General features: G+C 38.5%; 1 protein-coding gene, 1 long non-coding RNA gene and 1 pseudogene across 4 annotated transcripts; 1 reads left to right on the forward strand and 2 right to left on the reverse strand.

Moving 5' to 3' along the window:
* Window positions 1-18,092: 18,092 nt before the first annotated feature.
* LOC309626260 (10 kDa heat shock protein, mitochondrial pseudogene) lies at window positions 18,093-18,653 on the reverse strand (annotated as a pseudogene). The gene has a single exon. The product of its transcript is annotated as a 10 kDa heat shock protein, mitochondrial pseudogene (transcript).
* Window positions 18,654-18,656: 3 nt separating this feature from the next.
* On the forward strand, window positions 18,657-90,836 carry LOC309619725 (uncharacterized protein). Its single transcript, XM_082375303.1, has 22 exons — window positions 18,657-23,064; window positions 26,477-26,672; window positions 29,887-30,014; window positions 32,502-32,611; window positions 32,816-33,012; window positions 34,398-34,643; window positions 35,525-35,805; window positions 37,044-37,256; window positions 39,115-39,217; window positions 39,546-39,739; window positions 40,668-40,904; window positions 49,247-49,374; window positions 78,302-78,501; window positions 79,024-79,151; window positions 80,045-80,154; window positions 80,419-80,615; window positions 81,220-81,462; window positions 82,299-82,579; window positions 83,220-83,432; window positions 84,066-84,168; window positions 84,413-84,606; window positions 85,694-90,836. The coding sequence occupies exons 2-22, from the start codon at window positions 26,483-26,485 to the stop codon at window positions 85,808-85,810; spliced, it is 3,813 nt and encodes a 1,270-aa protein (XP_082231429.1). The 5' UTR covers window positions 18,657-23,064; window positions 26,477-26,482; the 3' UTR covers window positions 85,811-90,836.
* LOC309626425 lies at window positions 50,168-60,932 on the reverse strand. Of its 2 annotated transcripts, none has more exons than XR_014243179.1 (3): window positions 60,897-60,932; window positions 58,646-58,747; window positions 50,168-58,329 (listed from the first exon to the last, which is right to left on the reverse strand). It is a non-coding gene; the product is annotated as an uncharacterized lncRNA (long non-coding RNA). The 2 variants fall into 2 exon arrangements; XR_014243180.1 differs by lacking the exon at window positions 60,897-60,932 and adding an exon at window positions 59,995-60,070.
* Window positions 90,837-101,062: the final 10,226 nt, after the last annotated feature.

Raw genomic sequence — 101,062 nt, forward strand, 5'->3', positions numbered from 1 at the left:
TCCTCCGTGCGGGAACCTCTCCTCTTTGCCCTCCGCACCCCTGTGGCTGCGCTCTCCTCCGTGGCTCCGAAGCCTCCCCCCTCTGCCACCCACAGTCTCTGCCCGCAAAGGGGCTTCCTAGTGCGTGGAAATCTTTCCTCCTTCACAGCTCCCTCCCACTCGTGCAGGTGCCGTCCCTATTCTTTTGTCTCTGTTATTTCTTTTTTCTTTTGCCCTACCCAAGTACGAGGGGAGTTTCTTGCCTTTTTGGAGGTCGGACGTTTTCTGCCAGCATTCAGTGGGTGTTCTGTAGGAGCAGTTCCACGTGTAGATGTATTTCTACTGTATCTGTGGGAAGGAAGGTGATCTCCGCGTCTTACTCTTCTGCCATCTTCTCTCCGCCTTCCTGACATTGTTTTTTTATTCAGTACTTTAGAAATGTTTTTCCACTTTCCCTAACTTGCACAGTTTCCAGAAAGAAGTTGTCCACCTTCTTACTCTTGTAAAAGACACTGATTCATTGTTACCAAAGAAACCCTCTGAAAAGGGGATAGGGAAATGAGCTTTTTCCAGCAGGTGTAATTCACTTTTATTTATCCTTATATTACACACAATTCACAAGAAGATTCAATTGTTCCTGGAATTATTTTTTGGTTGCCTGATATAAACAACAGATTGTACTGGTCAGGAGAAGCAACAGGTGATTTCTCAGCATTAGCCCTATTTCAAAGCAGCCCTGCCCTACTTTCACTTTCAATCTCACTTGTAGTAACAGGAACTAAAGTTTCAAATTTGCCTTTGACACCAGAATTTTACATTCATGAAAACTATAGGGATGAACTATAGACCTTATAATTTGCAAAATATTGAACAGGGTAAGTTAGAGAAGGCAAGAAAAGAGACAAGTAGGATAGGAGGGTCCTTGCCCAGTTTCTCTCAGATTAGAGTTGATATGGCCCCAAACTCTGTTGATGCAGTGACCGATCATTTTAGGATCTGAGCCAATTTTCCTGAAAGTGCGGGTAAGAAACTTAATTTTGGACTAGGCTTTACATTTTCCAATTATTTCACAAAGCCATCTAAATATTATCAGATGACTGTGACATTGGAGAAGAAGCAAGGCAGGGCATAGTCATTTTGTTTTTCTTTGTTGTGGGGAGAACACATTCATAAAATAGGCCCCAAATGGCTTTTTTATAAGGGTAAAGACATGTCCCATAACATTTTAAAAAAATGTTAGTGTATGTATAAGAAAAGAACAGAAAATTGCTCAGCTCAAAAGTATACAGTAGGTGAAACATCACAAAATGAATACAACCACCCTGTTCATTTTGCACCAATACACCAGAGGTCTTCTTGTTCCCCCTTTTAATCAATAACCCCTCCTTCCAGTTCTAAAGTAACTACTTTCTGACTTATAACATCAGAGATTAGATTTGCTGGTTTGTGAACTTCACATAAATGGAATGAATATTATTGGGCCCAACTCCTTTCACTCATGACAATCTGGAGATTAATTTTCAGTATTGGGTATAAGTGTAGTATGGTCATTTTCATGGCTATAAGACATTCCATTGTGCAGACATACCACTTATCCATTTTACTGTTGATTTACATTTGGATAATTTTCAGTTTGGCGATATTATAAATACTTATGAAACGATCATTCTATATATGTCTCTGATATGCATGTGCATATATTTCTGATAGTAATGTACTTAGGAGTGAAATGATCAAGTCCATAGAGTACTTATATTCAACTTTAGTATATAATGCCAACCAGTTTTCCAGAGTGGTTGACTCCATTTTCTATTGCTGTATAATAAACACTCAAATCCTAGTGGCTCAAAACAACAATTATTTTATTTCTTACAAATTTGTGAGTTGGGTGGATTGTTCTGCTAGACTCACCTGCTACCCTCATGTAGCTACTACCTTCTACTGGTGAATAGCTGGAGGTGGAGGACACAAGATGGACTCATACACATCTATGGGGTCTTGGTGGTGACTATTGGAAGACAGAAACCAATCTCTTTACATGGAATTTTCATCATTCAGTGGTCTAGCCTGATCTTTATAGAAGCTCGACTCCAAAAGCACAAGTCTCCATTCAGGAGACTTAAACAACCCTGGGTCATATTTGTTGATGTATCATTGTCAAGTCACAAGACCAAGCCTGTATTTAATGTGGAGGGGACTACACAAGGGCATAAGTACCAGGAGACATCTCCTGGTGCCATCAATATCAAAATCAAAGCCTACCCTAGTGGTTGTACTGAATTTAGTCAGGAGCAATGTCTGAGAATTCCAGTTGCTCCATATATTAGTCTACATTTGCAATCATCAGTATTGTTAATTTAAGCCATTGTGGTAGGTGTGCACAACAATATCCTACTGATGCTCACTTGATTTCTCTTATGATTTATGATACTAGACCTTTTTCTAATGTTTATGATCATTTGGATACCTTCTTTTTGCAGTCTACGTATCATATCCTTTTTTCTATTGAGTACCTATCTTTATAGAAGTTATTTATATAGTTATTTATATATTTATATATGGTCATTTATCATTTATGTATGTCTTCTTACATGCGTGCTTTACCTTTTTCCTCTATTAATGGTGTCTTTTGATAAACAACTTAATTTTATATAGTCAAATTCTTCAGTCTTTACAATTATGTTTAGAACATTTTGTGTCCTAAAAAAAACTTTCCCTATCCTCAAACACTTGAAAATATTTTTCCATATTATTTTCTAGAGACTTTATTGTTTTGCCTTTTATTTTGAATTCCACAATCTCGCTGACTTGCTTTTTGTGTATGGTATGAGGTAGAAGTCATTTCCTTGTTTTTCTTTATGGGTATTCATTGACCCAGGACCATTCATTTAAAAACTCATCATTTCTGCCTGTAACAGTTTTAAATGTTACCTGGCTGTCCTCCTGCTCCCAGTTGGGACATAATGCTGGCGCTTAACTATAAGTCTGAGATAATATTTTAAATGGGCATCCACTATAGCTTTAGCATTACAGTTTGTTCAGTCCACACTCGCCCTTCTTATTCCCACCGATTCTAATCTTCCTGTTTAGTACTTTATTATGTAACTCTCTCTTCAACTAAAGAGTATGTCCCATTTCACGTAATGATTAATTTTATTCATATTTATATTATATTGATATTTATTTGTATATATACCCAGATGGAAACTCAGAGACAGAGAATGGAATGAAGAGCAAAGAAAGGAATTCCACTGAATTCTGTTGAGTTCTATTAAATATCCATAGAACACTGCACTCAACATTTGTAGGGTACATAATCCTTTAAACTGAACAAAGAACATTTAGGTCGACATATTTCTTACCTCCTGACTCTTTTTCCTCCTGGGACAGTGGGGATAATAATTACCCATGACATAAAGCATTATTATGAGTCTCAAATTATATATGTAAAGAGTTTGGCCTAGGAAGCAATTGATAAATAAGAAACATTACTGTTATTATTGTTCACTCAGCAAACACAGAGGTATTAAGTGAGGTGGTTGATAGCGTGGGTTCTGGAGAAAACTTTTGGGGTTCAAATCATACTTAGTGCCTTGTGATTTTAACAAATTATTAAACCTCTCTGATATTGTGGTAAAAGTATTTGTAATAAGACTCAGAGGGGCTAATTTCTGTAAAGACGTTGTCACTGGCTATGAATCAAGTGTGCAAAAAAATGGAATCTATCCTCATTATTTTTTATTATTTATTAAGCACTAAGTGCCAGTACCTGGATTAGGTAAAGAGAATTCAAAAATGTATGACATAGTCATTCCCTCAAAGAACTTACAGTCTTCATTCACTAAACAAGAGTAACCAGCTCCATTGTGACTGAGTCTAACTTGACCTAGAAAATTATTATATTAGGTTTTCTCATCCTAATGCTTTTCAAACTGGCCCCAAACATGAAGTAAATAACATTATTTTAATTGATCTAATGGACCTTTCTTTCATTTTTATTATAAGCAGTCTCTAAGATGTCTTCTAATAATAGAATTTAAAGCTTCCAGTTGAAATTTACTCTTTGTTATCTAGATTGCAAATATTTTTTCTCAGTTGTTGTTTCCTTTTTAACTTTGTTTATGTTTTCTTTTGCCCTAACAACATTTTTTTAAATTAATTTTTATTGGAGTACAAGTGCTTTACAATGTTAGTTTCTACTGTACAGCAAAATGAATCAGCAATGCATATACATATATCCCCTCTTCTTTGGATTTCCTTCCCGTTTAGGTCACCACAGTGCATTAAGTAGAGTTCCCTGTGCTATACACTATGTTCTCATTAGTTGTCTGTTTTATACATAGTATCAATAGTGTATATGTGTCAATCCCAATCTCCCAATTCCTCCCAGCCACCCTCCCTTTCCCCCTTGGTATCCATACATTTGTTCTCTACATCTGTGTAAAGGTCTATAAAGAAACAAATAAACCAATAAAGAAGACAAACAAGTGGAAAAATAGATTAATGATATGAATATCTGTCATATTCATATAACATTCATATAACTTTACTGATAATTAAATAACAAATCAAAACTGTAATTATTATTTCTTAAGTATTTTCAAATTTAAAAAACGTCAGTCAAATGTCAAATACAAATAAATACCAACAAATTGTCAAATATTAAGATAACTATTATAATTTTTAAAAAAAATAAAGTTTCCAGTTGAGAAATCACGTCAAACTCTCTCACTAGCATAGGTCTCAGTGATTCCTCTGCTGAGTGATTGCCTTGGACTCTACTTTCAGTTTCATTTCAGTCTATTTCTTTGCAGATGTCGCCTGCTAGTTTTGATTTCTATCATTGGGTCTCAGAAGAAAATCTGGAAAGTCTCAGGACATTGGAGGAATAAAGTCAAGTCCAAATTGCTAGTGAGAGAGAAAAGTGAAACCAGCGAAGCTAAACTCTGATAAAAAACGAAGAGGATAAGCACTTCTAACTTTCCAATTAAAGCAGCTTTCTTCTCACCGCTAAAGGATCTCTCCACCAGCTAAAATTGAGTCTGGGTGGGAAGAGATTTATAATAGGCAGTAAATGTTCTCTAAAATGACCATCCCAAGACAGGCTGCAGCTGAGCCTGATCTGGCAAATGAGTTCATATGAAAGTCTGATTTTGGGCAGCAGGCTGTCCTTTAAGTGCCCACTGCTGCAGCTCTGTGTCGAATTAGGTTCCAGCAGAGGTAGAGTCTAAACTGAGAACCAGGAATGTTTCAACATTATTTCTTTCTTGACACTTTCTTAAAGTACCTTATCTTTGATAAAGCCCACTTAATAAAGCTCAGACTTCATTTCTTTCTTTATTGCAAACTTTTCTAGTGCTAAGTAAATAGAAGTTGGGGTCTACAAAAAAGGCAACAGGTTATTGTAATTTGGGAGCTTATGAAATCTTTGTGCAGCCACTTTTTCTGAGACAGTCACTGATTGATTCCCCTTTTATAAAAGTGCTAGGCCTCAGGTTATAAAATCGGACAGACTATCTTCTTGCAGCAGTCCCAGTGAGCCATTGTTGTAAAAGGAAACAGGTCCTGATCATAGAAACAAGAGGCTTTTTGTTGGCCATCATCCCCCGAAGCGATGGGAAGCAAGATAGCAGGCAAGACTGGCATCTTATTAGATCTAAGTCCTCAGCCAGAGCAAGTCAGAAGTAATCAATCATAGTGGAAGTGGAAGTGCTTTCTTACAGGATAAGAATAAAAACTGGCATGCCTGTAGTCTGCATTTGCTGGTATCTCAAAAAGTTAACAAATGTTTTATCATGAACACTTCAAATTACAGGGATTGAGACGTTGAAGTTAAAAAGACAATGATAGGGCATTACTAAAAGAAGACTTTCATTTCTTTTAACTTTATAAAATTATCAAAATTATCAAATTATCAAGCCCTGGTTAAAGAGGTCATGATTAAAATCATGTGAATAGATTGGTTCAAGATGGCAGAGTAGAAGGACGTGCTCTCACTCCCTCTTGTGAGAGCACTGGAACCACAACTAACTGCTGAACTATCATCAACAGGAAGACACTGGAACTCAGCACAAACGATATCCCACATCCAAGACAAAGGAGAAGCCACAATTAGATGGTAGGAGGGGTGCAATCACAATAAAATCAAATCCCATAACTGCTGGGTGGGTGACTCACAGACTGGAGAACACTTATACCACAGAAGTCCACCCACTGGAGTGAAGGTTCTGAGCCCCACGTCAGGCTTCCCAACCTGGGGTCTGGCAAGAGGAGGAGGAATTCCTAGAGAATCAGACTTTGAAGGCTAGCGGGATTTGATTGCAGGACTTTGACAGGACTGGGGGAAACAGAGGCTCCACTCTTGGAGGGCACACACAAAGTAGTGTACATATCGGGACCCAGGGGAAGGAGCAGTAACCCCATAGGAGACTGAACCAGACCTACCCATTGGTGTTGGAGCGTCTCCTGCAGTGGCGGGGGTGGGGCACTGTGGCTCACCATGAGGACAAGGACACTGGCAGCAGAAGTTCTGGGAAGTACTCCTTGGTGTGAGCCCTCCCAGAGTCCCCCATTAGCCCCACCAAAGAGCCCAGGTAGGCTCCAGTGTTGGGTTGCCTCTGGCCAAACAACCAACAGGAAGGGAACCCAGCGGCACCCATCAGCAGACAAGCGGATCAAAAGTTTTACTGAGCTCTTCCCACCAGAGCAACAGCCAGCTCTACCCACCACCAGTCCCTCCCATCAGGAAACTTGTACAAGCCTCTTACATAGCCTCATCCACCAGACGGCGGACAGCAGAAGCAAGAAGACCTACAATCCTGCAGCCTGTGGAGCAAAAACCACATTCACAGAAAGATAGACAAGATGAAAAGGCAGAGGGCTATGTACCAGATGAAGGAACAAGATAAAACCCCAGAAAAACAACTAGAGGAAGTGGAGATAGGCAACCTTCCAGAAAAAGAATTCAGAATAATGATAGTGAAGATGATCCAGGACCTTGGAAAAAGAATGGAGGCAAAGATCGAGAAGATGCAAGAAATGTTTAACAAAGACCTAGAAGAATTAAAGAACAAACAGAGATGAACAATACAATAACTAAAATGAAAAATACACTGGAAGGAATCAATAGCAGAATAACTGAGGCAGAAGAACGGATAAGTGACCTGGAAGACAGAATGGTGGAATTCACTGCTGCAGAACAGAATAAAGAAAAAAGAATGAAAAGAAATGAAGACAGCCTAAGAGACCACTGGGACAACACTAAATGCAACAACATTTGCATTATAGGGGTCCCAGAAGGAGAAGAGAGAGAGAAAGGACCTGAGAAAATATTTGAAGAGATCATAGTGGGAAACTTCCCTAACATGGGAAAGGAAATAGCCACCCAAGTCTAGGAAGTTCAGAGAGTCCCAGGCAGCATAAACCCAAGGAGAAACACGCCAAGACACATAGTAATCAAATTGGTAAAAATTAAAGAAAAAGAAAAATTATTGAAAGCAGCAAGGGAAAAACGACATATAACATACAAGGGAACTCCCATAAGGTTAACAGCTGATTACTCAGCAGAAACTCTACAAACCAGAAGGGAGTAGCATGACATATTTAAAGTGATGAAAGGTAAGAACCTACAACCAAGATTACTTTACCCAGCAAGGATCTCATTCAGATTTGATGGAGAGATCAAAAGCTTTACAGACAAGCAAAAGCTACGAGAATTCAGCACCACCAAACCAGCTCTACAACAAATGCTAAAGGAACATCTCTAAGTGGGAAACACAAGAGAAGAAAAGGACCTACACAAACAAACCCAAAACAATTAAGAAAATGGTAATAGGAACATACATATCGATAATTACCTTAAACATGAATGGATTAAATGCTCCAACCAAAAGACACAGGCTCGCTGAATGGATACAAAAACAAGACCCATATATATGCTGTCTACAAGAGACCCACTTCAGACCTAGGGACACATACAGACTAAAAGTGAGGGGATGGAAAAAGATATTCCATGCAAATGGAAATCAAAAGAAAGCTGGAGTAGCAATACTCATATCAGATAAAATAGACTTTAAAATAAAGAATGTTGCAAGAGACAAGGAAGGGTACTACATAATGATCAAGGGATCAAACCAAGAAGAAGATATAACAATTATAAATATATATGCACCCAACATAGGGGCACCTCAATACATAAGGCAACTGCTAACAGCTATAAAAGAGGAAATCAACAGTAACACAATAATAGTGGGGGACTTTAACACCTCACTTACACCAGTGGACAGATCATCCAAACAGAAAATTAATAAGGAAACACAAGCTTTAAATGACACAATAGAACAGATAGATTTAAATGATATTTATAGGACATTCCATTCAAAAACAGCAGATTACACTTTCTTCTCAAGTGTGCATGGAACATTCTCCAAGATAGATCATATCTTGGGTCACAAATCAACCCTCAGTAAATTTAAGAAAATTGAAATCATATCAAAAATCTTTTCTGACCACAATGCTATGAGATTAGAAATCAGTTACAGGGGAAAAAATGTAAAAAATACAAACACATGGAGTCTAAACACTACATTACTAAATAACCAAGAGATCACTGAAGAAATCAAAGAGGAAATCTAAAAATACCTAGAGGCAAATGACAATGAAAACACGACGATCCAAAACCTATGGGATGCAGCAAAAGCAGTTTTTCTAAGAGGGAAGTTTATAACAATACAAGCCTACCTCAAAAAACAAGAAAAATCTCAAATAAACTATCTAACCTTACACCTAAAGGAACTAGAGAAAAAATAACAAACAAAACCCAAAGTTAGCAGAAGGAAAGAAATAAAGATTAGAGCAGAAATAAATGAAATAGAAACAAAGAATACAATAGCAAAGATCAATAAAACTAAAAGCTGTTTCTTTGAGAAGATAAACAAAATTGATAAACCATTAGCCAGACTCATCAAGAAAAAGAGGGAGAGGACTCAAATCAACAAAATTAGAAATGAAAAAGGAGAAGTTACAACAGATACCGCAGAAATACAAAGCATCCTACGAGACTACTACAAGCAACTCTATGCCAATAAAATGAACAACCTGGAAGAAATGGACAAATTCTTAGGTATAACCTTCCAAGACTGAACCAGGAAGAAATAGAAAATATGAACAGACCAATCACAAGTAATGAAATTGAAACTGTGATTAAAAATCTTCCAACAAACAAAAGTCCAGGATCAGATGCCTTCACAGGTGAATTCTATCAAACATTTAGGGAAGAGCTAACACCCATCCTTTTCAAACTCTTCCAAAGAATTGCAGAGGAAGGAACACTCCCAAACTCATTCAATGAGGCCACCATCACCCTGATACCAAAACCAGACAAAGATACTACCAAAAAAGAAAATTACAGACCAATATCACTGATGAGTATAGGTGCAAAAATCCTCAACAAAATACTAGCAAACAAACAAACAAAAAAAAATACTAGCAAACAGAATCCAACAACACATTAAAAGGATCATACACCATGATCAAGTGGGATTTATTCTAGGGATGGAAGGATTCTTCAATATATGCAAATCAATCAATGTGATACACCATATTAACAAATTGAAGAATAAAAACCATATGATCATCTCAACAGATGCAGAAAAAGCTTTTGACAAAATTCAACCCCCATTTATGATAAAAACTCTTCAGAAAGTGGGCATAGAGGGAACCTACCTCAACATAATAAAAGCCATATACGACAAACCCACAGCAAATATCATTCTCAATGGTGAAAAACTGAAAGCATTTCCTCTAAGATCAGCAATGAGACAAGGATGCCCATTCTCACCACTATTATTCAACATGGTTTTGGAAGTCCTAGCCACGGCAATCAGAGAAGAAAAAGAAAAAAAAGGAATACAAATTGGAAAAGAAGAAGTAAAACTGTCACTGTTTGCAAATGACATGATACTATACACAGAGAATCCTAAAGATGCCACCAGAAAACTACTAGAGCTAATCAATGAATTTGGTAAAGTTGCAGGATACAAAATTAATATACAGAAATCTCTTGCATTCCTATACACTAATGATGAAAAATCTGAAAGAAAAATTAAGGAAAGACTCCCATTTACCATTGCAACAAAAGAATAAAATACCTAGGCATAAACCCACCTAGGGAGACAAAAGACCTGTATGCAGAAAACTATAAGACACTGATGAAAGAAATTAAAGATGATACAAATAGATGGAGAGATATACCATGTTCTTGGATTGGAAGAATCAATATTGTGAAAATCACTATACTACCCAAAGCAGTCTACAGATTCAATGCAATCTCTATCAAATTACCAATGGCATTTTTTACGGAACTAGAACAAAAAATCTTAAAATTTATATGGAGACACAAAAGACCCTGAACAGCCAAAGCAGTCTTGAGGGAAAAAAACGGAGCTGGATGAATCAGATTCCCTGACTTCAGACTATACTACAAAGCTACAGTAATCAAGACCATATGGTACTGGCACAAAAGCAGAAATATAGATCAATGGAACAGGATAGAAAGCCCAGAAATAAATCCACACATATACAATCCAGTGATCGTTGACAAGGTTGCCAATAATACACAATGGGAAAATGATACTCTCTTCCACAAATGATGGTGGAGATAATAGATAACCACATTTAAAAGAATGAATTTGGACCTTTTTCTTACATCATAAACAAAAATCAATTCAACGTGAAATAACGATTTAAATGGGAAACCTGTAATTGTTAAACTCCTAAAACAAAAGATAAAGAAAAAGTTTCACAATGTTGATTTTGGCAAGGTTTAATAGCTATGACACCAAAATCATAGGCAACAAAAACAGAAATAAATAATTGGGACTACATCAAACTATAAAGCTTCTGTACAGTGAAGAAAATAATCAACAGAGTGAAAAGGCAGCCTATTGAATAGTAGAAAGTATTTCCAAACAATATACTGATAAGGGGTTAACCTCCAAAATATGTAAGAACTCTTACAACTAAATAGCAAAAAAACTACTAACCCAATAGAAAAATGGCCTAAGAACTTAAGTAGACAGTTCTCCAAAGATGTACAAATGGCCAACAAGTATATGAAAAAATATACAACATCACAAATTATTAGGGAAATATAAATCAAAAGCACAATGAAATATTACCTTATACCTGTTAGAACGGCTGTTATCAAAAAACAAAAGACAACAAATGTTGGTGAGACTGTGAAGAAAAGAAAACTCTTGCACACCATTGGCAGGAATACAAAATGTCTCAGCACTATGGAAAACAGTGTGGTGTATCTTCAAAAAATTCAAAGTAGAGCTACCATATGATCCAGCAATCCCACTTCTCATTATTTACCTGAAAGAGTTGAAATAAGGACATCAAAGTGGTATCAGCAGTCCCATGTTCGTTGCAGCACTGTTCACAATAACCAATTGTTGAAACATCTAAATGGCCATAAACAGATTAGTGGATAAAGAAAAGATGGTATATGCATACAATGGAATGCTATTTAGTCTTTTAAAAAAGGAGGAAATTTTGCAATGTGGAACAACATGAATGAATCTTGAGGACATTATGAAATGTCCAGTCAAATGAAACAATCCAGTCACAGTGAGGCAAATATTGTATGATTCACTTACATGAGGTATAAAAATACTCAAATTCATAGAATCAAAGAGTAGAATGGTGATGCCATGCACTGTAGGGAAGGGGAAATTGGAAGTTACCAATCAATGGGTGTAGAGTTTCAGGTGAGCAAGAGGAATACATTCTAGAAATCTGCTGTACAGCATCGTTCCTATAGTAAACAATAATGTATTGTACACATAAAAAATGGTAAGAGGGTAGATCTCATGTTAAGTGCTCTTACCACATAAAATAAAATTTAAAAAAATGAAATGTAGAATAGGTGTTATGGACTGAACTGTGTCCCTCCCCTGAAAATTCTTATGCTGAAGCCCTAACTCCCAATGTCACTCCCGTTGGAAATAAGGCCTTTAGGGAGATAAGGTTAAATAAGGTCATAGCCTAGGGCTGCAGTCTGACAGGGGTAGTGTCCTTATAAGAGAAAAAGAGAGCTTGAAGCCCTCTCTTTCTCTCTCTCTCTCTCTCTCTCAATCTCTCAGCAGACCCAGAGGAAAGGTTATATGAAGACACAGCAAGAAAACAACCATCTTCAAGCCAGGAAGAGAGACCCCATCAGAAACCACTCTGACAGCACCTTGATCTTGGGCTTCTAGCCTCCAGAATTGTGAGAAATAGATGTCTTTGTTGGTTAAGCCAACCAGTATGTGAAACTTTGCTATGGTAACTCAAGCAGACTAATACATAAGATACAAACAATAAATGCTGGAGAGGGTGTGGAGAAAAGGGAACCCTCATGCATTGTTGGTGGGGAGTGTAAATTGATACAGCCACTATGGAAAACAGTATGGAGGTTCCTTAAAAAACTAAAAATAGAGCTACCATGTGACCCAGCAGTCCCACTACTGGGCATATACTCAGAGAAAACCATAATTCAAAAAGATGCTTGCACCCCAATGTTCATTGCAGCACTATTTACAATAGCCAGGACATGGAAGCAACTTAAATGTCCATTAACAGAAGAATGGATAAAGAAGATGTGGTACATATATAAAAAGGAACGAAACTGGGTCATTTGTAGAGACGTGGATGGACCTAGGGACTGTCAGACAGAGTGAAGTAAGTCAGAAAGAAAAACAAATATCGTGTATTGACGCATATATGTGGAATCTAGAAAAATGGTATAGATCATCCTATTTGCAAAGCAGAAATAATGACACAGACATAGAGAACAAATGTATGGATACCAAGGGGGAAAGAGAGGGTGGGAGGAATTGGGAGATTGAGATTGACACATATACACTATTGATACTATATATAAAATAGATAACAAATGACTGCATACCGTATAGCACAGGGAACTCTACTTAAGGCACTGTGGTGAACTCAATGGGAAGGAAGTCCAAAAGGGAGGGGATATAGGTATATGTATGGCTGATTCATTTTGCTGTACAATAGAAACTAACACAACGTTGTAAAGCAGCTATACTCCAATAAAAATTAATTTATAAAAAAAGATAAGCAGGAAATTTGGTTACTTCATACATAAAAATTGTGAGGTTCAATTGTCCCTGGAACTAATTTTGGTTCCCTGATAATAACTGGATTTTCTTGGTCAGAGAAAAAGCAGCTGACTCTGAACTTTAGTCCTATTTCAAAGTAGCCTTGCTCTACTTTTACTTTTAATTTCACTTATATTAATAGGAAATAAAGTTTCCAGTATTTTTCCAAAATGGACACCAGAATTTTACATTCATAAACAAGGTGAAGATAAAATTTAAATCTTATCGTTTACAAAAATTAATCAGAGAGACTGAGATAGTTAGAGAAGGCAGGAGGAGAGAATTCTTGAGTCCTTGCCCAACTTGTCTCAATTCAGAGTTGAATATGGTCCCACATTCTATTTACACACTGACTGGTCATTTTAGGATCTAAGCCTTTATTCCTGATAGCTTGGATAATACTCTAATTTTAGAGCAGACTTTAAATTGTCCAGTGACCCCTTATAAGAAATCAAATTCTATTTGCTGGCAAAGAAAGATGAGTAATGGCCATACCATTACTGTGAGGTGAGTGTAAATTCCCACTTCAGCCTCTCTGGATGCCTTGGATGGAAGGGTTCCTTGTTACTGCTGGGTGGGGGTGGGTCCCATTAGTCCTCCACTGATAACAACTTGTCTATAAAGTGTGGGAGTGCCTAGTTACTTTGACCCACGTGCCCGCCCCTGACTCCAGTGGGAGATGATCTATTTACTACCAGGTGGTGGTGGCGTTGCCTCTTCTGATACCATGCCAGTGAAGAGAGGAAGGCCAACTTGTTACTATGCAGTATTTATTTCTCCTTCATTTTGAAGAATAATTTCAGTAGATACAGAACTCTAACTTGGTGTTGCTTTTTCTTTCAAGATTTTAAATATTTCACTCCATTCTCCTCTTGCTTGTATGCTTTCAAGCAAGAAGAAAAGTCTGAAAAGTCTGATGTAATTCTTACCTAGTGCCTCTATGAGCAAGGCATTCTATCCCTCTGGCTCCTCTGGCTCCTTTCAAGATTTTCTCTTTGTCTTTCATTTTCTGCAATTTGAATACGATGTGCTTTTCAACTTGAGAAGTTTCTACTGACACACCTCCAAACTCACTGAGTCCTTCCCAACCATGTCCAGTCTATTGATGAACCCATCAAAGTCATTGTTCATTATGTCATCATGTTTTTGGTTTCTAGTATTTCCTTATGATTCTGAGAGTTTCCACTTCTCTCCTTATATTACTCATTTGTTCTTTCATGTTATCCTCTTTTTCCATTAGAGCTCTTAACATATTAATCATAGTTATTTTAAATTTCCTGTCTGACAATTCCAAAATTTCTGCCATGTCTGAGTCTGGTTCTGATACTTGATTCGTCTCTTTAGACTATGTTTTTTGCCTCGTAATTTTTTCTTGAAAGCTGGCGTGATTTAATAGGTTTAAAGGAACTGAGGTAAATATGCCTTTAGTGTGAGGTTTTATGTTATCTGTCTAGAGGTTAGGTTGTGTTTACCACTTGTTGTGGGTGTGGTGTCAGGAACTAAAATTTCCTTACTGTTTTTGTTTTTGTCTCCCTGTTGTCTTTTGGTTTCCCTGGAGAACTTTTCTACTACCATCTAAATGTGTATGTCTCCCCAAAATTCATACGTTGACAACCTAATGCTCAATGTGCTGGTTTTTGGAGGTGAGGCCTTTGGGAAGTGATTAGTTCATGAATGCGGAACAATCATGAATGAGTTTAATGCCCTTATAATGAGGCCCAAGAGAACTCCCTTGCTATGGTAATTATATTTTTAGTCTTCTGAGGAACTTTCATACTGTTTTCCATAGTGGCTGCATCAATTCCCATTCCCACCAACAGGGTACAAGTGTTCAAAAGCTATACTTTAAAAGTTTTTATCTTGCATTCACTTTAAAAACATTGTGACTGTGTAAATAATTCTGGTGGACATTTTTCATTCAATAGTTTAGAGATGTTATTCCACTTTCTCCTAGCTTATATAATTTCTAGCAATGTTTGTTTCCAATCCTAGTTTTTGTTCCTCTGTATGTAATATTTCTTTTTTTTCACCAGTTGTCTCAAGATTTTCTCTTTATGCTTGGTTTTTATTGCTAGTCTGTGAGGTGCATGGCCATATTTATCTTATATTTGTTTTCCTTAGGGTTCTATGAGCTTTTGATCTGCCATTTTTTGTGTTTTATTAATTTTTGAAAATTCTGGGACATTTTCTCTTCAAACATTTTTTCTGCCTCTTTCTTTACTTCTTCTACTTTTATTTTTTTCAATTATGTGCACAATAAACCTCTTGGCATTGTCCCGTGAGACATCTTCAGCTATTGAACACTCCATTATAATTTTTTTTCTCTTTATTTCTGTGTTTCCATGTGGTTAATTGTTATCAATCTATCTCAGTTTCTTTGATCCTTTCCACCAATTTGTCCACATCTTTTCTGTTAATTCCATTAAAATAAGTCTTAATCACTGATACTGTGCTTTACTCTTATAGGATTTCCATTTAACTCTATTAATAGTGTCCATTCTTTAAAAAAGTTTACATATTTTCATGTGTGTTATTCACCTTTCCACTGGATCCTTCAACATAATAATAATAACGATTTCAAAGGCCCTGTCTGATTGTTTCAACATTAGGTTTATCCCTGATTTTGGTTCTGCTCCTTGTCTTATCTCATTATAATGCATAGTTTTAACTGGTATGTTTTTTTTGTTTGTTTTGTTTTTTGCTTGACTCCATATTTATTGTATGCTTGGCATTGTAAAAAAAATTGGATATCGAGATAATAATATTTATGTTTGAAAAATGGCACACCTCTTTTTCAGTTAGGATGATTGTGGGGGGCATTGATTCAATGTAGTAATTCATCTGTGCTGGGTATTGTTGTTGCTATACCTACATCAAGTACACTACAAGCTTCACACTCCTCCAGTGGAATTCTACCATTACACTGTTTGTAATGGAAGGCCTGAAGCACCAAAAGATTTTCTTAGTATTCCTGTCCCACCCTCAACTTTTAGCAGACCCTGCATACTTGTCTTGTAGGCAGTCTCTCTCTATGCTCTTGACATATTCCAATGGTAGACTACTGTTTTTGTTTTTGTTTTTTTGTTTGTTTACTCAATGCAAGGTTTTGTTGAATGCCTGCATACTCCTAGGTTCTCCAGGTATTCCTGCTGCACCTCAAACCTCGAAAACCCAGTCAGCCTGCCCAACCAAGGGTATCCATATCTCCTGCCCTACATCTACTATTTCTTATGAACACCTGATGGAGGTCAGTGGAAATTTTTTACAAGTATGTGTGGATTCCTCTTATGCCAAGGTTTCTCAGGGATTCTAGCCCTCATTAACTCTTCAAGAAATCCATTAAAATTTTATTAATTTATTCTAATCTCTATAATCAGATAAAGGTTTAAAAAGTTTATGTGGCTTCTCTTCTCAAAGGAGATTGCGACCCTTTGGAATTCAGTTTATCTTCTTGCCTTGTGACCTCACCTGTGATAGATTTTAAAAACCATGATTTTATAGATTATATGGTCCTTTCTTGTTTTTCAGATTGGAGCAATATTCTCTTGAGGCATTTTGCATTCTTAGCAATTTGGAACATGGATCTCATTTATCTTGATTAGTCACTCTAGCTTTACCAGTTTTATAAAGAACCAACATTTTGGATGCTTTGATTCTCTTATTGTATATTGGTTTTCTATTTCATTAAGTGTGCTTTCATTTTTATTTTGGTTTCTTCTACTTTCTCTGCATTTGTATCACTTGTAGAGATTGATATTTAGCTTGTTTTCTACTTTAATTCTTTACTAGCTTATGCCTTTAAGGCTATGAATTTCACTGACATTAGTGATTTAACTGCATCCTGAAGGTTTGATATATAGTATTATCAGTATTGCTCATTTTAAAATATTTTATGTTTTTCAAAATAAAATTTTCTTTGACCTATAGGTTATTTAGAATTATAATTTTTAATTTATATATATAAGACTCTCCAGTTATCTTTTTGTCATTGTTTTTTAACATTGCATTATTGTAAATTGGTATACTCTGCTTGACTTTAATTCTTTAAGTTGAAAAAATATGTTTTATACAGTGTTTGATCATAGTTATTAACATACAAAATATCCATTTGTTCAATTTATTAATTATCCCCTTCAAATCTTCAATATGATTACTGATTTTGTGTGCTTGTTCTATCAATTAATCACAGAAGTGGGATAAGTGTGTCCTTAAAATTGTGATCTTGCCTATTCTTTTAGTTCTGCCCATTTCCTCTTAATTTATTGGAAGCTATATTATAAGGTACATAAAAATATAACAATATTATGTCTTTCTGTAAAACTGAAACTTTCATCAATTTTCTGTATGACTACAGACAGGCTCTTTTGCCCTTAAAGTCTATTTTTATATGCTGCTATATATTACATGCACACACTATAATTTGTTTTCATGTGACACTTGTAAATACTTTTGTTTTTATATTATACTAAATTTTTTGTTTTCTATAATTTTTTTTATTATTTGTATAGTGTATCAAATCCCCTTTCTTTATGTTTAACCTTCCATAGGCTTATATTTTAGATGTGTCTCATAAATAACATATGCTTTAATTGATATTATGTACCTAGTATGCATTATACCTGTTGCATTAATTTCATTTCTATTTACAACATTACTGCTTCATTCGGTTTTGTATGTTATATTGTTTTACACTTTCCTTGTGTTCCCCCTATTATGTATTTCTTTTTCTCTCACCTCTATCTTCTTTCAGATAGACTGAATATATTTTATTCCTCCATTTGTCTTCTATTTGTTTAGAAGTTGTTAATTGAATTGAGTCTGTTGTTTAACTCAGAAATTAAAACATGCATTCCTAACACATCATGATTTTTTTTTTTCATTTATATACTTTTATTTGGGAATGTTTAAATCAATACAGAGAAAACTAAATTTCAGAGACACTCAATATCATTAGTTTGGATATCATTACTTTATTATAAAAGAAACACGGAAATTATTTACAGGATGAAAGATTTCAGAACTTCAGTGGCAGCTTCACGTGATGCCATTGGGGGAACGGGCAGCTTCACGTGATGCCATTTCAATAGTGACTTATTTTAGTCGACATATTTTCCAAGAATGTCACCATCTCTAAATAAGAAATAATCCTTGTCATCTAGAACTACTTTGGTGCCTCCATATTCTGGGAGAAGAACTTTATCTCCAACTTTCACACTAACTGGTTGAATCTCTCCACCCTTTCCTTTAGAGCCTGATCCAACAGCTACTACCATTGCTTGCAATACTTTTCCTTGCAGTTTTTCTGGAAGCATAATGCCTCCTTTGGTTACAACTTCGGGTGCACTACTTTCAACTAATACTCGGTCAAAGAGGGGAAGAAACTTTCTAAATGCCTGTCCTGCCATGACTCGGGTTGCCGCACTTCGTACTCTCGCTCTCTGGCCGCCGCCGCCGCCGCAAAGGAGAGATCCTCAGTCCGACCCCCCGGCCACGTGAACTCGAGCCACATCATGATTTAAAATCATCAATGCCTTTATTCTGCTTCCAAAGAAAACAAGGTCTGAAAAGCTGCATGTATGCCCTTAGGACTTGTATGTTATTACTTTAGCCAAAATATTCCTCCCTGCTCCCATAATGTGGCAGTAATCCTACCTTTTCATGATGATCAAAGCCAATTATCATGATAAACTACTAGTATGTTTACTATTTCCTGTGCCTGCTGCTCTATTGGCACAAGATGCCCAGAGAAAACAGGCAGCAGCTATAGCTTTAGGGTTAGTGGCGCCCTTAGTGTGCCCCCTGGAGGAAACAACACCTCTCTAGGAACCAGGACCTCTAGAACCACAAGCCTAGATTTTCAAGGTCAAGGAGCACAAACTCTCCCAAAGAAGTCACAATGAATGATACTGAGGGCCATTGGCCTCCAAATCCATGTATTATGCCTATTGGGTACACAGCACCCTGTAATGACTTTGGGCTTAAGTTATTTACCACATCAGACAATGGTGCCCATCCTCTCAGAGTCATGGTCAAACTGGCCTCTTAACTGCCTCTATAAGAGCGTTCCACAGCTCTACTAGGCAAACAAATTCTGAATTAATTGTGCGATTTGTGGTACAACAAGTGGAACTCATGTCACATGATTTTAAGCTCATTCTGTATTGTGTAAGTGGCCAAACTCATCCCCAGGAATTGAAAAAAAGCTCATCTTGGGAGGGATGTGTTGACGTCCTGCTATGGTCTTAGCCAGCACAGAAAAGGAGCCAGCTGAAAAGCTACAGCTTTAAAAAGAGATTTACACGTTTTCTTCCAAATGTGGCTTCATTAGCAAGCAGACTTTCCTTTGTTTTCTTATCATTATAACGTACTGGGTATATGCAAAGGGCACAAAATAGGGAGTAGAATTCAGCTGAGTATATTGAAGAGTTGGGAATACTTTGAAAGAGAGAAAGTTTGTGCCTAACCAGAGTAGTTCCTTGTCAAGTAACGGTTGCAGTTTCTATTTCCCTCACATCCAAGTAAGAACCAAGACAAAAGAAGGTAGCAGTTTAATTGATAGACATCTAAACCACTTCTCATGCAGGAATTAGGTGGGCCAGTATTATATAGTTTAAGATTTGCACTTTACTCCTACAATTGTGATATGACTATTAGGCTCCAATATTCTTAAAAAGTAGTGGAGGTGAGTGAGAAGGTAAATACTCCTGGTGAAGTATGTGTAAATCCAAAAAAATTAGAGGAACGGACAACACTGAATGAGACCTCCATTACGGTGAATGAACGCACAGACACTTGGGGCTTTCAGTTTGTATTAGATCCTGCTTTCTCTTTTCAGGTAGCTCTAATGGACACCTTCCCCCCAACCCCTACCCAACAGTATTAAAGTCTGTGAACTTTGATCATGTGAACTCTCTGACACTCCAAAAATAATAAAAGGAAACATTAAACCAGAAATAACTTTTTTCCTTTTATAAATGGGATCTAAAGAGAGTTTAGCTTGAACACTATCAGTTCAGCAGTGAAACCTGACACCCTAGTGACAAATTAAACATTCCTCAACATTAAATGGACCATCCCTGACAAGTGCTGGAGATGTATAAAGGAGGTATACACATACATATGTCTTCACCACACCAAACCAGATGCAGAAAACTGGAATTTCAGTATTCCCTTTTCCTCATGTTCCAGATACACTAAGGCTGAATTTCCTCAGGTGATACACTTCCACTCCAACTTGTGAGTAAATTGACATATTTATTATAGCCAAATAAGCATCAAGGTCTACTGCCTTACATTTTGTATAGTCTTGAATGCCTATTCTTTTATCTTGTTTATTTCTGTTCTCTGCAATATCCAAGGTGCTTTTAGTTTTGCCTCGTTTTTACAAACATTAAATATCCAAGGCGCTTTTAGTTTTGCCTCGTTTTTACAAACATTTTGTCACAGTGGCTACTCTCTCCAATTCTAGACTCCCCAAGCCTAAGAATCTTATCCCCAAAGGACTATTTTTCCTTTGTACCCACGTTTTCCTCACCTGATGAACTGCACTCATATTTCTGAACTGAAAGCGCTTCAAGTTTGAGCTGTTTAGAACTCTGGTCCATCCACAGCTGTGGTCTTTCACTAAACTCTGAGTAGCAGTATGTGAAAATGAGACTCTTCTTCTCAGAATTTTCACTAGACACAAAGCTGAGTACACTAGGTGACAAATAAGCACAATTTCTAAAACAAGATGCTAGACCACTTTTTCTGGAGTTAAATAAATAGAAACTGAAAAAAACTTCATTTCAGTTAAATCAAGTCTCATTGACTGCCTTCAGTTTAGGAACCCATTTTAATCATTCTTCCTTTTCCAATATTATTGGATTTTTCCTGAAGCAATTACAACCATGGAAGCTGGAAGTGAGACTCCAAATGTATTCTACCCCTTTGTAAGTAATGATATATATCATGTTTCAGAGCCAAACATACCTAAGTGGCCTTACAGTCTTCATCTTGAAACACACATCTTTATACCCTCATTGACAACAACAAAAAGTTAATGAAAACAGAAGACAGGAGATCAAGAGAGTCAGAAGAAGACCAAGAGTGATACAGAAAAAGAGAGAAATGTCTTGGATCCAGGTAACTGAGAAAGGATTAACTTTATCTGGCCTTAGGTCATGTGCTCAATCTCCCCTTAAATCAATCTCGGTGGCTCAGGAATTATGGGGTCACGGTAATTTTTCCAGCTTGGGTTCAAGTCTTGAATCTGCCAAGTTTCAACTCAGGAGTCTAGAAAAATCTGTCAATATTTTGCATATACTTTTAGAATTATAACATGCTTTGCACCTTCAAATATGGTATCATTCTATCTTACAGAATAAACTTAGGGCAATCTGGCTAAGGATTATTATACTTTTCTAGCTGCTTTTGAAGCTAGATAAGTCTGCATATGGAATATGTGTCAAAGCACTTGCTCTTGGGGAGTCTTGGCCATAGAACTTTGAGACTATACTCTCCCTGTCCTTGCTTTCCCTCACTACAGTCTGAAATACAGGTGTGGTAGTGAAACCCTGCTCCATAGGGTTAAAAACCTGTAACAGAAACTGGTGACTAACAGAAATTCTTGAGCTCATCTTACAGAACAGCAGATAAGGGAACAGATCGAAAATCCCTCCTCTTGTAATACAACAAAACTGGCTGAAACAAGGTGAAACCAATACGGCTGATCAGAGTCTGCACAGAATATACTTGCTTGTCCCATAGGTGAATTTTGTCATCACAGCCCCAAATTCTCCGACCTGTTTCAAACCAAATCTCCCTGAATTTGCACAGGCGTCCCATGAAGAAGCATGCAACTCAGATAAGCCTGCACAGAACTCCAATTACCTTACCTTTTCCCCACCTCCGATCACCTTTCCCCAAGGTCTAAGACCACCTTGCTTCTTTGTCCCCTAAATATTCTAACCACCTCTCCTTCTGGGAGGCAGACCTGAGACTTGTTCTCCTGCCTCTTCACTGGGTTGCCTCACAAATAAAATTTTTCTCTGTTGCAAACCTCAGCGTCTCAGTGTTTTGGCTTGCAGCCCCTCGAGCAAAAGAACCTGGTTCCCTAACAGCAGCAGTCAAGTTTTTAACTTGTAGGTAAGTACAATGCCTTAAAGGATACAGAACAGGATGGAAGGAATCTGAATCAACTCTCAACCCCCAAATTTGCATCCACCCTCAAATTATAAACAGTCCTCCCCCCAACCCCCAACCCCTAAATCTGGATGCACCCTAGTAAAAGAAAGGAAAAGAAAAGCTGTAACAAAATAATAGTGAATATGTCTGGGCTATAAAATCATGGATTTTATACACACACGTATTTTTCTTGCTAAGGAAAAAAAACCACCGCGGTAAAAAAAAAACAAAAAACCCCGCTTTTTTAAAAAGGAAAGAGAAAGGAAATGAACAAATGAAACATTTTTCAAGTGAAGAAAAATTAATAAAGAAATCCCTTCTCTCACAAAGACGCCCCTGAGAGAGAGGCTGTTGAACTCTCTCATCCTACCATTACTTGGGCCACGTTCACCATGGGGTCAAGGACACCTAAGCCACCTGTGGAGAAGGGACAAAGTTGGGTTTACCCAGCCAGGTGTGGAGGAACCCCTCCCTGTCTCCCTGTCTTTCCCCGACTTCATTCGGGTTCCTGCTTCCATTAAAAGAAGGAAAAGAAAAAAAAAGCCGTGTCCTTATGATGTCCTTTCGATTTCGGTTTTGTTTCTCATAAACCCGACCCATAACGGGATGGCTTTTGATAATCGGCTGGCTTTTCAGCTTCTAAATAAGAGTCGGTTTCCGGAGGAGCCAGATGCAGAAGGAGCCAGACGCAGGACGAGCCCTAGGGGCGAGCCGGAGCAGCTAACTTGACCCCGGCCGGCCGCAACCGCGCCACGTAAGTTTGCTGCTAAACTTTATACCTTCCAAGCACATTTCCGTTAAATAACAACAATAAATCCCCCCGCGCAGGTTCCACACTGCAGGAGGGGAGGCCGCGGACGCCTGCGCGGCGCGGAGGGTGTGCGGCCCGGCCGGCGCGTTGCTTGGGCAGCGCAGCGTCTCCTTTTGGATCCGGGGCGGCCTCCAGGCGTGTCGCCGGGATGCACTCTCCTCCTCGAGCATCTACGCAGGACTGCAGCAAGAAGCCCTGCATGGGAGAGGGAGGAGTGCATGCTATATCTTCTGAGGAAAGGGGGCTGAAGTCCTTTTCAGAATTGAAGGCCCAAACTCCCGGCCCCTTGCAGGGGCGCTGGGTGCGGTCTCTTCCTCTAGCCCCCTCCTCCCCTCCTCGGACACATCCTGACTGCGCCTCGCTGGGCACTGGAGAAACAGGGAAAAGATGGTCCTTGACATAGAGACAATTTAAATCCTAAACTGACCCTGCATTATTTTTGACTTAACATTTGATTTTCCGAATACTACAGAACTGTGTTATACGGAATAATTCAATCTCACTCTCACTAAAAAAAAACTATTAATAATAACTGTTAAGGTCTAATCATGTTTGTTTATCATACATTGTTTTTCATGTGTGGCCCAAACATTAATTGCATCAGAATAATTTCTGGTACTTGCTGAAAATACAGGGGTTGGGGTATGTTAACTATTCTCCTGAACAGTAACCTTTGGAAACTGTTGCTTGCCTTCTGCCATCTAGTAGCACTATTCTTTTCCACTTGTTTAGTTTTGAAGTTAAAAGCTTCTGGTTTTGGTACCTCAATATACTTTGAATTAAAAAAGAATCTTTGTAGACACATTGACTTACACAAAGCTTTATCAGTATTCAATCTAAGAAATAAGCTCTACAATTTCTCTTGCTTACAGCTATTCAGCTTAAAAATAAAACAGTTATTTTACCAGCAAAAGTGAGTTTATTTGGGAATAGCAGAGGAATTGCAACTTGGGACAAGCAAGCTATAGAAAAAGCCACAGGCAAGTCCAACAAAGAAGAACCTTATTTTATAGAGAAAAGGAAGGGGCTGGGAAGGGTGGTTTGTAAAGAAAAGTCAGAGTTCAGGGTGATGACAGATTCTCATTGACTGAGTTGCCGGGTAGTCAATTCTTGTAGGAGATGCAATGTACACCTTTTCCTATAGGGGACTGTCGTTGATGACTCCTTCCTGTTGAAGATTTTTCCCCTGTGGTCTGTAATTGACAATTCTTCTTGTAACTGACCTCCAGGCAGTAGTTCTGCATGAGAGCTCCCCCTTCTGGCCTGCTGACTCCATGTCAGTGAGGTTTCCTTGTGATGGGGATGGGTTGGGGGCACGGCGCGAGCTTGTGGGATCTTAGTTCCCTGACCAGGGATGGAACCAGCGCCCTCCTCAGTGAGAGCTCGGAGTCTCAACCCCTGGACCACCAGGGAATTCCCCAGGTTTCCCTTTATTAATTTTCACATAACACAGCAGTAAAAGGTCATGTTTTACTCCCCCATCTCTGCTCCCAATCCACTATAGAAAAAGAAAAGAAATTGTACAGAGGAAGGCTGTTAAATAAATTCATGTTTTTCTCTAATAAAAAGATTTTAGATACAGTACCTTATATTTCTTGGCAATTTGCAGCTTACAGAATTCATTGACACATTATAACGCAATGTCTAATTGCTGATTATTGAAATAGTACATGAATCCAGGAAATTTTTTTTTCCATAATTGATAGCCTATCTGTTACCAGCTATACAGTAATGAATCAGGCAAGAATTGTTGCTTTACCTATAAACTGATAAGAAAATGCAGGCTGTGGAGGTAACTTCCTTTTTCAAGGTCTCAACAGACAATAAGTGACTTAAACCCTCGGGTTTGAACCCTGGCAGCCGGACTCCAGAACCTGTACTTTGACATCCCAGGGCAGCTCTGAGTTCCTCCAGCCTGACTCCTCCTTCTCAGCTGTTATCACTGGTCCTCCCCTACCTGCTCATCTTCCTCATGGGCTGTGTCCTCCCACTTGCTTGCAACCAGGGAAGGAAGTGTAACTGTTTCAGGCCAAAGCTAATCCTCCACTTTCATTCAGAAATTACCCTCTCTGTCTTCAGAGACACTTAATTTTAAAACAATACTTATATAGGATTTACTATGTACCAGCATAATTTTAAGAGCATTGTAAGCATTATGAGATATTTAACCCTCCTAATGACCCTAATGACAGACTGAATTTTACTTTTAGGGTTACCATTTTACAGAAGAGAAATCTGAGGCACAGAGAAATTAATCTTTCCAGTCGTCACACAGCTAGTAAAGTATGGGCACATGTGGACGTTGCTTAGTATTGTCTGGGAAAATAAAGGGACAGTTAAAACTCTCTGACTGCTGTCTGTCTCTTGAGATCATGAAACACCCAATCATTGTGACGAAATCATTTAAAGTAGAGCCTGGCCCAGATGTGAGACTGTGACATAGGTAGGCAGACCTTAAAACACCCTGGTTGCTTGCCTCTCTTCCCTGTCAGCTTAAATAATAAGAAATGTCCTGTAATTTCAGTTAATAAATTAATTCTTGCATGCACAACTTTATTAGGTACCTTTAAGGTCTGTCCTATTGTGTTTGAGGGAGAGCTACATTCTTTGTGTCTCCTTTCTCTTGCAGTAACTCCTCTTCCAGCCTGCTCCCAACGATTCAGTGCATCTGTCCTCATCAAGGTCACCAATCACATTCATTTTTCCTTTGTTGGCAAGTTTTTCCCTGATTCAACTCTATGTGAATTCAACCCCCAACACTCTAAACACCATTCCCTCTCATTTCCTTCTGATCATTTACTATCCTCTAATATACATACATGTATTTTGCTTTTCCACTTTCTATATTATCTGTCTTCTCCACTAGAATAGATCTCCATGAAGCAGGGATTTGTACTCATTTTGTTCACTGTTTGATACTGAGCCCCTAGAACAATCTCCAGCACATGGTAGGTTCTCAATAAATATTTGTGCAATTAATGAGTGACCAAATCATTCTGGAACTCCAGAAATCGTCTCTGGTCACTCCTCATCTCCTTCATGTCCCATTCTGCCTCTACGTACCCCCAAAATGTTAGTGTTCTCATGGCTCCATCATCAATGCTTTGTTTTCTCATTCTATTCGCTGTATGCATCACATGGATAAGGTTGCTTTAGGGTTCATGTAAGGAGCAATAAGATGATGTACATAATGTATCTGTACAGACCTTGGCACACTAGGCTAAATACTCACCTTTTAGAAGCATACAAAACATAGAAAATTGATGTATAAGTTCCAAATGCAGAAGCCTGATGTGCATCGTGAGAGATAACTTGTGGATCTTGTGTTTTACTGAGTCGTTCCTCTGGGTTACAGCTTCCCATGGAGTCTGGATCCACCATAATGGACCCCATCTGTCTGGTGGAAAACCAGAACAATCAGCTGACAGTAAATCCAAAAGCACTGAAGATTCTTGACCAGATTTCTCAGCCTGTGGTGGTGGTGGCCGTTGCAGGGCTGTATCGGACGGGAAAATCCTTCCTGATGAACCGCCTGGCAGGGCAGAACCACGGTAAGTGTCGTTCAGTGTTGTTCAGGACCATTTGCTTGGAAGCAGTGATAACACAGGCTGTGGACCATCCTCCTCTAGTGTCATGTTAAGAAAGAGTCTAACCCCTCCCGCTGAAGAAAACTTCTAATTCTCACCACCAAATTTATAACTTCAAACCCGTCTCCCCACAATGTTCAGTAATTTTGTCCAGTAATCAAGTGTTCCCAACCCCATGGAAACATCCACCTCATTCGTCCTGGTCCCATCCACTGTCATCTGCTCAGGGGCTCATCTTCAACAGTTATTCCCTTCCTTCCTCCTTCCTCACTTTGGCTTTAAACCAAAGTCATTCCAAGCAGCACACAAATATTGTTCAACATGTCTTATTTTCAAAAAGGGATGGAAGGAAGAACAGACAGTAAAATCCCTATATCCCATATCTCAGTGGGGCTACCATGCATTCTTTTTGGCTTAATTTCACAGCAAAACTTTGATAAACTGCACCCCTTCGCTTTCTCTAACTAGTCTTTTGTAATACGTGAACTCTAAAACATATGGAAGAGTGCATAAAAATATATATACATGTAATAAAGTTGATCAATATGAAATGATCATCTGTTCAATCACCGCCCAGATCAAAAAATAAAACATCACCAATACCCCAAAGCCCAAATCACACCCTCTCACACCCTCACTAGAGCTCACCAATGTTTTGATTTTCATGGTGCATTCTTTCCCTCCTCCTATTTAAACATGGTTTTACAATCTATGTAAACATTTCTTAAAAATAGCTTAAACTTTATAGAGGGAATTTCATTCTGATATTCATTGGGATCTTGCTTCATATTCTCAATAAGAAGTTTGTGAGGTTCATCTAGTTTGTCATATGTGTCTGCAATTATTTTCACTCTTTTGTACTTTGCAGCTGACAGAGGATACCACAATTTATTCATCCATTTGTTGCTGATGAACAACAAATGGTGTTCTCATGATTATTCTTCCATCTATATCCTGGTGCACGTGTACACTAACTTCCTTATGTTAGACCCAGAAGTGGAATTGCTGAATCAAGAAGTATTTATGTCTTCAGCCTTTCTAGATAATATCAAACCTTTTAAGCTTTTTAAACCTTTTAAGCTTTATCAAACCTTTTAAAGCCTTTTATGCTTTATGTCAGTTTATATGCTTATTAGCAGTAATTTAAAATTATCCACATCCTTACAAAATTTTGGTAAAAACACTTCTTAACTTTTGCTGATCTGGTGTCTGTGTAGTTGCATGTTATTTGCCTCACTACAGATAAGCTTAAGCACCTTATCACATATTTGCTATTTGCATTTCCTATTTCAAAAGGGGTTTTTTTTTCCTACCAAGTTGCCTGACTTGTTTCTTATTGATTTTTAGGACAATCCGCCTATGTCCTGTTGGGCAGTTCTAAGAAGACCACACACCATTTCTTTCTTAATGCCTTCCTCTGTGGCCCAGCAGCTCAGCACAATTAGGGGGTAGAACCTCAGTCCACTAAACTCTAAGGATCCTTGGGAATATCTCATTGTCTCTCTCCCTCAAACTATCTCTGTCTCTGTATCTCTCTCTCCCCCATCTCTCTTTTTTCTTCCTTTCTCCCTCTCTCTTTTTTGCTTTGCAATCTCTTATTGGCTTCAAACAAAACATTTTATGTTTGTCTTTCTTTGAGAGGAACTTGATCACCAATCAGGGGAGGACACTTTTCCTTGACAGCCTAAATTAATAAATAAGTCATTTTTGGAGGGATTAAAGATTGGAGAACTCTAAGAAAAAGATACATACAAGGAGTTTCAACAACAATCTTGTTTTTCTACTTGAGATTACATCAGGTAACAAGGATGTGATTTCCCTTACTGAGGAAATACCTAACCTAGTTTTGTTTTAAAACACCTGAATTGTGACTCACCACCCCAGTCATATCACAGGAAGAACAAAAACAAACAAACAAACAAAATTAACACCCAAAGTCGGCTAGCAGAACCAAGTCACTACTCTTTCTGCTTGTGATGACTTCTTTGTCTGTTCTTTACCTCACATAACTTGCACTGATGAACTCCAGTTACACCTTGTCTTTTCTACCTGGGGAAGTTCAGATTTTTCTGTATTAATCAGCAAGCAGTCAAATACCATCACGATGTAGAAGAGTGCAGATCATCTCAGGTCTTATACCTTCTCTGAGCAGAACGTACAGGATGTGGCAATTGAGGGGCCTGAGCCATGCTGAACAATGCTCCCCTAGGTATTTCATCATATCCATTTCCATTCTCAGTTAAAGGGAGCATTGGCATATGGCATATGGTCAATATCTTGGACTGTTGGACGAGATACATTACCTGCAGCTTCCAAAGCATATATCTCATATCCTCTTCCCCTGTGGGCTTAAGCCTTTGGAAAGAAAAGCAAGCAATTCTCACAGGTCTTTTCTGCTTTCCCTTCTATTATATCACCACATGAGTCAATGAACAAAGAATTCATCATTTTTTGAAGAGGAGAACAGAAATGAGGACAATACAAGGAGGAAGTGAGGAAAAAAAACTTAAAAAGCTGATCTATCAGTCCACGTCCTGAAAGGACACAGATAATCCATTTAAAGGATAACTGAAGATGTTTAATGGAGGCACAATTACAAGGGCACAAGCAGGGCAAAGGGAACCAATGAAGGTACAGAGTAGCCAGAGAGTGGCAGGAACAATGGCCAGGTAGCCTTTATAACTCCTGTAGTGTGAAGAGGCAATGTGTAGATTCCAGAATGTGGCAGAGACCAGAGTTACTGGTTGGAGCTAAATGAAAGGAGATGTGACCAAAGTAGAGGGACAGAGACACTGGGCCACTGTGGCTCACCAGGGTGGACGCCAGGCTGACTTCTGATCTCCTGCTGGTACCTCTCACTGGCAAAAGTCCATCAGAAAGTGGAGGAGAAGGGAGCTCTTCAGTGGTGGATAAATATAGAAAGGTTAATAGAGCTAACATTATTTCTGAACTGTGACACAGTTTGAGCCATTAATATGAGGAGGTGAATAGGGGACACAAAGTGCTTCTTGAGAAGGTTCTGACTGTGTACAGAGGTTGGATTTTCTGTCCTTGTTGAAATGGAAGCACCTTCCTCTGAGACAGGCACTCACCTTCCGCCAAGTTTACCCAAAGTAACCGCTGGGCAGCCTGGACTATCTGCTCTTACTGTGTGCTGCTTTCTCCTCTTTCTTTGCAGGTTTCCGTCTGGGCTCCACAGTGAGGTCTGAAACTAAGGGCATCTGGATGTGGTGTGTGCCCCACCCCTCCAAGGAGAGCCACACCCTGGTCCTTCTGGACACCGAGGGCCTGGGTGATGTGGAAAAGGTAAGGCGGGGAATCCTCTATGCTCTTTTTTTTTTTTTTTTTTTTAAGAATTTCACTTATTTATTTATTTATTTATGGCTGTGTTGGGTCTTCGTTTCTGTGCGAGGGCTTTCACCAGTTGCAGCAAGTGGGGGCCACTCTTCATCGTGGTGTGCGGGCCTCTCACTATCGTGGCCTCTCTTGTTGGGGAGCACAGGCTCCAGACGCGCAGGCTCAGTAGTTGTGGCTCACGGGCCTAGCTGCTCCGGGGCATGTGGGATCTTCCCAGACCAGGGCTCGAACCCGTGTCCACTGCATTGGCAGGCAGATTCTCAACCACTGCGCCACCAGGGAAGCCCCAATCCTCTATGCTCTTGATACTCCACTTACACCTCAATTTCCCACCTCAATTCAACTTTTATAACATGTTCCTATAAACTGCAAATCCAATTATGAATAATGAGGCTAAATTCTCTTACCTTGAATTTATTCTTTAGTAAGATCAATACTTTCGTTATTGGGGATAGATCGCCTTATTTTTTTATTTTATTTTATTTATTTATTTATTTTTATTTATTTATGGCTGTGTTGGGTCTTCGTTTCTGTGCGAGGGCTTTCTCTAGTTGCGGCAAGTGTGGGCCACTCTTCATCGTGGTGTGGGGGCCACTCTTCATCGCGGTGCGCGGGCCTCTCACTGTCACGGCCTCTCTTGTTGCGGAGCACAGGCTCCAGACGCGCAGGCTCAGTAGTTGTGGCTCACGGGCCTAGTCGCTCCGCGGCATGTGGGATCTTCCCAGACCAGGGCTCGAACCCGTGTCCCCTGCATTGGCAGGCAGATTCTCAACCACCGTGCCACCAGGGAAGCCCGATCGCCTTATTTTTAACACTGGGGTGAAAGATACAAGTTAACAAATATTTATTGGGCATCTGAATTCCAGGGCTTTTCTCTCACAGTGAGTGAGGTATGGGCCCAGAGCTGAGTTGGGAAGATAAGAAATATGCAGTCTTATCAATACAGGGAGCCATGGACAAAAAAAGTGAGACCTTACCCCAGTTGTTCAGGTTCAGGAAGACATCCTGGTGGAAGCTATAATCCATGGAATCCACTGGCTCTACAGGTTAAGGTATATGGGGTTAGAGGTAAGAATCATGAAAATACGTTTTCAGTGAATAAACTATTTTTAAAATCTCCAGAAAAGCTTCCACTATACCAGGAACATTTTATTCTGAGTTTCGGGGCTCTGAAGATGAATCCTTCAATGAATTCTATAAAAACATGAGCTAGACCCACCATAAAAACGTAAATGGGATAATATTAGGTATTTTATCTTCACAGTGTTACTTGCAGTCTTTTCTCCTTATTTATATTAATCTGCATCTAAATTAAAGTAGTAGCAGTGAATCTTTGGCTTTCATCACTGCAGGCAAGGGTTGGGGCATGAATTAAGAAATTGTGAATTTAAAAATCCAGATTTAAAGTATTCAATAATCACCTCAGTGTCAGCCCAAGATGGCCTACTGATTCCTACTAGATTTTAGTTTGTATAATCTTCTTCTTTTTATCTAACTGCATTTGTCAAGGAACTAAAGCACACCATATTGCAAACTGATAGAGCAGAACTACTTGCTGTCCTTACTACATGTAATGTATTTTGGTAGTATATATAATCTATTCCAAAGTCACTCATGACTTGTCCTGAATCTCATTTTCAGCCTCATCATCTATTACCACATGGGTAACCACTACTTCAGTCAAATAAAGTAACCTTGTAATACCTCTATATGACCACACTTTCTGGCAATTGTGATCAGCTTCTGTGGGTCCTTCTACCTGCATGATCCCCAAAGCTCCACAAATCCACATTCTGTCAATTCTTTAAAGCCCAGCTATTTTCATCTTAATGCCATCGTATCACTGTCAGACATAATCACTTCTTGCTCTGAATGCACAGAGTACTTTTTCTGTTTTTTTGGAATTGCCCCTTTGTCTTTTACATGATAATATTTGGTTCCATGCCTGGCGGTTTATCATCTTGAATGTATTTATATGTTCCCAGGTATATCTGCCCCTCCATCTCTCTAGGGCAGGGACTCTCATATGAAACTCTATATCCACACAAGCAGATGCAATATCTGCTGTTTTCTAAATGCACAATGAATAGATGATGAATTTAATTGAATAGCACTAGTCCCTAATATAGCCCATGATCAAGAAAAAAAGTGCAAAGGAATCATGGCCCACTTATTACTGCATAACTTCTGTGTTCCAGGCACTGTATTAAACAGTTGACACATTTCACGTCGCTCACTTCTGTTAACAGCTAATGAAACTGAGGCCCTGAGAGGTGTCAGTGTCAACACCAGAAAGGTTTGCGTTTAGCACTGTCTTGAAAATTTATGTTATTTGCCTTACTGTTGAGTTACAGGACAGCTGTTATAGTCAATGAACAACTGAATGAGAGAATGAGGAGGAGCGTCCTCAGTCCCCTGCTGCAATGTGCTTTCTAGGGTGACTCCAAGAATGACTCGTGGATCTTTGCCCTGGCCGTGCTTCTGAGTAGCATCTTTGTCTACAACAGCATGAACACCATCAACCACCAGGCCCTGGAGCAGCTGCAGTATCCTTCCAGGAACTGAACCACCATGTTTCATTGAGTTTATGGGAATAGCAACTGACACTGTTTCTTCTTTCCCATGACTCCTTTCTCGTGGCTCATGAGAAGGGAAAATGGGGCAAATGGGAATGTTGATAAAACTTGTTCTGGGGTGAGACCTGGAAATTGTGTTGGAGGGCACTTCTTATTCCTTAGCTAAGATCCCAGCTACGTGACTGAACTAACAGAGCTAATCAGGACAACATCCTCTGCCAGCTCTGATGAAGTACAGGACTCAGCCGAGTTTGTGAGTTTCTTTCCAGACTTTGTTTGGGCTGTACGGGATTTCATGCTGGAGCTGGAGTTAGATGGATACCCCATCACTGAAGATGAGTATCTGGAGAATGCCTTGAAGTTGATTCCAGGTATCACAGCAGGGCCAGGGTGGTGGAAGGTTCAGTAGGAGGTGGGGTCAACAGAGGTCTGACATTCAGCACTTGATGTCGGTCTTGATTTGGGGTTGGATTGAGGCCATGCTAATGGTGCTTGGTGAATGGCAGGTGGGTGTGGCTTCAGTCATTATTGTTACTGGGAAAACCTCAGTGACCAGAGCTTAAGCTCACAGAGGAAATTTATAATCCAATATTAGACCAAGTGATTTTAGAAAAATGGACACCATGGGAAAAAAAGGCTCACATACTTATATTACATATTAAGTCTAAGTGCTTCTCCTTTCCTATTTGAGAAATATAATCCATCAAATTGGAAACACAGAATCACAAGATAAACAAAAGAACTAATTTTTGAAATACCTTTAACACAGTGTATCTTACCAGCATACATAGCTACATCCTTCATATTGATAGATAGGCTATTTATACAATAAAGAGTTCAGAAAAAAAAGCATTGCCATGTCCTTCCAGTAAGACTGTCAGATCCTTAATATGTTCTTCCTCATAGTATCACACTCTTCATTCTAGAACCTAACACCGTATATGTCATGTTAATATAATAAATTAGTTACTCAGATTATTATAGCAGAGAGGATAATGGGTGGTACCTAGAAGCAATATTCATTTTTTAATTTAATCATTTATTCATTGTTTCAATAAATATTTGTTGAACTACTGATATATGCCCAGAATCCCTTTGTATGATAGTCACGTCCAATGTAAAATGACGCAGAGGATGGATGAGGTCTCCTAGTTTCATTTAGGCTAATCTTACCATGAGATGGTGTACGCTAAAGTAATCTCCAAACATATTTATAGTATGTGTATGTATTTACTCTGAAATATAAATCTTCTCTTTACTGTCCTGAGTATCATTTGTCTTCCACGGGTTATTTTCTCAGCAATATCATAAATATCTTTGTGTCTACCATTACATTACTGACATTACATTACATTACATGCCATTTCTGACATAGGGACTATAATGTCAGAAAAATATTTCTGACAATTTCTTGGATGAATCTATCATTCAAGAAACATCTAATAAATAGTTGATCCACTGCCCGCCATGGAAGGGTAAGGAAAATAATCAGTAGTTTCTTCACTTGGAATGGATTCCTCCCCTGCCTCCTCAGAAGTACTTCCTTCACTCTTAGCTCTGTACAAAAATAAAGCGGGAGGGGGGGGATTTTCCATGTCCTGAATAGATTAGCATAAGGTTGATTTGCGTGATTCAATAATAGGAGATACACAGGCACAGTAGTTACAGTGATGCAAAGATCCACAGAAATGAAAGTCCTCAGCCCCCTCACCTGAAGGCTGTTCCTTCAGTGATTGCTCTCTTTCCATTCCTGCAGGCAAGAATCCCAAAATCCGAAATTCCAACATGCCCAGAGAATGTATCAGGAAGTTTTTTCCAAAAAGAAAGTGCTTTGTCTTTGACCGGCCTACAAGTGACAAAATATTATTACTCCATATTGAGGAAGTGCCAGATAACCAACTGGATGAGAATTTCCAGAAGCAATCAAAAAATTTCTGCTCATATATCTTTACCCATGCAAAGTCCAAGACCCTAAGAGAAGGAATCACTGTCACAGGGGGAAGTGAGTCTCCTTTGCTACAGCATGTCTCTCTGTGGTTCAGTGTGTGTGATGAAGTTGTGATTGCACTCTGGGTTTGTCAGCAATTGTGATTTCTTCTCTGTGTAACTTGGAAAGATGTATGTTCATGTAACACATGTAAATGCATGTTTCTTCATTAAAAGAAGCCTATGTAAGGCTACCAAATGTCATGAAAGTATTACACTAATGATGTAAGTTAAAGATTGAAATCTTCATGGTGATGAGGTGTCTGACGGGATAAGTGTTTCGAGTGAGGATATGCAAGATATTTTGTGAATTTACATGAATCGGAAAATAAATAGTAGTCCGTGAATCCATGTAAGCTCATTGAGAGTCTGAGAAACAAATGTAAATACAATCTTATGTACAGGGCTGGCTTCACGGACATGCAACCTGGACAGTCACAGTGTAATGTGCTGAGATGGGCCCTGCTTGGTTTAATGTTGGTGTCACTGTCCTGAAATTCTTGATGACATTTTCATCAAGAAATTTTCATTTACAAATAGTGCCCACAAGTAATGTAATTTACTTACAGGTTTATTTTATAAAAATGGGAAAAGTGTTCTGGGGGACCCTGGAGCATATCGTTTGAAATCATTCGGCTAATATTGTAATGGGATGAATCTGAGAACCATAAAAGGTAGAGTGAATAGGAGACACAGTGATGTTATTATAAAGAAGTAGATTCATAGAACAAAAAGGAGGAGGCTACAAGAATGAAGAAAATGAGGAGAAGAATCGATAGAAGAAAAGAAAACTTCAAATTCAATAAAATTTTAGTGATTTTTAGAATGCTAATCTCTAAAGCTATTAAAACAGGTGAGAATTCTCTCTCCATTTCATAAATATCATGTCTCATTCAGGGCTGGGGACTCTGGTGGTGGCCTACATAGATGCCATCAACAGTGGAGGAGTTCCTTGTTTGGAGAACGCAGTGATAACTCTGGCCGAGCGTGAGAACTCAGCGGCTGTGCAGAAGGCAGCCGACCACTACAGTGAGCAGATGGCCCAGCGACTGAGGCTCCCCACGGACACGCTCCAGGAGCTTCTGGAGGTGCACGCAGCCTGTGAGATGGAAGCCATTGCAATCTTCTTAGGGCGCTCCTTCAAGGATGACAAGCAGACGTTCCAGAAGAAGCTGGTGGTAATGTGCCCTAGAATATATCCTTCCTGATTCCTTTCTTCTGGAATGATACCTAGATTCCCCCTTTTGACACCATGGTTCATGTGCTTCTCATCATATAAGGAGTTTAGATTCTAGTGAGTGATAAGGCTCTACAGGCTACAGTCCATCTCTTTTCTAAAAGTTGGGCTTTTAGTTTCTGTTGTGGCAAAACAAATTACACTGTGCTTAGCAGCTTGAAACAACACACATCTATTAGCTTATAGTTCTTCAGGTCAGATACCAGCCCAGGGTCTATGGGTATTCTGCTCCGTGTACCATAGCTGAAAACAAGGTTCAAGTGGCCTTGGTACTCACATGGAGGCTCTGGGGAACCCCCCTCCATCTTCAACCCAGCAGTGGTGCACTGTTTCCTTCTTCTGTTTCTAATCTCTCTGACTACCTCTTCTGCCACCAACTGGAGAAAACATCTTTTAAGGGGCTTGTGATTAGGTAAGACCCACCTAGGTAATCTCCATTTCTTAAAGTCAACCTGTTCCATGTAATATAGTCTAAACACAGAATAATTGTTCATCATCTTCACAAGTCTAGGAACTATGCGGAGTGTGGACACCAGCAGAGAGAACTCTTGGAGATCATAATTCTGCTTACCATTGGCACCTTCACTGAAAGTTTGACTTTCAGTCTCCCTTGACCATCCTATAATTTACAAAGATCTCTTAGTACATACAGAGTAAAACCAGCTCAATTGTAATTTATAAGTACAAGCAAAAAATTTCTGTTCCTATAATTTCACACACTCAAATCCTCAATGAAACAAGAATTCAAAAAGAGTTCAAAACTCTGTTCAGTGTATACTTAATTCATTAGTAGGAAGTTGATTTGCTATGTACATATTTTTATCCATAGCACCCAAGTTTGAAGAGGAAACCCTACTTCCATTCATAATTGTACTTTCATTGTTCATTGTTGATGGATGGATCACTATTAATGCTACTACTGTTAAAGTAGTAGTTTGCCTCTGCCAACCCCATCATTGCACAGATGTTGAGACTGAGCCCAGGGGATTTAAGGGACTTCATACAAATCACACAAAGAGTTTGTCAGAACTGGAACTAAAACTAGACTCCTGACTCCACATCTATTATTCTGTGTCTCATGTACCTGATGCTGTCAGACTACTTCTTCCAAGAGGATCACAGTTGGACCTTCCCTCTAACAGCTTCTTTCTATTGGATTTCCCCATATTTCCCTGGCAGGACATCATGGAGAAAAAGAAGGATGTTTTCATGATCCAAAATGAAGAGGCCTCTGTCAAATATTGTCAGGCTGAGCTTAAGAAGCTTTCAGAATCCTTGATGAAAAGTATTTCAGGAGGAACTTTCTTTGTCCCTGGAGGACACAGTCTCTACTTAGAAGCAAGGAGCAAGTTTGAACAGGACTATAAACTGGTTCCCAGGAAAGGAGTTAAGGTGAGGAGTAATGGGAGTGGGAAAGAACAGAAGATTGGAGTCAGAGGGTCTTTGTTGGTTCATTTGGTTGCCAGGTCCTGCTTTGTGCAGAGGCTGCTGGTCACAAGGAGGCTGACTGTGGAACCCCGGGGGGCTCTGGGTCTAGTGCTGCATTTCTGGTGAGCAGAGTAAGTGTCCAGGAGACCCCAGGACTGTTGCCTGCCCACTGGTGGGGGCTAGTGCCAGCTTTCTGGAGGACAGAGCCAGATCCTGGAGTCCGGTTGCAGGGCCCAGGAGTCCCAGAGCATCTGTTGGATCACTGTTGGGTACAGCCAGTTGGGCTGCTGGATCTGGGGTGTCTTGAAGCTTCTGTTGGCCTCATGTTGGTCCAGGCCTGAGCCCAGCTGGTCCTAAGGCAGGATATAGCCTGCTAGTGGGTGGGCTGGCCCTGCAGACTGCGAAACTGAGGTTTTATTGCAACTGGTATCTTCCCCCTGGTGTGTAGAGCTGGGTCCCAGGGTCTCTGGCTAAAGGGCCCTGGGGGTTTCAGGTCTAGTGCCTGTGCCCTGGTGAGTGAGACCAGGTCCCTGGACCTCTGCTGGGCAAGGCCATGTCCAGAGGCGATGGTGGGCTCAGGAGGTCTGCTGGTGGGTGCGGCTCTGTCCATGCCCAGTTAGTTGCTTAGCCTGAAGCATCCCAGCACTGGCGCCTGCAGACCACTGGACCAGGGCAGGGCTGGGTCTTGGGGCTAATAAGCTAGGGGGAATATTCCAAAATGGCGAATGCCAGCACCAATGTCCATGTGGTAGAAGGAGCTCCCAAAAATGGCTGCTGCCAGTGCCTATGTCTCTGGGGTGAGCTGCAGTTGCCTCCTGCCTCTCTAGGAGACTCTCCAGGGTCAACAGGTAGGTCTGACCCAGGCTCCTATCAAATTACTGCTTCTTCTCTGGGTCCCGGAGCATGTGAGATTTAGAGTGCACCCTTTGAGGGTTAAGACTTTATTTCCCCAGGCCCTCTGGGACTCCCGAAAGTTAACCCCACTGACTTTCAAAGCCAAATGCTCTGGAGGATTGTCTTCCTGGTGCTGGATCCCTGGCTGTGGCACCCAGTATGGAGCTCGGACCTCTCACTTCTCTGGGAGAACCTCTGAGGTTGTAATCATTCTCTTGATTGTGAATAACCCACCCGGGGGTATGGAATTTGACTATATTGAGACTCCACCCCTCCTACCCATCTCACTGTGGTTCCTTCTTTATATCTTCAGTTGTAGGAGATCTTTTCTGATAGGTTCCATCTTTTTCACCAATGGTTGTTCTGCAAATAGTTGTGACTTCAGTGTGCCTGTGAGAAGAGGAGAGCTCAGGATCTTTCTGCTCTACCATATTGCCGAGATAATCAATTTAGTCCTCAAAAAAATGAATTAGGTACTGCTGTCATCTCCACTTTAAAACTGAGAAATATGAGGTGTGGAAAAGTTACTAAGTTGCCTAAGATCACACAGTCATCAAGTGGTAGTGCTGATAGGGCAAATGTAATGTCTTGGCAGTCACTCAAAACTCAGAATAAGGCTTAGGAAAGCTTCCTGGAAGAGGAGATAGAAGCTACAAGTTGAAGTATCCATAAATGAAATCGTAATAAAGAAAGAGTAGATGAGCATTAGTCGGAAGAAAAACAATGTGCAGATATAGGAGTTGCACAAAATGGAGGGTGGATGTTTGTAGAATTGCACATAATTCTGGGGTCTGTAACCATTTGGGGATCCTACAAAGGATGGAGAACTTAAAGGGTCCAATCTGTAGGTTTATTGAACAATAATTTCCTCAGCAAGACACTACATCTTTGCTGCCTGACAAGTCTTTGCTCCTTGTTGTGTCCTCAGGCAAATGAGGTCTTCCAGAGCTTCCTGCAGTCCCAGGCAGGAGTGGAGGAAGCCATCCTGCAGGCAGACAAAGCCCTCACTGATGGGGACAAGGCCATGGCAGGTACAGGCGAGGGCTGAGCTCACAAAGGGAAAGGTGGCTCTTGTGCTTCCCTTTGGCAGGTGTGAAAACAAACAGCTTCCTGACACGGGAGCTTCCTCTTCTTCTGTGGAACCTCTCTGCTGCATGTGAAAATAACCAGGGGAGTTTGGGTTGCATGTACATCCAATCAGTGCCTTTGCATCACATGCTGAAGCATGTTTTCTGATGTGGTAGTAAGAATATTCAGATTCCTTCCCACCATTTTAAAGTCATTTTATCTCTGAGCTAAGGAGGTGACAGCTCGGCGTAACTGTTATATTCTTCCCTCTTTAAAACTCTTGTGAAACAGTTGAGTGTGCCAAGAAGCATGCAGCTGAGAGGGAACAGCAGCTGCTAAGAGAGAAACAGAATGAAGAGGAGCAAAAAATGGCGGCACAAGAGAGAAGCTTCAAGGAAAATATGACCCAACTGGAAGAGAAGATGGATAGGGAAAGAGAAAACCTTCTAAGAGAGCAGGAAGCAATGCTGAAGCACAAGCTGAAGGTAAGTCTGGATGGGCCTGGGCAGGGCCTGATGGACAAAACGTTAGCCTCTCAGGAATAAAGGAACAGAAATTTGACCTTAAGTCAGATCCCAGAGGGAAATCCAAAGACACGTGATTCTCTGTAACGTCAAAGAGATGTGGATCGTGCTGAAGACTTACCTCTGTTAAGACTCAGCACCTTCTGTAGTGTTAGGGTTTGGAGCACCTTGTGTAGTGTTAGGGTTTGGAGCACCTTGTGTAGTGTTAGGGTTTGGAGCATACAAATAACATGGCCCAGGTTCCTGGACTGCTGTTTGTGGTGATGATAGGGTAGCATTTGCCCCCAAGGAACAGGACCTCAGTCTTAGAGTCCTTAGGATTTTGGTACAGCCATCAGAGACCTGGAATAGTTCCATCTACTCTTGAAAGTATCAGATTGTGCCTGGTATGAACTACTGGATTCTGAAAGCTCTAAAATTTGTTGCATTCATTTCCAGGTCTGCCTGATTCATTTTAAATACCTAGAGTAAATGCATTCTTTGTCGCAACCTGGAGTTTGATAGACAGTGTCCTAAAGAGAGTCAGCAGTGCCATTTTTGTGACATATGTGTGGTCATCCTCCCTCAATGAAACTGACAAATATTTAGAATTCACCTACATTCCCTCCCAAAGTGCATTATTAGGGCTGGAACACAGTCCTGGGGTAGTTTTCAGGCCTGACCTAGGCCCATCATTTCTGTGCCCAGGTAGATGGTGTTGAGGGAACATGGGAAGCTCTAAACCTTGGATGCTCTCACTACCCAGGTCCAAACATTTGCAAATATTAGACAAATGTCAAAAAGCATCTAAGGTATTATAGAAATAGACACACATACTTACCTGCTGTAGTTGTTTGATACAAAATCTTGATTTGGGCTATTTTCAAAAGGGACTCTCTCCTTTTTACAGATGCAAGAAGAACTACTTACAGAAGGATTTAAAAAGGAAGCTGAAGAGTTAAATAAAGAGATAGATCAACTAAAAGAAGACATTGAAATGACTAAAAATAATACGTCCATAAAGATTTCAGAGGTCCTTGATATGGCTAGCATGGCATTAGTTGCAGTACTACCTGGGGGGTATAAAGTACTTGGTATGGGAGTGAAACTTCTCAGTGATGCTATGAAAAGGGCTGAGAATCCCTATTAAGTATATCTTGAAAGGCTTCTTATGTTTTAATAGTGTAACACTGTAGCTCATTTTTTAAATATGTTGTCACAACAGTTTTGTTGAAGAGGAGTTTAAAAATAAAAACTGATTACCAAAGAATTACCAAAGTGATTACCAGGGCCTGAAATGCAAAAAAACAAACAATTCTGAGAATTAGTTAATTTAAAGAAATGGAAAACAAGTTGGAGGATAATGATTAATTATAAAAAAGTGTTAAGAAAAGCAAAAAAACAAATGGTAAGAGGAAGAACACTCACAATCTATGATACAGTCATGGAGATCAATTCATTAAGTTATAAAGAGCCCTTATAAATCAGTGAGGAAAGAGCAACAAACACAATTTTTTAAATGTGCGAAAATATACCAAGAGAATAAATGTGTTTAACTTTACTGATTATAAATGATGTACAAGGTAAAATTAGGAGGTACCTGTGTCACCTCTCAGATGGGCCAGGAAGTACAGTTTGGACAGGGCACTTGCTAGCAAGAGTTCCAGGAATTTGGCAGTCTCTGATATTTGCTAGGGAGCGTGCAAACTGATGCAAATATATACCAAAAATTTAAATGCAAATACTGCTGATACAGAAGTCCACATTTAGGAATTTATCTTACAGATTTATTTACCCAAGTTGAAAATGGCTTATGTAGTAGTATATTTGTTGAAGGATTGTTGTAATTCCAGAAGACTGGAAACAACTTTCAAGTCTCTCTGTCACATACTGGTGAAGTAAATCCTGAGACACACTTACAAAGGAATACTCTACAGTCACTGAAATGGAAAGGGAAACCCTTATTTGTGCTAACATGAGAAAATCTCAAGATGCAGAAAGTGTGTATAGTTGTAGTACCAATTTAAAAAAATAATGAGTATATGCATATATTATCATCTATCTTTGGAAAATACAAAAGAAATTGGTATCCATGAACACAACAGGAATGGACCTGCATATTTGAGGTAAGACATGAGAGGATAACTAACTTTGCATGACACATTCTTCTGTGCCTTTTATATTTTGTATGAATTCTTGCTTATTGAAACATAAATAAATACAGTTATTAAAATTAAAATCAGAAATAATAATACATGGACTGGAAAAGTGCCCATGACAGGATGAAAGGGTTTTTTTTACATTTATTTTATTATTTATTTATTTTGCCTGCACCAGGTCTTAGTTGCAGCATGCAGGATATTTATTTATTTATTTATTTTTGGCTGCGTTGGGTCTTCGTTGCCGCGCGCGAGCTTTCTCTAGTTGTGGTGAGTGGGGACTACTCTTAGTTGTGGTGTGTGTGCTTCTCATTGCGGTGGCTTCTCTTGTTGCGGAGCACGGGCTCTAGGCACGCGGGCTTCAGTAGTTGTGGCACATGGGCTCAGTAGTTTTGACTCCAAGGCTCTAGAGTGCAGGCTCAGTAGTTGTGGTACATGGGCTTAGTTGCTCCTCGGCATGTGGGATCTTCCCAGACCGGGGCTCGAACCAGTGTCCCCTGCATTGGCAGGTGGATTCTTAAGCACTGTACCACCAGGGAAGTCCCAGGATGAAAGTATTAAACACTACTAGGAATAACATGCCAGCTCAACAGGAAAAATCTACTTATTACAGCCAGAAACAAGAAGTATAAGATGTGCATCCTAATTTTCTTGTCATTTGGGGCTCTTGGTAAGGCCTGGAAATTCTAGTCCCTAATTTATTTACAGATAAAACGTCCCCTGGGATGTTGGCTAAAATGTTCTCTAAATACTCAGGTTTATAAAGATGGTGATTTCAAAGGAAAATTTCTCTTCAAGTTCAACTCAGCATTTTAGGAATTCTTCTCAGTTGTCTAATGCTTGACCCTTGTACTTAGAATAAACTGCTTCTAATTCCACAATTGGACAAATTCTCTTGATTCAGGGATATTGCACACAGGACACAGACTTCACTACACACCCTGGCTTCCTCCCCCTGTACCCCTTATTTGCTAACATCTGTTACTCCTTAACGGTCTCCGATTTCCTGATTTCCTGAGACTGGGTGTGGTGTCCCTCCTCTGTGCTGCCATTGTACCATGTTTCCCTCCGACCACAGGACTTTTTAGATAACTGAAATGACCGATTTACATTCTGTATCCCCTACCACATGATGATCTCATCTACTTGATGATCCTCACTGTGTATTTAGCTCCCACCACAAAACCCACCACATAAGCCCCAGGTGTTCAAACAATGCATGTGAATAAATACATAAGCTTCCACCCATCAGGGCCCAAAATTGCCATTTCCTTACTCTATTAACTGCTGCCTAGTGTTCTCAAGATGAAGTGCACAGTTTTAGGAACTAGTACTGAAAGACGTCGGGAAGAAAGCGCATGCACGCCTGTCTGAACCTGCTGCTCTTCTCTGAGAGAGATGGACACTCCATGTGCTCTGAGTTCCCTGAGTTTTTCTCCCAGGAAACTTAGCCAGCAATGAAGCCACCACCTTTGGCTCACAGAACAAGGATATTGTTTAAAATAGTAAAGAAAGAGCCAGTAATTGGCAAAGCTCTCATTGTCACCACAATTGTCACCTGTTCAAGGAGCTTCCGTTGAAATAAAACTATGTTTTTGGTACGAGGATCAGTTTCTCAATGAACATGACACCCACAGGCTGACAGACTGTGGAATCTATAGGATGGCTCTGCTTTCTTAAGGGTTGCGAGTTTATGCTCAGTTGCCATTTCTCTGATCAAAGCCACTGGAATAAGTCCTGCAGCTGGTCCAGTCCCCAAAGGCCCTCTGGTGTCACCGAAGGAATGCCCTGAATACCGAATGTCTGGATGGTCTGGAAAAGGGGGTGAGGGGGCAGTGATGATTTCTGCTTCCCCATCAAATCTCCCCAACACACATGACAAGCAATGTAAATAAGAAACAGGCACACAAGTTGGTGCCATGAAGTGATCATGGTTTAGAGAAAGGAAGGGATCAGGAGTGAGGGAAAGGACAATTATAGCAGAGTGAAAGGAATCTTCACTACTTTGATGTTCAGTCATAAGTGGGCATCTGTTGGAATAAAGTTATACACATCTCAAGATAAGGCTCCAGGTGAAAGGTGTCTTCCATACTTGATAATTAATAAATAATTGTTAAGTTACTGAAGGAATCAAAGATCTATACAAGTACTTGTTCAACAATTTTGTAGGAAGGCAGCATCACAACCATTCTTTCACACAGTATTTTGGAGCAGGAAGAAGTGAGCTACTCTGGACATTTCTACTTTCCTTTCCCCTTCTCCTCAAATTTGTGTATAGCCTGTCTCACAAGTGCTCTCTCACCAGTTAGCTGGGTATTGTATAGTCCTCACAGAATGTATTTATTAAGGAGATTCTTCAGTGTTACAGATGGGTTACAGGAACTCATTAGAAATGCAAAAAAAATAGAAGAGACTTCTCTTCAAGAATACAGGAAGTAGCTTCTTAAGGAAGCAAGACTGACAAGACAGTGTCAGGTGGTCTCCTTTGGTCTCTTCAGGCTTAGGTTAAATTCTGCTCGTTGTGTACATTGAGTGTAACACAGGCAAGAACATTTAAACAACCAGTCTGCACCCTCGGGATGTCCTTCTGTATGAAGCCAAGGCACAGTCCATGGTGGATGCGGCGAGCAGCTGTGGCAGGTCCTCTGGGCTTGAAGTTCTATCAGGGCCTGGGTCCTCTCTGGAGTGGGGAGAAGCAGGGCAGCAGGAGCGAACCCAGGAACATGCACACTTGGCAGGAGCCACTGCCCCTGCCCTACCTTATGTCCTGTTCATACAAGGGGGTTGGGACCTGTTCAATTCTCTCTTTTAAGCCACACTGACTTCATTATTATTATTGACTGTTATGCCAGCTAGCAAACTCTTTTTGTTAATTCAGAAAAGAAGACATCCTGTACAAAAATCACCTTATCTTAAGACGTTTTATTCTAGATTTGGTAAATTCACATTCTATAAACCACCCTACGGGTATAAATTGGAGTCAGCATGTAAAACTACACAGCACACTTATATTTCTGAAATATTTTAATGTTAATTACCACACGGAAAAAAGTAATTATTTCCAGTTCCAAGCTGCTATTGTCTTGAATCTTTGTCTCCTACTTGGTCACTAGAATAAAACACCTTTATTGTACCCTCCAACTTCATCAATTGCCTCTGGTTTCCCTGGTTTCTGTCCAAACCAGGAGGACTAGTAAAATCTCTCATTGTGGTCACATTTCCTATGTAACCTACTTGATTAAGATAATTCATCTGTGTACATTGAACACTATATATGACCGACTTTGTACAGTGTCATTGCTTAGTAAATACTCATCTAATAAATGAATGAAAGATGGATTTCAATACCAAACACCTAGCAGAAATTTTTTCTTGAAGCAAAAGATTTTTGTTTTTCAAAAGATAAGTAATTTACCGCTGTGTATGTGTTCTATGACTATAAAATAATTCAAAATCATTTTAAAAATTCACTAGTCACAGAAAGAATAAAAATAGTAAACTAAAATCCCAACCATGAGCTAGATGTTGTTACTAATGAAACATATAATGATCAAGGTTTTTTTATTAGCTTATAAATTTTTTCATAAATAGAATAATTTTGTACCTATTATGAATTGAATTATTCACAACCAACATGCCCAAATTTATCTATAGACAATAACTTTGGTCATCTGGAAATGTATGTGCACTGTAGCCAGGAAATTCATTCTTGCGTATTATCGGTGAATGAAAAGTCTTAACAAAGAAAATCCTCTCCATAACAATATAAATAGAAGGAAATTTGTTATATTATTGAATAAGCAGTACCTAGTACATACATATAGGTAGATTGAAATGACTAGAAAGAATAAAATAATGTTACTTATATATGCAAGCATATATGAATCCTTTTACATTGCACAATTTTTAGCCAGTATAAAACATGTTTTCTTAGAATCAATTGTATCCTGTTTTCCCATAAGTAGACTGGACAGCACAGTTTGCTGTTATATGATGAACTTTTTGTACCTACCTTCATAGACTTCAATCTATGCTAACTTGGGAACTGAGGTATCCATTGTTTGGTTAATTGCCCTCACCATTGTTTGGTTAATTGCCCTCCCCTAAAAGAATAATCTAACTCCTCTTATCTCCCTGAGAAGAAATGGTTACAGCCAGGATTGAGCCTAGGTTAAGCTCCCAAGGTGTCAGGCAGCCTGGAGCTCTAACTTTCTAGGTGTTCACACTTCAAAAAGGATGGAGCCCAAACACTTGGAGACCTCTCTGGGTTGTTAAGCTGCCAATGGTTTTAATTAGTTCCTGGGAAGTTTTATTGGCATTCAGAATTTTAGAGAAAGTAGATTGGTCCAGCAACTATGGAAAACAGTATGGAGTTTCCTCCAAAAACTGAAACTAGAACTACCATGTGACCCAGCTATCCCAATTCTGGGTATTTACCCAAAGAACACGAAAACACTAGTTCAAAATGATATATGCACCCCTATGATCTTTGCAGCATTATTTGCAATAGCCAAGATATGGAAACAACCTAAGTGCCTGTCAATGGATGAGTGGATAAAGAAGATGAATAGTTTATATATAAAATAAGTGCTACTCAGCCATAAAAAAGAATGAAATTCTGCCGTATGCAACAACAAGGATGGACCTTGGAGGTATTATGCTAAGTGAAATATCGATAGCTCAAACAGAGAAAGACAAATACCATACTATTTCACTCATATGTGGAATCTAAAAAAAGCAAATGAGCAAATAAAATAAAACAAAACACTCATACATACAGCAGACAATCTGTGGTTACCAGAGGGAAAGGGGGTCGGGGTAAACAAAACTGGTGAGGGGGTCAACTTTAGGATGATGGATGGCAACTAGACTTGTGGTGGTGATCACTTTGTTGGGTATACAAATGTCAAATTATAATGCTGTACACATGAAAGTTATATTAAAAGAAGTGGGGAAAGGACTCTTGCCCAATTGTGTCCAAAGAAACACTCTAAAAAGGAGATGGGTAAATTGCCCTTTTTTCAGGTTACAAACATAAAGAATTCACCATTATTTACCTTTATGTCAGACACAGTTCACAAAAAGTTTTAATTGTCCCTAGAATAAATTTTTGTTTCCCTGATATAAAAAGCAGATTTTATTGTTCAGGAGAATAAGCAGTTAATCTCTTAGCATTAGTCTTATTTCAAGTAGTCCTGCCTGATTTTCATTTTCAATCTCACCTTCTTTAACCATAAATTGGGTTTCAAATTTTGTCCTGAAACTGACACCAGAACTTTACATTCTTGAAGAAAGGTGGGGATGAACTTTAGACCTTATTAACAAAATGTTAATCAGACAAAAGAAAGGAAAGGCAAAGAGAGAGACAGGCAGAATTCATGCATTCTTGCCCAATTTTTCTCAGATTAGAGTTGAATAGAGTCTTAAATTCTGTCAAAACAATGTCTTGTCATTTGAGGATCTGACATTATTTTCTTGAAAGCTTTGGCAAGAAATTAACTTTAGATCAGGTTGATATTGTCCAGTGACTAAAAAGAGTCTAAATTTTTGACCTGACTGTGACATAGAAGAAGCAGCAGTTCAGGGCATGTTTTAATTGTTCTCTGTTTTTGAGAAAAAGTATTGATAATTGGAGGCCTCAACTGGCCTTTCTATTAGTGTAAGTTTTCTCCCAAAAGATCTTTAAATTTTTAAATTAATACATGACAAAGGAACACAGAAATGCTCAGTTCAAAAGTGTACAATAGGTGAAATATCACAAAATGAACACATGCCAGTAATTATTACCCAGGTCAAAAATAAGAACACTCCCAAACGCAGTTTTCTTATACCCCTTTAAAACATTAACTCCTCACTTTAGCTTGTAGATAGTTACTACCTGACTTTTAACATCAGAGATCAGATTTTCTTGTTTGTGAACTTTACATAAATGGAATCAAACAATATGCATTCTACTGTGTCTGGTTCCTTTCACTCAACATTACCACTGGGAGATTCATTCATGTTGTTGGATATAACTGTAATTTTGTAATTTTCATACTGTAAGTCTTTTATAGGGATTATAAGGAGTTATAAGTTATACTGTGCAAATATACTACAATGTACTTATCTATTTACTGTTGGTTAACAATTTGGCTATTTTCACTGTTGAAGTATTATAAATATTGATGATATGATCATTATATGTATCTCTTTGGTGTGCATGTGCATACATTTCTGATAGCAATATATTTAAGAGTGAAATGGCCAAGTCCTTGGGTGCTTATGTTAAACTTTAGTATTAATATATAATGCCAAACAGTTTTCCCAACTGGTGGACTCTACTGTCTGTTGCTGCATAACAAACACCCAAAACCTACTGGATTAAAGCAACAATTATTTTATTTCTCACAATGTTGTGAGTTGGGTGGGTAGTTCTTTACCTGGTCTCATTCACATGGCTGGTGGGATCAGTTCTTACCACCTGGTATCACTCATGTGGCTGCATTCCACTAGCCAATCAGTAGGAGGTGGAGGACCCTGCATTGCCTCATCCACATGTCTGTGGCCTTAGTGAGATGGCCTGAAGCCTGGGACCTCTCTCTTCACATGGACTTTCATCATCAATTCATCTAGTCTATATTTTCTGAGTCAGCCATTGATTGATTCCCATTTTATCATGGTATGCTTCATGCTATAAAGTTGAACAGACTATCACCTTGTCCAACAAATCTTGTAGGCCTGTTGTAAGAGGAAATGGGTCCTGATCATAGGGGAAAAAAATGGCTCTTTTACCGCTTTCCTCTGAAGAGTTGGGAAACTAAATAGGGGACAGGATTGGCATCCTTTTAGAAATAAGCCCTCAGTGTGAGCAGGTCAGAAATAATCAACTCTACACTGGAAGCAAATCATTCTTCATTATAGGGTAAGACTGAAAACCAGGGTGCTATGTTTTGTGTTTATTTGTATCTCAAAGAGTTGACAAATACTGGATCATGATCACCTCAAGTTATCAAGATCGAGACATTGAAATTAAAAACACGCAGAAAAGACTACTAACAGAAGTCTTTCACTGTTTTTAGCTCTACAAAAGTATCAAAATTATCGAATCACCTAGCCCTGGTTAAAGACGCCATGCCTACAGTTGTGTAAATAAATACACTATGTAGACTAGAATTCAGAGAAAAAAATAAGCCATGATTCATCAGAGAATGTTTCATGATGGTAGCTTCATTACCTGAATGAATTTAAAGCAATATGCAAGCTAATACATATGGAAGTGATAAAGAATAAAATTTAAAAATGCGGAGAGATCAAAATCTGAAAACATGATTGAGTAAAAAATCAACAGAGTAAGAGTCAGACTGAGGTATCAGGCCTGGGTGAAAAACATGTGAATGCAGACACAGAGCAAAGATTAAGGACCAATGAGTTGGAAGACAAGATGGGCCTTGGCAGCTCCAGGGGGCATCCTGTACGGTAAGAGGAGGAAGCCACTGGGGTGTCTGACTTCCTCCATCTGACCCAGACCCTGCCCAGGGACAGACTTAAGAGAAACCAGGACCAAGGCTGGGTTAGGACAGTGTATGTGTTTCAAAGTACAGAGATATATTTGACACATTTCTCCAGATGAAGACTACCTATTATTGGAATCTAAGGAAAAAAAAAAAAGTTCATGAAGAACCCAGTGGTAAGACGGGAATAAAGACACAGACCTACTAGAGAATGGACTTGAGGATATGGGGAAGGGGAAGGGTAAGCTGTGACAAAGTGAGAGAGTGGCATGGACATATATACACTACCAAACGTAAAATAGATAGCTAGTGGGAAGCAACCGCATAGCACAGGGAGATCAGCTCGGTGCTTTGTGACCACCTAGAGGGGTGGGATAGGGAGGGTGGGAGGGAGGGAGATGCAAGAAGGAAGAGATATGGGAACATATGTATATGTATAACTGATTCACTTTGTTATAAAGAAGAAACTAACACACCATTGTAAAGCAATTATACTCCAATAAAGATGTTAAAAAAAAAATCTAGAAACAATAAATGTCCCTCTTAAAAAAAGAAAACGAGTCTTGACTCCATTGATCTTTTCTAGTGCTGTTTTTTTTTTTTTTTTTTTCTGGTCTCTATTTCTTCTCTATTCTTTATATTTTCCACCTTCTACTGACCTTGAGCTTTGTTTGTTCTTCTTTTTCTAATTCCTTTAGGTGGTAGGTTAGGTTGTTTATTTGAAATTTTTCATGTTTCTTGAGGAAGATCTGTATCGCTATAAACTTCCCTCTCAGAAGTCCTTTTGTTGCATTTCATAGATTTTGGAAAGTTGTGTTTTCATTTTCATTTGTCTCAAAATATTTTCTGATTTCCTCCTTGATTTCTTCATTGCCTCATTGGTTTTTCAGTAGTGTGTTGTTTAATGTCCACATGTTTAATCTTTTCCCATTTTTCTCTATGTAATTGATATCTATGGGTTGGACAAAATATTTGTTTGGCTTTTTCTGTGAGATGGCTCTAGTAGCACTTAGTTGTCTTTAACTTCATTTGAAACAATTTTGTTAGATTGTATTGTGACAGCTGTCATATCAATGTTCATTTAAAAAAAGACATCAAAATTGGTGAATTTTTGTGTAGCCACTTTAATATTGAAGATGGAAGAAAAAAAGCAACATTTTTGGCATATTATGCTTTATTATTTCAAGAAAGGTAAAAACACAACTGAAATTCAAGAAAAGGTTTGTGCAGTGTATGGAGAAGGTGCTGTGACTGATCGAATGTGTCAAAGGTGGCTTGTGAAGTTTTGTGCTGGAGATTTCTTGCTGGACAATGCTCCACCATAGGGTAGACCAGTTGAGTTGATGGCAATCACATCAAAACAATAATTGAAAACAATCAACATTATACCACATGGGAGATAGCCGACATACTCAAAATATCCAAATCAAGCACTGAAAATCATTTGCACCAGCTTGGTTATGTGAATTGCTTTGATGTTTGGGTTTCCCATAAGTTAAGCGAAGAAAACGTTCTTGACCGTATTTCCTCATGAAATTATCTACTTAAATGTAATGAAAGTGTTCCGTGTTTAAAACAAATTGTGATGGGCGATGAAAAGTGGATATACACTAACGTGGAACAGAAGAGATCATGGGGCAAGCAAAATGGACCACCACCAACCACACCAAAGGCCGGTCTTCATCCAGAGAAGGTGATGTTGTGTATATGGTGGGATTGGAATGGAGTCCTCTATTATGAGCTCCTTCCAGAAAACCAAATGATTAATTCTAACAGATACTGCTCCCAATTAGACCAACTGAAAGCAGCACTCAATGAAAAGCATCCAGAATTAGTCAACAGAAAACGCATAATCTTCCATCAGGATAACACAAGACTGCATGTTTCTTTGATGACCAGGCAAAACCTGTTACCGCTTGGCTGTGAAGTTCTGATTCATCCACCATGTTCACCAAACATTGCACCTTTGGATTCCCATTTATTCTGGTCTTTACAAAATTTTCTTAATGCAAAAAATTTCAATTCCCTGGAAGACTGTAAAAGGCACCTGGAACAGTTCTTTGCTCAAAAAGGTAAAAAGTATTGGGAAGATTCAATTATGGAGTTGCCTGAAAAACAGCAGAAGGTAGTGGAATAAAAGGGTGAATACGTTGTTCAATAAAGTTCTTGGTGAAAATGAAAAATGTGTCTTTTATCTTTACTTAAAAACCACAGGCACTTTTTGGCCCACCCAATAGTTTCATACCACTGTGGTTGGAAAAAATGCTTGATATAATTTCCATCCGCTTAAATTCGTTGAGACTTGTTTTGTGGTCTAGGATGTGATCTGTCCTGGAGAATTCCAGGTGCACTTGAAAAGAATGTGTATTCTATTTTTGGATTTAATGTCCAGTGAATATCTATTAAGTCCAATGGGTCTATGGTGTCATTTAAGACCACTGTTGCCTTATTGACTTTCTGTCTGGATGATTTGTCCATTGATATAAGTGGGGTGGTAAAGTTTCCTAATATTATTGTATTATTTTCAGTTTTTCCTTTTACATCTCTTAGTATTTGTTTTATATATTTAGGTGCTCCTGTATTGGGTGTATATATGTTAATGAGTATAATAGCCTCTTCTTGTTTTGATCCCTTTATCATTATATAATTCCCTTTCTGTCTTTTGCTATAGCCTTTGATATAAAGTCTATTCTGTCTGATATGAATATTGCTACCCCCACATTTTTGCCATTTCTGTTTCATGAAATATCTTTTTTCATCCTCTCCCTTTCAGTCTGTGTGTCTTTAACTCTGAAGTGAATGTCTTATAGGTAGCATATAGAAGAGTTTTATTTTTTTATCTAATCAACCACCCTATGTCTTTGGGTTGGAGCATTTAGTCTATTCATATTTAAATTTATTATTGGTAGATATGTATTTATTGCCATCTTGTTACTTGATTTCAGGGAGTTTTTGCAGTTCTCTGTTCATTTCTTCTTTTTGTTTCTTGCCTTTTGTGTTGATGTTTTTCTTTAGTAGTATGCTCTGTTCCTTTCATTTTAGTTTTTGTGTAACTATTATAGATTTTAAAATTGTGGTTACCATGGGATTCATATATGTTGACCTGTAACTGTATCTATTTGTTTTAAATTACTAGTCATTTAAGTTTACACACATTCTAAATCATCTACCTTTTTTACTCCCCTCCCCACATTTTGTTTTTGATTTCATATTTTACATCTTCATCTTTATCCTTTAAGTATTTATTGTAGTTATAGTTGCTCTTATAATTTTTTTATTTTTAATCTTTGTATTGAATTATTTAAGTGGTTGTTCCTCAGTCTTTACTATATATTTGCCTTTCCTAGTGGGATTTTTCATTTCCTGTTGATTCTTCTTTTCCACTTAGAGAAGATCCATCAACAATTTATTTTAGGGTAGGTTTAGTATTGATTAACTCTTTTAGTTTTTACAGTGAAGAGTGTTGTTTTCTCACTTCCTCCACAAGTTAAATAGTGTTAGGTACTTCAAAGATCCTATCGGAAGCTGACATCTGCTCCCTGGAGTATGGAAACACTAACATTGGTGCCCAACACATACCTAAAATCTTCTAATAGTTAAAGGTTGACCGGAGTAGTTTGCAGCAACAGAGAGAAGAGAGAGGGCTGCTGGGAGCAGCCTGCCCTTCTAGTGGTCAATTAAGCAGGCACATATGAGTTTTTATCCTGGGTGTACTGACTGGTGGGGAGGTGTCTCTGGACTTGGATGATCTTGAAATAAACCCTGCACAAGATCACAAGATGTCTAAATGACAGGTGTTTGACTTCAATACAGAAAGAAGATTATATGAATGAATAAATCTCTAGAAGAGAGTATTTGAAGAAAGGAATCAAAAGTGGACCACAGGAGGAAACTGCCAATGGGAGGGTCCAAGAAGGGGATCAGCAAATAACTCAAATCATTTTTATAGGAAAAAGATCTAAGTCACATACACAGGGCAAAAAAGCCAGATTACTAGTGTATCATGTAAGATGATTTCCTTTTCCTTAATTCCTTGGACTTCAAGGTCACAACTTCAAGGTATTATAAACATGAGTTGGTGTGTCTAGGGGAAGGTAGAGCTGGGAAATGAGAAGGAAAAAGACATACTTCTCCTGTGCTGTGTGCTTACAATGCTGATCAGACCTGGGTATGTAAGTGGGGTCTGAATGCGAGGTGAAAAAAAGAGGAGAAACTTTGAATCAAATTTGAGAGGGAGATTTTAAAATTTATATCAAGTTGAACTTTTTATTTACTTTGAAAAAAAGATTATTCATTAATCTGAGAGTGACTAATGAACTAATGGCAGGAAAGAATGCTCCAATAAAGTAGTTTAAATGGATACTTTTGAGACAGAATAAAGTTGTTTTCTGCTTACACAGAACTAGGTACAAAATATTAACTGTTCAAATGTAAGAACAATATCTAATTTAAGGAATAAAAATAAGATAAGCTTAAATACAAACAAAGTAGTATGTTAGATGCTATGTGTGGGGAGTGAGGTAGATATTTGTTCTGTAGTACTTTTAAGGCTTTGTTAAGTATGACTGTTAAAAGATAAGAGTAACTGAAGAATGTTAACAAACTGAAGTGTATGACTTACAAAACAATAGAGGAAGAGTTAAAAAGAATATTGAGATATCATGGTAAAAATAATGAATGTTGTATGTGATGTACATGATACTATTGAGTTTTTATTATTATTATTATTTCTAACATGAGGTATATCTCCAGAGAGGTACCTAGAAGAATTGGTTGACTCTAACATGGATGGAAATTGCTCACATTATGAGACGCTAATCACCAAAGTGGAAGATAGACAACTCTCATTCCCAGACGTTCCAATGGGGAGGCATGTGATTTATATTCTGTCAAGCAGATACACCTATGTGAGACTGGTATGGAGACATGAGCAACCCAATATGCAATTGTTTACTGCAGATATGAAGGCAGAGGCATCCATACATTCAGAGCTGACATTGGTGGAGCTTCTGACATGAGACCATTATGCCAGGTGGTAATGGATGTGCTGTTTTCTCTTGAGATGTCTTCACTGTGTGGTTGGTATTGTTCTTGGTGAAACAGCAGTAGAGTTTGGCCACCCTGCCATCCTAGAGAATCTGTCTGCTGCCCATCAGACTTAAAAATCAATTTCCTTTTTTATTTAAGTTACTGAGGAGATTCCATTTGTTGCAAAAAAGATCCTCGAACGTTACATGTGCTGAAACAATTTTGGTAGGTTAATATTTTTGTATTAATAAATTGTTTTTTACTTTTCCTCTGTTTCTTGTCCTTCCATGCTAGAAATTTTCCCTGAGTGGCTCCCAGGGTGTGATGTCACAGCAGAGGGGGAGAAAGAAAAAATGGAGTCAAGTTTTCGGTTTTGTTGGATTATAGTTATGATTCTCAGAGGAATGGAAAGGAATGTATTTTGATCTAGAGTTCCATTTTTGTGATTGTAGAAATTATACTTGGAACTGTGGGAATAGGGTAAAACTAAGAAAAGAGGGGAAGAGAGAGATGTTGGGTGACCTGGAAATGAGACAGTAATTATCTAGAGGGATTTTATAGACAGAGAAGTTGAACATACATTCATAAATCTATTTTGCACAGGCGTAAGCACTTCCCTTAATAGTGTCCAGGAGTCCCATCAGTGACCATAGCAATGCAGCCTCCACCCAATGGAGAATTGTACACTGTCTGCAGCCTGAAGTTAATTGTCCCACACCTCCCTTATTGGAAGTCGTCATGTGACCCAATGACCACTTGGCAGGAGTGATGCTTAACTGTGCTCCATGGTTTGTTCACTCCCATCAGATTTTTCCTGTGTACACAACACTCCAACTCTATCCCAGGTCCAAAGTAAACCCTTGAGTAAGAGCATGGAGCTGAGAAAATCTAGAAGGGTGGTGTATGAGTGGGAAAAAAGTCTACCCTGAACAGAACCTGTCTGATATCGTTCCATTGTAAAATGCACCCCAATTTAAAGTCTCTCTAGAGTCAATATGCATGATTTAAAATATAGGATCCAGTTAGGGATCATACTAATCACTATAATTGAGGATGAATTGAAGTACTCTCTAGGTTAACACATTGCCTTCACATTTTGTTTCATCTTTGCAAACTTTATGGCTCAACAAAAATTCAAGTCTCATGTTTTTGAGTTTAGTTTAGTGGCAATTGTTTGACTTCTTGAAGTTGCTTGTTTAACTTGTTCCTAGCAGACAGGAGTGGGTTAGGAAATTACATTCCTTGGATTTTTAGAAAATGTTACATGTTGGGAATGATTCTCTGTATCTCATCTGGATAGCATTAATCTCTTTAAGAAGTTTCACACTCTCCTTCTTGAATCCCTGTTCAAGAAGACGTTCTTTTTCCTAAAAGGGAAAGTGGAGACTGTACTCACACAACCTAAAACATTTCCCACATTTGCTAAATAATTTCCCCTGTCCATACCTACATTAATCCCTCATAAATTTTTGAAACTTGTTTTTGAAATCTCTTCCTCCCTTAACTTCCATTATATCACTCTTCCTTGAGTCTCCTATGCCTGTCAATAATTTTTCTGGGCTTGCTTTAGTTGCAGAAGTGTTCTTCGCTTTATAGTTTCTAAAATATTAGTGACCCAGAATTAATTTTGTGGCCCCCTTCAGCCACAGGCAACACAGTCTTTCTGGAAAAACTCTTTTTACCCCCTCAACTCTGATCTATGCAGTGTGGACTCTTAAATACATATCTAAGGTAAGGAGGTAAGGAAGATGGATGAAATCCAATAGGAAGGTTACTACATGATTCAGAATCACAGCAGATGTTTGATCAGGAAATTTAATAACAGTCTCCAAAATTTGGTGGCAGAGGTAATAGAAAACAGTTGACATCAAGTCTGCACTGGTCCTTACTGTATCTCTGGGAGGACAACCCAAATCAATATAGACTTGGAGTAGGGCATGGAGTACTAGCAGCCTGGGTATTTAATTATGTAGTTAATTGTGTAGATGGTCATGAAGTCTTCCTACTCATTAGGGTGCCTCCAGAGATAAAGTCACCAGGTATGGCAGAAACAGTCACTGTGGACTCCACTCAGTAGGTGAGACAGGCCAGATATTTTCCCACAAGGAAGGACTCAGATAAGTTACTTATCTCTCATGAAATTACAATTTCCTCTTTTGAAACATGACAATATAACATGTACCTGTAACATAACATGAGGATTTGATCACAGAATATCTGTAAAGTCACTGTGCAGTGCCTGGTAATGAATAGTTATGGTTTATTAGTAATTTAGTAATGAAGGGCTCCATGAGATTTGATCCTGCAAGTAAATAGCCTTTAGTAACCAGAGATGGTCAGGGGTAGAAGCAGTAAGAGAATGAAATGTCTACTAGTGTTTGGGCTAGAAAAGTTCTTAAATTAACCTAGTGCTCTAACTTCTAACAAGTGTTTTTTTTTTTATAATATCTTTACTGGAGTATAATTTCTTTACAATGTTGTGTTAGTTTCTGCTGTAAAACAAAGTAAATCAGTTGTATGTATACATATATCCCCATATCTCCTCCCTCTTGCGTCTCCCTCCCACCCTCCATATCCCACCCCTCTAGGTGGTCACAAAGCATCAAGCTGATCTCCTTGTGCTATGCAGCAGCTTCCCACTAGCCATCCATTTTACATTTGGTAGTGTATATATGTCAATGCTACTCTCTCACTTCATCCCAGCTTCCCCTTCACCCTGTGTCCTCAAGTCCGTTCTCTATGTCTGTGTCTTTATTCCTGCCCTGCCGCTAGGTTCATCAGTACCGTTTTTTAAGATTCCATATATATTCATTAGCATATGGTATTTGTTTTTCTCTTTCTGACTTACTTCACTCTGTATGACAGTCTCTAGATCCATCCACGTCTCTACAAATGACTCAATTTTTTTCCTTTTTATGGCTGAGTAATATTCCATTGTATATATGTGCCACATCTTCTTTATCCATTCATCTGTCCATGGACATTTAGGTTGCTTCCATGTCCTGGCTATTGTATATAGTGCTGCAATGAACATTGTGGTACGTGAGTCTTTTTGAATTATGGTTTTTTCAGGGTATATGCCTAGTAGTGGGATTCCTGGATCAGAGGAAAACACAGGCAGAACACTCTATGACATAAATCACAGCAAGATCCTTTTTGACCTACCTCCTAGAGTAATGGAAATAAACAAATGGGATCTAATGAAACTTAAAAGCTTTTGCACAGCAAAGGAAACCATAAACAAGAAGAAAAGACAACCCTCAGAATGGGAGAAAATATTTGCAAACAAAACAACTGACAAAGGATTAATCTCCAAAATATACAAGCAGCTCATGCAGCTCAATATTAAAAAAACCAAACAACCCAATCCAAAAATGGGTGGAAGACCTAAATAGACACTTCTCCATAGCAGACATACAGATTGCCATCAAACACATGAAAAGATGCTCAACATCACTCATCAGAGAAATGCAAATCAAAACCACAATGAGGTATCACCTCACACCAGTCAGAATGGCCATCATCAAAAAATCTACAAACAATAAATGCTGGTGAAGATGTGGAGAAAAGGGAACTCTCCTGCACTGTTGGTGAGAATGTAAATTGATACAGCCACTATGGAGAACAGTATGGACGTTCTTTCAAAAACTAAGCAGTGTTTTTGATTCAGCACAGAATGGAGATAACACAATCGAATACCTGAAATTTAAGCATTAGAACCCTCCCTTGCTCTGCCATTAACTAGGCCCTCTCCTTTTCCATTTTCTCAGCCAACTGTTTCATATGTTCATGACAACTCTTTTCTTTTTCTTGCATTATCTGCCCATTCTTCTTTTGCATTTCCTCCAAAATTTTGTTTGCAGCTTCTACAGATTCAGACTTCTCCACTCCACTGAAGAAGAAAAATAAGCAGAGAAATATGAGGATTAAATTGTTATAGCTTTGTTTTGCCGTTCACCCCTTTTTGCTTGTTTGTTTTATTCTTATTTCATATAGAAAACTTCTTTGGGTAATTTTTGCACTCAGTAATCAGAAGAGTAATCAGAAGACAGATTAACATAAATATTGGTTAAGAAAAGAATCCCCTAAAGCTATGATCTATACTTGATATTTTTTGCTCTATAGTAATATTCCAGGTGGACTACTGTGGCTAACATTAACATTTCTAGGGCTTTCCAACTATCTAGAGTGTTTTCAGCTGTTCTCACCTTCGATCTCTTTTTCCTTTTTTGTAAGTGACTGATCAGTCTGTAGAAGTGCATAGCCACATCCTCCTTGGAATCCAAATATTTCTTCAGTATCTCTTCTGCCTATTGATAACAGAGGAAATTAGAATTAGGAAATAGAAACTATGGGTCAAAGTAAAACCTAGCAGTATGTCTCTTAATTCAATTTCATTTTAGCACCCATTTTAGAATTTAAATACCATTTCAACCTAAACTGGCTTAAAACCCAATTCTGGATCCATCCTCAAATTTGCTTTATTCTCAGTCACCACAATTTTAGTAATTTAATTAGTAAATCTTGTCTTCTAATTGTATGGGTTAAAAACCTTATGGTTATCCTTTATGTCCTTTTTTTCTCCCAAGTCCCAGGTACCATCATCAGCTAATGGTGTTTGCTCTGACTTCAAGATAAAACCAGCCAGGGCCTATCAATTGTCACCTGTTCCTCCCGACAACCTGGTCCAAGACATCATCACTTCTTACCTGGACCATGACATTAGCTTCATAATTGGTCTCCCTACCTCCTTCCACTCTTGCTTCCCTATAGTCTGTTTTCCTCAGATCAGCTAGTGTTGTGTTATATTACTTTAAGAAAGATCACTTCACTTTGATGCACCAAATCCTCTGCTGATTTTCCAACTCTTCCCTAGTAAAATTGAAACGTCTCTCAGTGGCCTCCAGGATGCTACTTTGTTTAGCATTTGGCCTCTGAGCATCTCTCTGACCTCACCTCCTGCCACCTCTTCCCTTGCTCACTGCCCTCTTGCCACATTTCCTGGTATTCCTAGAACATAAACCAATTTATCCTTCTGGGATTTTCTGTTGTTTGAAAGTTTCTTCTTCTAGATGCCCATTTGGCTCACTCCTTGACTTCTTTGAAGATTCTTCTGAAACAGTACCTCACGAGAGAGGCCTTCTCTAAAAACCTACATATAAAATAGTACCACATTTCCTTCCTCTCCTATGACTGTACCCTACATTGTTTTTCTTCAGGGTACTTTTTGTCACTGTGATAGTGACTTCTGGAGTCACCCAAATATTATTCTCCCCATTGCCTTAGAAACAGAACTCATTTTTTTCCACCAGGGCACATTGTGGACCGTGATAAAATGTTGCATTTTCTAGTCAACCTCCTTGGTGGCTGAGGTGACCATACGATTAAAGTCTGGCCAATACCACTTACACAGAGGTGTTATATGGTACTTTTTGCAGAACACCTTAAAGACAGTTGACCCAGAGACATTTACTCTTCTGTTTTTCCCTTTTCTTTCCATCTATAATGTGGAAGTAATAGATGAAACTCTAGCAGCCATCTTAGACCATAAACTGACCTTGAAGATGGAAGCTGGGCGCTAAAGTGCTGGAGCAGAACAAGGAAAGGGCCTGGGAACAGGATGATCTTTTTCCATCTGTAATGTGGAAGTAATAGATGAAACTCTAGCAGCCATCTTAGACCATAAACTGACCTTGAAGATGGAAGCTGGGCGCTAAAGTGCTGGAGCAGAACGAGGAAAGGGCCTGGGAACAGGATGATTGTGGAGTTGTCATGGCAGCCTGGACTCCCTCTGCCTTACTTCTTATATGTAAGAGAGAAAGAAACTTTTGCCATTTTAGGCCACTCTAGTTTTGTTTTATTTTGTTTTGTTTTTGAGTAATATGTGCCCAAACTTAATTCTAACTGATATCACCTGAGTATACCAGCATAGAAGTATAGTTAAGAGCACAGAGTTGCTATAAGCATTTCCAGTCCAGCTGTACACTTATTACCTGTACATTCTCAGGTGAGTTATTTTACTTCTCTGTGTCTCAGTTTTCTTATTAATAAAATGGGGATATTAACAATATGTATTTCCTGACGTTGTTGTAAGGATTGAATGAGTTAAGCCCATTCATTTGTCTGAAACAAAATATGCTCTATATGTATTAGCTGTTATTATTATTAGTTTTTTCTGTAAGCTATAATTTGTTGATTGCTTGATGAATACTTTGAGAGAACTAGTTTATTCTTATTTAATTGCCCTAACTCCAGAAATTTGATAATATCTGGCATATCGTTAGGCCTGAATAGACAATAGTTGGATGATTGAATGACTAAATTATTGAATAAATTCTACAAACACTTTTGAGGGCTCCATCTGTGCTTCCAAGAAGGAATCTGCTATTCATCCCATGGTAGTCTCTCCTACTGAATAAATCAATGAATGGATCAATGAAAGGTAGAGGCACTGTTTACCAATCACATTTTGGTTGTTCCCACTGTAGTTTGAAAGAGTCACTTCAGCAAGGCCCAAGAAATGGTGTTCAGTAGGTAGTTTACCAGTATCCCCTTTCTGGGGGCCTGGTAGTACTTATTCTTTAGCTCTTGCTTCTTCCAAACAAAAAACCAATAACCTCCTGGTTTAGAAAATGTTCCTTGCTTCACATCTTCACATAGATGGCCAAAAGTATCCTGAAGTAAAGCCATGCAGTAATCTGAGGATGCTTTCATATTCTGCTTACAAAAGTCATCTTGGGGCTTCCCTGGTGACGCAGTGGTTGAGAATCTGACTGCTAATGCAGGGGACACGGGTTCGCGCCCTGGTCTGGGAAGATCCCACATGCCCCGGAGCAGCTAGGCCCGTGAGCCACAACTACTGAGCCTGCGCGTCTGGAGCCTGTGCTCCGCAACAAGAGAGGCCGCGATAGTGAGAGGCCCGCGCACCGCGATGAAGAGTGGCCCCCGCTTGCCACAACTAGAGAAAGCCCTCGCACAGAAACGAAGACCCAACATAGCAATCAATCAATCAATCAATAAATCTTTAAAAAAAAAAAAAGTCATCTTGCTTTGCTTCTAACCGTTCCTGTGAAGGGAAAAAAATTGCACAGATGGTACAGTAAGACATGACTAGGATGTTAACCACACATAAATTACTGGGAAATGCTTCTCCTGCAAAGATTGTGGCGTATAAACATGACACACCCCTCACCAAGCTGGGAGATTCTAGAATACCCCTAAACAGAGTGCTGGTTTAAAAACTACATCTGTGTGATTATCTGAAGCTTCTTTTCCATACTTCTCTTGCTTCAGAGAATGATTCTCAAAGCACAGACGCTGTTCCATATGAAACTTCTTTTTTCAAGTCTCTAATTTCAGAAATAGTTTAGAGCACAAACATCCAGTAGGACAGGCCTGCAGGGAGTTCCTGGTTTCACCACTTTGTGATTTAGTGACACTCAACCTTATTAAAATGAGGTTTCCTTGTTGGTAAAACAGGGGAAATTATATCTATGTCACAGATATCTTGTCAGGATTATATGTGGTGATGTAAAGTGCTAAGTTCAGTGACTTTTCCATAAATGTTCATTAATGTGTCAATGTCAGTGGTACATTTAAAATTATAATATTTTTGCATATTTTCTCAGTATAAGGTTAAGGAAGGTAATGGAGACTTTACCCCAGGTATTTTCTGTATTACGAAAGTCTAATATAACATTTACCTACATTAAAACATTAAAGAGAACTTATACATTAAACTTTTTCTTTAGTCTAGAAAAATGTCCATTGTCTACTGACCTTCACTATTTAGTTTCATCAAAATTCTGAATGCAGCAAGGTATGATTTGTAAAATCCTGCCCTGCAAGCCAGGGAAGGGATGGTGAACCATCAAGTGATGAGTATTTGTCATGCAACAATCCTTCCTTAATTTGGAAGGACTCATGTCTTCAAATAGCATTTTTATGATTGATTTCTCTTTCCTGGCTTTCTGAATGTTTTACCGTTGCCTTACATTAAACAAAATACATTTTTAGGGTTTCCAGAAAGAAGTGAATCCTCCCAGATTATTAGCAGGGAACATGAAAGTACTGTGTCTTTGACTAACTTTAAATGAAAAAAATAAAATCATCTCATATAAATACAGTTTTACAGTTTACTTGTTTGCTTAAAATATGGCATCCAGAGGGCGGAAATTAACAGAAGAAGATATTTGTAATCATCAGTCAGTCATTGTACCATAGTCTCTTGGAATAAGGTCAGGAGCAGTCTATTCTTTTAGTAAAGACTGCAAGCGAGTACACATAACTGAGTGCGGCTGTCTTTGAGTCTGGGAGGACTACTCATATCAAGATATTTTTTCTGCCCCTCATGAACCAGAATAGCAAATATCTCATTTTAATTTATTCTGGAAAACTTGGTCCACATCTTTGAAAGAGTTAGTTCTTCATGAAGACTCCAATGGCCTCTTTCTCACTGGCCCTGTGCAGGTCCAGCAGCTCCTGGAGGGTTTCCGTGGGCAGCTGCAGCTTCTGGTCCATCTGCATTTCATAATGGGTAATGACGTTTTGCACTGCGACTGCGTTCTCGATCTCGGCCAATGCCAGGACTGCATTCTCCATGCAGGGCAGATCCCCACTGCTGATGGCATTGACAAAGGTCAGCACCAGGGTCTCTAGACCTAAGAAAGGGGATTTTAAGAAATAGTAGTTATCAGTTGTTGAGAGAGGAACAAACTGTATTCTATTTTTTTAATTTTTTTTTTAAGTGAATGATGGTTTTTATTTATTTTTTATTTTTTTTGCTGCGTTGGGTCTTCGTTGCTGTGCATGGCTTTCTCTAGTTGTGGTGAGTGGGGGCTACTCTACACTGCGGTGAGCAGGCTTCTCATTGTAGTGGCTTCTCTTGCTGCGGAGCATGGGCCCTAGAGCATGCAGGCTTCAGCAGTTGCGGCGTGCAGGCTCTAGAGCACAGGCTCAGTAGTTGTGGCACATGGGCTTAGCTGCTACACAGCAAGTGGGATCTTCCTGGACCAGGGATCGAACCCGTGTCCCCTGCATTGGCAGGCGGATTCTTAACCACTGCACCACCAGGGAAGTCCCAAAAATGTATTCTATTTAGTCTTGAGAATGTAAATTTAATTATTTTGAATCAACTGCTATAGTATTTTGTATGCTTTTCAAGTGTCACAAACAGTAGTTTTAAAGACTTTTTGAGAAAGAATTGTGATGGAATATTTTGTTAACCTCTTAGTTCAGAGGAGTTTAAAGCTGCTCTTTCTTTCTCCTTCCCTCAACCAAAAGGAAGATGTTGGAATGAATGGATTAGAATAAGGATATTTGGGTGATGAGATATTAGGTCTTGATCTTTTCTTAGCCTTCCTGTATCTCCCTTTTGTCTGCCTTCTTTCTATTTCCCTCCTAACTTCTAATTTATGAAAAAGGTCAAGGAGACAGTTTAGTGCACAAGTGTACAAGAGCACGTGTATGTGTGTGAGTGTATGCGTACATGTGGTGCAGGCCATTAGTCCTGTGTCTGGCCTAAATAACAGGGTCTTCCTAGATATTCTCTCATCAGAGCTCCATGCAATGTGACCATTTCATCCAGCTTTGCCAGGGATTTGCTGGTTTTAGCATTGAAAATCTCACATATCAGGAAATTACAGCCTCAGGCAAACTGGAGTGGTTGGGTCACCCTACAACTATCAGTGTTGGGGACTCAATCCTGGGCCTTCTCTTTCTATAGTTTTAAGTACCACATATATTTTAATTTCCTGCTTTGGCTTGATTTTTAAGCTTTAGATTTGTGTATTTAAATATCTGGATGGTATTCCTTCTTGTACACATCAGAGGAAAATACTAAATAATCCAAAACTAAACACCTTCATCCACTCTGGAAAACAATTCTTCCTCCAGGTATTTCTCTTAGTAAATAACATCCGTTCAAGCAGTTGCTTAAGCTCAGAACCCTGGAGTCAGGCTTGACACTTCCGTTTAATTCCTTCCACACACCCATATGCCCTCCATCATCAAAACTTATGAATTTGACATTCAAAATATGTGTGGATTCTATCTATTTTGACAATCTCATTTGCCACTGTCTTAGCCTAGCATAATCCCTATTTATTATTAAAATATTGCAAATATCATTCATCTTCTTATTGTTTCATGTACATCCCTCCAAAACATTATCTACAAAATACTCAGAAGGATTGTTTTAAACATAAATTATATAACATTACCTCTGTGCCTATAATTCTTCAAGATCCTCTCACTGGGCTCAAACTCTAATCTCCTTGAAGTCATCCACTAGTCCTTTCAGGTATGGTTCCCCGCACACTTCTCCAACCATGACACCACTCTTATTCACTCTACTCTTGTTCAAATCACACTATCTTGCCTTTACATTCTTGACATTGCAGAGATCTTTTCTGTCTCAGGCCTTCTCACATGATATTATCTCTGTCTGAAAACTACTCTGACTGTTCTTCTGATTAACTCCTACCCATTTTTAAGTTCTCATGTTACATGTCACTTTCAGAGACAAATATTCTCTGCCTTCAAACGCAAATTTTCTCCCACCTGCCTACACCCCTTCCTTTCTCATAGCAGTGTATTATTTTGATTTATTGTACTTATCACTGCTTGTCATTATGGTTAAATAGTTTAAATACCTTTTGCTCCCATCATGCTCGAATGAGGATTATGCCTAGTGGTTGGTGCATTGCAGGCACTCCTAATCAATTCACATATTTTTGAATTGATAAACAAGAGAATTGTGCTAAGGTTAACGGCAAAGCCTCACATACATGGTGTATTTGCCTTTTCCTGACTTTGTCAATCTATAGCTCTCCTGGAAGGAAATTTCATAAATAGGGAGCTGAGAAGGCTGGATTCTAGTTCTTTTCCTTTATTCACCTTGCTCATGTGAATATTAGATAACACTAGAAATAGTTTTAGTTCCCATGTAAAATTCACAATGTGATCCTTGTGGTATGTTTTCCTTGGCATCATTAGACTCTGTATTTGTCAGAAGTAACCCTCATGGTTCCCACTTCCATCATCTACAACGGGCAATAGGAAAGTCCACGTAAGGAGGGGCAGTGAGAGGGACTCACAAGGCCCTTTGACTGTGATGCCCCCTGAGAGAGTCTTGGCCTTGGAATGGCTGAGGATGTAGAAGCAGAAGTCTTCAAACTGTTCTCTGAATTCAGGGTTCATATCTTCCTCCTGTAGCTGCTCCAGGAGGGTGAGGTACTTCCTCTGAGCAGGGCGGTCAAAGATGAAGCACTTCTTCTCTGGGAAGAGCTTTTGGATACATAACTGAGGTTCATTAAAGTTTTTAGTTTTTTTTATCAGTACCTGGAGGAATGAAAATTAGAGGTAGTACAACTTCAGGCTGATTGCTTCAAATATATGACCCTTCAACTTAGTAATTTGCACAAATCCTATATTAAGAGGTAAATATTAACTAATCATGGATCAGACCAAAAAATTAAATTAAACGAAATTTCTTTTCTTCTCCAAGAAGGAGGTAACTTAAAATTAGACCCAATTGATTCATCTAAAGAATGTTTCATTTCCTCTAACAGAACAGTCAGGATAACAAAGTTATGAAATTATAATTTTCAGCACCTACATAGAAATGGTCATTGTGATATTGTTTTCTCTTTTTATGTTAGCCAATCATCAGGCCCAGTAACCTTGCTTTAGCTTCAGTGAAACTCCAGGTACTCATCAGCAGTGATGGGTTGTCCATTTGCTTCCAGCTCCAGGGTTAAATCTCTCAGAGTCCACACAAAGTCTGGAAAGAAGCTCACAAACTCAGCGGATTTTTGACCTCATGTTCACCAAGTGAGGATTTTGCCCTGATTCGATCTGTCAGTTTTGTCACATAGCTGAGATGCTAACATAGGAAAACTGCAGAAAATGAGTAGTACCTTTTATGCTGTATTTTCTCCCATAGTTTATATAAAATAATTTTTCTTAATTAGTTTATTCATTCATTCATTCCACAAACATTTATTGAAAACTTACTATGGGAGACCTTCAAGATGGCAGAGGAGTAAGACATGGAGATCACCTTCCTCCACACAAATACATCAAAAAAAATCTACATGTGGAACAACTCCTACAGAACACTTACTGAATGCTGGCAGAAGACCTCAGACTTCCAAAAGGGCATTAAAATCCCCATGTACCTGGGTCGGGCAAAAGAAAAAAGAAAAAACAGAGAAAAAAGAATAGGGACGGACCTGTGCTTCTGGGAGGGACCTGTGAAGGAGGAAAAGTTTCCACATGCTAGGAAGCCCCTTCACTTGCGGGGACAGGGAGGGGGAAGCTTCAGAGCCACAGAGGAGAGTGCAGCAACAGGGGTGCAGAGGGCAAAGCGGAGAGATTCCCACACAGAGGATTGGTGCCAACCAGCACTCACCAGCCTGAGATGCTTGTCTGCTCACCCACCGGGGCGGGTGGGGGCTGGGAGCTGAGGCTTGGGCTTCAGAGGTCAGACCCCAAGATGACTGGGGTTGGCTGCATTAAGACAGCCTGAAGGGGGCTAGTGTGCCACAGTTAGCCAGGAGGGAGTCCAGGAAAAAGTCTGGACCTGCCGGAGAGGCAAGAGACCATTGTTTCAGGGTGCGCAAGAAGAGGGGCTTCCTGTTCTGTGTGCCCAAAGATGGCAGAGCAGCGCCTAAGCAAGCTCCAGAGATGGGCACGAGCTGCGGCTATCATCTTGGACCCCAGAGACGGGCGTGGACCACTACCACTGCCACTGCTGCCACCAAGAATCCTGTGTGCAAGCACAGGTCACTCTCCACACCTCCCCTCTTGGGAGCCTGTGCAGCCCGCCACTGCCAGAGTCCCGTGATCCAGGGCCAACTTCCCTGGGAGAACACACGGCATGCCTCAGGCTGTTGCAATGTCATGCCAGCCTCTTTCACTGCAGGCACACCCTGCATTCCAATTATGACTACCATACCCCTCCCTCTCCCCAGCCTGAGTGAGCAAGAGACACCTGATCAGCCGCTGCTTTAACGCCTTCCTGTCTGGGTGGGGAAAAGACGCCTGAGGGCAGCCTACATGCAGAGACGGGGCCAGAACCAAAGCTGAACCCTAGGAGCTGTGCAAACAAACAAGAGAAAGGGACATTTCTGCGTGCAGCCTCAGGAGCAGTGGATTAAATCCTGCAATCAGCTTGATAAATCCTGCATCTGTGAAATACCTGAATAGAAAATGAATGTTCCCAAAACTGAGGCAGTGGTCTCTAGGAGCAACTATAGACTTGGGGTTTGCTTTGTGTGTTTGATTTGTTTTTGGTATTATGTTTATCTTAGTTTTTAGGGCTTGTTTTCATTGGTGGGTTTCTTTATTTCTTGGGTTGCTCTCTTCCTTTTTTTTTTTCTTTTTCCTTTTGTGTGTGTGTGTGTGTGTGTGTATGTTTCTTTGCATGATTTTGTCTGTTTAGATTTCTTTTACCATTTTTCCTGGGGTTCTGTCTGTTCATTTCTTTCTTTTTTTTTTTTTTAATGAGTGTGTGTGTTTCTTTGTGTGATTTTGTTTGTTTAGTTTTGCTTTTACTATTTGTTTTGGGGTGCTGTCTATTTTTTTCTTCTTCTTCTTTCTTTCTTTCTTTTCTTCCATGTCATGTGGCTGGCAGGGTCTTGGTGCTCCAGCCAGGTGTTGGGCCTGAGCCTCCAAGGTGGGAGAGCTAAGTTCAGGACATTGGACCACCAGAGACCTCCCGGCCCCACTTAATATCAATTGGCGAGAGGTCTCCCAGAGATCTCCATCTCAATGCTAAGACCCAGCTCCACCAAACAACCAGCCAAGCTCCAGTGCTGGACGTCCCATGCCAAACAACTAGCAAGACAGGAACACAAACTCACCCATTAGCAGAGAGGCTGCCTAAAATCATACTATGTTCACAGACACCTCAAAACACACAATCAGATGCAGCCCTGCCCACCAGAAAGACAAGATCCAGCTACACCCACCAAAACACAGGCAGCAGTCCCCCCCACCAGGAAGCTTACACAAGTCAGTGAACCAACCTCACCCACTGGGGGCAGACACTAAAAACAACGGGAACTACAAACCCATAGCCTGCGAAAAGGAGACCCCAAACACAGTAAGTTAAACAAAATGAGAAGACAGAGAATTATGCAGCAGATGAAAAAGCAAGGTAAAAATCCACCAGACCAAACAAATGAAGAGGAAATAGGCAGTCTACCTGAAAAAGAATTCAGAGTAATGATAGTAAAGATGACCCAAAATCTCAGAAATAGAATGGAAAAAATACAAGAAACGTTTAACAAGGACCTAGAAGAACTAAAGAGCAAACAAAGAATGATGAACAACACAATAAATGAAATTAAAAATTCTCTAGAAGGAATCAATAGCAGAACAACTGAGACAGAAGAATGGTTAAGTAACCTGGAAGATAAAATAGTGAAAATAACTACCACAGAGCAGAATAAAGAAAAAAGAATGAAAAGAATTGAGGACAGTCTCAGAGACACCTGGGGCAACATTAAATGCATCAACATTCGGATTATAGGGGTCCCAGAATTAGAAGAGAAAAAGAAAGGGTCTAAGAAAATATTTGAAGGATTATAATTGAAAATTTCCCTAACATGGGAAAGGAAATAGTAAATCAAGCCCAGGAAGCACAGAGTATACAGGATAAATCCAAGGAGAAACACGCCAAGACACATATTAATCAAACTATCAAAAATTAAATACAAAGAAAAAATATTAAAAGCAGCAAGGGAAAAGCAACAAATAACACACAAGGGAATCCCCATAAGCTTAACAGCTGATCTTTCAGCAAAAACTCTGCAAGCCAGAAGGGAGTGGCAGGACATATTTAAAGTGATGAAAAGGAAAAATCTACAACCGAGATTACTCTACCCAGCAAGGATCTCATTCAGATTCGTTGGAGAAATTAAAACCTTTACAGACAAGCAAAAGCTAAGAGAATTCAGCATCACCAAACCAGCTTTACAACAAATGCTAAAGGAACTTCTCTAGGCAGGAAACACAAGAGAAGGAAAAGACCAACAATAACAAATCCAAAACTATTAAGAAAATGGTAATAGGAACATACATATCGATAGTTACCTTAAATGTAAATGGATTAAATGTTCCAACCAAAAGACACAGACTCGCTGAATGGATACAAAAACAAGACCCGTATATATGCTGTCTACAAGAGACCCACTTCAGACCCAGGGACACATACAGACTGAAAGTGAGGGGATGGAAAAAGATATTCCATGCAAATGGAAATCAGAAGAAAGCTGGAGTAGCAATTCTCATATCAGACAAAATAGACTTTAAAATAAAGACTATTACAAGAGACAAAGAAGGACACTACATAATGATCAAGGGATCAATCCAAGAAGAAGATATAACAATTGTAAATATTTATGCACCCAACATAGGAGCACCTCAATACCTAAGGCAAATGCTAACAGCCATAAAGGGGAAATCGACAGTAACACAGTAATAGTAGGGGACTTTGACACCTCACTTCCACCAATGGACAGATCATCCAAAATGAAAATAAATAAGGAAACACAAGCTTTAAATGGCACATTAGACAAGATGGACTTAATTGATATTTATAGGACATTCCATCCAAAAACAACAGAATAAACTTTCTTCTCAAGTGCACATGGAACATTCTCCAGGATAAATCATATCTTGGGTCACAAATAAAGCCTTGGTAAATTTAAGAAAATCGAAATTGTATCAAGTGTCCTTTCGACCACACACCCAAGAGACTAGATATTAATTACAGGAAAAAACTGTAAAAAAATACAAAAACATGGAGGCTAAACAATACGCTACTAAATAACCAAGAGATCACTGAAGAAATCAAAGAGGAAATCAAAAAATACCTAGAACCAAACGACAATGAAAACACGACGACCCAAAACCTATGGGATGCAGCAAAAACAGTTCTAAGAGGGAAGTTTACAGTCATACAGTCCTACCTCAAAAACAAGAAAATTCCAAATAAACAACCTAACCTTACCTCTTAAGCAATTAGAGAAAGAGGAACAAAAAACCCTCAAAGTTAGCAGAAGGAAAGAAATCAGATCAGAAATAAATGAAAAAGAAATGACGGAAATAATAGCAAAGATCAATAAAACTAAAAGTTGGTTCTCTGAGAAAATAAACAGAATTGATAAACCATTAGCCAGACTCATCAGGGATAAAAGGGAGAAGACTCAAATCAACAGATTTAGAAATGAAAAAGGAGAAATAACAACTGGCACAGCAGAAATACAAAGGCTCATGAGAGACTACTACAAGCAACTCTATGCCAATAAAATGGACAGCCTGGAAGAAATGGACAAATTCTTAGAAAAGTACAACCTTCCAAGACAGAACCAGGAAGAAATAGAAAATATGAACAGACCAATCACAAGCACTGAAATTGAAATTGTGACTAAAAATCTCTCAACAAACAAAAGCCCAGGATCAGATGTCTATACTGGTGAATTCTATCAAACATTTAGAGAAGAGCTAACATCTATCCTTCTCAAAATCTTCCAAAATATAACAGAGGGAGGAACACTCCCAAACTCATTCTATGAGGCACCATCACCCTGATACCAAAACCAGACAAAGATGTCACAAAAAAAGAAAATTACAGACCAATATCACTGAACATAGATGCAAAATCCTCAACCAAAGACTAGCAAACAGAATACAACAGCACATTAAAAGGACCATGATCAATTGGGGTTTATCCCAGGAATGCAAGGATTCTTCAATATACACAAATCAATCAATGTGATACAACATATTAACAAATTGAAGCATAAAACCATATGATAATCTCAATAGATGCAGAAAAATCTTTTGACAAAATTCAAAACCCATTTATGATAAAAACTCTCCAGAAAGTAGGCATAGAGCAAACCTACCTCAACATAATAAAGGCCATATATGACAAACCCACAGCAAACATCATTCTCAATGGTGAAAAACTGAAAGCATTTCCTCCAAGATCAGGAACAAGACAAGGGTGCCCACTCTCACCACTATTATTCAACATAGTCTTGGAAGTTTTAGCCACAGCAGTCAGAGAAGAAAAAGAAATAAAAGGAATCCAAATTCGAAAAGAAGAAGTAAAACTGTCACTGCTTGCAGATGACATGATACTATACATAGAGAATCCTAAAGATGCTGCCAGAAAACTACTAGAGCTATCAATGAATTTGGTAAAGTAGCAGGATACAAAATTAATGCCCAGAAATCTCTTGCATTCCTATACATTAACAATGAGAAATCAGAAAGAGAAATTAAGGAAACACTCCCATTTACCACTGCAACAAAAAGAATAAAATACCTAAGAATAAACCTATCTAAGGAGACAAAAGACCTGTATGCAGAAAACTATAAGACACTGATGAAATAAATTAAAGACAATACAAACAGAAGGAGAGATATACCATGTTCTTGGATTGGAAGATTCAACATTGTGAGAATGACTATACTACCCCAAAAAATCTACAGATTCAATGCAATCCCTATCAAACTACCAATGGCATTTTTCACAGAACTAGAACAAAAAATTTCACAATTTGTATGGAAACACAAAAGACCCCAAATAGCCAAATCAATCTTGGGAAAGAAAAACGGAGCTGGCGGAATCAGGTTCCCTGACTTCAGACTATACTACAAAGCTACAGTAATCAAGACAGTATGGTACTGACACAAAAAAAGAAATATAGATCAATGGAACAGGATATAAAGCCTAGAGTTAAACCCACGCACATATGGTCAACTTATGTTTGACAAAGGAGGCAAGGATGTTCAATGGAGAAAAGACAGTCTCTTCAATAACTTGTGCTGAGAATACTGGACAGCTACATGTAAAAGAATGAAATTAGAACACTTCCTAACACCATACACAAAAACAAACTCAAAATGGATTAAATACCTAAATATAAGACCGAACACTATAAAACTCTTAGAGGAAAACAGGCAGAACACTCTATGGCATACATCACAGCAAGATCCTTTTTGACTGACCTCCTAGAGAAATTGAAATGAAAACAAAAATAAACAAATGGGACCTATTGAAACTTAAAAGATTTTGCACAGCAAAGGAAACCATAAACAACACTAAAAGACAAACTTCAAATGGTAGAAAATATTTGCAAAGGAAACAACTGACAAAGGATTCATCTCCAACATATATAAGCATGCCATTTAGCTCAATATCAAAAAAACAAACAACCCAATCCAAAAATGGGTGGAAGACCTAAATAGATATTTCTGCAAAGAAGATATACAGATTGCCAACAAACACGTGAAAGGATGCTCACCATCACTCATCATTAGAGAAATCCAAATCAAAACTACAATGAGATATCACCTCACACCAGTTAGAATGGTCATCATCAGAAAATTTACAAGCAACAAATGCTGGAGATGGTTTGGAGAAAAGGGAACCGTCTTGCACTGTTTGTGGGAATGTAAATTGATAGAGCCACTATGGAGAACAGTATGGAGATTCCTTAAAAAACTAAAAATAGAATTACCATATGACCCAGCAATCCCACTACTGGGCATATACCCAGAGAAAACCATAATTCAAAAAGACACATGCACCCCAATGTTCACTGCAGCACTATTTACAATAGCCAGGTCATGGAAGCAACCTAAATGCCCATCAACAGATGAATGGATAAAGAAGATGTGGTATATTTATATAATGGAATATTAGCCATAAAAAGGAATGAAATTGGGTCAGTTTTAGAGATGTGGATGGACCTAGAGTCTGTCATACAGAGTGAAGTAAGTCAAAAAGAGAAAAATAATTATCATATATTAACACATATATGTGGAATCTAGAAAAATGGTACAGATGAAACAGTTTGCAAGGCAGAGATAGAGACACAGATGTAGAGAACAAACGTGTGGACACCAAGGGGGGAAAGAGAGGGTGTGGGATGAGTTGGGAGATTGGGATTGACATATATACACTAATATGTATAAAACAGATAACTAGTAAGAACCTGCTGTATAAAAAATAAATTAATTAAAATTTAAAAAAATGTTAGCCTTAGAAAAGGAAAATCTTGTCACATGCTACAACATGGGTTAAGTATGAAGATGTTATTTTAAAAAAATAACCCAGTTAGAAAAAGATCAGTACCTTCTGATTCCACTTATATGAGGTATGTAAGGTAGTCAAACTCATAGAAACATAAAGTAGAATGCTGGTTGTCAAGGGCTAGGGTGAAAGGTTAAGGGGGAGTTGTTCAATGGGTATAGAGTTTCAGTTTTGCAGGATGAAGAAGCTCTGGAGATCTGTTCCACAATGATGGAATATAATTAACATGTAAGTATAGTTAATCTGTACACTTAAAATAGAATGGTAAAATTTATGTTGTTTTTTAACCACAATTAAAAAGGAAACATAATAATATAAGAATATGCATAACAATTTGAACTGAAATATAGAAAACTGCACAATAATACTGAAAGACTAAAAAAGAGTTTTAAATAAATAAAGCAACAATCGATACTCCAAAGTGAAAGCAATTAACTAAAAATAGTATCTATGAGTCAGTTTCTCTTTCCTGTACCAATCAGGAAGGAGCTGGTTTCCTAACATCCAGTCAATTTCTGAGAAACTAAGTTTATACCTGCTTTTGCTTTCCATTGGCATGTGTTCAATAAAATAGTTGCAAGTTGGCTTTAATTGACATAAGAAAACCTTTTCTCATGAGAAAAAGTAGAGGAGAGCCAGAGGCTTTTAATTTATAAAATGACTAATCAGAATGTTAGTATAGTTAATAAGGCTACAGCACCAGAGTGTTTCAGTCCACTTTTGCAAATACAGAGCCATGGTGGGCAAAAGGGTGAAGGGGATTAAGAGGTACATACCTCTAGTTATATAATGCATAAACCACAGGGATGTAATATACAGCATAAGGAATATGGTCAGTGATATTTTAATAACTTTAATAACTTTGTATAATATACAGCATAAGGAATATGGTCAGATGATATTTTAAAACTTTGTATGATATTTTAATAACTTTGTATGAGATCAGATGGTTACAGACTTATTGTGGTGATCATTTCATAATGTATGCACATGTCAAATTATTATGTAGTACACCTGACACTAATATAATATTGTATGTCAACTATATTTCAATTTAAAAGTTATTTTATAAAATGTAAGAAAAAACCAACATATCAATATTATATATACATAAAATATATAATTTTAAAAGTATAACTAAATTGACAAACAAAATACTTTACATAGGCATTTTACTATTTCTTCTACACTTCAAATTGGAAAAATGTGGGGTTACCTTCATATTTGGAGCCATTTTATATTTAGTCACACATAATATCCATTGAGTTTATACTCTCTTCCAAACTCTGTTTTAATTGCTGGAGACACACACATCTGTGAACACATGAGGTCCCTGTTTTTATGAACTTGAATTTCAGGTAGTCATAGGGAAAAGTAAAAAAAAAAGCAAGGTGATGGGTTGGAGATTAACTTTCATGGAAGACCTCAGTGAGAAGATGCCATTTAGCTGAGATCAGTAGATTAAGAAGGAACCAATCTTGCCAAGATCAGGGGTAAGAAAGTTTCAGATGCAGAAAATTGCTGTACATAGATCGCTAAGGCAGGAAGAAACTAGGTGTGTTCCAGCAACTGAAAGACCCAGATAAATCACATTTTTCAAAGCAAGTTAAAGTGCTACTTACTCAGAGACACTTTAAAAGATAATGGCAAAGAAGGAAAGAAAGGAGTGTACTTTATTTGTTAAATTTCAGACACTGGCTTCCAGGTGTGGAGAAATATGTTTATACTATGAGATCAGGAGAGAAACTTACAGATATCTCCCTTTCTCCTCACGTCCCTATTCCTTCCTTCAGAAACATTGTTCAGGGGGAGAAAAAACATAGTTTAAGGGTAAACAGAGTTTCAAATTTGCATCCCACCTCTATAACTTGCTTAATGAATCTGAACAGGCATATTATTTTACCCTCCCTCAAGCCTCCTGCAAGATGGAGACAATACCGCTCATTTTGCATGACTGTATTCAGGACTGAATTAGACATGTAACATGTGTACCTCTTAGAAAGCAATCAAGAAATAAAACTGTTACTTCTGCTATTCATTTAGCAAACATGGAAAGGCAGTATAATGAAGTGGCTTAACAAGAGGGTTTGGAATCAAGAATGATTCGGTTCAGATTATTTACAGTGCTGTGATTTGGGACAAGACATTAAATCTTTCTGTGCCTCAGTTTCTATAAAATGGTGGGGAAATGTTTGTTATGAGATATCAGTTATTTAACCCATGTAGAACGGACAGCACTGAGCCTGGAACACATGTGCAACACATGGAGCCCCTTCCAGCCTGTGCACTGGGTATTAAGTTCCAGGGGCCGCATGTTCACGAATGTGTAAGATGTGTCCTTTTCCTCACTTACGGCATGCACAAATGAGGAGCCAGGTCCACTGTAAGTGTGTCCATTATTTAAAGAAATTAAACCTAAAAATATGCTTCCTCATTCTAGGTTTCCCAAAGTGACCCCCAATCCCGGGATACATTCCATTATATTTAAGCATCTAATAGACACTTTTTTAAACACTAAATTGTTTCTAAGATGTCTTTCAAAAAAAATTAATGTGAAGGTTCTAGTTGAGAAGTAGTGTCAAACCCGTGTTCCCTCCAAAGAGGATAGCTTCCAAAAATTCCTTTTACAGTTATTGAGTCACTGTTCTGTTTTCAGTGCTTTCAGTTTCATATTACTCTAAATCTCTTACAGAGGTTGCTTCACTTCTTCTGTCTGGTCTCTACAGGCAATCAGGCAAGCCCCATGACATTGGATGGGTGAAATAAAAGTCTAACCATCTAGTGAGAGACAGAGAAGTTACAGAACCACTCCACCTAAACTGAGAAGAAAACAGGTAAGAACTCTACTTTTTCCTCAAAGCAGCTTTGTCTCCAGTGCTAAAGCAGCCTTGCTCTGGGAAAAGGAGCCCATGTTAAGATTAGTGCAGGGGTGGGAAGGGATTTTTAAGGGTTAGTTAGTTTTCTAAAAAATGACCAGCATTAAAATAGGTTGCAGCTGAGCCTAATGTGGGACACGAGGTCAGATGAAATCCTGGTGTTATCAGGTGGCAGCACATCCCTGGGTCATTACTGTGCTTGTGTAGAATTAGGCACCAGGGACATGGAGCTAAACTAAGATCTTGAAATGCATTAGGATTGTCTTTCTCTTTGCTGATGTTGTCTGTGTTGACTGGGGACACAATTAAATTACCATTGTCTTTGATACAACTTGCTCAATACTGATGTGACTGCAGCTAAGAAACTGAAAGGGCGACAAATATGTTATTTTCATGAGAAGGAAAGAATAGTAAATGAGATGCAGTGGAATCAGCTACATGACACTGTTAAAGACAAAGAAAATAACTGAAACCCAAAGTGAAAGATGTAGATTCATGAAAATACCATACTCTTCAGTCCTACATTTGAACTTTGTTTCAAAGTGGACTTCTTCTTTTAGAAATAGCTCAAGTTCACTAGATCCAATTTCTTGGTGTCAACTCACTCCTTACCCCTTAGGAGCAGAATTCAGCCCCATTACTTTACTAAAAAGCTTCCTCTTTAAAGAATCTACTGTGGTGCAGCACTGAAGGCACCACCTTTGTTTACTTTGCCCTCTCTGTGCTCTCAAGAAGTTTTGATCTTGCCTTTTGGAAACTCTTCCTCTGAATTCCTTGGCTTGGCATTAGCTTATTCATCACCTACCTTGTCTGACACCTCTCTCTTCTTTTCAGCTTCCCCTCCCCTTTTCCATCCCCATCCCCTCCTCTTTACCCCTACTCCTCTTCCTCCTCTACCTGTTTCTACTTCTCCTCTACAAAATGGAAAAAAATAAGAAAACAGAAAACCTGGAAGTGCATGGCTGGAAATATAGATATTTTCTATCAACAACTTTCTTCCTTAGTTCTCCTGATCCGTCTCCTGAGCTTTTAATCTTTATTTCATTGTCTTTTGTTCCCTTACACACACACACACACACACACACACACACACACACACATATACACACACACACGTACAAATACGATTTTTAGCAACATGCAGTATTTGTAGATGTGCACTTTACCCCCACTTAGTTGGAGGCTAATTTATTTTGAAGCTAATAAATTTTAAGTTTCAGAGCCCCTTGCTTCCACAAGCCCATACCAAGGGTCCCTAGCCATGTGTTTCACAAGGTCACATATTTTTATAAAATTTGCCAAAGTAAGTTCCACTTCTAGAATAGCAGTGTGAGAAGTTCTGTGGACCCTTATCCCAGTAAAAATAAGGATAACTAGTGAGAAAAAACACATTTCAAATCACTGGAAATTGTTCAGAGACATATATCAAGTGACGAACATTTATTCATGAAATTCTTTATTCATAGTAAGAATTAGTGAATAAATAAATAAATATTGTATTTCTCACACATAGCCAGGATGTACAACGAATCTCTCTGAATCTTATTCTATTTTACATTTAATGTCTAGTATAAATTTTTAAATGAAAGTCCAAAATAAAAGCTTTCCATGGTAAACTAAATGGAAGATTTTGTTCATGAGGGTGGTTGAATGTTGATAAATCACTGTCATATCAATATTTTTTAATGGACTACTTTGATAATACTTCTGTAACTTTCTAAAATGTCTTTCCCTCATCTATCTCACTGTTGACACAAAACTAGGTCATGTTGGGGGATTTTATGATTCCTCCTTCTGAATGCAAAATAACCTTGCGAAAGCTCTTGATCTGCTTAGACCAGAAATTCTAATTCATCCCATCTCTTCCCCTGCAGACAAGGGAACATGGCCTCAGAGATCCACATGCCAGGCCCAGAGTGCCTCATCGAGAACACTAATGGGCGACTGTTGGTTAATCCGAGAGCTCTGAAGATCCTGTCTGCCATTCAGCAGCCCGTTGTGGTGGTGGCTATCGTGGGCCTCTACCGCACCGGCAAATCCTACCTGATGAACAAGCTGTCTGGGAAGAACAAGGGTGAGTGGCACTAGCAAAGCCCAGCCGAGTCCCTTCTGCCCACCCACACTCCCAGCGTGCAGAACAGTGATGTGAGGAGAGGAAGTTAGAGATCTGGGAGGAATATTGAAAGCTAACTTTCAATACAGTGATGGGCTTCTTACACTTACTCTGTGCTGGAAGATAAGAGTCAACTCTTTCTCACCACTTTGCCTTAATTTTCTCTTTAAAGTATAAATATGCCTTTCTGGAAGGAGTAAGGTAGTAATAAAGAAAATTAATGCAGATAATAATAAACAATAAAACATTTACTAAAATGTATGTGGATTAACATCAAGCTTATACTGATCTTTAAGGTAAAATAAATATTTCAGTTTGTACTGAATGTTCTAATTTCTCTCTTTTTCTGGTTGCAATTAAGATCAATACTGATTATGTTTTCATTTGTCTCTTTAAACCTTGATTTTGTTAACTATTATCTCAATTTCAAGATCCATCTGCTACTAAAACTCCACCCTTTCTTAACCCCATGCCCCCTTGCAGGTTTTTCTCTGGGCTCCACGGTACAATCTCACACGAAGGGCATCTGGATGTGGTGTGTGCCTCATCCCAAGAAGCCAGACCATACTCTAGTTCTGCTTGATACTGAGGGCCTGGGGGATGTGGAGAAGGTAAGGACTGAGGATTCAAATTTGGACTAAGCCCCTCATGTCTGAATATTCTCTACACTATTTAATTTTTCTTTAAATAAGACCTTGCACTTAACCACGTTTTTTCATTTCTGTTTACATGCCATGAGACCCAGTTTAGCAATGAGGGGTCAGGAAAATATTTATAAGGCAGAATCCTAGAGGAAGAGCATAGTGGTCAGTTGACAGTATTCTAATTTTTAAAAGGCTGTAAGCTAAGCCAGTTAACCCAGATGCATAAAGGGAATACAAATAAATTCAAAATAATGAATCTTATCCTGCAAAGAATTTTAGTTAAGGATTTAGGTTCTGAAGTCCCATACCCTTGGCTTTAAATTTAAAGTCTGTCAGTAATTCAATGATCTTAGCAAATTATTTGATCTCTTTTAACCTCAGCTTTCTGATCTGTAAAACAGATGTAATAGATCTACATTTGCCTCATAGTATTGTTTTGAATACTTAAAAGATAAGTAATGGAAAGTGTTAGGTGCACAACAGTTGCTCAGTGAGATAGATACATGTATTATTACCCTTATATTAAGACAATTGTTCTGTAAAAATAAAGAGAAAAGTTTACATTTAAATTATATTTAAGGCCTTAGAATGCCCACAAGCAATGACTATTTGTTTGCAATTATCTACCAATGATTATAAGACGGTCTAGTGAGAATCAGGGTAAACCAAAAACACTAATCAGAAAACTATTCAAAGTTCAAGTCCTACTAACAATCATTTTTGCTTGGATTTGGTTTCCTCTTATAGGGTATTAGTCTAAAAAAAACTCTAATTAAATGAGCATCCTTTTACTACTGCTGATCTGAAAAGTGCCATGAGAATGAAAAATAATCCTGGTCCAAATGTACTCTGATTTCCAGGGTGACAACCAGAATGACTCCTGGATCTTTGCCCTAGCAATACTCCTGAGCAGCACTTTTGTGTACAATAGTATGGGAACCATCAACCAGCAGGCCATGGACCAACTTCAGTATCCTTTTCAGGTTCAAACCAGCATCAAAGTCAGAGGTATTAATAAAACAGCTGCCTAACTGTGAGTCCTTGTGAATCAAGCACAAAAAGGGAAATATAAAAAATAATTCAAGGGCAGGGGGAAAATCCTACGTATCAATACCTACTGAAGAATTGATACTTGGGTTAAGAACAAAGGCGAAACAAGGGTTTTGTATATGTAACTAATATAGGGTGGTGGGCACTGTTCTTTTATGCCAGTTTTCCTTAATTTGCTGCTCAGCTATGTGACGGAGCTCACAGATAGAATCAGGGCAAAAGTCTCACCTGAAGTGGATGGGGTTGAGGATTCAGCTGACTTTGTGAGCTTCTTTCCAGACTTTGTATGGACACTGAGGGATTTCTCCCTAGACTTGGAGGCAGATGGACAATCCATCACAGCAGACGAGTACCTGGAGAATTCACTCAAGCTTAAGAAAGGTAAAGGGAACTTAGAATTGGTAAATGGGATGACAAAACACTAAAAACTATCGTTCTTTAGTTTTCTATCAACAGTTTTCTTATATTTATAGTTTCTATTTCTTTTCGGGGTGATTACTAAAAATTAACACTTGTTTACTATCTGAATTAATAGATTTGATTTTATTTACTCCCTGTTTTAAGAACAGGTTTCATTTCTTTCACGTTTCCCTGTGCTGTGATTAGACTTACATTATGTCCCTGCTTAGGGCTTGTGGTGCTGTAATTAACCAAAGAATATGGAGTAGAATAGGTAATTTATTTGAAGAAAATAAATAAAAGCATGAACCGTGCACTAGTCTAGGGGTTGGCAAAGGATGGCTCACAGGCAAATAATGTCCAATCCAGCCTGCCAGCTGATTTTGTAAATAAGGTTTTATTGGAATAATGCTATGCCCATTCATTTATAGACTGTCTATGGCTGCTTTCATGCTACAGTAGTAGAATTGAGTACTTGGAAAAGAGACCATCTGGCTTGCAAAGCCTAAAATATTTACTGTTTGGCCCTTTACATAAAAAGTTTGCAAGCCCCTATATTAGGCAAATTCTTTTTGTCTTCTTCCAGGTACCAGTCAAAAAGATAAAAATTTTAATCTGCCTCGACTCTGTATCCGGAAGTTCTTCCCAAAGAAGAAATGCTTTATCTTCGATCGGCCCACTAATAGGAAGAAACTGGGCCAGCTTGAGAAACTGTGTGATGATGAGCTGGACTCCGAATTTGTGCAACAAGCTGCAGTCTTCTGTTCCTACATCTTTAGAAATTCCAAAACTAAAACCCTTTCAGGAGGCATCAAGGTCAATGGACCTCGTGAGTTCTCTTCCCAGTCTTTACTCTCACTGTTAAGACTAAAAGATGCTTTGAAAAATGCACATCTACTGCTATTATTGTGTTAAGTTCTAGATGGCACCAACACTTCTAACAGGTTTTATTAGTCACATTTCTTAGGTGAGGAAAGATAGAAAAGGCCAAAGGAAAATAGCTCTAAAAGCTTAAAACTGTCCTAGTAAACTGGACCTGCCCTGTCCAATATGGTTGTCACTAGATAAGTGCAGCTATCTAAATTTAAATGTAAACTAATTAAAATTAAAGAAATTTAACATTCTGGTCACACAGCTGTGTCTCAAGGGCTCACACTCCACATGTCTAGTGGCTACCACACTGGACAGCACATATAGAATACTTCCATCATCACAGAAAGTTCTTCTGGACAATGCTCTGCTAGAATAAACAAAATGGAGGACTCCTTTTGATTTGTTCCACAAATATTAATCGAATGTTTCCCACGGACCTACCAGGGCTGATGATACAGACATAAATGAGAGAGATATGGTTTCTGTCCTAACAATGCTTGGGGGTGAAGTAAATGTACTCAATAAACACAGGCCTAGGCTATCTAGAACAGAGGTTCTCAACCTTTGATGTGCATATGTACCACCTGAGGCTCTTGCCAAAGACGAGGGTCTAAGTCAGTTGAACTGGGGCAGAGGCTGAGAGTCTGCACTTTTAGCCAGTTTTCAGGTGATACTGAGGACATTGATGCTGTAAGGCAAATGGTTGGTACTAGACATCATCAGAATTGCATGGAATAGAAAGTTTCCTCACTCCTCCTACAATAAACATCATCATTTGTTCTCTATTTGTAGGTCTAGAGACCCTGGTGCAGACCTATGTCAATGCCATCAATAGCGGGGATCTGCCCTGCATGGAGAATGCAGTCCTGGCCTTGGCCGAGATCGAGAACGCAGCTGCAGTGAAAAAGGCCATTGCCCACTATGACCAGCAGATGGGCCAGAAGCTGCAGCTGCCCACGGAAACCCTCCAGGAGCTGCTGGACCTGCACAGGACTATTGAGAAGGAGGCCATTGAAGTCTTCATGAGGAGGTCCTTGAAAGATACAGACCATTTATTTCAAAAGGAATTAGCGGTAATTTTTTTCTTAAGTTTATACAGATTAGGCTCTAGAAAATGAAATGGGTGCTTATTTTGAGAAAAGCAATTTTTACTAGACTTTTAAATGGTGACAAACACTATTTGTTATTATCATAAGAGGAAACAATTTTATTATGATATACTTTATTATGGTGCATTGAAACTTTTTTCTTTCATGAATAAACTAATATTCTTCCCTATAATTTCATTACATACATATAAGTAACAATCAGAGCTTCTAATCAAATTACATGCTCATTGTTATCAGGCTGATTGGATATTTTGGCCAAAAGCAAAGAAAATTTTAGCCTTAGTTATCATGAGCAGGCTTATGCTGAACCACATTTATTGCATATGCAATCACTGGTCCAGTTTGAAAAGCAGGAGTTTAGCTCCAAAGGTGTAGTATATAGCTAGTAATCTCTGCTCCGAAGATCACCCCCATGGTGAAAGGGACCTTTGTAGAAAGTCAGGATCAGCAGGAAGGATATGGTGTTGCTGAGTGTCTGTAAGTTCTTCTAGGGGGGTCACAGACCTTTTATATTTTTATTTTTTTGAGAAGACTTTCCAGAAATTCTGAGGTCAATTTAACATCTTTTCACTATTCTTTTTACTTCCTATTTTTTACATTAAAGGCCCAGCTAGACAAAAAGCGAGATGACTTTTGTAACAAGAATCTTAAAGCATCATCAGATCATTGCTCAGCTTTACTTAAGGATATTTTCAGTCCTCTAGAAGAAGGTGTGAAAGAAGGGATTTATTCTAAACCAGGAGGCTATCGCCTCTTCATTGAAAAGATACAAGAGCTGAAGAAAAAGTATCTTCAGGAGCCCAGGAAGGGAATACAGGTAACCAAAATTGATTCTGGGAAGCTGCTGACGTGTTCCTTGACACAATATGACCAAGCGTATTGCACACAGATGCGCAATTACAGGACCGACAGCATTCATGCTCTCATCTAATAAACACATACAGGGAGCCTGTTATACCAGATATATCCTATGTGCTCATCCAAAAGAGTGCACTCAATTAACAACTGAGTTACAAATTGGATTATCAGATGTATCCAAAATTTCAAATAATGTCATCATTTATCTCTCTGCATGGTCCTCCCCTCAACCTCACACTTCCCTCCCTCCATCCCTTTTTCTGATCTGCTTTCTCAATGATGGCTTCATTCTCCAACAAGTTCACCCCATATGAGACCACAGTACCAACAGCTCCAAAATTAGAGCCCTCAGTCTAAAAGAACAGAGAATCACTATTTATATCTATATCAATCTCTTATAAAGGATTCTGCTCAAGAAGCTGTCATGCTTGGCCAGCCTGGCGCATGTGCTCACCCCAGTGACAGGGAATCTTGACTACCAGGCATGCCAGGACCAAGAGGAGCAATTCCTAGAGGGAAAGATGGTGGGCAAATAGGAATAAGTGCTTACAGCCATTTCCTATTACTAACCCCATTTTTTTCTGGGTCCTAGGCTGAAGAAATTCTTCAGGAATATTTGAAGTCCAAGGAGTCTGTGAGTGGTGCAATTCTACAGACAGACCAGACTCTCTCAGAGAAGGAAAAGTTGATTGAAGGTGAGGAGCGAGTCAAGAGACTAGACAGCCTTGAAAGCGCTTAAAAGTTCTAATTAATTCGGCTGGGTGAACCCAGGATCCTTAAACTATAGCAAGATGAGAAAAGATGCCTCTTACTCACTAAAGTCATTCTTGAGTAGGGCATACACAGTCAGTAGCAACAGTGACAGGTTAAGTGTACATGGAAGAAAGAAGCAACATGGTCACCCACATTCATTTTTCTTTTTCCTTTTCCTCCTGACAGTGGAACGTGTGAAAGCTGAATCTGCACAGGCTGCAGCAAAAATGCTGGAGGAAATGCAAATAAAGAATCAGCAGATGATGGAACAGAAAGAAAAGAGTTATCAGGAACATGTGCAACAACTGACTAAGAAGATGGAGACGGACAGGGCCCAGTTGCTGGAAGAGCAAGAGAGAACTCTCTCTCTCAAACTTCAGGTATTTAATTGCATCACCTTGAGGTTCCTGTTATTCTGTTTTCTCTCCACACTCCCTGTTCACAAACTTGGCATGGCAGTGAAAACATGAAGCCCAGAAAAGGACCTTGCTTGCCCACTTGTACTTTTCAATCCCTATCTGCCAGCCTGAACTGGCCCCTACAATGTCTGGTTGTTAAAAGATTTTATTTGCAGTTATGCCACACCCAGTCCATTATCACTATATCTGCCAATCATGGTAGCTATTATCTGCTAGACATTATAAAAAAGTCTTATCCATATCTCTTGCTTAGTACTATACGAAGCAAGAGCTGCTATGTCCGTATTACTTAGGAGACGAAACAGAGGTTCAGACAAGACTAAATAATTTTTATAGGGCCACAGTGCTTGGGAAGATATCTGAACAGTCTTCACCAGTTAGAGGAATCCATGAATTTTTCTTCTGTCACAGCTTTTAGCTCTAAGAGAACCTTCATAAGCAGAAGGACTCAACTCTCACACCACTGTGTCAGTCTATCACTCCTACCTGTTTTCTTTGTCCTGCTCCTAGTATGTGTTGAGTTGGGAATTATGTGCAGAAATCCAGTATGGTCTGTCTGGGGCCCTGATTCCCTTACCTGTATTTTGCTCCCCCTGCCACCAAGTTGTGGAAGCTTAGATCAAATTACCTGATCTGAGATTCAGATACTGCATCAGATTTTGAAAATTCTTCATTTATTGTGTGTGTGTTGTGTGTGTGTGCATAAAAAAATCATAACGCATAGATAAGATCTGAAGCCAAACATTTCATTAAGATTGCCGACAAAGGTTGTGTACAATTAATGGAACAAAAAAATTAATACTGGTAATTTAGGTTCATCAACATATTGGGAGATATAAGTCCCAAATCTTTCTTGACTCAAGGAGACTCAGAAAAAGTAATCACAGAGCTAGAAGGCCCAAGAGAAAGTATAATGAAATTAATGGTAGAGAAAATTTCAAGAAGAAATTAAATATTTTTTAAAAAATCTATGAATGTGGAAACTAGATAGAAGTTAGGGATTTACTTAATGTGACACGTTATTCAGTCTCCATTTGTACTTTTTTAGGAGCAGGCCCAACTACTACAGGAAGGATTCCAAGAAGAGAACAGACGACTTCATAATGAAATACAGAATCTCCAGAAGAAGATGAACAAACCAAGGCAGCAATGTTGCCTAAGCTAAAGAACTAAAAAATAGAGCTTTCCTGGTCACTCTTATCAGAGGCATTACTCAAGCAGTTTAAAATTAAGAAAAATGTCACCACACTTGATAATATTTAGATTTCACAGTTTTATTATACTAAATATTTGCAAAGACATGCAGTACTATAATTGAAATCATGTCCATCTTCCTCACAATATTGTAAACTGTGTAACAAGATGCATTTTACCTCTGTGCCAACCCAGGAGGTATCATAACCTGGTACCACTCAGGAGCTTCTTCTTCCAGATGACTATGAGTTAGACAAGTGGATACTGAGCAAAGTCTTAGGTTAAAGTCTTGAGACATAGTTGGTCATGGGTTTGGCCAAGTGCACCACAAGTTCCAATATCAGGGACAACCATTCTAGCTTCTTAGTGAAGACAGTATACAGTGTCCCATTGTTTCAAGACTGTATATTCTGTCAGCAATGATGTGATTCCTGGACACTGGGAATGGGCAATGCTTACTGGTGAATTCCAAGCTAAAGCAAATCACCTTATATAGTGATCTAGAAGCTCTACAGAATTTCCATAGGAAGATGGAAGAAACCATTAGCATGAGTATGAGTTGGATCATAAATAAATGGGCTAAAGAAGGAAACTTTCCCTTCTTGCTCAGTTCAACCAGATTTTAACTTTAATGGGACTCTTTAGATCTTTAGGTAAGTGACCCTGGACTAAACATAGTAACATGATGACAACTATACATTGTGTGTTTGTAGCAATTTATAATTTGCAAAGATGAACTTGAAATGATGACTGATAATGTGTTAGAAAACTGAGCTAAATTAATTATTAGATCATTTATAACCCTAGAGTTTAGGCTATCTTTTCCCAATTCTTAAGAGTCATACTTGAAAGCCTGCTTATTTTCCCCCAAGAGAATATGGGTTGTTTTTTACTTTTTTTGACCAGTAAAGTAATGCTCTTGATATTACTTAGTATAGACTTTATCACAATTGTCAAAAGCCCTAGGTATGTGGTTGAAGTTTCTTAAAGCAATTGAGAATTATTTTCAATCTGGAAATAAATTATGCATCACTGAACTTTACATTTCTGATTTTTTAAAGTTTTTCACCAAAAAAATAAGGTTCTAGTTTATATAGCCAAGGTTGGCTAACTTTTCTGTACAAGATGGGATAGTAACTATTCATGGCTTTGTGAGCCATATGGTCTCTGACTCAACTACTCAACTCTGCCATAAAGCAGCCATTGATGATACATAAATGGGTGGGCATGGCCATGTTCCCAGAACACATTGTTTTCAAAAACAGGTGGCACTCAGAAGCCACAGTTTGCAGACCCTTGCTTTATATAATAGAAACAACTCTCAGAATGGAAGAAAATATTTGCAAACGAAGCAACTGACAAAAGATTAATCTCCAAAATATACAAGCAGCTCATGCAGCTCAATATCAAAAAAACAAACTACCCAATCCCAAAATGGGCAGAAGACCTAAATAGACATTTCTCCAAAGAAGATATACAGATTGCCAACAAACACATGAAAGGATGCTCAACATCACTAACCATTAGAGAAATGCAAATCAAAACCACAGTGAGGTATCACCTCACACCAGTCAGAATGGCCATCATCAAAAAATCTACAAACAATAAATGCTGGAGAGGGTGTGGAGAAAACGGAACCCTCCTGCAGTGTTGGTGGGAGTGTAAATTGATACAGCCACTATGGAGAACAGTATGGAGGTTCCTTAAAAAACTAAAAATAGAACCACCATATGACCCAGCAATCTCACTACTGGGCATTATACCCTGAGAAAACCATAATTCAAAAAGAGACATGTGCTACAATGCTCATTATTAATAGTTCATTATAAATAGTTCAAGGCACTATTTACAATAGCCAGGACATGGAAGCAACCTAAATGTCCATCAACAGATGAATGGATAAAGAAAATTTGCTATATATATATATATATATATATATATACACAATGGAATATTACTCAGCCATAAAAAGGGATGAAACTGAGTCATTTGTAGTGAGGTGGATGGACCTAGAGTCTGTCATACAGAGTGAAGTTAGTCAGAAAGAGAAAAACAAATACCATATATTAATGCATATATATGGAATCTAGGAAAATGGTACTGATGAACCTAGTGGCAGGGCAGGAATAGAGACACAGATGTAGGTAATGGACTTGAGGACACATGGGGGGAAGGGGAGGCTGGAAGAAGTGAGAGAGTAACATTGACATGTATACACTACCATGTGTAAAATAGATAGCTAGTGGGAAGCTGCTGCATAGAACAGGGAGATCAGCTCAGTGCTTTGTGACCACCTAGATGGGTGGGATGGGGAGGGTGGGAGGGAGGGGATATATGTATACATATAGCTGATTCACTTTGTTATACAGCAGAAAATAACACAACATTTTAAAGCAATTATAATCCAATAAAGATGTAAATAAATAAATAAGATTTAAAAAGTACAATGAGATATCATTTCTTACCTATTAGATGGTTACTATTTTTTAAAAACCTGAAAAGATTACAAGTGTTGGCGAGGATGTGGTGAAAGTTTAACCCTCAAACACTGTTAGTAGGAATGTAAAATGGCACATCAGCTATGGAGATCGTGTGGGCATTCCTCACAAAAATTAAAAATAGAACTACTGTACGTTCCAACAATCCCACTTCTGGGTATATATGCAAAAGAGTTTAAATCAGGATCTCAAAGAGATATCTGCATTCTCACTTTCATTGTAGCATTATTCACAACAGCCAAGATATAGAAACAACCTAAGTGTCCATCAACAGATTATTGGATAAAGAAAATGTGATAGATACATACAAGGAATATTATTCAGCCTTAATTAGGAAGGAAAGTTTGCCATTTGCAACGTGAATAAACCTGGAGGACATTATGCTAAGTGAAATAAACCAGTTACAAAAGGACAAATACTTTATGACTTCACTTATATGAGGTATCTAAAATCATCAAACTCATAGAAACAGAGAATATAATAGTGGTAGGCAGGGAGTTGGGGAAGGGGTGAGAATGGGAACTTATTGTCCAAAGGGTATAAAGTTTCAGTTATGCTAGATGAATAAGTTCTTGAGATCTGCTGTGCAACATAATGCCTATAGTTAAAAGTATGCTATTGTGCATTTTAAATGTGTTAAGAGAGTAGAACACATTTTTAGTGTTCTTACGGCAAACAAAAAGTGAGGTGGGGGGAGGTTATGGGAGGTGTTGGAAATGTCAACTACCTTGATTGTAGAGATGGTATCATGTGTGTTTGCATATGTGCAAACTCATCAAATTTTACATTAAATGTATGTAGCTCTTTGTATGTCCATTATACCTCAATAAAACCATTTAAAAACTTTTGGAAAACAATTCTACAAGCCAGATGGTCCCTTATGAATGGTGAATTTTATCAAGCATTTAAAGAAAAAAATGACACCAAGTCAAAATGGAAGAGGAAAGATTTCCTGACTCATTCTACAAGGGAAGCATTATTCTGATACCACAATCAGACAAAAACAGTACAAAAAACAGAAAACTACAGACGATTATCCTCATGAAAATATATGCAAAAATCCTCAACAGAATATTAGCAAGTCAAATCCAGCAATACATAAACATAATGCATCTCGACCAAGTGGGGTTCCTTCTGTGAATGCAAGAGTAGTTAAAAATCAATTAATGCAATTCGCCCTACTTAAAGTCTGAAGAAAGAAAACCACTTAATTATATAAATAGATGCAGAAAAATCTTGACAAAACACCTATCATGATAAAACTCCCAGCAAACTAGAGTAAAAATGAACTTCTTCAAGCTGATAAAAGACATCTATCAAAAACCTATAGCTAACATCATATTTAATGATCAAAAACTGAGTGCTTGGCCCCTACTAAAGGAAAAAGCAAGGATGTCTGCTCTCACCAGTCTAGTTCAACATTATACTGAAAGTCTTAGCATAATATAGCAAGAAAAAGAAATAAAAGGCATATAGATCAGAAAGGATAAAATAAAATGTCCTTATTTTCAGACAACAAGATCATCCATATAGAAAGTCCCAGGAAATCTACCTCTTAGAAATAATAAGTGAGTTTGACAAGGTTGTAACCCACAAGATCAACACACAAAAATCTACCTTCAATTGTATTTCTATATACAAGCAATGAACCACAGTAGACCAAAACTGAACAATTAATACCATTTACAATAGCTACCAAAAATGAATACTTAAGGCGTAAATCTAACAAAACATGTATAGATGTTGAAAACCAATCTAAGACCAAGAGATTATAGGATAGATTCCATCTCCCTAGTAGTTTTCACAATGACCCTTCCACTCTCTGAAGAGTAGAAGGTTTAAGACGCTTTTTCTAGAGTTAACCCTGACAAAAGCATGTGCCTAACATTGGTTAAGTTCAAATGAGCTTAACCAATGGACTAGAAATACATCCATTGTTGCATTGGGCTTTTATCCAAACAGAAAGAGGAAAAAATATGGGCAGGAACTCAGAATGCCAAATAATTTGCCTATCATATACAAACACACATATCCCACTCTTCCCATCCACTGGGAGGTCCTTGACAGAGAGTCAGTCATAGAACACAAGACAGGCAAACTCACCCAGTTTTTATTGTGGAGATTTTTTTCCAACCTAACTCCAAAACAATCCCCCTATTAAGTTAAATGAGACTACCTGGAAATCAGCAATTGCTCAGACTAAAGGGAATCATCTATTCAAAAGATTTGTACTCTGCCAAGGACTGAGAAACACAGTTGAAATCTCTCTCTTAAGGAGCTAACAGTCTAATGGTGAATACAGATATTAAACAGATAAATGCAGGAAGTTAAATACCCAGGAAACTGAGGGGAGAGGATTTCTATGATTTAGGAAGGAGTTGATCTAATCCACCTATACCAAGATATCTTGAGATGATGCCTTAATATGTCTTAACCATGTTTCCCCTTATCAATCAATTAGTAGGAAAAAAAATCCAAATTGGGAGGGAGAAATAGGAAGAGAGACAAACTGAGGAAACAAAGGGTCTATCACCTGGCCCCAAAACATAACATGATAATAGTGTATCATGCACTCAGCTTCTCTTTTTCAGGCGATTGGTGAAAGAAATGAAGAGAGCAATGAGCTCCATCTAGTGGCCAATACAAGTATTTTAATTTTTCTTCACAGTATTTTATCACTACCTGATATCACCTAAATTTGTTCATATTTATTGCCTGTCTCCCTCAGTAGAATATAAGCTCCACGTGGGCAGAAACTTTCTCTATTTTGTTCATCATGGAATCAGCAGGATCTAGAAGGCCGTCAGGCACATAGTAAACCCTCCATACAATAAGTATTTTTAAACACATGAATGACTATCTTATATACAGCATTTATCATCCCAACCGCATTCCTGATGCTTTTCCCTGAAAGTTTACCATTTGATTATCTAAAGTCATACTGAATGTTTCTAGAATTTGATAGTTATTTGTATTCTTGTACTATTTAGAAAGGAATCTTCTCCTTTCTCCCCACAAAGGATTTCGTCATTATCCCTTCTTTAGAGACCTAGAGAACCTGGTGTCAATTTATGTTCCTGCCACTGCTTTGGGGATCTACCTGGCATAAAGCATGCAGTACTGACTTTGGACCAGCCGCAGTGCCAAAAGGACACTGCACACCATAACAAATTGAGGGAGCAAAGGTCAGTAGCCATAGAGATCCTCCAGGAGTTGAGAACCTGCCTAGAGGACTCTGAAAGCTGAAAAGCTCCAGTGTGAGCCACGAATTCCAGAGGTAAAGTCAGAATGATAAAGGAACACAACACCTTCCTGAGAAGAGCAATTTCTACCAGGTTCTAAGGCAGTGATACTTACTTGTGTAGCAGCATTTTTTAACACACATTAGCCAGAAGCCGCAACCTAATCCATGTTTTGGAGGGCATAGTACTTGTCAGTGTGTCCACAGAACAATTTTTATTGTTATATGTTACATATGGAACCCATGTTTTGAATGAATTTTTTCTAACCAACTGATTTGTAAAGTCAAAATTCATTTTCTCTTTTAAAAAATTGTTCAAAGACTGTGAAGCCTTTCTCATATTGAGTAACCAATACTAACAGTTGAATTGGTATAAATCCAGCCAAATGTGTATGTGAAAAGATACACAGGCAGGCGAACAGATAGATAAATAGATACACAGTTACGCTGGGCAACCTTTCTGTGAGCAAATGAACAATTTCTACTACAGTTTTTGAAATATTTAAGCTAAGGTTTGTACAGCTATAATTACCTGGTTGAAAAGCATTAATTTACAGTAATAATACATATGCATACTCAAAATATTCCATTTTAAATAGCTACATGAGGCTGAAAACTAAACATAACTTTTTTTTTTATACAGCAGGTTCTTATTAGTTACCTATTTTATACATATTAGTGTATATATGTCAATCCCAATCTCCCAATTCATCCCACCACCACCACCCCCAGCCCCACTGTCCCCCCTTGGTGTCCATATGTTTGTTCTCTACATCTGTGTCTCTATTTCCACCTTGCAAACCAGTTCATCTGTGCCATTTTTCTACATTCCACATATATGTGTTACTATACGATATTTGTTTTTCTCTTTCTGACCTACTTCACTCTGTATGACAGTCTCTAGGTCCATCCACATCTCTACAAAAGACTCAATTTTGTTCCTTTTTATGGCTGAGTAATATGCCATTGTATATATGTACCACATCTTCTTTATCCATTCGTCTGTTGATGGGCATTTAGGTTGCTTCCATGACCTGGCTATTGTAAATAGTGCTGCAATGAACATTGAGGTGCATGTGTCTTTTTGAATTATGGTTTTCTCAGGGTATATGCCAAATAGTGGGATTGCTGGGTCATATGGTAATTCTATTTTTAGTTTTCTAAGGAAGCTCCATATTGTTCTCCATAGTGGCTGTATCAATTTACATTCCCACCAACAGTGCAAGAGGGTTCCCCTTCCGCCAGACCCTCTCCAGCATTTGTTGTTTGTAGATTTTCTGATGATGACCATTCTAACTGGTGTGAGGCAATACCTCATTGTAGTTTTGATTGGCATTTCTCTAATAATTAGTGATGTTGAGCAGCTTTTCATGTGCCTCTTGGCCATATGTATGTCTTCTTTGGAGAGAAGTCTATTTAGGTCTTCTGCCCATTTTTTGATATTGAGCTGCATGAGCTGTTTATATATTTGGGAGATTAATCCTTTGTCCATTGATTTGTTTGCAAATATTTTCTCCCATTCTGAGGGTTGTCTTTTCATTTTGTTTATAGTTTCCTTTGCTGTGCAAAAGCTTTTAAGTTTCATTAGGTCCCATTTGTTTATTTTTGTTTTTATTTCCATTACTCTAGGAGGTGGGTCAAAAAAGATCTTGCTGTGATTTATGCCAAAGAGTGTTCTTCCTAAGTTTTCCTCTAAGAGTTTTATAGTGTCCGGTCTTAAATTTAGGTCTTTAATCCATTTTGAGTTTATTTTTGTGTATGGTATTAGGGAGTGTTCTAATTTCATTCTTTTACATGTAGCTGTCCAGTTTTCCCAGCACCACTTATTGAAGACACTGTCTTTTCTCCATCATATATCCTTGCCTCTTTGTCATAGATTAGTTGACCATAGGTGTGTGGGTTTATCTCTGGGCTTTCTATCCTGTTCCATTGATCTATATTTCTGTTTTTGTGCAAGTACCATGTTGTCTTGATTACTGTAGCTTTGTAGTATAATCTGAAGTCAGGTAATCTGATTCCTCCAGCTCCATTTTTTTCCCTCAAGACTGCTTTGGCTATTTGGGGTCTTTTGTGTCTCCATACAAATTTTAAGATTTTTTGTTCCAGTTCTGTAAAAAAATGCCATTGGTAATTTGATAGGGATTGCACTGAATCTGTAGATTGCTTTGGGTAGTATAGTCATTTTCACAATATTCATTCTTCCAATCCAAGAACATGGTATATCTCTCCATCTGTTTGTGTCGTCTTTGATTTCTTTCATCAGTATCTTATAGTTTTCTGAGTACAGGTCTTTTACCTCCTTAGATAGCTTTATTTCTAGGTATTTTATTCCTTTTTTTTGCAATGGTGAATGGGATTGTTTCCTTAATTTCTCTTTCTGATCTTTCGTTGTTAGTGTATGGGAATGCAAGAGATGTCTGTGCATTAATTCTGTATCCTGCAACTTTACCAGATTCATAGATAAGCCCTAGTAGTTTTCTGGTGGCTTCTTTAGGATTATCTATGTATAGTATCATATCGTCTGCAAACAGTGACATTTTTACTTCTTCTTTTCCAATTTGAATTCCTTTTATTTCTTTTTCTTCTCTGATTGTTGTGGCTAGGACTTCCAAAACTATGTTGAATAATAGTGGCTAGAGTGGACTTGTCTTCTTCCTGATCTTAGAGGAAATGCTTTCAGTTTTTCACCACTGAGAATGATGTTCCCTGTGGGTTTGTCATATATGGCCTTTATTATGTTTAGGTAGGTTCCCTCTATGCCCTTTCTGGAGAGTTTTTATCATAAATGAGTGTTGAATTTTGTCAAAAGCTTTTTCTGCATCTATTGAGATGATCATATGGTTTTTATTCTTCAATTTTTTAATATGGTAATATGGTGTATCACATTGATTGACTTGCATATATTGAAGAATCTTTGCATCCCTGGGATAAATCCCACTTGATTATGGTGTATGATCCTTTTAATGTGTTGTTGGATTCTGTTTGCTAGTATTTTGTTGAGGATTTTTGTATCCATATTCATCAGTGATATCGGTGTGTAATTTTCTTTTTCTGTAGTATCTTTGTCTTCTTTTGGTATCAGGGTGATGGTGGCCTCGTAGAATGAGTTTGGGAGTGTTCCTTCCTCTGCAATTTTTTGGAAGAGTTTGAGAAGGATGTGTGTTAGCTCTTCTCTAAATGTTTGATAGAATCACCTGTGAAGCCATCTGGTCCTGGATTTTTGTTTGTTGGAAGATTTTTAATCACAGTTTCAATTTCATTACTTGCGATTTGTCCGTTCATATTTTCTATTTCTTCCTGGTTCAGTCTTGGAAGTTTATATGTTTGTAAGAATTTGTCCATTTCTTCCAGGTTGTCCATTTTATTGGCATAGAGTTGCTTGTAGTAGTCTTTATGATGCTTTGTATTTCTGCAGTGTCTGTTGTAACTTCTCCTTTTTCATGTCTAATTTTATTGATTTGAGTCCTCTCCCTCTTTTTCTTGATGAGTCTGGCTAAAGGTTTATCAATTTTTTTTATTTTCTCAAAGAATCAGCTTTTAGTTTTATTGATCTTTGCTATTGTTTTCTTCATTTCTATTTCATTTATTTCTGCTCTGATCTTTATGATTTCTTTCCTTCTACTAACTTTGGGCTTTGTTTGTTCTTCTATCTCTAGTTCCTTTACGTGTAAGGTTAGATTGTTTGAGATTTTTCTTGTTCCTTGAGGTAGGATTGTATTGCTATAAACTTCTCTCTTAGAACTGCTTTTGCTGCATCCCATAGGTTTTGGATCGTCATGTTTTGTTGTCATTTGTCTCTAGGTATTTTTTGATTTCCTCTTTGATTTCTTCAGTGATCTCTTGGTTATTTAGTAACTTATTGTTTAGCCTCCATGTGTTTGTGTTTTTTACATTTTTCTTCCCAGTAATTGATTTCTAATCTCATAGCGTTGTGGTCCAAAAAGACACTTGATATGATTCAATTTTCTTAAGTTTACCAAGGCTTGATTTGTGACCCAAGATGTGATCTATCCTGGAGAATGTTCCGTGTGCACTTGAGAAGAAAGTGTAATCTGCTGTTTTCGGATGGAATGTCCTATAAATATCAATTAAATCTATCTGGTCTATTATGTCATTTAAAGCTTGTGTTTCCTTATTAATTTTCTGTCTGTATGATCTGTCCATTGGTGTAAGTGAGGTGTTAAAGTTCCCCACTATTATTGTGTTACTGTCGATTTCCTCTTTTATAGCTGTTAGCAGTTGCCTTATGTACTAAGGTGCTATGTTGTGTGCATCTATATTTATGATTGTTATATATTCTTCTTGGATTGATCCCTTGATCATTATGTAGTGTCCTTCCTTGTCTCTTGTAACATTCTTTATTTTAAAGTCTGTTTTATCTGATATGAGTATTGCTACTCCAGCTTTCTTTTGATTTCCATTTGCATGGAATATGTTTTTCCATCCCCTCACTTTCAGTCTGTATGTGGTCCTAGATCTTAAGTGGGTTTCTTGTAGACAGCATATATATGGGTCTTGTTTTTGTATCCATTCAGCAAGCCTGTGTCTTTTGGTTGGAGCATTTAATCCATTCATGTTTAAGGTAATTATCAAGATGTATGTTCCTATTATCATTTTCTTAATTGTTATGGGTTTGTTTTTGTAGGTCCTTTTCTTCTCTTGTGTTTCCCACTGAGAGAAATTTTTTTAGCATTTGTTGTAGAGCTGGTTTGGTGGTGCTGAATTCTCTTAGTTTTTGCTTGTCTGTAAAGCTTTTGATTTCTCCATTGAATCTGAATGAGATCCTTGCTGGGTAGAGTAATCTTGGTTGTAGGTTCCTCCCTTTCATCATTTTATATATATTGTGCCACTCCCTTCTGGTTTGTAGAGTTTCTGCTGAGAAATCATCTGTTAACCTTATGGGAATTCCTTTGTATGATATTTGTCCTTTTTCCCTTGTTGCTTTCAATAATTTTTCTTTGTCTTTAATTTTTTGTCAGTTTGATTACTATGTGTCTTGGTGTGTTTCTCCTCGGGTTTATCTTCCCTGGGACTCTCTGCACTTCCTGGACTTGGGTGGTTACTTCTTTTCCCATGTTAGAGAAGTTTTCAACTATAATCTCTTCAAATATTTTCTCAGGTTCTTTCTCTCTCTCCTGTCCTTCTGGATTCCTATTATGTGAATGTTGTTGTGTTTCATGTTGTTCCAGAGGTCTCTTAGGCTGTCTTCATTTCTTTTCATTCTTTTCTCTTTATTCTGTTCCACAGCAGTGAATTCCACCATTCCATCTTCCAGGTCACTTATCCGTTCTTCTGCCTTAGTTATTCTGCTACTGATTCCTTCTAGTGTATTTTTCATTTCAGTTATTGTATTGTTCATTTCTGTGTGTTTGTTGTTTAATTTTTCTATGTGTTTGTTCTTTAATTCTTCTAGGTCTTTGTTAAACATTTCTTGCATCTTCTCGATCTTTGCCTCCATTCTTTTTCTGAGGTCCTGGGTCATCTTCACTATCATTATTCTGAATTCTTTTTCTGGAAGGTTGCCTATCTCCACTTCATTTAGTTGTTTTTCTGGGATTTTATCTTGTTCCTTCATCTGGTATATAGCCCTCTGCCTTTTCATTTTGTCTATCTTTCTGTGAATGTGATTTTCGTTCCACAGGCTGCAGATTTGTAGTTCTTGTTTCTGCTGTCTGTCCTCTAAACATAACTCTTTTTGACAGATATAATCGTATATATTTGAAGTAGACAACATGGTAATTCCATATATATATACATTTTAGAATGATTACAAAGATCAAGATAATTAACACTTACATCCCCTCACACAGTTAACATAGTTAACTCTTTTCTGTGTGTATATGTCTCTCTCTGTGTGTGTGTGTGTGTGTGTGTATGTTGAAAACACTTAAGATTTACTCTCAGCAACTTTCAAGAACATAACTATAGCAGGAGTGTCAGATGGAAAATGCTTTAGGAACTTACAAACCCAGACTTAATTGTCATTTTTTCCTGGAGCAGGTCCTTCCTAGTACTGCTTGAGTATTATGAGTAAAGGAAGAATGTAGTTCTACCTGCCTGACCCTTAATACCTACAAGGGACAGATGCTGCTTGAGAAGTGGCCTTATTATTCCAGATAATAAGGCATTGCTTATATCTTCCACTTTGTTCTCCTCTCTTCCATTCTATTGTCACCTGCAAGGTCCATGTAAAGTAAAGTGAGATGCCTTTGGTAAGCAAATGAGAGGAGTCAGTAAACCATCACAGCAGTACTATGACTGCATATCAGGAAACCTATACAAAAGATTTAAACAAAATTGAGGTTGATTTCTCTCTTATGTCAATACAGTATGTCTGGAGCTAGAGTGGTAGCTTCATGATATCAGGGCTCAGGATCCTTGTCTCCCATACTATTGTTCTACCATCTTCAACTTGAAGATTCTACCTGGTGGTGCAAGAGGGTGGTAGCCAACATGTCTGTACTCAAACTGTCAGGGAAACCACAAACAGAGGGAGCAATAAGGGCATATGATCCTTCAAGACATTTCCTGGAAGCAGCACATACAGCCTCCACTTATATCCCACTGGCTAGAATTTAGTCATATGGCTCCCACCCAGCTAAAACAGAGACTGGAAATCCAGTCTTTATACCAAGCACTCATATACTCTGCTGAAATTTGGGGGTTGTATTGCTATAGAAGAAAAGAATACTAAATATTGGGGCATAACTAGCAGCCCCATCCTAAAGATTCTCTTTCCCTTTTTCTTAAGGAAAAATTGTATAGTACTTAGTAAGAACCAAGCACAGTGCTAAGGTTTTCTTTCTTTTTTTTTTTTTTTGGTCTATGAAGTCATTTAATCCTTAAAATAGCACTATAAGTAAGGTTCTATTACACACATTTTACAGATAAGGAAATTGAAACACAGAGAAATGAAGTAACTTGCCCAAGTTTACACAGCTAGAAAATTGCAGAGTTGAGATCTGAACCAGACAGTTTGGCTTGCCAACTAAGCTTTACTGCCTTCTCTCTGCTGTATTTCAGAATATTTTTAGCCCTCTGTATGAGAAAGTGGAAAAGACTTTAAAAGGGAGATAGTCTTTTTATTCAGAAAACAAATGAGCACAAGATATAAGAAAAGCACAGCCTTTAGCTATTAATTCCAAGGAGTCACTTACATTTCTGTTTTAAAAGCCAACATGAGTATAAAGAATAACACAAAGCTTGGCATATGAACAAAGTATTTGAATGCCCAGCATTTGGTCTTCCAATCATTGAATGAATGTGCATGTAAACCAATAACAACAACAAGAGATGGCAAATCAAACATATTTATACTCTCTCTCTCTACTTAAACCACACTGAAATAACAGTGAGGGGGTTCTTTCAAGTCATAAGCCTGTGAGAAAAATAACAAGGGGAAAGACAGTGACAACAAGTTTATAGACCTTAGAAAGCAAACAGGCAGGTAGAAACTGACAGCAGATTCAAAAAAGCTGCATCCCGGGCTTCCTTGGTGGCGCAGTGGTTGAGAATCTGCCTGCCAATGCAGGGGACACGGGTTCGAGCCCTGGTCGGGGAAGATCCCACATGCCACGGAGCAACTAGGCCCGTGAGCCACAATTACTGAGCCTGCGCGTCTGGAGCCTGTGCTCCGCAACAAGAGAGGCCGCGATAGTGAGAGGCCCGTGCACCGCGATGAAGAGTGGCCCCCACTTGCCGCAACTAGAGAAAGCCTTCGCACAGAAACGAAGACCCAACACAGCCATAAATAAATAAATTTATTAAAAAAAAAAAAAAAAAGCTGAATCCCAGATTCATCACAAAGAAAGCCAAAAAAGCAACTAGATCTACCTCCACAGAACTCTCCAAAGGTTCAGGACTAAAAACACGAGGGTCATTTAAAGGCCTTTCTAAGAAACAGCTAGATCCTCAGATCCACACTGCAAGTTCACACATCCCCACCAAATTTCCTCCTTCACCTCAGCAAGAGATTGGCAGTTTATACTCTGAAGAGGGTAAACAGAGAGTGTCTGAATTAGGAGAAACTAGGCAGAGGTGGCTGTGGAGTGGTAGAGCTGAAAAAGAGGAATAAGTGAATGTCGGCAGAATGAACGTTGTGACCCTAGCCCCCTTTTCTTCCTCTGCCACCGCCCTAGCCCAGACAACATCATATCTCCCACTAACAGCCTCCTAACCTCCTCCTTCCTGCTTCTACTCTCACCTACCTGCAAGTCTCTTCTCCAAAGCAACTAGAGTGTCTTTTTAAAATGTAATTAAGATTATGTTATTCCTCTGCTTAAGATCTTCCAATGGCTACTTCAATATAAAATCGAAACTATCTGTGGTCTTCAAGGTTCTTCATGATCTGGTCCCTGCTTTCCTCTCCACCCTAATCTGGAAGCACTTTTCCCTGGATTACAGTGCTTTAGACACTGGCCTCTTTCTTATTCCTTGCATGCCAAGTTTATTCTCATATCAGAGCCTTTTCAACTGCTATATTCCTATCCAGAATCATTTTTTGCAAAGTTGTGTCTTTATCATTCAATTCTGGTTCAAATGTTACCTTCTCAAAAAAAGCCTATCCTGACTATCGTATTTAAACTATCTGCGGTCTCCACCCCTCATTGCTTCTTTCATGGCGCTTATCACCATCTGAAGTCATTGTATATACTTACTTGTCTGTTGCCTGTTTCTTCCTCTTTAAGGTTTGAGGCACGCACTTTCTCTGCCTCATTTCCCCCAGAAGCCTCCAAACCTCTGTTTTCAATTCATGTATTTGTTAAATATGAGAAAAAGATAAGCAGTACCTGGCATCAGGAACTGAACTGACACTTACCCTTAAGGCTTTGGTATTGTTAGGAACTAGACCTGGTGTTCCCCTGTAAAATATGAAAATCCAACAGAACACTAACATCAGTCACTCTCTGATTATGATGAAATGAGACAACAGATAAGATCACTCAATAAACTTGCCTAAACTCAAATAAAAACAAGGTCACTGCAAACTACAAAAATAGCAAACCTCCTCTTCTCCCGGCTAGCAAAACCATTGCTTCTTTACCAACTACAGACTTAGCCTTGCAACTTTCCTCCCTTCTTCTACATAAGATGTATTATGATGCCCAATCTAATAATCACCCCCACTTCCAGACAGCACCCAAAACAGCATGAATCTCCATTTCCTTGAACCCTCCCCTCCAAATCACCCAATACAAGCTCAAATACTTGTCCCTATTGTACACAAGCATCTCTCCATTCACCTAATCATCTTCTGAATCTCGAAGTACCTAGTTGCAGAGTAGATTCCTTCAACCAGAGAGTATCTTTGTTCTTTCCTCTGCAGTTGAATAACAAGCTACTGCCCCCCAACTCCTTCTATCCTCTCATTTTCTTAAATTAGGAGATAAGGAAAATCTAGTTATGAAACCTAATTCTTACCAGAACCTCTCCTTTTGCTAACACTGCCCTCAATAAAGGAGTAATTTCTGGTGTTCCTTTTTCT

The sequence above is a fragment of the Balaenoptera borealis genome, assembly GCF_965194805.1.
Source record: "Balaenoptera borealis genome assembly, chromosome: 1".
Taxonomy (NCBI): Eukaryota; Metazoa; Chordata; class Mammalia; order Artiodactyla; family Balaenopteridae; genus Balaenoptera; species Balaenoptera borealis.

Excerpts from the sequence above, each read along its gene's own strand:
- LOC309619725 (XM_082375303.1), top strand. The coding sequence starts at position 26,483 with ATGGAGTCTGGATCCACCATAATGGACCCCATCTGTCTGGTGGAAAAC. Across the intron at positions 32,612-32,815 it reads CAGGCCCTGGAGCAGCTGCA|CTACGTGACTGAACTAACAG; the intron begins GTATCCTTCCAG and ends CTAAGATCCCAG. Across the intron at positions 80,155-80,418 it reads CAGGCCATGGACCAACTTCA|CTATGTGACGGAGCTCACAG; the intron begins GTATCCTTTTCA and ends TTTGCTGCTCAG.